The following is a 144179-nucleotide window of genomic DNA, read 5'->3' as shown; positions in this document are numbered from 1 at the left end:
TAACCCCGGTTCAGTCCCTAACATTTCATAAAGAACTACAAGTTCTGCCAGGAGTGATGACTGCTTCTATTGATCTGACAGTCTGAACATTTATTTATTATTTTAATTCATCTATTTGTTTTGTTTTTCTCTTTCTATATGAGTGAAATAAAAATAATATGGCCTTTATGCCTGAATATGCTACATGTTTGGATTCAACTTTTGTTGAAGGATCTTTGTGCTATTTGTTAATTTATGTAGTACAAGCTATCAATAGATGCATTCTAAGGTATGTGAGAGAGATTTGTATTCTGTACATCATAGAGCAGGAAATACAATTTATAGTGAAATCTTTAATCTTCAATGTTATTAAAATTATTTCTAGAAAAATGGTTTAATATTACCATTAATGAAGATCAAATATATATTTTATATATATACAAATGAAGATCAATTAATATATTTTATTCTAGTTGCTAGCATTGACATCTATGTACATTTCTGTAAATTAGAGTTTACAGTGGACTGGAGTGATGGCATAGCAGGTAGGATGTTTGCATTGCATGCGGCTGATCCGGGTTCGTTCCTCCATCCCTCTCGGAGAGCCTGGCAAGCTACCGAGAGTATCCTGCACGCACACCAGAGCCTGCAAAGCTACCTGTGGTGTATTTTGATATGACAAAAACAGTAACAACAAGTCTCACAATGGAGACGTTACTGGTGCCCGCTCGAGCAAATTGATGAACAATGGGACGACCGTGCTACAGTGCAGAGTTTACAGTAAGGCATATGAAATTTTATCTAGCCTTTTACTTTAGATGTGTTTCACATATAGATATTTATTTTTGGTTTCTACATTTTGGAAGTGAATAACTAGCTTTATATGTGTATCAAATCTAGCTCCTGTATCTCTTCCAACTCCTCACATAAGGCTTTTATTTCCTTGATGATTATATGTCTGGTGGATAAATGTGAGGCTGAAAAGTTGAAATCTACTATCATATGGTTGCTTTTAATATCTTCTTTAATATAAGTTAGCATCTATTTTCTTTATGTTGATGCCTCTTCTTTTCGTGCATATATGCTAAAGAGTGTCAAGCTCTCTTTACATATATATATATATTTTACTTTATATAACATGTATTCATTTCTTTGAGTTTTTCCAGTTAAAAATCTATTTTATCAAAGTATGGCTACTACTTGAATATATGACTGCTTTTCCAAATTTCACTTTAAGATTATATTTAATCACTGTGACAAGATTTAAGATTTTATTTTATAATGAGTTACATTCCATTCAGGTAATCCACTAATTTGCTTTGGAGCATTTAGCTTTATCCCAGAAATTTGCTATGTAAAGAACATTGCAGTGAACATAATTGTGTATATAACTTTTTATATTGCTGTATTTTTTTTCTTGTGACACATAGCAAGGGGTGGGATTACTGTATCATTTATCTGGGACCATAACATTCTTTAAATAGCCAATGGAATCCTGAGGAAGCAGAATTTGGGAGGCATTACATTCCATAGTTGCAAAGAAAATTATTTTTATTCTCATTAATAGCAGGTTAACTATAACTCGTGTTTAGTTTGAAAAATACTTTTTGTTTTTAGTTTAACAAATATTTTATCATTGATTGATTCTATTAAATGATGCAACTATAACGGAAACACACAATTAGCAAAATGTATAAATATATTTAAATGATTAAACATAGGTCTAATTTTATACACTTAGAATAATGAATAGTAATTAATATAACAAACAGAAATTGTAATGTCTGTGAATTATACTGCTTTCAAGGTCACCCATTAATTTAATTTTGTTTATATTTAGCTTTTGGCCATTTAAACAGAATATGTTGATGGATAAATAATTCAAGTTGGGAAAACAGCTCATTCTTTTCCACCACAAACATATCTTTTATTGATAAAATGACACCAAACATTGTGTTATTAAAGGCTGTATTTTATCATCTGACTAAAAATAATAAACAATTACTTCTGTGGTTTTTCCTTAGACATCTGGTTGCATATCCACTTCCTTAGTCTGAAAACTGTACTCATGCTTCACAAATTATTTGAACAGTTAACTCCATGTGAAATTATTTGTGACTCCGCTTCAGGCATATCTGATGCTTTGTTTTCTGTGTGACTAAAACTGCTTGATGGATCAAATTAAACCACGAGAATCAGATCCTTCATCTAAACTGTTGCTGATGTCAAAATGATCATATGGAACTCTCAAAATACTCTTTCTATTCTACAAAAGTCATCACCTCTTATTTATTTATTTATTTTGTTGCATCACTGTGAATTACAAAGTTACAGAGTTAGTTTTAGTTTCAGGCACACAACGATTCGGTATCAACCTGTTCACCAATGTTCATTTCCTTCCACCAGTTTCCCCTGTTTTCCTCTTGCCCATATTTCTTTTAGGAATAAAAGACAGTTGGAGAATGTGTGCAATGTACACAAATATTATTTGAAAAAAAAAGCTATTTCTTTTGTAAAGAAGAAATATCACTTGACAGAAATATTTCTTTGGTTTAGAGAAATTCACACTGTCTTGGGGTCCAATGACCACCCTTGAGTAACACTCAGGCTTGAGTATGATGGTTTAATTCTTTGGGCTTGTGATGGGATATTCATATCTGGGAGCACCCTGAAAGTACTCAGGGTGCTGGAGGATACTCCTGGTGGTGCTCAGAGAACCGTGCCATTTATGCTATGAATTTCCCCTACACTTCAGTTATCTCCCCAACACTTTTCAGTCAGATTGCATATTCTTTCTTCAGCTCTGTATGTCCCATGTGTTAAGACAACAGGTTTAATTACCCTCAAAATACTCCAATGTAACTCCACAGGTGAAAATTCCGTGTTCGGAGACTAATGACTTGAGAGTAGGGGACCAACCTAAAGAATTAAGGTGCACAAGAAGGAATAAAGTTGGAAAGAGACAGTTATGAAATGGTTGAGAAGCACTGATCTCTACCATGTAGAAAGTCCTTTGGGAATGGAGATTGAAGGACTTATATAACTCATTTATCTGGACCACCTTTGGGCATGCAAGTTATAAAAAGGCTGCAAGTAATTTTCTTATCTTCCCAACTTGCAGCATAGACTTGTTGTTGGGATCAATAGGTTTGGTGTTAGATACTCTTGCCTGAAACATGGACTACGGTAGGTTTTTATAAAAGTAAAATTAACCAATTTTCATTTTTCATCTTTGCAAGGCAGATACAACATTTAGCCCTTGTCTACCATAAATACCATAAACATATTTTTAATTTTTAGAATATTTTTGCTTTTTGAATCACACCTGGGAATGCACTCAGGGGACCTTATGGGATGCCAGGGATCAGACCTGGGTTGGATGCTTGCAAGGCAAATGCCCTATCTGCTGTCAGCGTTTTGGGCTGGTCTGTCCCCCATACATTTATTTTAATAAGTAAATGTTTTTATAATAAATTAAATATCCAGTTTATGACTTCATAATAATATAGATATGAATACAATTGTTTGTTTATATGCCAGTCATCTATCTCCAACTCTTAATAGTTGTATAAAGAGCAAAGAACATTTTTCAATTCTTTGTAACCACGGATACAAAATGTGTTATAAAATAAGATATTTATGGTCAAATTGAAGAAAAAACTTTTCTTATCTCTTTAGCATTATATTTTTATATAAAAACTATTGTTAATATAAAACTAATATTTAAATCCGCGGTGCATTTCAAGATGTTATTCTGCTACAGGGTTGTAAATGTTTATTATGGCAATTGTGATTCTTTGTTCTACATAAACATCTTAATGATTTTTTTCAGAGAAAAGATTTATTAAATCACATATGTACATATGAATCTATATCTTTTACAAGTAATTATTTGTAATAGTCATCATACATTTTGATAAAAAGTGTAAATGCATATTCCAAAGAATCAAATAATAAACTGTAAAATTTATTATTTTAAAATTGTAAAATCAAATAATAAAAAGTAAATCTGATTTAATAGTCATCAATAGATTTCCCATTTCCCAGTAGCTAGGTGGTCACCCAGGGCCTACCCCCAGCGCCATGTAATCCCACCAACAGCCAACATCCAGAGACTTAAAAGCAAGCTCCCAAAAGTGCATAGCCACAAAGAGGCCTTGTGACATCTTATAGCCTTTGGGGAGAAACTGGCAAACTATTGAGAGTTTCCTGCCCACATGGGAGAGCCTCACAAGCTTCCCAGGGTTTATTCATATGCCAAAAGCAGTAACAAGCTGGGTCTCATTCCCCTGACCCTGAAAGAGCCTCCAATGTGGGAAGGCCGAGTAGAGAGAGTCTTCTAAAATCTCAGGGATAGGACGAATGGAGACATTACTGAGACCTCTCGAGAAATTCGACGATCTATGGGATGATGATGATGATGATGAGTAAAATGAGCTTTAGAATTTCTTAACAGTCCAGTTAGTCCACTCAACCTTAAATTTAATTTCACAAATACTATCAATGGTTGGCATGCAGAGCCTGACCACTGCCTGTACAGGGCTGTTCTTCACTGCTTCCCAACTGGGCACTGAGAAAAGTCTTGAAACATTGATTTTGTTTTTGGGGCCATACTTGGCAGTGCCCAGAGACTCTGTCCAGGAGGTGCCTGGAGGTCAGTTTTGACAGTGGCTGGGGACCCTGAGGTGCTGAGCATAGAGCCTGGACCTCCTGCCCTCCAGGCTTTGCTCCCAGGCCCAGATGCCTGCGAGCATCTCCCAGGCCCGAATGCCTGAATCCTGCACTTGCGTGCTGCAGCACTATCTTACCTTTCCTCTTCTTGTAAAGCCTAAATATGGTCTTCTGTCGGGGATGGTCGAGCTTCTGGGAGCCAGCATTTTGCTTTTAAATGAAGAATAATATGGTAAAAACCCACATTAAAAACCCAGGGAAAAGACCAAACAAATTACTGGTTGTGCTGTCTAATTGTCTATCTGTCTAGTTGATAACTTTGTTATTTAATCTTTGAAAAAAATGTTTAAATTATTTTGAAATTATATTGAAGGTTTTCTAGCAGTTTCATCCTGCTTTGCTTTCCCTTATTTTGTTCTGTTTTGTTTAATTTTGGGGTTACATCTAATGCTCTGAGGTAACAAATCATAAAGAGTAATATATATGTCTAAATATATATATATATTTATTTATATATACCTCTCGGAGAGCTTGGCAAGCTACTGAGAGTATCCCATAGCACGGGCAGAACCTGGCAAGCTCCCATGGTGTATTCAATATGCCAAAGACAGTAACAATAGGTCTCATTCCCCTGACCCTGAAAAAGCCTCCAATCGTTGGGAAGGACGAGTAAGGAGAGGTTGCTAAAATCTCAGGGCTGGGAGGAATAGAGACATTACTGGTGCCTGCTCGAATAAATCAAAGAACAATAGGATGACAGTAATATAGTAACAGTTCTTTTTTCCAAATTTCTCTTACTTTACTTCTCTCCAGGATTTAACACAGTTGTCCTGTATACACTTGGCATTTGCAGACTCTGATCAGTTTAGTCTTGGCTAAGAACAATTCTTATTATTTGGTATTTAAGTAATAACTTTATTGTAGATTCTGTCTGTTCTGACAGTGCATTTTCAGTGTCTTACAATTTTTTTGGTCCTTCTATGCTTAAAATATTTTTTCTGAACATTTTACTTTGGCTTACATTCCATCCTGTCATTCTCTTTTTGCTGTGTCATTCAAATCCATGCTTCAATCATATATTCTGACTCAAGAAACATTTAATTATAGAGACTGCCTGAGCCTTTCTTTGATATCTCTCTCTTCTTTCTCCCACAAGCACACACATGCGTGCGCACTTGCACACCCACACCCATACCCCCCCCCCCCACACACACTCACATATATTGGTGTGCGGTGGAATTGAACCCGGGTTGGCCATGTGCAAGGCGAACGCCCTACCCGCTGCACTATTACTTCAGCCCATATTGGTGTATGTAGTGCAAATTTCTAATGATTGGGTCACAATCAATCATTCACACTTATACAAGAAACTGATTTCATCACTTCTCTATGAAATTATTTCATCTCTACTTAATGTATTCATGGGAAACAGGGCCATTTACCTAGGTACACAGGTCATAATTTTTTCTTCCTTTTCTCCAATATAGCTTTAATAAATTACCATATCTTATTTATACTCTATTTCTACTATATTTAATATCTTATATTTGTCAATTGCTATTTTAATTCCTCCACTTTTGCCTGTATTGTTAACTGTATGGTATATATCTATGGTATATGATATATAGAATATCCTTCCTGGCTTTGACCTCAATTTTCTTCTTTACAATGCTTCCAGGCAAATATTTTTTAAATAAAATATACTTATGTAGATATTTCAATATGTATCCTTGTCATTTTTTAGTAAGAAAACTTGTACTATTTTTTATCTTAGTTATTCTTAGTAAACCGGTGCTAGCTTTTCAAACAAACATCAGAAATTAAAACCACTTAGCCTATCTTGTTGTTTTGTAAGACACAGGATTAATTATACAATTTTTAAGACATAACACATTCCTTACACCTCAGAGTGCCTTTTAAAGCCCTGAACTGCAAACAATAAAACAAAAATGATTTAATTAAAGAAAATAAGAATATTTTATAGGAGAGGTAGCATAGAATAATAACAATAGACAGTTTATAAGGGTTTGTAAACTGCATTACTTCTTACTGCCTGGATTATAGTGGACAAGCTACTAAAAGTCTTCATGATTCACTTTACAATGCTATACATATTGAAAAGTTGAGAGTGACTTGGGAACATACGGCTCACTGAAACAGAAGTAAAATAAAAATTGCATGTCAGAATCTCAACTAGAACATAATGTGGAGTACAGGTCTAATTTGGTGTACTGAGCTCAAAACACAATTAAACAAGCATTGGCTTTAAACTATTGATATGGTGATACTTTCTGTTAATAATATGAAGTCTAGACACTTTTACCTAGTGCAATGATTTAGAAACAATTGCCAAGGATATTAAAAAATAAAATACTCTCTTCCCCTAACACTGTCACTGTCACTATTTGATCTATTTTCATTATGTACCATATTAGAAGAGTTAGGAAGAGATCTTTTCATACACCATGATCTATCCAAAGATGACAACCAAATATATCAGAGGTACTTTTTTAAATTTTTGTACAACAGTAATAAATGGTACTAAATATAATTTTATAAAATAATGCTACTATCTGTAATTTCTGTGCATTCATTTATTTTTAGACACCACTACACTTTTTAGTTTGGTGAGAAAAACTTTCTTCTAAAGATTGTATTTCTTCAAAAACAAAATTTAAAAGTAAAACTTATTCATATTTACTTTTTTCTTTTTTATTTTTCATATATGTTTTCTGAGATTCCCCAGTTGACGACCACACAACGGTGCCCATTTTTCAATTTGTATGAAAGATTTCATTGCACTGGAGTGTTTTTATTTGTCTGATTCAGTTTCTGAATCAGGTGCTTGACACTTGCTGACTCTATAGGTTATTTTTAGGTTTCATTCAAGCCTATTAGTTTTAAATCTATTTGGAATTGTTTGGTTTTGATTTTGCCACCATTTTTATTCAGGCATTGGTTTCTATTTGTTGTATTTGACCCAAATTTTGAAAACGTTTATGGAAAGGTTTTTTTCCTTCTCTTTGTATTCAGAATTCTGATATCCACTGGCCTTTGAATCCACTGCTTCTGTTTTATTACACCATAAAAATTCTGGTTTATTCAACTTGAATAGTAAATTGCTATCACTGCCTGGACTGGTTAGTTGTCTGCCAAATGTTGGTACAATTTTGGTCTTTAATTTATTGTGTTCTACAGTGACTAAAATTGTAAAACCTGAATTATCAAATTTCTGTGTTTTCATGTGTGTGTGTATGTGTGTGTGTGTACACATGTGTGTGTGTTTAACTTGGGAAATGAAACAAAATTTACTCCTTTTTAAAAAGAAAATAGGTTTCAATTTTCTTACAATGATGCGTGCATAATTACAGTTATCCCTGTAATAGCTTATTCTCTTTGTTTCTGTCTATAGTAACTATTTTGGGGCAGTGCGCATAGTCAGCTGTGCTTAGAGTTTGCTCCTGGCTCTATTCTAAAGGATCACTCATGGAAGGGTTTAGGTAACCATGTAGATGGTGCTAGGGACCAAACTTCGGTCAGCAGTGTACAAGGCAAAGCACTTTAACGCTTTCTCTCCAGTACTCAGCAGTGACTCTTGTATTTACTAATTGGTCTAAAGTGTTAATAACATTTCTACTTCTCCATAATGTCAGGTTCAGTGTCGTATTATAATTAACGTATACATATTATTAGAGGTGGCTGCACTTTAAAAAATTGTAGTTTAGAAATCATAGTGCTCTAATTTATGTAAGAACTTTGGTTAAAACAAAAACTATATATCAACCTGAACATTTTTGCAATGAGAATATAAATGATAAGCAGTAATCATTTGAAAATATAGAAAATATCTGTAGAAATACAAAAATAAGCCAGAACAATAAAGTGAGAAAATGCTTTATGTGCTAAAAACAAGATGTTAATAAATCTTCTATTTGAATTTTTGTTTAACATACTAACTGAATAATTACTAAAGAGAAGAATAATAAAATTAAGAGAAATCAGTATAAACTCCAGATTTTCATGCTTTGCTCTTGAGTTTTTAATTCTTCCTTTGTATGATTGAAAAATGCTTTTCTGCCCAGATTATTATAAATTTACCTGTAGATTTGCTTATGTATTACTAAAAAGCAATCGGACAATACTTTTGTGATGAAAACACCACTTTATTATTATCCCTATTAGATCTGCTTGTCCCCCAAATGTGGTGAGTAGTTCTCATTGACTACTCAATTGAATCAAATATGAGATAAGTGGGCTGGAGCTATAGCACAGTGGTACTGCGTTCGCCTTTCAGGCTGCCGACCCGTGTTTGATTCCTCTGCCCCACTTGGGGAGCCTGGTAAGCTACCGAGAGTATTGTCCTGTGTGGCAGAGCCTGGCAAGCTATCCGTTGTTTATTTGATGTGCCAAAAACAGTAACAATAAGTCTCACAATGAGAGATGTTACTGGTGCCCGCTCGAACAAATCGATGAGCAATGGGATGACAGTGACAATGACAGTGATGAGATAAGTATGTGAACAGTGGAGGGCTCAACTAGAAGAGAAACTAACATGACTGTCAGTTTCTGCTTCCTGTTTGGATATTCAGATTGTGTCATTATGAAAAATTATTTTTCTCTTATTCACATGAGTTTTTTTTTTAAAGGTAGCAGTTGAGTTTAACATTCCCTGATAAAGTCTTCCTGAAGGTTCATTGGATGTAGAAAAACTTGTTATGACCAAACTTGGAAGTCAGTTTCTCGCACCCTATTTTGTTGGTCAAAACAATCCATGGACCAACTCATATTCAGAGGATCAACTTTTAGTGAAGAATCTACCTCCAATGAGAAGATGGCAAATCAACTGGAGTCACACACAAATATACCACAGTCTGCACACACTCTAGACATTGGAAGGGTGTTGGAAAATTGTGTGACTGAAATCCCATTGTGAAGAACTTTGTGTATCTCATGGTGGTTCTATTGAAAAAAAAAAAAGATCTGTATATACATACATAGACACAGACACACAAAGACACACACACACACACACACACACACCACGGAAGCTACTCATATTCTATTACAGACACCAAGACCTGTGGCTCATCACCCCAATTAGTCCTAAAATGGATGTAGTGAAGTTCCTCAGGTTCATATCCTTGAGCTAGATTATTCTCCATTCTCAGTGTTGCTTTTAATTAGTAAGTACCTGTTTATATATACAATCAGATTTTCATAATGTTTCCTATTCAAAGAAGATTGATAGCTGGAAATTTCATTTCAACCCCTACCTATTCTACGCTCTGTGTTTCTGCTAAACACAACACTATTGAAAAGATTCTGAGACAATATCCATAATGACTTAGAAAATCATTGTCTATCCAGAGTCAAGAGGACACACATTAAGATTCTTAGAAGAACTTTTATCTTGAGGTGCAGGATTAACGTCTTAAAAATCTTTCCATGCAATTGCCATGGCTTAAGAGGTACTTCTTTAATTTTTTTCTTATACTTAAATTTTTAATTTAAATTTAAATGTTGAAAATCATTTGGAAAGCACTAAGCATTTGAAAAGCACCAAGGAATTAGAAAGACTTTCAACTCCTTAGTACTGTTCACTTTAATTCCAAACCTTGAAAGTTAATTTCCTTAATATGGATACTTCAAAAAGCACTTTAAAATAAAATAATTCCTCTTACAAAAATTAATTTAAACGTTTCATTTTATTTTCTCCATTGCTGATCATGTAAGGAATTAATTTCATGCCTCTTTATTTATGCAACTGTCTCCACTCCCACCAAAATCCCAGTGTCACACAGACATCAAGATCCTTCTCCTCATAGATCCTCTCCTACCTTCTCCTTCTGGTGTCCATTGTTCTTACCACAGATTCCAGGAATTAGGGTTGTCATTTCTGTCATTTCTTGCTAGCTCATTTGCTTTTGTAATTCATATCTCACATAAAGTGAAAACTCAAGCAGCTTTAAAACAATGGATATTAAAGACACACTTAGAACCAAGAATTTACTTTAAAATAAATTTTGTTGATAGTTACTTAAATATATTTTTGCTCTATAAAACTTTAGACTTCTTGCAACATTTTTTTCCTAATATATGTGATATTAAAAAACTAGTTGGGTTAATTTTATTATTAAAAACCAAGTAAGTATTCTGCCTGATTGAACAAAATATTTTAATGCATGAAAATGTGAGATTATGTGTATATTAGAATTAAACTATATTAATTGGTATATTATAAAATAGTATTATCTTATGCATTTAGGATGGTAATGAATAATGTATAAAGTTTATTTTTTACTCAAACTCAGTAAAATGTTTCTGACAAATTAAAAATGTTAATGATTTTGGTGTGGTGTTTTGAAATATATTTGCCACATTAAGTAACTAGACCCAGTTCTGGCACCCGAACTCCAAGCCAACCACTGCCATGCTCTGGCCGAGCCTCATGCATGAATGATGTCCCACGGAATCCAGATAATGCGGAACTTGGTGACCTTGGACACTGGACTCAATGGGACCAAAGCAGAGATCCTTTGCATACTATCCCCCAATCTCTAGTGACCCAGGAATCACACCTATAAGCCACACCCTGCCACACCCTGCCTCTTCATTGGCCACCTTCCAGATCTCAACAGCTTCTCCTCCCAGACGGGAGTGTGAAATGAGGTCCCTATAGCCATGCCTCCATAGCCAGAGCCAGGCAGAGCCTGGCAAGCACCTCGTGGCGTATTCGCTATGCCAAAAACAGTAACAATAGGTCTCATTCCCTGACCCTGAAAGAGTCTCTAATCGTTGGGAAAGACGAGTAAGGAGAGGCTGCTAAATCTCAGGGTTGGGAGGAATAGAGATATTACATGTACCTGCTTGAGTAAACCGACGAACAAGGGGATGACAGGGATACAGTGAAGTCAACTAGATAAAATTAAATTTTTAAGACTATATAGAATAAAATATATGTGACCTTTGTATTAGTAATAAATTAAAAATTGCAACAGTAGAAACATGATTCTAAAAGAAAATATACCAAAATATGAAATAAACTTTAGGATAATTAAAATCAGTGCATCGCTAGAGACACAATAAAGTTGAGTCAAAATATTTTCAATTGATGTATACAATGAATAATTTGTACATAAACTATAAGAGCAACTCTTAAAACAAAACAATTAGACAATAGAGTACAGGCAAAAGATCTGAATAGCTGCTTCTCAAAAAAAGATGTGTAGAGGGTCAATAAGCATGAAAAAAAAGTTCAGTACTATTGGCCACTGAAAATTAAAACACTGATGTACTACTTACTATAAACCCTGTGAAACATCTAGAATAATCATTTCTCATTACCAAAGAAAAAGATATTAAATACAAAAAGAATGTTTAGTGACAGGAACTCTCGGTCTTTTCTTGTAGAAATAGAAAATGATACTTTGCTATGTAATTTACTTCCTATATATATGCCCAACAAATTGTAAAACTTCAATCAATGCAAAATCCTGCATGTGGATATTTATAGCTAACTCATTCATAATCACCCCATACTGAAAGCAATAAAGTGTCCTTCAATATGTGACTGTAGTACACTTATACACTGAAATGTTATGTAGTAGGAGAATAAGTGAGATATTGAGTCACAAATATATGTGAAAGAATCTTAACTGTATAATACTTAACTAAAGAAGGCAGTCTAAAATGGCTGAATTCTATGTTTCCAATTATAAGAAATTCTGAAAAGTCAAAACTGTATAGACAGTAAAATGAACAGAACGTATTAAGGGCAGTGAGTAAGCTCTAGCAAACAAACCATTGAGGAATGGGAGAATTCTCAGGCGTGAATCTATTCAGTATTATGCTCTAATGGTGAATATATGGAACTCATATCTGTTAAAGCCCCTAGATAGGGTTTTGCATTATAGAATAAATCTTTATGCAATGTTTAAGTATCATTAGAAGGTCCGGGGATTTCTGAAATTACTGAATAATTTAATTTAAAAAGTTGAATTACAAATGTATAAAAAATCTTATTGAAGTTGGTGGAATAAACATGGCTTACATAATTCTGGGGAAAACATGAGTCTATGAGAAGAAAAGGAAAAGAAATTGCACAAAACTGTGTTTGTACTGGGAAAGTTCTTTACATGAAATAAAAGGTTATCAGTGCATATATTAGTATATATGTATTAGTATAGGACAACTAGGCAAATAGATGTTTGGGAATCAGATGGTGGGAATTTGGTACCTCAGAATTCAAATGAGATGCTAAATACACTAAGTAAAGACTAGAATGATTTTTTTCTATCCCTGACAGGAACTATTTCTACCTCAGGGATTTTTTCCTGGTGAGTTCTAGAGAACCATAAGAAGTGCTGGAGATCAGGCCACAGTACTATCACTCTGATCACAAGATTGAATGTTGCGCCATCACTTGTATGACTTGTAATCCCGTTGTTCATTGATTTGTTCGAGCGGGCGCCAATAACGTCTCCATTTGTCCCTTTCAAATGCTAGTGTAGCCCAATGGCATCTGCTCGCTCCAGGAACATGAAGAGACTCAAACTATTCATTCAGGGTCTTGACAAAGAAGTCTGACTATCTTATAGGTGGGAGGACACGCGGTCTTTTGATGTCCCGTGGAATCTAGTTGGTAGCAGCTCTAGTCCAGCAGTCTGGACATTACATGTCTGGCCCATCTGATTTTCGATGCCATGGTCAATGAGACAGCGTCCCTGATTCTTGATCGCTGACAGAGTTCGGAACTCTGGATATGTTCTCTAACTTGGGTGAAACGTGATACTCCAAGCAGGGCTCTTTCGATTCCTCTTTGGGATACCCAAATAAAGTTCTTATCCTGCTTTTGTAGGGCCCTGATCTCTGAGCAATATGTTAGTGCAGGAAGAAAGGTGGAGTCGAATAGATATGCCTGGAGCCAAAGGTTCATCGTCTTCTTAACAACAACTTTGACACTATTGAATGCGTTCCAAGCTGCTCTCTTCCTCCTGCGCAGTTCAGGTGCCAGGTTTTTTGTCATGTTGAGTTCTTGACCTAGGTACACATAACTGCTGCATTAAAAGATGTTTGTTCCATTGAGGGAAAATGGAACATCAGGAACTAGTCCTTTCTCATGAACATTGTCTTCATGACATTCAGCTGCAGTCCGACCTCTCCATACTCAAGGTCGAAGTCGGCTGGCATTTGTGCTGCTTGGCTGATATTTGGTGTTATGAGGATGATATAATCAGTAAAGCAAAGGTAGTATAGTTGCCGGCCATCTATCTTCACTCCCATTGCTTCTCATTCTAGTCGTCAAATGATGATCTTGAGGGTGGCACTGAAGAGTTTTGGTGAAATGACCACTTCAGTTAGGGCTTTGATGACCACTTCAGTCTCAACAGAACCAAAGGCCTTCTTTTTTTCTTTAATTTAATTTTTTTATTGAAACACCATGTGGAAAGTTACAAATCTTTCAGGCTTAAGTCTCAGTTATACAATGCTTGAACACCCATCCTTTCACCAGTGCACATATTTCAGCTCCAGGAATCACAGTATATCGCCCCCCATCCTCCACCCCCCACCCCACCTGTGTAGCTGATAAATTTCACTTTACTTTCTCTTTACTTTGATTACATTCAACATTTCAATAAAAAACTCACTATTATTGTTTGGAGTTCCCCCCCCCCCGCAACGTCGGGCATGCTGAAAAGGAAGCATTTATAATTTGTTTTCCATTGCTGAGAATGGAGATATACGATGTCGTGCAGCCACAATAGCTGATACGCAAATTTGGATTTCTGTATTTTAGTATTTTAGTAACTAAGTCCAGTGAAATGTCTGCCAGAAGTTGCAGGCCTTCTTTAAATCAATGAACGTCAGACTGAGTGACATCTTGAACTCTTGTGAAACCTCAATGAGCTGGATTACCATGTGGATATGGTCGATCTTGCTGAATCATTTTTGGAACCTGGCTGGCTCTCATGGTTGTCCTTCATCTAGTGTTCTGCCAATCCTATTTAGGATGACTCAAGTGAACAACTTGTAGATGACAGACAACAGGAAGACGGGCGATAGTTGCCGATGTCATGTCATGGATGTCTCCCTTCTTGTACAACAGGACAGTCCTGCTCGTTTTCCATTGGGATGGAAACTTGCATTCAGACAGGTAGCATGTGAAGAGCCGAGGCAGTGTATTGACAAGTACTCTCGGCAGATTCTTCAGGTGATTGGGTCTGACTTTGTCTGAACCGAGTGCTGTACACTTCTTTACCTACGAAGTGGCCTGTCAGATTTCAGAAGGGAGAATGCTGGGAACAACATATCCATCCTGCGGAATTTGGTATGTGAGCAGATGAACGTGGCTATCAAAGAGATCTGAGTAGAATTTGTGTATAACCTTTTCCATCGCTCTTCTGGAAGATGTGATATATCCTTCAGAACATCGGAGGGCAGTCATTTTGGTCTTATAGTTGGCGAAGGACAGGCGGGTGTTGTGAATAATTTTATTGGCTTCTGCTGCGTCATTCAACACTGCTTCTCTTCTCTCTTTAAGGTTTTCCCCACTTCTCTGAATAGCTTTGCGAGCTTGGACATTAGCTTGTGATTGCCTGAGGCTCGCACCAGACCATGTTGGCAAATGAGCTCAAGATTTTCTGAAGACAGGTGACTTTTTGTGTCTTTCTCTCTCTCTGCCATTCCTCACACAATCTTGGAAGTGCTGAACCAATTGATCGTATTCTTCGTCGATGTTGTCAACAACGGCATCTTCCCATATTGCTGCAATAGTGCCAAAGAGCTCCCATTTGGTGGTGGTTCTGGGAGTCCTCTTCTTAAACTTTGCAGCCCTTTCTCCCCACTCTGTGAAGTAGAATTTCGCAAGAAAGAGATAGTGGTCTGATCCCATTTGGAATTTTGTAACAACAGCGACATCAGTCAGGCAAAACCATTGATTGAATATGATGTGGTCAATTTCGTTGTTGAACTGTCCACCAAGAGACTCTCATGTCCAGCGTTTAGATTCAGCCTTCTGGAACTTCAAGTTACCATGGATGGTCTTGGTCAACATGATGAACTCAGACAGTCTCTCACCCTGTTCGTTCCATTCTATGCCGTGGGTCCCAATGTGAAATTCTCATGCTCTAGTTTCTCTTCACATTGTATAAATCTTTCGCCTTTTGCTAATGTGAAATTCTTCAGGTGACCTTCTAGATCCTATCTTGGCATTAAAATCACAAACAATGACCTTGTAGAAGGTGTGGTCTTTTTTATAGAATTTCTCCAGCTCCATGTAGAACTTTTCAATTTCTTTTTCATAATAGTTGGATGTTGGTGCATAGACGACAAAGATAGAAACTTCTGGCAAAGAGCCACACTAACTCAAACATAAGGATATGATTTGGGTTGTTAGGCATTCAATCGAATCAATACTCATGGCCAAGTTCCTATTAACAAGGACACCGACACCACTGACACCTCTCGTGTTGCATCTTCCAAATAACAGTTCTTCTCCAGTGTCAAAAACGGTGTGATGTGTTCTATGCCTTCTTGTCTTGGTCAATCTAATGACATCATACTTGATCATCCGCTCTTGCAGCATCAGGTCCTCTATAGATGTTTCTGATGCCAGTGTACATGAGTTAAAAAAGAAACAGTCGTTTTAGTCTTTCTTTGTTTTGGCAGCCTAGTTTGGCCATGAGATTTTATCAGCCTCTTCTTGTTCATCCTTCTTAGCATCATACTATTATTAAAATATTGTTAAAATATATGTGTAAATATGCCTTATTGTATACACATAAATGTATACAAATTAGTTAATACTCTTTTACTCTCAAGGTTATCATGACTTGATAATTGAAGAAAATATAACTTCAATAGAGAATTTCATATCACAACAGGTAGGGCGTGATATGAGATGTTACTGGTACCCACTCAAGCAAATCCATGAGCCACCGGATGACATTGATGACAGTGATACAGTGATATGAAATTTCTGTACATTAAATCATTCAAAATTTTCATTTTATTATGGACAGATGGTTTCTTCCTTTCCTTTATACTTGCACGCAGGCTTCTGAAATTAGCATTTTGTAAGAAGTTCAAAATAGTAATATCCTAGATAAATAGCATTTTCAAGTACTTTTGACTATCAATATTTTAGAAAATTTATTCATGAGTTTGTTTTTCAAGTTCACGTTGACATTGAGCTGTCATAAAGAGACTCTTTATTCTTTGATATACAGGATTTCCAAGGCTCCATCAGTCTATAATCTAACAACTCCATATATACTGTATCACTCTATCACTGTCATCCTGTTGCCCATCGATTTGCTTGGGCAGGCACCAGTAATGTTCCCATTGTGAGACTTGTTATTGTTTTTGGCATATCGAATATGCCATGGGTAGCTTGCCAGGCTCTGCCATGCAGGTGAGATACTCTTGGCAGCTTGCCGGGCTCTCCAAGAGGGGCAGAGGAATCGAATCCGGGTTGGCTATGTGCAAGGCAAACACACTACCTGCTGTTTTATTGCTCCAGCTCCATAAACACAAAACTTAACTATACACAACCCCAAAAGTGGAATATGAATCAATTCTCTGGGATTGATATATCCCAATTGTTGTCTGAGCTATATAGTTTTCTATTTTAATTTTCTACTGAACATAAGGAAAACACTTCTTTTTCTTCATTAGTCTTATCTAAACACCAATTTTGTACTAGGCTATATTTATACCAACTGTAAAATTATAAGCCATAAACTATCTACATAGTTCTGTGTTGAAATGGACTCTTCAGAAATTTAACCAAAGTTCTGAAATTATACTTTCAAGAATTCTTATGTATTATATCAGACCTGTTATTTAGTAAGGTATACAGTATTTTGCTATCTTCCCTTACTCTCGTGATCATATGATTGTTACAAAGTGACTGGAAAAAGCAACCAAAAAGACATGAATAACAAGAGGTGGACCTTGGCAGTGGGAGATTCCCTACTCTACTACGAATGTGAATTATAGCTTTTTTCTTTTTTCTTTTTTTCTTCTTGGAATGCACATTCCCAGAAACTGCTCCAAAACTTGAGATAACATATTGCAGTGTACACTATTAGAGTGAGGTTGAAACAGTCTGAACTATGTACTGAACCAGTTAAAATTCTTCTGTGAACTTTTGAGATTTTAAATGGGAGGGTGTCCCCAAAATGCCCTTGTTTTTCAATCATTCAAGACAAAAACCTCTTAAGAAGTTACTTGTCATTAAAACTGCTACCAATTTTTTTGGAGTCGTGTTTTTCTCAGCAATCTCTCTTTACAATCAGCATAAGGGACCTGATTTCAGATTAAATATGACAGGTGGACATTTTAGACAAAGTCTGCAATTCATGTGATTCATGTGTATATTTGATGCTTAAATGACCTCTGAAAATACCAGCATAGTAGATATTCTGTGGGTGATGGAAACCTATATAACCAAATATTGTTTTTTCCTCTAATTCTAAAACAAATATGTAATTAATTAATTAGTTTGATGATATTCCTTGAGAGAAATATCTTGCAGGTAATATTAAAACATTTTTTTTTATTTTTATTTTTAATTAGTGAATCACTGTGAGGGTACAGTTACAGATTTATACATTTTTGTGCTCATGTTTCCCCCATACAAAGTTCGAGAACCCATCCCTTCACCAGTGCCCATTCTCCACCACCAGTAAACCCAGCGTACCTCCCACCCTCCCCAGTCCCGTCTCCCCCCACCCCAAACTGCCACTATGGCAGGATATTCTCTTTCGTTCTCTCTCTCTGATTAGGTGTTGTGGTTTGCAATAAAGGTTAAAACAGACAATGTATGCCATTGTTTTGGGCATGGAAGAAGTCAAGATGAATTTATTCCATGGAAAAGTATTTGTAGCATGGACATACGATACTGCTTTAGTATATCCTCAGACACTTTCAAGTCCTTGTGTTGCTAAATATACTCTTTTAATTTTGCTAACAATAACAAATTTTTAAGTGTTTATCAATGTGTTTTGTTTTACCTATAAAAAAAAAGAACTGGATTTTGGTCACGGTATCTTTTGCGGTGCAGAACCTTCTTAGTTTAATATAGTCCCATTTGCTTATCTCTGTTTCCACTTGGTTGATCAGTGGCATGTCATCTTTGAATATACCGTTAGCTTCAATGTCATGGAGGGTTTTTCAAACCTTGTCCTGAATGTACCTTATGGATTCTGGCCTGATGTTGAGGTCTTTAATCCATTTTGATGTGATTTTTGTTCATGGTGTTAGATTGAGGTCTAAACCCATTTTTTTTGCATGTGGTTTTCCAATAATGCCAGCACCATTTGTTAAAGAGGCTTTCTTTACTCCACTTCACATTTCTTGCTCCCTTATCAAAGAAAAGATGTTCATACATTTGGGGTTGTGTGTAGAGATATTCCACCCTGTTCCATTGGTCTGCAGCTCTGCCTTTGTTCCAGTACCATGCTGTTTTGATTATTACCGATTTGTAGTAGAGTTTGAGTTTGGGGAGGATGATGCCTCCCATCATCTTTTCCCCAAAAATTGCTTTAGCTATTTGTGTGCATCTATTGTTTCATATGAATTTCAGGAGTGTTTGCTCTATTTCTTTGAAGAATTTCATGGGTATGCTTATAGGAATCGCATTGAATCCGTATAGTGCTTTGGAGAATATTGCCATTTTGAAAATGTTAATTCTTCCTATCTATGAGCAGGGAATATGTTTCATTTCCTCGTGTCCTCTTTTATTTTGTGGAGTAGGTTTTGTAGTTTTCTTTGTAGAGATCCTTTACCTCCTTAGTTCGGCTGATTCCGAGGTACTTGATTTTCTGGGAAATGATTGTGAATGGGATTTCTTTTATGTCATTTTCCTCTGTCTTGTTATTTGCATATAGGAAGGCCATGGATTTTTGGGTATTGATTTTATAGCCTGCAACTTTACTATACAAGTCTATTGTTTCTAGGAGTTTCTTGGTAGAGGTTTTAGGTTTCTCTAAGTATAGTAGAATATATATAGTAGAATATAGTATATCATATATATATATGATATACTGCATATATAATATATATTCTACTATATATAATATATAATACTATATATAGTAGAATATAGTATATCATCTGCGAATAGTGAGAGCTTGATTTCTTCCTTTCCTATCTAGATTCCCTTAATGTCTATAGAATGGGAAAGAATATTCACCAGATACCCATCAGATAAGGGGTTGATATCAAGGATATACAAGGCACTGGTTGGAATCTGCAAGAAAAAAACATTGAACCCCATCAAAAAATGCTGGAATGAAATGAACAGAAACTTTCTCAAGGAAGAAATAAGAATGGCAAAAAAGCACATAAAAATGCTCTCTCTTCATCACTAATCATCAGAGAGATGCAGATCAAAACAACTATGAGATACCACCTCATACCACAGAGACTGGCACACATCCAAAAGAACAAAAGCAACCGCTGTTGGTGTGGATGTGAGAGAAAGGGACTCTCCTACACTGCTGGTAGGAATGCCGACTGGTTCAGCCCTTTTGGAAAACAGTGTGGACTCTTCTCAAAAAATTAGAAATTGAGTTCCCATTTGACCCAGCAATACCACTACTGGGAATATATCCCCAAGAGGCAAAAAAAAAGTATAGTTGAAATGACATCTGCACCCGTATATTCATTGCAGCACTATTTACAATAGCCAGAATTTGGGAAAAAAACGAATGGCCGAGAACAGATGACTGGTTGAAGAAACTCTGGTACATCTACACAATGGAATACTATGCAGCTGTTAGAAAAGATGAAGTCATGGAGTTTGCATATAAGTGGATCAACATGGAAAGTATCATGCTAAGTGAAATGAGTCAGAAAGAGACAGACAGACATAGAAAGATTGCACTAATCTGTGGAATATAAAGTAAAAGATGGGAGACTGGCACCTAAGAATAGTGAGATAAGTACCAGGACATTGGCTCCACGGATTGAAAGCTGGCCTCACATGCTGGAAAAAGGGGCAACTCAAATAGAGAAGGAAACACTAGGTAAAGTGTGGTTCAAGGACCTGCTGGGAATGGGAAATGCGTGCTGAAAATAGACTATAGCCCAAACTCAATGACCACTCAATGCCTTTATTGCAAACTACAACACACAAAAGGAGAGAGAAAACTAAAGGGAATGTCCTGCCACAGAAGTGGGGTGGGGTGGGGTGGGGGGAGGGGTGGGGATGGGAGGGATACTGGGATCATCAGTGCTGGAGAATGGGCACTGGTGGAGGGATGGGTACTTGAGCATTGTATGACTGAAACATAAGCCCGAACAGTTGTATGTCTGTAAGAAAAAACAAATAAATAAAGAACTGGAAATACAAAACAAAAATTCAGTAAGCTTAGCAACTCTGGAGACAAAGTACAGAAGGTAATGTGCTTGCCTTGCATTGCTCAAACAGGCTTTGTTGGTCAGCACCTCATATGGTCCTGTCGGCCTCACCAGGAATGATCTCTGGGCAATGAGCCAGTAGTAAGCATTGAACACTACTGGATATGGACCGAAAGCAAAACAAAAAGTATGAGATTGTAATAGAAAATTGCTAAATATAATTATACAGTGAAATTGTCACTTTAAATGAAGAAATTATCTCAAACTAGAGGATGATATAAGCGATTGACACTATACCTTGTCGCAATTGATAAGTAGAGATATAACATCTTCTTGTTAAATGCAAGGAGAAAAAATAAATTAAAATTTAAAATTCAATTTTACCTCAAGACAATAATTAAAGAAGTATGTAAAACAATTTTTTATCATACCTGGAAAAATACAAAGGCATCAGATCTGTACAATCAAATGACATTCTTGGTTTTGTAATATATCTAAAGTATCTTAAATCCCTCTTTCCAGTTTTTCATTAGTTTTTCAGCCTTTTATCTATTTGAAATGGTCCCTATTCTCAAAAAGAGATTGAAGATTTCTTTTTTATGTTACCAGTAGGTTTTGTTTATTCCTTTAGTAGTGTAATTGAATTTTGATGTAAACTCACAACTTCTTTGTTTTTCTCTTAAGATTATAAACTTAGTAAGCATTGTACTTTATTAATACATATTTCTAGTGTTTGGCATATTAGAGTCCCTAAAATCTGTTTAATTGAATTATTTATTGATAGATGCTTTTTATATTTTTTCTCAAATGTACTTTGTTTGAGTTCTTTTTATTAATGTGGGGGAGCCTATGACAGCTCTTTGAAACCTTTTGAAGGTCTTTCTATTCTTAAAAAATAAATAAAAAATAAACGTCTTTCTATTCTTAGAATTTTAATAAACACTTTTGAGTTATTTCAGCTAAGCACTGAGGGTGATTTAAAATGAAGTTTTTCATAGGATGTATTCTATGACAGGTAATAAGTGATTATAGTCATTAGAACATAATTAGATGAACAAATATAATTCTTTACTAGGCAAGAATGTAAGTTTATAAATAAATGTTTATTTACCTCATGAGAGAAGCACATTAGATAGTATTTAATTTGTGCAAACTTAAATACATTTAACTATGGATTTGTGGTTAGTTACTATCAGGAAGTTAAAGGACTTATAGTATTTGTGTGAAAAATAAAACTACATAATTGAGAAATGAATACTGGACCACACTAAAAGTTTTCACAGGGCAGATCTAGGATTTTCACTTTATTTATTTATTTATTTATTTTTTTTGAATAGTAGGCCAGAGGAAAAGTTTTAATGTCCATTCAAGTTCAAAAAGTTGGAAATTTCATATATTGAGTCTATGTTCAGAAGTCAACATACAGCTAAGATGAGGAACCAGGTTCTGACCATTTTCTTTTGCTGGTCTAGGATTTTCACTTTAAAATGGCACAGATTGGACTAAACAACAAAAGTTAAGCAGAATTTTGGTTAACAGCTGAATTGTTGTCTCTTTAAATAATAGCTGTAAATCTGAATGCTGACTGGTCCAGCCTTTCTGGAAAACAATATGGAAAATACTTCAAAACTAGAAATTGAGCTTCCATATGACCCTGCAATTACACTTCTGGGAATATATCCTGGAGATGAAAAAAAAGTAGAAATGACATCTGTACCTATATGTTCATTGCAGTACTTTTCATAACAGCAAAAATCTGGAAACAACCCAAGTACCCTAGAACAGATGACTGGTTAATGAAACTTTGGTACATCTACACAATGGAATACTATGCAGCTGTTAGGAGAGATAAAGTCATGAAATTTGCTTATAAATGGATAGATATGGAGAATATAATGCTAAGTGAAATGAGTCAGAAAGAGAGGGACAGACATTAAAGGACTGCACTCATTTGTGGAGTATAAAATAACATAACATGAGGCTGACACCCAAGGACAGTAGACACAAGGGCCAGAAAGACTGCTCCATTACTGGAAACCTGCCTCATGAGTGGTGGGGAGAAGGTAGCTGGAATAAAGAAGGGATAACTAAGAAAATAATGGCTGGAGGAATTGGTTGGGACGGGAGATGTGTGCTGAAAGTAGATAATGGATCAAACATGATAAACTCTCAGTATCTGTATTGCAAACCATAATGCCCCAAGGTATAGAGAGAGTATGGGGAATATTGTCTGCCATGGAGGCGGGGGGAGGGTGGGAAAGGGGGTGGTATTCTGGGGATGTGCACTGGTTGATCATTGTGTGATTGTAACCCAAACATGAAAGCTTGTAACTATCTCACAGTGATTCAATAAAATAAAATACAAGCAAACAAACAAAAGACTCTTAGTTTTAAAGGTATCAAGTTGTGTAAAATAAAATTCTAGAAAATTGTGAAAAAGAAAGTACTGTGTGACAAAATCATTTTCAGTGTACTCCATAGAAGTGAGTTATTCAAGCATTTACCTAAGCAAAGATTCATGAAACTCAAATTAATGTGTATGTTCAGGTTCTTGTATAGTAAATGTTATTTGATTGCTTTGTAATCTTTGGGCTGAAGTAATAGCACAGCAGGTAGGGTGTTCGCCTTGCATGCAGCCGACACAAGTTCGATTCTTCCGTCCCTCTTGGAGAGCCTGTCAAGCTACCGAGAATATCTTGCCCACATGGCAGAGCCTGGCAAGCTCCCTGTGGCATATTCGATATGCCAAAAATAGTAACAACAAATAACACAATGGAGACATTACTGGTGCCCACTCGAACAAATCGATGAACAATGGGATGGCAGTGCTACAGTGCTACGGTTGTATTCTTATAGTCATCTGCTTAATATCTAAAATGTGTAAGCTAAACCATGGATGAATAGACAAATAGGAGACAGTGTCCGATTTTTTTTTCCTTTTGGGATGCTCAGGATTTTCTCTTTGCTCTGCACTCAGGAATTATTCCTGGCTGTGCTTGGGGAACCATATGGGATGTGGGGGATTGAACCAAGGTTGGCCACATACAAGGCAAATGCCCTACCCGCTGTTCTAGTACTCCAGCACTATAGTGTCACTGTCACTGTCACTGTCATCCCATTAATCATCAATTTTCTCCAGTGGGCCCAGTAACGTCTCCATTTGTCCTATCCCTGAGATTTCAGCAGCCTCTCTTTACTTGTCCTTCCCAATATGTGCCACATTGGAGGCTCTTTCAGGGTCAGGGGAATGAGATCCATCATTGTTACTGGTTTGGGCATAAGAATATGCCATAGAGAATTTGCCAGGCTCTCCCGTGCAGGCAGGAAACTCTCGATAGCTTGCCAGTTTCTCTGAGAGGGAAAACTAGGGTATAAGAGGTTGCGCAGGTGACTTATGTGAAGAGGGGAGGAGACAGACGGTCATAGAGCCAGAGCAATAGTATAGCGGGTAGGGCATTTGTCTTGCAAGCAGTCAGCCCAAATTCAACCCATATGGTCCCCTCAAACACTGCCAGGAGTAATTCCTGAGTGCAGAGCCAGGAGTAACCCCTGAGCAAGTGTGATTCAAAAAGCAAAAGAGGAGAGAGAGAGAGAGAGAGAGAGAGAGAGAGAAACACTTTTTCCCCATCTGCCTCTGCCAGACAGGAAGCCAGGACCCAGGGTTACTGGGTTCTTGTCTCAGCTTGCATAAGAGAATTTCAGACTAGCAGTGAAGTAAACAGATTTTATTTGGGGGTTTTGAAGGGAAGGAGGAAGAGAAAGTGGGAGACAGTGGAGAGTAATGTGCTCAAGAGAGAAAGCGGGCTTTTCCAAGAGCAGTGAGTTCATACACACATCCCAGTATTAAACATGAGAACATGAAAGCAGAGATCTCAAAAGTGGAGATTCGGGTGACACATGTGCTTGGCCACATGGGTGCAAATAGCACATGGGCTCAGGCAGCATAGGCACACCCTTCCTTTGTTCAAGGTGGCTTTCTTCAACCTGCCCTCAAAAGAGGGAGCAACCTAGGTCAAGGTCCGTTACTAAGGAGGTTGCCAAGGGATTAGAGTTGGGAGTGGTGATGGTCTTCTTCAAAATTCCTTTTCTGACCTTTTGTTTCTGCTGGAGCTTCTGTTCAAGGGGGTTGTCCAGAGTCTCAGGGTCTATTACTGACTGGTGCCAAGTGAAAGGTCTTATCAGGCCTTATTTTCTGCAAGGTTGGCTTTCTCAACTCCAGGGGTATTACTTCCCAGGAAATTTACTGCCATTGCTTTGGGAGGTAGCCTATCCTATCTGCCTGCCTGCTTATATCAATTCCATAAAATACAAGTATGCAAAAAGAAAAAAAGCCTAAATACAAAACAAAATAAAACGAAACTGAACACTAAATACCCAGAGCTGTATTGATTGCAGTGATTTGTTGTGGTTGTGGTTATTGTTTTGCTTCCCCCACCCCCTTTTCAAAGGCTTCTGAGGTAGTGTCTTCAAGGAAGCAAAGTGTCCGTTCCCTTTGTTCTTAGGAATCTTGTTTCTTCCTATTCCTCATGTTGCATCAGCCACATTAGTGTTCTTATTTTTATAACCCAGCAAGTAGAAAGCATTTGTTCATGATGCATCTCTAATCCTATGAACAGTACCTGCTTACTGTTCAAAGGGAAGTAAAGTTAAATATACCCAAAGATCTTAAAATAATACTTTCATTTAAAGTTATTTGTAGGAAATAAAAATGTAATTCCTTACAATCGACTAGATACGTGCTAAGTAATATGCAAAGCATTGAGTTGGTGATATTTTATTTGTAGTTATTAGTTTCTCATATATAAGTTATCCTCTAAGAAAACTGTGTTGATCTTAGGTGGAATTTATAGTCTTCTAAAAGTTTTTATATATTATTATAGGTGGTCTACTTTATAATACCTAGGCTGATGAAAACCCAACACAGCTGGGAAGTGTTTTTCCCTTTTACATATTACCTGAACATCTGTCTGGCACATATTTTACTAAAATGCTCACACAAATGTTTATCTGGAATCCAAATACAGTACTTAAGAAAATGCCAGTGGCAGGTGGGGAGTGTTTCATGAAACAATAGATCCTGGATTCTAAAAATTTAAATCCAGGCTAAAAAAGGCCGATGAGATTTATAACTGTAAACATAACTGGTAAAATAAGTTGAACCGAACTGTTAACTCAAAACACATTTCATTTCTTTTTATGAAAAAGAAAAATATCACAGAACAAAAATAATGAGGCACATCATTTATTGCTTTTCTCTGCATCACCAGACCCATCTGTAGCTGTCACAGGCTCTATCAACGCATCTTCACTCATTGCCAGACTTTTGACTCCACAGCTTTCTCAAGGTGAATCGTGATAGTATATCAAGAAAAAAGTATCACATCCTCACATCAGGATGAATATAGAACGTTTCATTTGAATTAAAAATACATTTAAACAGATGACATCTATTTTCAAATCTTTTCTCATTCCTGATGCGGCCTGCTGTAAAGTCACGAGATTGCACTGCCTCTGACATATAAAATACCTGATCTTCAGTGATTTATCAGAAGGGTTGGTGCCAGTTCATATCAAAACACAAAAGTTTACAAAGCATGTGCCTTTCCTGTTTTCCTAGACCCCAGGTGACAAGCTTTATTTTCCAGAGAGACTGGCATTGACTTTTTTTGGGCTTCCTTCTCATTAATTTTACTATTGGTAGTTTAAACATGGGTATACATCTTGGGCAAAATTCAACAATTAGAGAATAATAAAAATTGACTTTGTACTTTATTTTGAAAACTGATAGAGAAAAGAAGAGAAGGAGGCAATGGGATGCCACCTTTATAAAATGTCTTCTGGAAAAATGTCTGCCTATTCATCACAACAAATATATCTTAACAGAAAATGGGAAATCTTAAATAAGCAAGTGACTATTGTATTAATATAAATGCCAACTAGTCTAGTAGCAAAATGTCATTGACTGAATATGACTAATTTCACAGGCATTTAAAATTCGTATAGATCGGCTACACTCAATTTGTAATATTATGGATTGATTTTATTTATCTTTGCTGCCTCATGTTCTTTTAAAAATATTTTACTAGTGTAAGTACTGTATTGCATAATACTGGCATAATTTATCAAGTACATCCTTTTCTTAAGTACTCGATTTTTGGTTCTTATCTATTATTTTTCTTTTTAGCAGAATATATTTTCCAAGTCAGCAAATACATGAACATTATTTAAAAAGACTGGAGTGATAGCACAATGGGTAGGGCGTTTGCCTTGCAAGTGGCGGACCCAGGTTCGATTCCTCTGTCCCTCTTGGAGAGCCCCAGAAGCTACCGAAAGTATTCCATCCACAAGGCAGAGCCTGGCAACCTACTTGTGGCATATTCGATATGCCAAAAACAGTAACAAGTCTCACAATGGAGACGTTACTGGTGCAAATTGGTGAACAATGGGACGAGAGTGCTACAGCGACAGACAGATTATTTATATAGGCTATTTCAAAAACTTAGATTACTTAATTACTAAAGGGGAGCAGAAATTTTCTATAACTTGTTATCTTTCAAAGTTGCCAATGTAAATTATGCAGTATTTCTGGTACTGAATGAGTTAAATAATACAATAGTGTAAAAAACATCTGGCAAGGGACAGAACCAGGGGAGAGCCCCAGCAGGTCTCCCCATTGGCCTACCCTGGGTTCGGGGTTGGTCCCGAGCTGCTTGCACAGCTGGTGTGTCTTAGGCCATGGGGCAGATGGAGGAGGAAATGAGGTCCAAGCCAGTTGATTGATCAGTTGCCATTTATTTCATTCTCTCCACGCGCCTGTTTCAGTCTCTCTGAGCTTCTCATTTCTCCTCTCTCCTCTCTCTCCCCCAGCACTCTTCCTTCCTAGCTCCTCATTCCTCCATCCCTGCTCTCTGAATTCTCCTCCAGGATTCTCCTCCACTAGTCTCTTCCCCCTACTTCTCTCTCTCCACCTTGCCCTCTAGGCTACACACTGTCTGGTAGCAAAATCAACATATGAAAGCCCTTTCTGAGGGCCACCAGGTTCAAAGGAAGCACCACCTAGGGGCATTCCAAAGCCCTTCCTGACTGCCAGCAGGCAAAATACCTCTTAAGGTACTTTTCTCCTTTCCTCAGTCCAAAAAACCATCAATATCTCAATACTAGTTATTTTTGTACGGACACAGTAAGAGATACATTGAGGCTTGCAGGGCGGCTCTCCTGGGAACATCTTGCAGACTCAGACTACAGCACGCGGACAGATTAATCATTCCTAACACTAGCAGGGTCTGAATCTAGTTATTACTTTTTGGATCATGACAGCATTTGTCCATGACCAAGCTCTTAACTTATAGTTAAGCATTAGGCACTTTGGCCAGGCCCATCTCGATGCCAGGGTAGCACAAAACTCACCTCTTGCCCTGGATCCGTCCCATCCCTCGTCGGGACCCTGCTTTAGGGGTACTAGAAAGTAAGAGCAGCTGAGGCTTAGGTCGAGAGAGAACAGATGCCCAGGAGGAAAATCACATGTAGAGTCAAATGACTCCCAGGTTTCAAAGCATAGCATTTGCTACATGTCTTCAGGTGCCCATACGAAAGGACATGGCTCTGAATAAACTATGCAAAGGACTCAAGGAGAAGAGAAAAACAATATTTATAAGTCAACAGAACACTAAGAAGGAAGTTACAAATAAACACAGAGGAAAGTTCCCAATAAACCTAAACTACCTGAGGCTATGTTATCCTACACAATAGCAATTTTATTAAATGTTCACAATTTTCCAAAGAATAATTATTTTCTTACCTCTATATATACTTTAGTATTTCATCAAATCCAGAAGTACAAACATTTCTACCAAAGTTTAGCTTATAAAGATCATAGGCATCTTAATCAAAATATATTTCTTAAGTAAACAGAACAAAACTTAAAATCATTAAAACCATTTCTTTTTTGTTCAAATTTTCTAATTATTCTTAATGTTACTTTAGATATTTCCCAAATGAATTAACATGATTCCAGGAAACACTAAAGAAAATATTCCTTCTATTTTCTAAGAAATGTTATTTTCTGCCTCTCGTATTGTAATTTTATAACCTTAATTTTCAAAGATATAAATGGTTTATCTTTAGAAAAAAGGCATAATAGAAACTTATATGTGTTTCTCAAAGAAATAACTAAGAACAGTACTACTGTCTTATATAGCAATTTCATATCGGCTTCATTACCACAAATAATGAAGACATGAAAGGTACTATGTACCACTATTTTCATTGCCACTTTATTAATAATAGCTAATATATGAAAAGAACTTTTGTGTCCATCACTAAATTACAGGATGTTATATAAATATGCAAAAGATACCACATAGACAAACAAAAATTATTAGATGTTGCCATTTTCAATAATTGATCTGTTAAATTAAATATCAGAAGCAGTTTGGTGATTCCAGATTGATGGAAGTTAGAAAAGTTGCTTGAATAAACTATATGAATAAGCTAAAAGAATTTCAAAATTTAAAGTACAAAGTTTAACAAAATTAAAAGTACAAAATTTAGCAAGGTTAAAAATTCAAATAATTTAAGAGATAAAATATAGTATGATTAACTGTAATTAACAACATCATTGTAAATTTTCAAATGGGAGAAGATGTAAATATGGAAGTGAAAGAAGATAGACTTATTGTGATGCTCATTTTACCAAGTACGAATGTCCAATCATTATGTCATACATCTAAAACTAAAATGGCTTTATATTTGATTTATAATTCAAGAAAAATAAATAAAGTGAAAATTAATGGATTAGAACAAAAAATATTTAAAAATTCAATGCTTAAAAATAAAAAGATAGATGATATAAAATCTAAGATAACTTTAGAAGGTAAAATGTCAAAATAAGAAGTATGCAAAATAAGAAATGGCAGTAAAATAACTCAAAGTTTTAATGATCATGGTACCATTTCTAAATTTTGTACCAATACAATACATTAGAAATAGATACTTTTTAAGGAAAGCTATAATTTAGTGAAATTGACTCCAAAATTCTTAACCATCAGATTTTGTATAAAAAATAAAATTTAGCAAAAAAGTCGCGCTTGTTCTAAATGATGCTTCACAGATGATATAATACCAATGTTGCATAAATTATCCTGTCAAATAGAAAGGAAAGAGTTTCCATTTTCCTATTGTGTAGTGAGTTGTTTGTCATTCCTCTGCATATCCATAGCTCTCTTCTTGCCTTTTTGTGCTCTCATCTCTCAGATTGTGTTTTAGACTCCATAAGTCACAGTTCAAAGACATCCAAGGTAAATAATCTCTACTTAGGATCTACAAATGTGATACATTTTGGGGCAACCTGATGAAAGGAAGATTAGGAAATGTATTTTCTCTTATTGTTCACATGATGCTTTAATTGCAAACATCAGCAGCCTCGAGTATTCAAGATGGTAAGAAAGTACGCAGCTACAAACTGTAGCAATCTGATAATTTTGACTCCATGCTTAGACAATGTGATTTCCAACAAAAGCAGAAATGATATGGAAGTATCAGACATGCAGAAGCAACACTGCCAGGAGAAAGTCGAACTTGCAGATCTGTGGTTCCAAATTGTTCTAATGGGTGTTTACTTAATTAAGCAGAGTGAGACAATCTATGGCAGGAGAACAAGAAAGCTTTTATTTACACTGGCTGATCAAACCAGTGATCTTAAAGTACTTAAAACATTAAAGCTCATAGTTGCAAGAGCATGATTTTATAGGGGTTACTGCAAACTAATCATTAACTTGCTTCATACATAAACAACACAGGAATGCATACATATCATGGCACCTTCTCAGCATGGCAATAGGAAGATCCCTACAATCAGCATTTTCTTAGCCTGTACTCGGGAAGTTAACCCTATTTCACCCCAAGTTCATGAAATGTAGACAGGGCAGACATCTTTAAAATTTTCCACCTAGCACCTTTTGTTTGGTGGTCCCTTCTCTATCTGAGCTGCTTTTCCCCCCAGCATGTGAGGCCGGCTTCCAAGCCATGGAGTCAACCTCCTGGTACTTATCTCTACTATTCTTGGATGTTAGTCTCCCATTCCATTACTTTATATTCCATAGATGAGTACAATCTTTCTATGTCTGTCTATCTCTCTCTGACTCATTTCACTTAACATGATACTTTCCATGTTTGATCCACCTATGCAAATTTTATGACTTCATCTTTTCTAGCAGCTGCATAGTATTCCATTGTGTAGATGTACCAAAGTTTCTTTAACCACTCATCTGTTTTTGGGCACTCAGGTTTTTTCCAGATTCTGGCTATTGTAAACAGTGCTGCAATGAACATATAGGTGCAGATGTCACTTTTACTATACTTTTTTGCATTTCCGGAATATAGTCTCAGAAGTGGTATTGCTGGGTCAAATGGGAGGTCAATTTCTAATTTTTTGAGAAGAGTCCATACTGTTTTCCAAAAGGGCTGAACCAGTTGGAATTCCCACCACCAGTGATATGGGGGCTGAAATTAGACTAGAGACTGAACATGATACCTACTTAATACCTGTATAGCAAATCACAACACCCAAAGAGAGAGAGAGAGAAAAAGGGAATGCCCTGCCACAGAGGTGGGGTGTTGTGGAGAGGATGGGATGTGGGTGGTAGGAGGGATGTTGGGAACATTGGTGGTGGAAAATGGGTGCTGGTGGAGGGATGGGTACTTGATCATTGTATGACTGAAACGCAAGCATGAAAGTTTGTAAGTCTGTAACTTTATCTCATGGTGATTCACAATTAAAAAATAAAAATATCATTTCCTTCCAAACCAAATAAATAAATAAATAATAAAATTTTCTACCCACAAGCAAAATTATCTCTAAGAGTACATGTTATAAATCAATTATAAGATCAAAGATACATTTCATAAATCTCCATCATAACAGTATCAGGCAACATGACTTCAGCAAAAGTTTTAGGAGTGTGATACAACAATTCTGGGTCTCTAGTAACACTGGAGTTAAGTATTCACTGGTTTGTAACTGTAATTGATTTAAAACAATTACAGATGTTCACCTCTCTTTATATCCTTTGATCATTTCAAATAATATAGTCATGTGCTGAGTAATTTTATTTGAAATACAAAAGTTTTCTGGTTTACAGCACATAATATGTACACAATTACAACTTTAATATTTAAACTAAAAAACAAATTCATATAAAGGATAACTGCAGGCCAATCTTATTTATGCAAATCCTGATGCATATATTTGAAGTAAAATAACATTAACTTGTAGAACATATCACCAAAATTAATAAAAGATAGCTAATATTTATTTTTATAATTCATAAACAAAACATGAGAAAATAAAATAATATTGTTGATGTTTAGGTAAATATAAGAAAAATAATACTCTAAATCCCACAGAAAGTACCCAAAAATAAAATATATTTTCTCATCTCAGTCTTAGAGTTGGCGAAGGACAGGCAGGCATTGCGAATACCTTTCCTGGCTTCTGCTGCATTGGCCAACACTGCTGCTCTTCTCTCTTTGAGGTCTTCCTTTATTACTTCTCTGCACAGCTTTGTGAGCTCGGACGTTAGCTTGTGATTGTCTTAGTCTCATGCCAAACCACGTTGTTGAATGAGCTTGAGAGTTTCTGAAGACATCTTTTTGTGGTTTTCTCTATTTCAGCATTCCTTGAAGAATCATGGAGTTGCTGAACCAGTTGATCGTATTCTTCATCGATGTTGTCAACGACAGCATCTTCCCATATTGCTGCAATAGTGCCAAAAAGCTACCATTTGGTGGTCATTCGGGGAGTTCTCTTCTTAAATTTTGGAGCCTTTTCTCTCAGCTCAGTGAAGCAGAATTTCGGACAAAGAAGATGGTGGTCTGATCCCAGTTGGACTTTTGGGACAACAGCGACATCGGTCCTCAAAAAGCTAAAAATTGAGCTTCCATGTGACCCAGCAAAACAGCTTCAAGGAATATGCCCCAGAGGCCCCAAAACACAGAGCAGAAATGCCATGTGTACGTTTTTTTTTAATTTTTTAAAATTTTTATAAAGTGTTCACAATATTTTATTACATTTAATATCAAAAAACAATTCCACCACCGATACACCTTCCCACCACCATATTTCCATCCCAAACACCAAATTTTGCCCCCAAGCAGAACTGAAATTATTTATTTACTATTACTTACTATGAATAATCTGCTAATACTGAGACAGAAAATGTTTCTTAGAGGAAGGTGTGTGAAGATTGTTGTATTTCACCCAGGAGCCATTAAACCCTTCTGTAAGAGATTACTAACATGTTGTTAAAGATTGAGCTTTGTGTGCTTATATTTAAATCTATTTATATATCTACATATTTACCTATTTATTTACATCTATATCCATATTACTCTCTTACTCTCTATGATTTGTTGCCTACTGTCTGAACTCCACCAAAGATGGTGTGCTAATTATGGAAAATGGGTAAAAAGGGTTTTATAATGTGTCGGAGCATCCGGAAAGCAGCCTGGACTGTGACGGCGGTTGGGTAGTGGAGGTTGGCTGCCAGAGCTGGGTCTCTTGGAGTGTGGAGGGTTCTCACCCACCCCCTTCTGGGGTGCCCCGAGTGGAAACAGATTGACACAGAGTCCCTGTATACATATATTTTATGTATATAAGTAAGGTTTTCAAAATTACATCTTGATGATAACTGTAGGTAGTGCTTCTGTGCAAATGTCTGATGATGAGGGTAGTTTGCAGTCCTAATGACTAATTTTCATACTTAGCATATTTGTTAGTTTTCATTAATATTTCAACAATATAGTCAGACCTAGGTTTTCAAGTAAAGAGAGAAAGAATTTAACTGATAATTTAAAAAAATATTTCACCAAATATTCTGTCATCCCATTGCTCATCAATTTGTTTGAGCAGGCACAAGTAACATCTCTCATTGTGAGACTTATTGTTACTGCTTTTGGCATATCCAATACGCACGGGTAGCTTGCCAGGCTTTGCCATGCGGGCTCCATACTCTCAGTAGCTTGCCGGGCTCCCCGAGAGGGGCGGAGGAATCGAACACGGGTTGACCATGTGAAAGGCGAAAGCCCAATTGCTGTGCTATCGCTCCAGCCCTCACACCAAATATAATATCCAATTATTAAAATAAAAATGCTCTCAAACATTTCTACCAAATGGAAAGTTAATATCATGCATCATATTTTATCTTAAGAAAGTAAAAAGCAAAACCAATATCTACATAAAATTCAATTGTTTCAAAAAGACATTTTATAAGATTCTAAAGATGCTTTGGAAGAAGTAGAGGAAATTCCTGGAGAACAGGAACAATTAGAAATATGGCCTCTCTCTCTCTCTGTCTCTCTCTCTCTCTCTCTCTGTCTCTCTCTCTCTCTTTCCTTCTCTTTACTTAATACAATATTCTTAGAGGCCTCAGAGGAGTTATCATTTGCCATCTCATCTAACTTCTTTCTTTAGAAAATTAGAGTTTATTTTCTTAAAATAACACTATTTCAAGGAGGGAATTATGTCTTCCCTTACTCTCATCATTCTGACTCTGGAATAATATTTCTGGAGCAAAAGATAGCATAAAATATTTTTATTTTCAGTCTAGACTGGTAAGATGCACCCAAAATGTGATTCCCCCATCCCCACTTCTATCAGAAGGAGGACATGAAATGGAGACTCTTTCTATTTTTGCAATAGTCAATGAAAATACAGATTTTAGCTTTTTCTTGTTAGCTCACTTACTAACTTGGAGCGTGTAAAGTTCTTGTCAGCATTTGCCCCAAGCCCTTTTCCTAAGAAAATATAGCCAATATTTTAACACCCTGAAGGTTGTGAGATCACTAAATGGAGCTTATTGTTAACTGTTAGTATGGCATCTGGGAATCCTAGATGGTGTCATCCAGCAACTCGGTTCTGAGAAGTCACCAATGTGGTACCTGCGGGTGATTCTGACCCCTACATATATCTTATAGTTTCTTATCTCCCATGTTAGTATTCTAAGAAAAAGTTTGGAGAACTGGAGGTCTGGGTGTTTACTGTAATTCCATCTTTTCCTCAGGGTAAAGTTCTACACCTTAGGATCTCTTCTAAATTGTTGTTTTTTGCTCTGATTTGAGTTTCTCTCCTGCTGAGGACATTCCCCTCAACTCTGGTCCTTCTGAGGTTTCTCCTGCTGGTTGTTTATTCGGATTTCAGGGAAATTTATGTAACTAATTCAAGCCTTGGTGCCAATTTTTATTGATCACAAGAGGATACAACCGCATGTTCTCTTTCTCTAGCTACGCCTTTTTATATATCACAAAATGTTAGTTTTTTTTCCAAATAAAATATTATTTTTATCCATTATGATTAACTTGTTTTCATTGATAACCACCAATGCCCAAATACTCCATTTTTGCTGTTAGATCACTATTGTGTCTGTTCAAAAAAGAGCTCACTTTTTTTAATAGAATGATTACATTTTTATAAAATATGAACTGAAGCATAATGACATCTACTAGTCAATATTGCTTTTCTTACAGCAAAATCACAAAGTAGCTAAAAAAAATTCCAGTTATAGAGCTTCCTTTGTTCTCAAGGGTAATACTAATGTTGCTTTGGGGAGAACTCTCCCGAAAACATTCTTTGCAAGAGACCTCAACTCATTTGCCAGAACTTGAGATAGTATTATAATGCACTAAATAATTTGTTCAATTTAATTTTAAGCGTTGATATTTTATTTATTTCAGCTTACTATTTCTTTTTCACTAGGCGTACCTGGTTACCATGCTGAATATTAATATAATTTTGCCGTAACTGTGAAACTGTTTTTCTTATTCTCTATCTCTAGCCCTCAAAGATTTTCCCCAGAGCATCTAATACATTAAAAATACATATAAATTTCTTACAAAATGCTAAGTACAATTTTCACTTCTTATGAATATGATTGCCTGTAGTTTTGTACAATTTGAAGATAATACTAGAAACTGAATTTCATAAATAAGAAAATAGGCACTAAGTTCTAGATTACTAAGATCATAGAGCTAGAAGTAAGTCTTGAGAGACATGAGCTACCATTCTTTTTCATCTATTGGATTTATTGCATTTATTGCAATAAATTTTTTAGTCTCCCTTGAGATTATTAATTTCTACCTGTTTACTACTGCACTTGCGGTGTCAAAAATTGTTTCTTTGGGGCTGGAGTGATAGTGTAGTCGGTAAGGCGCTTGCTTTGCACACAGCCCATCTGGGTTCAATTCCCAACATCCCAGCATCCCATATAGTCCCCTGAGCATTGCCAGGAGTAATTCATGAGTGCAGAGCCAGGAGTTACCCCTGTGAATCATCGAGTGTGACCCCCCTCAAAAAATTGTATCTGGAATCAGTTAAATGCTCAATATGAATCCGACCTGGAATTGGATTCCTTGTAACACAATAGAGTATCAAGAAATTGGCACTGGAGCTGGAGTGATAGCACAGCGGGTAGGGCGTTTGCCTTATAAGTGGTCGAACAGAGTTCAATTCCCAGCATCCCATATGGTCCCCTGAGTACTGCCAGGTGTAATTCCTGAGTGAATGAGCCAGGAGTAACCCCTGTGCATCACTGGGTGTGATTGCCCCCCTCTCCCCGCCCACACACACAAAAGAAATTAGCACTTTTCACATGAGAAGGGAAAAGATTACATTGACATTAAAGGTACAATCTCACGACTGGTTAAAGAAACTTTGGTACATCTATACAATGGAATACTATGCAGCTGTTAGAAACGATGAAGTTATGAACTTTACACATAAGTGGATCAACATGGAAAATATCATGCTAAGTGAAATGAGCCAGAAAGAGAGGGACAGACATAGAATGATCGCACTCGTCTGTGGAATATAGAACAACAGAGTACGAGACTAATACCCAAGAATGGTAGTATATATTACCAGGATGTTGGCTCCATAGCTTGAAAGGTGGCCTCACACACTGGGGGAAAGTCATCCCAGATAGAGAAGGGAACACCAAGTAATATGTGATTGGAGATCCTGCATGGGAAGGGAGATGCGTGCTGAAAGTAGACTAGAGACTGAACAGGATGACCACTCAATACCCCTATTTCAGGCCACAACACCCAAAAGCAAAGAGAGATATCAAATTGGAATGCCCCGCCACAGAAGTGGGGTGGGGTGGGGGGATAGGACTGGGGGGTGGGAGGGATACTGGGTTCATTGGTGGTGAAGAATGGACACTGGTGGAGGGATGGGCTCTTAAACATTGCATGAGGGAAAAACAAGAACAAAAATGTGTGAATCTGTAACTGTACCCTCACTGTGACTCACTAATTAAAAAATAAATAAATTTTTAAAAAATTTAAAAAATAAAGGTACAATCTCAGAAACATGCTGAATTGATTTTGTCAGTTGTCTTAAGAATAGATAAATGCTGGGGCCGGAGCAATAGCACAGCGGGTAGGGCGTTTGCCTTGCACGCGGCCGACCCGGGTTCGATCCCCGGCATCCCATATGGTCCCCCAAGCACCGCCAGGAGTAATTCCTGAGTGAAGAGCCAGGAGTAACCCCTGAGCATCGCTGGGTGTGACCCCCCAAAAAAAAAAAGAGCAAAAAAAAAAAAGAATAGATAAATGCTGGTTAGAGAAAAAAATGACCAGATTTAAAAAGTGTGCATGTAAATTAATATTTTTTAAAAGTCTTAAAGCTTACTCAGGAATTGAGTGAATATAGAGAACTTATTTGGATAAATTAGAAAAAATTTTTCATGATAAATAGGAAATGAGATACCAAAAACATAAAAGGTGAGATTAGAGGAATATAATTACAATTATAATATAATTAAATCATAAATAAAAAGGAAAGCCAATGTAAATAACATTACAAAAACAGCTGGGAATTCAAATGTAAATGCCTATATAGTTTACATTAAAGTCCTTTAGTTTTATTTTAAAAGAGAACAGTCTTAAACATTCAATTAATGTGATGTGTTTTATATTCTGGATATATGAATATAGTGCACAAATAGGTTATAAGCAGGGAAAAGAGAAGATTAATAAACAGCATAGTAAGCTACCCAACTGTATGATAATTCACAGAACAAAAGGCTGTAGTGTGCCAAATAAGGGAAGTTTCAGGAAAAATATAGGCAGCTGAACAGATTAAGGGATAGCATTTATTGGACTCACTCACTCACTGAATGTTGGAGATAAGGAAAGAAGATGAATGAATAAGAATTTCCTAGATTCTGTCCTGAGTAACTAGTCTATTGCTATTTAATAGCATGAAAAAAATAGAGGAGAGAAGTGTGTTTTTGAAGCTAAATGATATGCTCAGTTTTGAACAGTATGGGAATATCTGTGTGAGACTTTGGGAAAAGAGATATCTTTTGGGCATGGATATTTGTCATTGCTACTATTACTACCAGTTAAAGCTATTGGATAAAATTAGATTGGTGAGAAAAATTAGATTATTTAGAAAAATAAATGCCTTCAGGATAATAATCAGAATTTTAGATACGGGTACAGTAAAACTCTATAGAATACTGAGAATAAATAACAAAATATATGAGGATTCTTATCACAGTATAGTTTATGGTAGCAGGGAGATGGAATTAATCTCAATGCCCATCCATGAAGGAGATGAGAACATACTGTATAGTACAATGGGATTTTAGAACAGTAAACTACACACACACACACACATACACACACACACATATACTGTCACTGTCACAGTCACTGTCATCCTGTTGCTCATCGATTTGCTCAAGCGGGCACCAATACCAGTAACGTCTCCATTGTGAGACTTGTTACTGTTTTTGACATATTGAATATGCCATAGGTAGCTTGCCAGGTTCTGCTGTGGGGATGAAATACTCTCAATAGCTTGCTGGACTCTCCGAGAGGGATGGAGGAATCAAACTTGGGGGCCTCGTGCAAGGCAAATACCCTACCAGCTGTGCTATTGCTCCAGTCCACACACACATACACACACATATATATGCACACAGTTAAATTGATTTGAATTCTTGCTGGGTAACAAAAGAATACATAATAAGATATATAGTAAACTGTTACTATGTAGTTACATGTACACACATTGCATGTAAATACTATGTATTTACACTATTTAAATATATAGTGCATATTTAAAAGTACTATTTTAAATATGCACTATATACAATTAAATATTAAATATATTATACTCAATATTCATCAGGGGGAACTAAAAATATAAACCGCAAATAAAAATAGATTTGTCACATTACATCAAATTTAATCATTATTTTTTTATTGAGAAATGAAAATTAATTGAGAAATAAAAATAATTTTTATTTCTTGAGTTGAAAGACTATGACATTAGAGGAAAACATTAATGGAATGAATGGGTTTTACTATAGTAAATATAAAGGTTATTTACTTCTAATATTGACTTCCAGGTTGACATCTAGTCAACCCTTAGAGCTAGTGGAAAATTTGGAACATGTAGGTGGTACTAAGGAAGGCCAGGAGGTCACAGCTTGCACAGAAATCATAGCAGAGTAGCACTGCCATCACTGTTCATCGATCTGCTCAAGCGGGCACCAGTAAAGTCTCCATTGTAGGACTTGTTACTGTTTTTGGCATATCAAATGTGCCACGGGTAGCTTGCCAGGCTCTGCTTTGGGGGAATCATAAGGAATAAAATATCAAAGATAACATAGGACAGGGCAGGATGGTCATGAACACTTTGGTGACAGTGTTCTGAAGTAACTTTGTTCATCAATTCTATAAGCTCAAATGCTATTGCATCCCAATTACCTAAACTACGAAACAACAGGACAGTAAGAATAACCAGATATCTATAGATTTTAATAAAAGAGGGTCATTAACAGCCTTAAAAATTGTGATTACAATGAAAAATTAGGCCTAAGCTAAATTGCCTTGATTTAGAGATATAAATTATGGCGAAGAATATTATTTAATATTCACTATCACTATCACTAGTATCCCGTTTATCATCAATTTGCTCAAGCAGGCACTTGTAATGTCTCCACTCATCCTAGCCCTGAGATTTTAGCAGCCTCTCTTTACTCGTTCTTTCCAGTGATGTCGCATAAGAGGCTCTTTCAGTGGAAGGGAAATGAGACCCATCATTGTTACTGTATTTGGCGTATCAAATACACCATTGGAGAGCTTGCCAGTTTCTGCCTTGTGGGCAGGATGCTCTCTGTACCTTGTCAGGTTCTCTGAGAGCGAGAACTAGGATATAAGAAGGAGCTTCCGGGAGCTTCCTGGTGCCTTGGGGGGGTGAGGGTGGGGGGTAGTTTGTGGCTGTGGCTGCCAAGCTACTGGAAAATGGTGGAGGAGGCCCAGTCTGGCTTCAAGCAGGCTTGGAGATCTTAGCCCTGGGTCCCACACACCCTGGTTCCTCTGCCGGTTCCTTTATGTGTGAGGCTCATCCAAACATGTGGAGAGGGGCCTAGATCATGGCTGTGGCTGGGTTTAATATTAAGCAGGAAAAACTATTTTCCCAAAGAATGCAGCAGTATATTTGTCATTTCCTACATACAAAGATTAAGTTGCAGAATACTAAATTTTTAGATTTCATGACAATGGTGATTTTAGTCCAAATTCAAAATAAGTGCTTGACCAAGTACTACAATGGCAGGAATTTATTTAAAAAAATATGATAAATCTTGCCTCAAATGAAGCCTATGAAGCCTAATAGAGCACCAACACAAAAACCACATTCTTACATATCAGGCGAATGAAGAATCTAAGAGATAAGAAGATCACACCAACGTTGAGTTAAATAAGAAAAAAATGTTTTTGCTTTTGTTTATTTATTTTGAAGCAAGAAATTGGTTTTTTGTTTTATTTTCTTTTTGTTTTTGAACCTCACCAGGCAATACTCAGAGGTTACTCCTGGATTTTCACTCAGACAGTGCTCAGGGAACCATATGAGAATCTGGGAATTGAACCCCGGTTCGCCTACAGGCAAGGCAAATACTGCCCTACCTGCTGTCCTATCTCTCCATCCCAAATCAAGAAAATTTTTACTCAAATTTATGGGGAGAGAATGGGAGAAGTACATGCTCAAGTGACTTCTCCAAAGTGGAAATGCGTCAAGCAAGACTTATCTTCAAAAGAGAACATGGGCTTGAAGACAAAGACTTGGTTTTTAATTTATAAAAGAGCTGAATGCAAATCAATCTGGGGAGGAAGTAAGCAGAAACAACTAAGAGAATAACTTGGGACACAATTTATTTGAAATATCAATGGGTGAAAATCTTAGAAACATAGGGAAAAATATTCTTCGGTGTTTTTATACTGTAAAGAGATGGTACATTGAATGAGAGTCAAATAAAATTTCTCAAAAGAGAAAGAATAATAAAACAGCATTGCCATAGACAAATATGCATAAAGAACACATTGAAGAAGAAATAGACTTGAGAAAATCATATAGTGCACATGAGATAGGAAGATGGAACCATGGAAAGGACACCAAAGAAATAGGGAATGTCTGTTTCTAATAGTATTTTGGAAAAAAGATGATTGCAAATAGGAAAGAAGCAAGTCATGAAGACTGGTTGAAGATTATTCTAATTGAAGGAGATAGCTCTACAGACAGAATATCTAAGCAGGATATCAAAATAAACCAGAATATCACATAGCTATATTTAAGGATCAAAGAGGAAAGACAAGGAGGAAAAACTGAAACATTTACAGAAAGGAACAAAGCCCAGAATGGTGTTTATGTTAGTAACAACAGATGTCACATACCTGACAAAATTCCAATAAAACTGCAAATAAATATTTTCTTAATGTTGAGGAAAACAGTGAACCTCAATTTAAAAACCACCTAACACTCCATTCAAGAGGGAGATAGAACAAAGCTATTTTTGCATGACCAGTGTTAGGGAAGCTTATATAATGATTTATCATACAAAAAATAAAATTAATAATTTCCATACAGTAGGAAAAAGGCAGTAGAATTAAAAAATAACCATAAGAATATTGGTAAAAATACTATAACGCATAACCAGGAGCCAGTACATTAATTTTAGCGAATACTTAATAAGTATGATTTCTCTTTCCACTTGCAGACCCATATAATCCCCCTGTCAGAGCATGACAGAGTGTAAAACTTGAGGCCTCAATCACTTCTTTATCAACCCCAAGTTATCTCTGGTTGTCATCCACACCCCATGGCCCGAAATGATAAGTACTACATCCTTTTAGACCTAGTACTCACCCATTTGGTTCTAAAAACCAAGAAGCACCAGGAGTGCTCTCTGATTCCCACAGCCCCACCCCCTACCTACTCAAAATACTGTAAACTGTTTTTACAGTAGAGCAAAGGTAACAAAGTTAACCTATTACTTCATTCTATTTGCCATAATGAATTAGAAAGAGGAAAACTTTGCTAAGGAACATGAGAGGATATTTCTAAGGAAGTGAAATAAGGTATGTTGCTATGGAAGGAATTTTCAGATTACATGCTATTTTTTTCCAGCTGAAGTTCTGGATAAAGAAAAATGGAGTGTGTGAAAATTTAGGAGCTCCCAAGAGTTCCTGTGTAGGCTGAATAGTAGAGCAGAGAATAATTTTAGTGCAGTGAAACTTTTATGTGCTATGAGAATGGTGGCTACACCATTATATATAATGGTATATTTGTTAAGATTCAATAAATGCTATACATCTTTGAGAGTGACTCCTAATGAAATCATGAGATTTAGTTAATAGCATAATTTATCTATTCTTCTTATTACTGATAACAGATATATCACACTATTGCAAGATGTAAATAGAAGGAGAAGCTGGTGGTTCAGTTCATACAGGGATTAGGCACTTACTTTGCATGCAGGCATCTAGTAAGATCCCTGTATCACATACGATACCCCAAGTACCTCCAACAGTGACTCCTATGCACAGAGCAAGGAGTAAAGCCTGAGTGACAGCAGATACAGTACAACTCCTTAAATAAGTAAATGGGGAAACAATTTGGTATAGGCAGCAGGAAGTTCAGGCAATATATGGGAACTGTGCTTTCTAATTGCTTTATCTGCAAACCAAAATATCCGCAAAACTAAGATTATTGTGAATTATTTAGATTTATAAAATGTTAATTATTTTACTGTAATTAAGATAAAACAAAAGCAACCTATTTAATATTAATGTTAATTGAACAATTTCAAAATTAAGCAACTATTTTCTAGGATAATGCAATGCCATAAGAAATAGGGAAATAGTAAGATGCACAAATAAACTTATTTAAGATAAATTATTTTTTAAGAAGTCACAATCTCCATTGAAATAAAAATAAAATATTCTTAAACAGTATTTACATGCAAATACTGTAGAGAAAAGCAGAATACAAACCTGTCAGTAGAGTTAACATGGTTCAAATTACCTAGATTTTAAAAATATTGAATAGAAGGAGACTACTATTTTTCACTGATTTGTATTTTGTCTATAAATCAAAGATTTTTCAGAAAAAATTACATATAAATTAATCATGGTTCCAGTAATTAAAAAGTCATTTTAGGGTTTTACTCTGTTAGTAAGCTAAGCTAGAGCTAGAAATTATAAAGTGAACAAAGTGTCCGATTCATTTTAGAAATAAAGTGTCATTCTAAGTATAGCAACAACATATAGGCTATCAATGGGAAAAGTAATCAAATTTCATGGAATAATTTCAAGCAAAGTCTTGACAAATAGAAAGCCATGTCATATTCCTGAAGAGAAATCTTAAATAATATTTTAAAAATGTCAATTTTCTAAAAAATAATGTTTACATTTTCTGCAATTTGAATTAAATTCCTAACGTTTTGAATTTAAATCTTACTTTTTATGTGAATAAAAATATTAATATAATTCATACAAAAAATGATGAAACACTTGTCATTTTTAGGATATTTTATGTTTACCTATTTGAAATTGGTTTGAGCAATAGAACAAAAAATTAGCAAAATAACATATACTTAAATTAAAGATACATATGCATTTTATGGTATTAACTATGTTAGATAATTTATATTGAAATTTATTTTCAGACTGATAAATAAGCTTTAACATAAATGATTTCCCATTAATTGTGATACTATAACAGTATATTATCATCATTATCATCATCATCCCATTGATTATCGATTTTCTCAAGCAGTCTCAGTAACATCTCCACTTGTCCTAGCTCTGAGATTTTAGAAGCCTCTCTTTACTCGTCCTTCCCGGTGAATAAAAGTGCCGCATTGGAGGCTCTTTCTGGTCAGGGGAATGAGTCGCATAATTGTTACTGGTTTGGGCATATGAATACGCCATGGGGAGCTTGCCAGGCTCTCCCTATATAATAGTATATAGATGAGCAAGACCAAGTGAACAATGATTATGTTGAAAGAAGCTCTTATTTGGTAATTAAAAAAATTCAAAAGTAAAAGTGATGATATATTGCTTTGTAATCGAAGTGACAATAACACTGCTGTTAGAAATCAGGGGGAAAATGAGAAATGTCATAAACATTTATGATCTTACAAACCATGCATCCAATCTTTCTTCTGATGCTTTTGGAATCCATGGGTGACTTATGTGAAATGGGGAGGAGAGAGGTGGCAGCCTCAAGAAGGGAATCTATTGTTTTTCTCTCTATCCATCTCTGCCACCCAGGGAATAACTGAGACAGCTGTGAGTTTTGCTCTTAACCCAAAAGGAAAGTCGGTCCTAGAGTTTATCCAAACCTTTTTGGTCCCTGTTTTTCCATCACAGAAAAGATTTTCAGGAGGAGACAAGCAGTAAAGTAAAACAGGTTTTATTTGGAAGTTCTGAGAGGAAAGAAGAGAGAGAAGACTTCTGCTGGATGGAGATCAAGGTGCCAATCAGACTGGGTGTTAGCAGTTAGAAATTGCTGGATATTTAGTTGCTGGAAGAGGAAGAAGCTACCTCTAGAAGCAGGTGCTGGAAATGAATTAAGGTGCAGAAATTGCTGGAGAGAATCAACTGCTGAAAAATAGCTACTGGAGTCCCTGTCTGCTTTAACCTCGGGCAAGCTGTCAATAAAGAGCTGTGACACTGAGCACAATTGGTAGTTAGTGCAGCTGTTCCCCAAACCCAGAAACTTCCACTTTAGGCCTTTGCCATGTAACAATATGATCTATCTAGTTTTAGTCACACTGGATGAAAGAGACTTAGGTGAAGGAGACTGATGTCCACTTCATCAAGTCTATGTTTCTTTGAGAGTGGATGCTATGTGATCACTGGCTCTTCATTTATCATACACTAGCAATTGCACAATTAAACAGTAGATACAGGATCCCTTTCATCATTTTGTTAAAAACACCCAAGAGGACGCTGCTTGTCTGGAACTCTGACACATGTGAAAGATTAAGTAGATCTTTTGATTGAACTTGTCTGGTGAAACACCCACTGGGATGATTAGAGGAAGGAGAATTAAATACTTGAATTTAACAGAATAGGTAACTATGTTGAGGATTTTTCCTTTCCAAAGGAGAGTGAAATATAGATACGTTAAGCTTCCACTCCTAGCTTGTGTTGGAGATGAAAATTTGGGGAGAGTGGTAGATGGTTTTTGAACTGTCCTGGCCCATTTGGTATAGTATCACTGTGTGTCCAAAGCATAGATATTAAAAGTATTGTATGCCATGTTACCTCAATAATAACAAAAGAAAAGCTAAAATTGTACCTGTAAGAGACTCCTCTAGTGAAGCTATTGGGTATTAATTAGATCTTTCCATTAGAATCACTGTGACAAAATGTAGTTATAACTCAGAAAGAAGGAATATATCTCGAATTTGGAGGTAATTCTGCTGACAAATAATGCCAAGGAAAGGAAGGCCTCTGAAATCCTTCTGAAACAACTTTTTAATGTCCACTCTAAAGATTATTGAGAAGGATTTGTCCTGTAATTCTTTTTATTCTAGAATAGATCCAATAGTGGCTCTGATGAAAGTAACTATTTTTGCAGTCAATCTGTATTGCTCTATGAATCATTCTGTGTGACTCACCATAGGATCCACTTTTTCTTTTTCTTTCAGAAAATTCAATAACTTGTAAGACCTAGATCTCCCTCTTATTAAAATGCCTTTGTTATCTTATCTTTCATGCCAGTCTCACATGAATGATGAAGGGTAAACAGATGTTGGCACACAAAATCCAGTAGATGTCTCTACTATGGCAAAAAATTGCCAGAAAAATAGCCACGTGCATATTTTTGATGCTTCATGTCACTCATGTGATGCCTGTGCTTCTATGTTGCTGCCATGTGCATGTAGTCACCAAGCACATATGTCTCCTACATCTCCCCTCTTAAGACGTGCACTTTTTAACTTTCATATCAAATTCTGAGATGTATACTGGAGCTCTCGCTCTAATTTGGAGAAGCTCGTGTTCTCTTTTGAGCACGTATTCTCTCCCCAGAGCCCCCTTCCTCAAAATTTCCAAATGAAATCTGTTATAATTCACTACTTATCTTCTCCTGAAATTCTTTTCTGAGAGAAAGGCAAGAACCCAAAAGTCCTGGATAAGGTGCAGGGCTGACTTTGCTTTCTTGAAAGAAGTGAGGCTCACAGTCCTAGATTTCCTCTAGATTCCATACCTTTACTCTGTGTTATTAATCTAGAAGCATCTGTATCTCCTCTCCACTTCACATACGTCAGCAGGGGACCCCACCAGCATTATTTTCTTACATACAATTTCACCATTCTGACCTAATTTGAAGATGTTCTAGAGATTATGATAACTCTATAAAGTGCTATGAAGAACTAAAACACTCAACATAAAATGCTAGGAACAAAACACTGTTTCCCTATTTTATTATAATAAGAATGCCATATATATAATATAGGTTTTAATAAACAAAGCATATTTTCTGACACCTTTTTTCTGACACAAAGCATATTTTCTTTTTTTATAGAAGGTAAATTTTTTGACGCAAAGCATATTTTTTTCCTTTTTTTATAAAAGGTAAAATGTGAAATGCTGATTACAGATAATATAAAGTAGAGAACATATGTTTGTACATATATCCAAATGAAATTAAGTCCTTTTTATGGTAAATCAGTTTTCTTAGATCTAAAATGCTTTTTCATAATGAGGCATTTAATTAGTATTAATTTCCTGACTTCTATCAATTTAGAGGCATTTTATAGGTTTATTAACTTAGCCAACTAAATGCATTTTTTTATGTTTCTCAATAGAAAATTCTTTATTTAAAAAAATATTTTTATAAAGTTGTTCACAACAATGAGTTACATTCAGTATTTTGACAGCAGTCCCACCACCATTATTTTGAATTTTCTTGCCCCCACTGAAACCTGCCAAACAGGCAGATGCTAGATAACTTATTTTGTATTGCTTGTTAAGAATAGCGTAAGATGTTGCATGGCTTCAAGAGTGGCCATGCACTCCTGGAATTCTGAAATTTTAGACAATTCAGGTCTGGAGAGATCTCTGCAGCGAGCTGCTCGTCCATAGGGGCAGGGAGATGAGAAGGATTGGCCCTTGCCCTATCCTATGAGGCCTGGAGTTTGCATTCACTGACCCCGTGTACCTGGGATTTTCACTGGGTTCTGGAAGTTGGCCCCTGGGATTCCTCGGGTGAAGGTAGAAGAATGACGCTGGCTCCCCTGTGGCACCCTGTGAAATCGGCCTGGCACAAGGTCCAGAGACATCTTTGCAGTGAGCTATTCACTTCAGAAATTCTTTTGTATCTAAATTCTTTTATTTTTTTAAAAATTTTAATGTTATTGTTTAATTAGTGAATCACCATGAAGGTACAGATAAAGATTCACACATTTTCGAGCTTGTTTATCCCTCATACAATGTTCACAAACACATCCCTCCACCAGTACCCATTCTCCATCACCAATAAACCCAGTATCCCTCCCGCCCCCCAATACCATCACCCCTCCACCCCACCCAGCCTCTGTGGCAGGATATTCCCTTTTGGTCTCTCTCTCTCCAACTGGGTGTTGTGGTTTCCAATAGGGGTATTGAGTGGCCATTGTGTTCAGTCTCTAGTCTACTTCCTGCATGGGATCTCCAACCACATTTTATTTGGTGTTCCCTTCTCTATCTGAGCTGCCTTTTTCCCCAGCATGTGAGACCAGCTTCCAAGCCTTGGAGCCAACCTACTGGTACCTATTTATACTATTCTTGGATATTAGTCTCCTACTGTGTTATTTCATATTCCACACATGAGTGCAATCTTTCTATATCTGCCTCTCTCTTTCTGACTCATTTCACTTAGCATGATACTTTCCATGTTGATCCACTTATATGCAAACTCCATGACTTCATCTTTTCTAACAGCTGCATAGTATTCCATCGTATAGATATACCAGAGTTTCTTTAACCAGTCATCTGTTCTCGGGCACTTGGTATTTTTCCAGATTTTGGCTATCGTAAACAGTGCTGCAATGAACATATAAGTGCAGATGTCATTTCGACTATATTATTTTGCTTCTCCGGGGTATATTCCCTGTAGTGGTATTGCTGGGTCAAATAGGAGCTCAATTTCTAATTTTTTGAGAAGCGTCCATATTGTTTTTCAGAAGGGCTGAACCAGTCGGCATTCCCACCAGCAGTATATAAGGGTCTCTTTCTCCCCACATCCTCTCCAACAGCGGTTGCTTTTGTTCTTTTGGATGTGTGCTAGTCTCTGTGGTGTGAGGTGGTATCTCATGGTTGTTTTGATCTGCATCTCCCTGATGATTAGTGATGTAGAGCACTTTTTCATGTGTCTTGGCCATTCGTATCTCTTCCTTGGGAAAGTTTCTGTTCATTGCTTCGCCCCATTTTCTGATGGGGTTGGATGTTTTCTTCTTGTAGAGTTCAACCAGTGCCTTATATACCCTTGATATCAACCCCTTATCTGATGGGTATTGGGTGAATATACTTTCCCATTCTATAGACTGTCGTTGTATTCTAGTCACTGTGTCTTTTGCAGTGCAGAAGCTTCATAGTTTAATGTAGTTCCATTTGTTTATCTCTGTTTCCTCTTGGTTGATCAGTTGCTTGTCATCTTTAAAAAAAAATGTTAGCTTCAATATCGTGGAGGGTTTTGCCGACCTTGTCTTCAATGTACCTTATGGCTTGTGGTCTGATGTTGAGGTCTTTAATCCATTTTGATCTGACTTTTGTGCATGGTGTCAGATCGAGCTCTAAGCCCATTTTTTTGCATGTGGTTGCCCAGTTGTGCCAGCACCATTTATTAAAGAGGTTTTCCTTACTCCATTTCACATTTCTTGCTCCCTTTTCAAAGATTAGATGGTCAAACGTTTGGGGTTGTGTGTAGGGATATTCCACCCTGTCCCATTGGTCTGAGACTCTGCCTTTGTTCCAGTACCATGCTGTTTTGATTATTACCGCTTTGTAGTAAATTTTGAGGTTGGGGAGGTTGATGTCTGCTGTAAAAAACTAAAGAGCGCCGAGGGGGCGCGAGTGCACTCGCGGGCTCTCCGGGCGGCTCTGTCTCACCACCCGCGTTCGGTGCTCTGGAACCGCAGTGTGTGGACTGGATCGGGACGGCCGGTGGTCAAGGACAGGCGAAGGAAGAACGAGGACCAAGCTGGTTGCTGATTAGTTACCGTTTATTCAATCTTCAAGCTTTCTCATCTCCCGCACTCCCAGCTCCAGCCTCTCTCTGGATCTCCTGCTCAACTGCTGCCTCTCTCTGGCTTCTCCCTCTCCTCCTCCCTGTCTCTCCCCGATCTCTCTCGGTGGATCTGGCCCTGTGGATCTGCCCCCGGAAACAAGATACAAAACCAAAACCAAGCCTTCTTTGGGCTGAAAGCACTCGGATTTACATCCCAAAGACCAGGCTGGGCTGCAGCAAGAAATCTACATGTCAACTACAAACTAGACAGCACCTGAAATTTACATCCCAAAGACTAGGCTAGCACCTTAGATCTGCGGGTCAAAGATCAGCTAGGTTTCTGTGACAAAACTCCAGAAGGCAGCTGGAAAAGGGGAAATATTCCAACAGTCTGCCATCGTTTTTTTCCCAAGAATTGTTTTAGCAATCTGTGGGCGTTTATTGTTACATATGTATTTCAGGATTGCTTGATCCATTTCTTTGAAGAATGTCATGGGTATTCTTATAGGGATCACGTTGAATCTGTATAATGCTTTGGGGAGTATTGCCACTTTGACAATGTTGATTCTCCCTAACCATGAGCAGGGGATATATTTCCATTTCCTCATGTGCTCTTTTATTTCGTGGAGTAGCATCTTGTAGTTTTCTTTGTAGAGCTCTTTTACTTCCTTAGTTAAGCTGATTCTGAGGTATTTGATTTTCTGGGGCACAATTGTGAATGGGATTGCTTTTTTCATGTTATTTCCTCTGTCTCATTGTTTGCATATAGGAAGGCCATGGATTTTTGGGTATTGATTTTGTAGCCTGAAACTTTACTGTACAAGTCTACTGTTTCTAAGAATTTCTTAGTAGAGGATTTAGGCTTCTGTAGATATAGTATCATTTCTTCTGCACATAGTGAGAGTTTGATTTCTTCCTTTCCTATCTGGATGCCCTTGATATCTTTTTCTTGACTAACAGCTATCGCAAGTACTTCCAGTACTATATTGAACAGCAGTGGTGAGAGTGGGCATCCTTGTCTTCTGCCTGATCTTAGAGGAAAGGCCCTTAGTTTTTTTTTCCATTGAGGATAATGCTTGCCATAGGCTGTGGTAGATCGCTTCGACTGTCTTGAGGAAAGTTCCTCCAAAACCCATTTTGGTGAGGGTTTTCATCATGAATGGATGTTGGATCTTGTCATATGCTTTCTCTGCATCTATTGATATGATCATATGGTTTTTATCTTTACTTTTGTTGATATGATGGATTATGTTGATTGATTCCGAATGTTAAACCATCCTTGCATCCCTGGGATGAATCCCACTTGGTCATAGTGTATGATCTTTTTGATGAGTTGGTGGATCCTATTTGCTAGTAATTTGTTGAGGATCTTCGCATCAGTGTTCATCAGGGATATTGGTCTATAGTTTTCTTTCTTAGTGGTGTCTTTGTTTGCTTTTGGTATTAGGGAGATATGTGCTTCATAGATACTATTTGGGAGAGTTCCTGTTTTTTCAATTTCTTGGAAAAGCTTGAGGAGAACTGGCAACAGGTCTTCTTTAAATGTTTGGAAGAATCCATCTAGACCCAGGCTTTTGTTTTGGGGGAGACTTTTGATTACAGTTTCAATTTCCTTGATATTAATGGGTCTATTCAAGTATTCCAAGTCTTCTTGGTTCAGTCTTTGGAGATTGTAGGAATCAACGAATTCATCCATTTCTTATAGGTTCTCTTGTTTCGTGGCATATAGACTTTCAAAGTAGTCTCTGATGATCTTTTGAATTTCATTGGTTTCTGTTATGATGTCCCCTTTATTTTCCTGATTCAGTTTATTAGGGTTCTCTCTCTCTCTTTCTTTGTGAGTCTTGCTAGCAGCTTATCAATCTTGTTTATTTTCTCAAAGAACCAGCTCTTGGTTTCACTGACCATTTGGATTGTTTTCTGAGTTTCCATGTTGTTAATTTCTGCTCTAAATTTTACTATTTCCTTCCTTCGGTCTGGTTTGGGCTTCTTTTTCTGGTCCTTTTCTAAGGCCTTAAGCTGTGAAGTCAAGCTATTTATGTAGGCCCTTTCTTCCTTCCTAAGGAATGCTTGCAGAGCTATAAATTTTCCCCTTAACACAGCTTTAGCTGCATCCCATAGGTTTTGGTAGCTCTTGTCTTCATTTTCATTTGTTTCGAGCTATCTCTTGATTTCTTCCTTGATCTCCTTCCTGACCCACACACTGTTCAACAATGATCTGTTTAATTTCCAGGTGTTTGCTTTGATTCTCTGCATCTGTGTATGGTTAGCTTCTATCTTCAGCGCATGGTGGTCTGAGAAAGTAGTTGATACAATTTCTATTTTTCTGATTCTGTTGAGGTATGTTTTGTGGCCCAGTGCATGGTCTATTTTGGAAATTGTTCCATGTGCACTGGAAAAGAATATGTATTCTTTCTTTTTGGGGTGTAAAGTCCTGTATAGGTCTATTAGGGCTCTCTATTTTTTCCTTCAGAGTCAGTATTTCCTTAGTGAGTATTATTCGATCTATCCAGAGGTGATAAGGCGGTGTTGAAGTCTCCGACTACTATTGTGTTGCTAGCAATGTCCTCCTTAAAGTCTGTAAGGACTTGTTTTAAGTATTTAGCTGGTTGTTCATTAGGTGCGTATACGTTTAAGAGTGTGATTTCTTCCTGTTGTACATATCCCTTGATAAATAGAAAGTGACCTTCGCTGTCCTTTCTAATCTTTTTCAACCTGAAATCTATGTTGTCGGATACTAGTATGGCAACCCCAGCTTTTTTGAGGGAGTTGTTTGCTTGCAGAATTGTTTTCCATCCTTTGACTTTGAGTCTGTGTTTACCCTGACTGTTCAGGTGTGTTTCTTGTAGGCAGCAGAATGTTGGGTTTTGTTTCCGAATCCATTTTGCCACTCTGTGTCTTTTAATTGGTGCATTTAGGCCATTGACATTGAGAGAGATTATTGTCATGGGGTTTTGTGTCATCTTTCTGCGGGGTTTGTTGTTCTTTTAGGGTTTTTCCTTGTCTTACAAAAGCCCCTTTAGTCCTTCTTTTAAGCTTGGTTTTGAGTCTATGAAGTTCCTTAGGTGTTGTTTATCCATGAAACTGTGTATGGTTCCTTCGAGTTTGAGTGAGAACTTAGCTGGGTAAAGTATTCATGGTGAGGCATTCATTTCATTAATTTTTTTTTCACTATATCCCACCACTGTCTTCTGGCTTGGAGGGTTTCCTCTGATAAGTCTGCTGTGAATTGAAGGGTTTCTCCTTTGTATGTGATTTCTTTTTTAAAACTTGCTGCTTGCAGTATTGTGTCCCTATCTGTGGCATCCATCATTTTGACTATGATATGTCTTGGAGTCTTTTTATTAGGGTTCCTTCTAGCTGGCACCCTTCTGGCTCCTAGGATCTGAACATCTGCATTATCCAGCTTTGGGAACTTTTCAGCAATGATTTCTTTAACTGTTGCTTTCTCATTTGGGTTGTCTCCCTGTCCTTCTGGAACTCCAATGATTCTTACGTTATTCCTCTTGGCATCATCCCCGAGGTCTCTGATTCACCCTAGAGCTATTTTAAGATATTTTCCAATTGTTTGTTGTAGCCTGTGGGCTTTCTGTTGCTCATCTTCAAGCTCACTAATTCTCTCTTCAGCTGTAGCCATTCTACTGTTGAGGGCTCCAACTGGGTTTTTTATTTTGTCTACAGTGTCTTTTATTTGTGACATTTCTGAATGTAGCTTTCCTATTTCTGCTCTCATTTCTTCCCATAATTTTTTCGCTGACTGCTCCATCATTTCTATAAGTTCGATGAACATTCTCAGCATTTCTTCTCTGAATTCTTTATCAGAGAGATCACATTTGTGGGAAACCCCTGCTGAGGCTTCTGGACTACTCTTTTGTTCGTCCTCTTCTTGGTGTGGGGATTTGCGCTGTTTCCTTTTGCTGTCATGGTTGTATGGAGGTGGGACAATCTTTTCGTGAGTTTTCGATATTTTGGTGCAATTGGAGTAGGCTAGTGGTTAATTTAGCCTTTTGTGTTGAGGTTACTGGGGAGATCTCCACAAAGTTAGTTAATGGGGATTTCGACCTCTGTCAAGTACACTAGAACGGGGGAAATAAATGTGGCTGTGTAAGAGGCCACCGCACCCGGTGACCACGCCCACTGAAGTTGGGCCAAGCCCACTACCAAAGAAGTCACGCCCCTTTTGGTCACTGGACACTGGTTGGAGATTGGGTCAGGGGCCATGCAAGCAGCGCTTGTGGGCACTGAGGGCTGGGAAGCTCAGTGAGGGAAAGAGGCGCACCTGGATGAGGAACCTAAATGCATTTTTTAACTTTGGCATCTCCTTAGAAAAATGTGCTAAATAACATTTATTGAAGTGAGTATAATAGTTATTAAAATGCCAATCAGAGTCTTCAAGTTATACCCAAAAGCATCTGTTGAGGCAACTGAAATCACTCTAACTGTATTATGAAAAAGAGCAGCTGAGAAACAGGTCAATCAATAGCTTGAGTTTAGAGTCATAATAAATGTACATGAGAAGTTGGCTTTGGGGGATTTTTCAGATAATTTTTAAATTTAACTAGTGAAAGAATGTTCTCGGGATCAATGTCTAATCACTCTAGAAAATAAAAGATCATTATTTCCTTCTCCCGATACATAAACTGAAAATGAATAATATGTATTATAGACTTTTTAAAGTCAATTATTATAAGATTCTGTATTTTAACATAGATGATTAAATCAATGCTCATCAACCAAGAAAAAACTTATCTAGTGTTTTGATTTAACTTGTTTAAGATCAATACTGTGAGGAGATTATTTTACTGTAGTACTGAATTTTACTTAGAAAATAAATTATGAGAGGCAGGCACTTGCTAACAAAATTTAAATTCCTTAATTTGTGCTCTTTCTGCCCTCTGAATGCTGCAGTATCTTAAAATAAATGATAAATACCTCTGATTTCCTATTTATTTTTGAAAGTCTACTTTCTTCTTGGAATATTATGATACAGTTTGGAATATAGAAAGTTTTTTTGTAGCTATATTATTATAAATATAATTCACATTCATAATTATTTAATCATGTACGATGAGTAGTTTTCAGTAGATTCACAAAGTTATGCATCAACTTGAATGGCAGAATTTTCCTTAGCCATCAACCAAAGTCCTATAGCCCTTATAAACCCATTCCTTCTCTTCCCAGTCTTAGCAACCACTATCCCTCTTTCTGTCCTTATAAGTTTATCTGTTCTGAATATTTCATAAGAATGTACATTTTTTATCTGTGATCTCTTATATATGAAATGTTATTTCATGCATTTTCTATCCCTCTCTTTCTCTCTCTCTTTTTTTTTTTTTTGGATCACACCTGGCAATGCACAGTGGTTACTGCTGGCTCTGCACTCAGGAATCACTCCTGGCGGCACTCAGGAACAAATGGGATGCTGGGAATCTAACCCAGGTAGGCCGTGTGCAAGGAAACATCCTACCTGCTGTGCTATCACTCCAGCCCCCATCAAGCCTTTTCTCTTAGCTAATTCTTGTCTTTAATATTAAGTCGTGAATCTTTTTCTCATATTTCTCATACTCATGAACAAGTCAAAGACAATCTCAGGTTAAAATTCACTCATTTTGTCCGTTAAAAATTAAATGTTAGTTATATTGAAATTTCATATGACTTTTGATAGTATAATATGCTTGCAAATATCACATTGAGAGAAATTTTCAGTATATAAAATATGTTTGAATTCGGTAGAAACTTTTAGCATTTGCTCTTCTTTACTTAATTCTTTTATTTTTAAATTTTATAAAATTTTGGCATTTTGGATCACATGTGGCGATACTCAAGGGTTACTCCTGGCTCTGCACTCAGGAATTAATCCTGGCAGTGCTTGGTGGAACATATTGGATGCCCATGATCAAACCCTGATTGACAGCGTGTAAGGCAAATGTTCTACCCACTGTACTATTGCACTGGTCCCAAATTCTTGTTTATTTATGTAATTACAATGCAGAGAGTCTCTTGCCCGCACACCTGGCTGTCTTCCCCGGGACCTTTCGGAGGGGATGGGCTCCAGCTTCCCTCCCCACCCCGAGCAGAGCTCCCGGCGGCCAAAGACCATCGGAACCTAGCTACAGCCATGCTGGAGGCCCCTCTCCACACATTTGGACAGGCCTCACGCATGAAGGTACTGGCAGAGGAACCCAGGTGTGTGTAATCCCACCAATGGTCAACATCCAGAGACGTAAAAGTGAGCTCCCAGAAGCACGCAAAGCGGTCGCACAATATCTTATAGCCTGCTTCTCTCTCTGGGAGAAATTGGCAAGCTTCTGAGAGTTTCCTGCCCACATGGGACAGCCTTGCAAGCTTCCCATGGTGTATTCATATGCTAAACCCAGTAACAAACTGGATCTCATTCCCCTGACCCTGAAAGAGCCTCCAGTGAGACATCATTGGGAGGGTCAAGACGAGAGAGACTTTTAAGATCTCAGGGAAAGGACGGATGAGAGGTTACTGAGCCCGCTCTAGAAATTGAGGATTAACGGGATTTCATGATTGGTGATTATGTAATTATAAACATCTCCCACAGCATCCCACCCACACACAGACACACACACACAGAGTCACACCAACGCAGGGACCCCCAAACAGGCCCACAAACCCACAGAGACCCCCACACAAACCCAGCCATCCACAGAGACCCACACTCAGAGCCTCCCCCACAGAAAGCCCCCCACGGACTCCCCTCTATGCAGATTTCCCTTGCAGGTTGCCTCAGGAGCACTGTGTGGCTGGGGCAGGAGGACCTGGCGTTGCCTCAAGCTCTGCCAGATGACTTTATGTCCTGATCAAGAACAGAATTCCCTACACTAAATAATCTGCTTAGTGGGCTGGAGTGATAGCATAGAGGGTAGGGCGTTTACCTTTCAAGAGGTCAACCCAGGTTTGATTCCTCCATCCCTCTCAGAGAGCTCTGAAATCTACCAAGACTATCCTGCCCACATGGCAGAGCCTGGCAAGCTACCCATGGCATATTCAATATGCCCAAAACAGTAAAAAGTCTCACAATGGAGATGTTACTGGTGCCCGCTTGAAGAAATCTATGAACAACGGGATGACATTGCTACAGTGCTATAAACATTTCCACATGTTTAGGCCAATTTTATGAATTCTTTAACTGCATACAAAATTAAATTTTAGTAATAATTTTATTAATTTAAAGGCCAGTATTCAAGGCAAACTTACACCATGATATTTTTTACATACTCATCCATTAATATCACTTAGTTTTCTTAATTTATACAGTATATTTTTAACTTTTAGGTAGCATTCTGTTTCACTGTATCACTGTAATCCCATTGTTCATCGATTTGCTTGAGCGGGCACCAGTAATGTCTCCATTGTGAGACTTGTTATTGTTTTTAGCATATTGAATATGCCAGGGTAGCTTTCCAGGCTCTGCCATGGGGGTGAGATACTCTCAGTAGCTTGCTGGGCTCTCCGAGAAGGGCAGAGGAATTGAACCCGGGTAGGCCATGTGCAAGGCAAATGCCCTATCCATGCTTCTATCGCTCCAGCCCTAGGTAGCATCAATTATTCTTAATTGCTATCTTATATTAAAAGTGACATATCATCCTTTTGTTTCTTAATTAGACACCACTTGTAGTATTCCTAGGTCTAATAATTTGATTTATTATTGTATATGATTCTTCCTGGACTTAACTAATAAGGACCTGGACTTAACTAATAAGAGATTTGAGAAAGCTTGGTAAAGAACTGAGAGTGTCTATTCTCATTAACATGGGATAGCAATAATTGATGAATATAAATAGTAAAGTGCTCAACCAACATGGAATCAATAATATAATTTAAATTCTAGAACCCCTGTGGATTATATTGAGACTCTGTGTTTCCTCATTTCTATGCTCCTATTTTGATTTCTTCCATTTTCATGGTCTACTTCCATATTTTTCTTTCTTTCTTCTGAAATGGTTCCTTAAAAAAAAATTGTATATGTCCTTAGATTTCAGTCTGCTTTTAAGATAATTCTATATGAGCAGTTTGTGCAAGAGCAGAAATGAACTTTAAATAACTGTGTTTTACCTAGTAGCAGTGTGCACTTTTTAAGAAAACATAGTAAATTCTTTCATATCACTAGTGTAGAAGGCTGGATACATGAAAATTTAAAAAAATAGTATTGCAAATTTCCCAGAGAGGAATAATACACACACACACACATGTGGGTGCTCGTGCACACACACACACACACACACACACACACACACACAGAGGCACAATCACTTGCCTCCCTGCATTAATTATCATTGCTTGTATAGTTCTTTTCCTATAATACTGTAATCAAACCCTAATTTATTGTGGAGACCTTACTGACCCATTTATTAAAAGATATAAATATGCTATGAAACCGCATTCTTGCTGCACATATATCAGCAAAGTCTAGGTGAGCTCTTTTAGTCAAATGCTCCAGCACTGCCCATGTTTCCTATTGTCTGAACTCCCTAATTTACTAAAATGGATCAATTGCATAGAACATCACAGCAGATGTTAAGTCACAGCATGTTGCATGTATTTTTATGCAATTTCCTTCGCCAGGCTATTTCCCTAATATCAACAACTGATCAGGCGTGCCAATGGAGCAGAAAAATACAATTGGATTGACAATATTATATAAAACTCCTGTTATGACATGATTCTAGACTAAGTGGGTAAAAAACTGTGCACAGAAACCCTCTATCTTAACACTTCCTCGTTCTGAGTCCTCTTATCTCCATTTATCTACCCAGGGCTTTTCTCTCTCTCTCTCTCTCTCTTTTTCAGTTTTCTTTCAGTTAAAAGTCACTTAGAAAGAAAAGTATCTTCTGAATAAGGTGAAATATAGTCTCAATTGATAGTACTCAATGGGAAGGAAATACAGTGCAATAATATTTTGTATTACAATTTAGGGGGAGTATACTAAGTGATTTCAGGAGTCCTACCTCCCCTCCAAAGTGAGAGTCCAACAATGCAATGCTGCTTGGTCCCTGCCATGTTGTGGGACTTACACACCCACACCTGGTGATGTTCTAAGGCTTCCTGGGATGCTATGAGTAATAATGAGATAACTCTGCTGCTCAGGCTTAACTGCAGCAAAGCACGCACCCTAACTCCTATACTATCACTGTAGTCCTAAGACTTGCCTTTTTTTTTATAAAGAATAAACTGTGGTAACAGAAACCCCTACATTTCAGAAACTTACAAAAGCAGTATTTTATTTTTATTCATGTTCCATGTTTTTTTTAGGCAAAACTTCCAAGTAAAATACTGAACTGCCAATTGATTTTGAACATCAGCTAGGAAAATTTAAAAAGTGCATGCATATATCACGGAATATTTAGGTTGTACTTGTACTAAGACTCTGTTTAACATTCATCAATTTAAAGAAGGCCTTTGATTATGTTCAGACTGAAGTGATCATTGGAGCCCTAGCCAAACAAGGCGTTCAAACTCAGTGCATCAGGATTCTCTGAGAGCTGTATTATGGATTCACCACCAGGATCTCACCATTCTACAAGGAAGAAATCATTGACATAAAGAGGGGTTCAGCAGGGTGATACCATTTCACCGAAACTCTTCAGTGCCACCGTTGAGAACACCATGGGATGACTGGAATGAGAAGAAATGGGAGTGAAGATAGATGGTCGACAACTACACCACCTCCGCTTTGCTGATGATATTATTCTCATAACACCAAACATTAGCCAGAGGGCACAAATGTTGGCTGACTTCGACTGTGAGTGTGGAAAGGTCAGACTGCAGTGGAACCTCACAAAGACAATGTTGATGAGAAATAGAGTAGTGCCTGACATTCCATTTGCTCTCAACGGAATGAACATCTCCAAATGCAGCAGTTATGTGTAGAACTCAAGAGTCGAGAACTCAACTTGAGGAATGTTTCGGTGCCAGAACTGCACAGGAGGAAGAGAGTAGTGTGGAATGCCTTCAAAAGCGTCTAAGAAGTGGTTAAGAGGACGAAGAACCTCCAGCTCTGGGCACATCTTTTCGACTCCACCGTTCTTCCTGCCACTAACATATGCCTCAGAGACCTGGGCCCTATGCAAACAGGATGAGAACGCTATTCGGGTATCCCAAAGAGGAATTGAAAGAGCTATGCTTGGAGTATCACATTTCACTCAAGTGAGAGTAGGAATCCATCAAGGATCAAGAATTAGGGACGCTGTCTCGTTTGCCAAGGCATCGAAAATCAGATGGGCCAGACACGTAATGAGATTTGGAGATGACCACTGGACTAGAGCTGTAACCGACTGTATTACATGAAACATCAAAAGAACACCTGGCTGCCCACCTTACGAGATGGTCAGACTTCTTCATCAAGACCCTGAATAAAGTATTTGAGACTCTTCATGTTCCTTGAGTGAGCGAACGCCACTGGGCTACTCTAGCACATGTCAGGGACAAATGGAGACGTTACTGGTGCCCGCTCAAGCAAATCAATGAGCATCCGGATGACAAGTGATACTTATGCCAAAGATAAGGAATCAAATTTTAATGGCTCTGCTGTATTTTCATTTGCTGTATATAGCAGTCTTAAGTGAGATCTACCCAGGAGTGTTGCTTATTGTTATCCGCTTCAAACTTTACAAGCAGAAGATGGAGGGTGTATTAAGAGAATATTGTTGCTTCAAAACTATGTTTTAAAATGATACATTTCCTGGCTGGAGCAATAGCACAACAGGTAGGGCATTTTCCTTGCATGCAGCTCACCTGGAGTTCGATTTTCAGTATCCTGTATGGTCCCCTGAGCACCACCAGGAGTAAATCCTGAGTGCATGAGCCACAAGTAACCCTTGTGCATCACCAGGTGTGACCAAAAAGATCAAGATAAAAATAATAATGATACATTTCATTTCTATATCATTCAATTGGTCAGACTAATTCTCTTAGACAATGGTAATCAAGTAAATAAAAACTGCTAAATAATAAAGATTATCATATTATGATTAGAGAAAGTCTCAGTGGCATGCATTCAGGGCTTCAGAGAATAGTCACACACTTAACACAGATATTTAACATATGTATTTTGTATTATGTCTTGGAAATTCAGTAGTTAACTATTTATACACAGCATTTATCATCTTGGAGCTTACATTGTTAGGAAAAAATTGATTTTAAGCACAATTACACAATTATTAACTAAATAATTGCCTTAGGGATCAGGGAGCAAACTTATAGGAGTCAACAAAAGCCCATTATTAAAAATATTTCCTAGTGTAAATGATAACACAATCCCTAAAAGATGGGTATTAATGAATCATATAAAAATAAGATAACAAGTTAGTCTAGACTAGTTATTGGCAAAATAATGTACTACAGAGAACTAATTTGATTCCTGCTTCTGTATAATATTTTATAAAGCATTAACCCATTATCTGTATGTTTTCTAAGACTTCTATATCACAGTGAATTAAGTTGATTATTTGAAAAATTGATATTAAAATCTAAGATATAAAATAACATTAAACATTTGAAGAAAACAATTCTAGATAAAAGCATTTGTGGAGAAAGTAACCTCACACATTCGAGAGAATCAAGGAGCACTGATATATCCAGATGATGATGATGTAGGTAGGTAGAGAACCCAGAAAGCCCCCAAATCAAAATACAGAATAATTTAAGGATTTTATTTCTGTGTAAAGATATCACGAAATCACGAACGAAATCACAAAATTCTGTTAATCACAGATTTCTCGGGCGGGCTTAGTAACATCTCATTTCGTCCTTTCCCTGAGATCTTAGAAGTCCATCTCAACTCGGCCCTTCTAAAGATGTTGCACTGGGGGCTCTACAGAGTCAGGGGAAGGAGATCCAGCTTGTTACTGGATTTTGCATATGAATACACCATGGGAAGCTTGCAAGGCTGTGCCATGTGGGCAGGGAACTCTCAGAAGATTGCCAGTTTCTCCCAGAGGGAGAAGTAGGCTAAAGATGTCTGAGGCTTTCCTGAGAGCTTGCTTTTAAATCTCTCTCTGGATGTTGGCCTTTGATGGGATTACACACACCTGGGTTCCTCTGCCAGTACCTTCATGCATGAGGCCTGTCCAAATGTGTGGAGAGGGGCCTCCAGCATGGCTGCAGCTAGGTTCCGGTGGTCTTCATCCGCCGGGAGCTCTGCTCGGGGTGGGGAGGGAAAATGGAGCCCATCCCCTCCGAGAGGCCCCGGGGAAGACAGCCAGGCGTGCAGGCAAGAGACTCTCTGCCTGTAAAGATATATGGAGCAGAAATTTATCATCAGTAATTTATTATCATAAATTTATCATCAGACAAAGAGATAAAGGAACAATCAGGTCTTGGGAGCCTAAATGAGAGTTGATGGTGATTTCAATTAAGATTAGAGAGGAGAAAATGGACATGAACATACGGACTCTATACATAGTGATGAAATACACTAATAAGAATCAATGTTTGATTTGCCTTGGGGACTGCAGGAAAATGAATAATTGATCATGATTTTTTCTAAAAAATCATATTTTTAGTTGGAAACTTTGGAAGGAAGGTGTATTGTTGGTGGAATTGGTGGTGGAATATTGAATGCCTGCAACAAATAATCATAAAGAACTTTGTAAACTGCAGTGTTTATATAAAGTGCAAGGGGAAAATAAATTAAAAAAAATAAAAGCAATGATTTTTACTGCCACTGTGAAGAGGAAGAAACTATCTTTTTCTTGTAAAGAAATGAGTTTTTTTTTTTTTTTTTGCCTTTTGGTTCACACCCAGTGATGCTCAGGGGTCACTCCTGGCTCTGCACTCAGGAATTCCCACTGGCTGTGCTCAGGGGACCATATGGGATGCTGGGAATTGAACTTGGGTCGGCCGTGTGCAAGGTAAATGCCCTACCCGCTGTGCTATCACTCCAGCCCCGGAAATAAGTATTTTGATATTCTGAGTGTTACAAAGATATGAAGTACCTTAGAGTAGATAGAAATACCAACTGGATGTAATGGTTTGAAATCTGGAAGATGTGTTTCTATGAATAATTAATTTATAAATGGTCATTGACTTCCCAGACACCCCTATCTCCAGTGACTCAGCAGTCACACCTATGAGATCTCGTTATTGACCACCATCCAGATTGCATGTCTTTCTCTCCCAGAAGGGAGCATAACATATGCTTGCCGTAACCACTCCGCCAGATCCCATGCCAGGCTGTTTCACTCAGGGAACCCCAGAGAGGGGTGGGTGAGACCCCCTTCCCACCCCAAGGGACCCTCCCCCCCACAGCAGTCGACAATTTCCAGAATCCAACCGCTGCCATGCACGCATATGCTCGGGCAGAACATCACCCACAAGTGAACCTATTCCTGGGTCATGTGGCCACATTCACGATACTTCAAACCATATATATATACCCTACCCATACTCAAAGATTACCGCACCACATTTGATAGACTTCAAAGAAGGAGGCAACCAATCTTAGAAATAAATATATTTTTTACATATATATATATATATATGTGTGTGTATATATATATAAAATCACACAAGGCTCAACCTTTAACAACATATTAGTGATCTCTTAGACAAGGGCTTCATGGGTGAAGTACAACCATCTCCACACTCTTTCCTCTAAGGATATGTTTTTGTAGCATTTTCAGTGTTTCTTCATAACAAACGATACAAAATATATTATTTCGGTTCTGCTTTGGGGAGGGACTGCGGTTTGGGATGGAAACATCTGAAATATAGTAGTGGGACGGTGTAATGGTGATGGGATTGGTGTTTGAATATTAAATGTAATAAAATATTGTGAACGACTTTGTAAAAGAAAAAATACATATTAATAAAAGGAATAGTCATTGAGATCACTACACTGTTAAGTATTAAAGACAGGAAAGAAATGATGCAACATTTAGGGTGCCTGGCATTAATTGGTCAAATAAGGACATTTTATAGGATGAGGAAAAATAAATGCACATTTAAGGGCTGGTGGCTAAAACATGGCAACTGTAAAACTAGAGACAGATATACAAAAAAAATTTATTTTTTATGGTGTGTGTGTTTATGATTATGGGTATGAATTGACTTCAGAAAAGAATAAGAAAAATCACTTTTTTAAGAGAAGAAAATGAATTGATTTTTATTTGGATTATATAAGCAGGATATTTTTCTCTTACCTTAAAATAGAATGGAATGTGGAATAGAATGGAATGGAATATGGAAAAGGTAAGAATATAAACCTAGAGGGTTGGAAGAACAGAAAGTCAAGTGCATTTTAAATGGTTAGTGTGAACAAACTGGTTACAAAAATGCAGCAAGATTGTCATGCATTATCAGAATGCGTTCAGGGTCACTCTCACTTATCTTAATGGACACAAATTTATATTACTTTGCTAATTTATTTGGAAAGACCTTAGTAGTGGTCTGATACTACTACCAGTTATTTTTTCTGAATAAGCTTCACTCAATTTTATGCCCTTGTATCAGCTCCTCTTCTGAATTTTATCTTTCTGAGCACCTCAGTTCAACTTTGAACCAAAGTAAATGACTGCAGAAAATTGCAACTCATAGAATCTCAAAAAGTTTAGAGAACTCATTAAAAAAGCATTATTTCCACTGATTATACCAACTACAGGTCCAAATTACACATTCTTATTTTATCAGCATTTTTATCTTTTTAAGAGCCCCATTTTCCCACAAGAGATTTCAGACATTTTGGCTCCAAGAGCTGAAACCAGCTTTTTAGTTTTCTCTAATTGGTTAGTGTTGGCAAGACTAAATACGAAACATGGAAGACATACTGTTTTCTATTTCCTAAATTCTGAACTTTCTGTGTCAATTTGCATGTCTATTGAAATTTCTGTTTCTATGGTTCTTTCTCTAAATTTGATTATGGCTTTCTTTAATTGCTTGATTTTATTATTCTCCCGACTGGCTGCATCTCATTCAACATCTAGGAGATCAATGAAATTAAAAAAAATAAGTCTAAGTTGTAAGTGTAATACATGTTCTTTTCCTCTCAAAGTAGTATGTACTAATTGCTTGAGAAGAAAGAAGCTGAAGGAGGGTTTGGGATCTTGTTAATTTACATTTAATTTTAGCCTCAGAGGTTCTTAAAGGCAATGGTTATGTCTGCATGTGAATAGAGATATTTAATCAGTCCAAGATGTCAGGTTGATAGCAGTGCTTATCAAGAAATTACAGAAAAATGTGCTACCAATTCCGTCCTCCTGCCATAGAAGAAACAACAAATCAGATATGGAAAGATGAACACTATGATTAAAAAGCTCATCTGCCCTAGGGAGTCTTTCATATATATATATTAATATTCATCTTGAGTGTACTACTGTGCAGACAGCTTTGTCTATGTCTTCATGGTTTTAATTGCGATACCTCCTGCATTGAGAAAGACTGATTAATAGTATTTTAAAACTTGAAGGGCAGAAATTCAGGTTGGAGGAACATTTTGGTGATTTTTTCCAGCAAATTCTTCTCATTAGTGTGTGATGTGTAATCATATTATATATATATATTTCTAAAATATTATATTAATTATTATAATATATTATATGCAGTGTTGGTCTTTTTTTTTTGCTTTTTGGGTCACACCGAGAGATGCTCAGGGGTTACTCCTGGCTTTGCACTCAGGAATTACTCCTGGCGGTGCTTGGGGGACCATACGGGATGCCGGGGATCGAACCCGGGTCGGCCACGTGCAAGGCAAACGCCCTACCCGCTGTGCTATCGCTCCGGCCCCCAGTGTTGGTATTTTATGTTCTCAACTTAAGCAAGTGCTTACAAATTTTCTAATTTATCTATATACTGTAGTACACAGTATTCTTTGGTGCCATATGTGACTGTGGCTTGTCTTATTTCAAAATTCATTTCAACATAAAAAATTTAGCCATAAACAATAACCAGTGTGTGAGATTTTATTATCTTATAAGACTACTTTTTTGTATGTTATTTTTGGACACACCCAGTGATACTCAGGTTCTGAAGTCAGGAATTACTCCTGGTGGTGCTTGAGGGACCACATAAGATGCTGGGAATCAAACCCAGGTCGGCTGTATGCAAGGCAAATGTCTTATCTGCTGTACTCTCTCTCTGGCCCCATAAGACTATTTTTTAAGGAGACAGAAAGATAACCTGTTTTTTCTTTTTGGGCTCACTTGCCACCGTGCTCAGGATAACTTCAGGAATCATATAGGATGTCAGGGATTGAAACTAAGTCTACTTCATGCAAGGCAATTATGCCATACCCACTATACTAACACTCAGCCCCAGATACAGTAATCTTTATCTTTAATTTCTAACAAAATCAAACAGCTCAGCAAGTGTGTACTTTTTATATACAATGATTTTAAGCAGAAAAGCTGAAATTCAGATGGAATCTTCTTGTTCCACCATTCTTACAATTATAATTTGTATTTTTTATTGGATACAAGTATGTTCAAGAAGGTGGCTATTTTTTGTTGTTGTTGTTTTGGGGGGCCCTATCCAACACAATATACCCATGGAACTTAGGACTTATTCCTGTCTCTGTTTTCAGGAGGCACCCCCTGGTGTTGCTGGCCGACCATATGGGTGCCAGGGATCAATCCCCACATCTGTGGACTGCATGCAAGGCAAAAGCTCTACCATTGCACTATCTATCTGGTGCCCTAAAGAAGGTGATTTTTAATATAGGATGACAAGTAGCCAATCACATTTTACTACCAGATATATATGTACCATTTCTTTTCTCTGAGATATAATCTGTGGGTTCCTTTCACCTATCACATCCATGAACTGGAACCAGGAGGATAGTTTACTCTCATATAAGAAGCCTGTTTCCCTTTGTACTGTAAGATGCTCCCTGCATCCTGATTTTCTCCTAAGCTCTAGGGCATAAGCATTACCATTTTTTTCCTGAGAAAGAAACTAAACTGGCTTACCCCCCTCTTTTTTTTCAAGTCAAGCTAAGATTCTTTTGTGAAACAGAACCAGTTAGGAATAGATATAGAAAAAAATATAGGTGCCAAAATGTTATGAATTATATTGGTTAGAGGATGGAAGCACTGGCAAATTTGTAGAACAGGCTGGAAATCTAGAAATTTTGATCAAAGATGATACTGTAAACTTGACTGAGTTCTACAGAGAGGTAATTCCCTGGGACAGTTTTGAGAATGTTGTTTTTATTCTTCAGTAAACCTGCCTTTGCTCTTAACACTGCCCATGGATTGGATGATATTCATGACTTTATGTAATGCTATTTTCTTTACTTGATGTTTATTAATGTAAATGTTAATCATTTTAAATATATTGTCCTTATATCATCATAATGTATTATATAGTTCAACCAAACTGACACTTAAACTTTGCCATCAGAAAAACCACATGATTTTATAAACTTTTATGAACAAATTCTAAAATGAAAGATATGTTTATAGGAAGTATATACTAAGCACAGGAGTCCTTGAAAAAAAACAAAATTTTGCATTTGTGTTCTACTCATTTTACAACAAACCGGACTATATTTAGCCTCCTCTGAGATGTTGCTTCAAGACAGTTTTCTATATCAACATAAGCTACAAAATAATTTATAAAAATAAGCCAAAAATTTTGTTGAAATAATCCGACGAAATAGTAGGTAGAAATTTGAAGCTTACTGTATTTTTTAATCTGTATGAACTTAATGCACTTTTATGTATGAAAGTTTTTCCACTTAACACAGATTTTAAATTTCTATGACAAATCATGAATAATAGGATAAAACATATAAAACTGGGAGTAAATACATAGTTCAAAAATAGTAAACAGGGGGCTGGAGTGATAACACAGAGGGTAGGGCATTTGCCTTCCATGCAGCCGACCCGGGTTCAATTCTCAGCATCCCATATGGTCCCCTGAGCACTGCCAGAAGTAATTCCTGAGTGCATGAACCAGGAGTAACCCCTGTGCATTGCCAGGTGTGACCCAAAAGAACAAAAACAAAATGAGAAAACAATGTAATCTATTCAAATAAATTGAAGCTTTATTTAGATATTAAACAGGGTTAGATGAATAAATATGAAGAGAGGAGGATTTGGTGGTAATTCAGATATTTTGCATGTTACTTTAAAAAATACTTTTAAAATAAATCCCAATCTAAAAGAATTATAGGGTTGAAGGAGATAACAGAACAGAACTATTTAAGGTTATACCTGTAAAAACAATTTTTTTTTGTATAAGGATATAGATCACAGTATGCTTGATGAATATACTTCAGGCAGCCAGGTAAATAGGGAAGGGCCCCTATGACAATGGAATTTTTGGGAAGTAATAAAACCGGCTAGCTTTAAGGTTGTCAGGATCCACCTAAGGGACACAGAAACTAAAGCATGTAAGACCTTTACTTGACACTAACACAGACCAGAGAAGGCAGGACCCCTCCCTGCCTTCCCCAGAGAGACTCCAGCAGGAACAAAAGCTAAGAAAGGAATTTCAAAGATTATCAGTTGCTTCCAACTCTACCCTCTTGACAACCACCCTAGCAATGGACTGTTACCTAGATAGAATGCCCATATGGGGAAACTTGGGAGAAACTCTATAAAAGTGCGGCTGCTTGAAATCTCATCTGGGCGGAGAGTGTGCCAGTAACACCCCCATCCCGTGATCTCTTGTGTGCCACGTCACTACAAGCTTGTACCTCTGGGTTTCGAGTTCTAGGAGCTGTGGATGTTGCATGAGCACTGCTGCTGCCGCTGCCATCTTCCCCGTAGAAAGAAAGTGTTGGGAGAGAAAATCCTTCCCCCTCCCCTGGTGATATGGGGTTGTAGCTCAGCTCACAGTCTAGATACATTTCTATAAGTCCCTCTGCTCCTTAAAGACTATGATCTGGGAGGTCTACTAACCCATTTTGGCACCCAGAGACTTCTTATAGAAATGTATCTAGACTGTAAACTGAGCTAAAACAACAGAAATCCAAAACCGTTCCTATGAACTTCATTCTCAGCAATGGAAAACAAATGATCAGATGATACCTTTTCAGCAGTTTTGATTGTTGGGGGAAAATTCCAAATAATGATAGTCAGTTCTCTTTTGAAATATTGAATGTATCCAAAGTATAGAGAGAATAAAGTGAAGATCATTGGCCACTCAGGTGTGGGGGTGGGGTGGGCGGGGGATGTATTGGGGTTCTTGGTGGGGGAACAGGTGCACTGGTGAAGGGATGGGGATTTGATCATTATATGACTGAGACTTAAACCTGAAAGCTTTGTAACTTTTGTCATGGTGATTCAATAAAATAAAAATTAAAAAAAAAGAAACTCTATAAAAGCCAACCTGAATAAAGAAAGCGCAGGCATATGTTGTCCAAATTCATGTGCTGCTTGCATCCATGTGTTGTGGCCTAGTACATGTGGTGCCCAAGCATATATATATATTGACTGCATCTCCCTTCTTGAGATGTGTATTTTCATACTTTCATATCTAATTTTTTATTGTGAGACTTGTTACTGTTTATGGCATATCCAATACGACACGGGTAGCTTGCCAGGCTCTGCTGTGTGGGCAGGATACTCTCTGTAGCTTTCGGGGGTCTCCAAGAGGGATGAAGGAATAGAACCTGGGTAGGCCACGTGCAAGGCAAATGCCCTACCTGCTGTACTATTGCTCTAGTGTCTTAGGGCTCTCTTCGCCCTTGGAGAAGTCTGTACTCTCTTGGGTACATTATTTTTACTGCCTTTCTCCTCATCCTTCTCTTTCCTCAAAAGCCTCCAAATGAAGTCTGTTTCATTAAGATTTAAGTAAAATCTCATCTCCTGAAAGTATTTTCTGTGAGGAAGACAAAGGAACCAAGAAAGGTACAAGCAAGGTCTAGGATTGACTTTCCCTTCCTTCAAAGAGCAATTTCTCACTCCAGCCTGAGTCCATGGCTCTGGAGCAATCAGGTGGTGCAATTAACTCCCATGCCAAGCAGAACAAGTGGATGTCAGTTGTAGCTTGACCGCTACCTAGGGGGATAGCTGGCAGGACTGGAGGTACATGCCATGCAGAGGCTCATGGTAGACTTGATCAGTTCTAGTCATCCCAGCCAATCCTGGTGTGGCAGAGGTGGATGGGGAGCAAGTGACTGTTTTTCTCCTCTTCACATAATTCACAATAATTCACAATTCACTCAGAGGAGGGTCCCACTGGCGTCACACTAAAAGACACAATTGAAGTTAACTACCTTTTATTTTTTTTATTTATTTTTTTATTTTTTGCTTTTTGGATCACACCCTGCGGTGCCCAGGGTTATTCCTGGCTCTGCACTCAGGAATTACCCCTGGTGGTACTCAGGGAACCATATGGAATGCTGGGAATTGAACTGAGTTGGCGCCATGCAAGGCAAACACTCTACCTTCTGTACTATGGAGCCCAGGAGTAGACTTCTGGGCCCTAGCCCAGAAGTCTACTCCTTTATATATTAAGACTAAAAACAAGAAAAGTTGTATGTGTGAGATAAGTTTAATATTATAGAGTAAGACAATAATTTGATGATAGAAAAAGAAAGAGTGTTCATTAGAGGCAGGCAGAAATTACAAAGATATGTGAATAAAAGAAAAATGTCAATGAATACATCTGAACATGATACATGAATTTATATTTATATTGTGAGTTTAGGACATTATTGTTTGAAGTTTCTTTCCTAATACTGACAGTGATGACTTAAAGTTCACAATCCTGAACAAAAATGATCCATAAATATGACACTAACATAACTTTTTACTGGCCTTAAAGGGGTGTTTGCTTAATTTAAAACTGAGTCTGTAAGCCTGAACAGCAGAATGTCTCATGGGGACAGAAGGAATAAATAAAGTTTATGGTCTGCCAATATTGAGACTAAGTTTATGTACTCCAAACTTTCGTGGAATGCCAGGAGCAATGTTGATTCAGAGGATGCCATGCTCTACAGAGTTAGAAGACTATTTTTAAATTAGTTAACTTTTTGCTAGACCCAGGTAACTATTTCTTATCATACTATATGTTTAAAGCAGAATGAAATTATCTCTAGAGGAAAATAAAATCTAAAAATCTTCAGTTTTGTCTACAGTTTCTTATAGAGCTTTCTGTGATTAATAAAATGCTAGGTTTGAAGAAAGATAAAATGCTTATCACACAACAAAAAGTAACTAACATTAGAAGTAGAGTAGAAACATAGACATAGAAGTAGTTTATAGGACTTTAAGATAATATAATAAACACATTAAAGAAATTAAATGACTCGTAGCAAATATATGATTGGGGGCAGGGACATGCCTGGTAGTTCTTAGTGTTTATTCCTGTCTCTGTGCTCAAGGGTCACTCTGGGCATGGCTCAGGAGACCTTATGAGGTCCCAGGGATCAAGCCCAGGATGACCAAGTGAAAGGGGAGTGTCCTACCTGCTGTACAATCTCTGCAGCATCCAAGATGAAAACATTTGAAAAAGCTCAGTAAAATTATAGTTTTACCACTGCAGACATAAAATGAGAGCATCAGAAATTAGGAATCAATAGATTTTCAGATTTCACTGATTAGGAAACACATAGAAAATTACTCAAAGTGAGAAAATAGGATAATATCCAATTCAAAAAATATACAAAAGAGTATAACAACAATAAGAGATACTCAGAATATAGAATTTTCAACTAGATTCAGAAAGCTAGTAAAAGGCATAAAGTCCACATTAAAGATTTTCTTAAAAATATCAATATGATTAAATAAAAGAAAATGTTACTTATGAACATCAAACTAAATATTCAAAGACAAGCAGAAAGAAAAGTATTTTGTGTTATTTATTAATTATTTAGTTTAAATTAATGATAATGTGAAGATATGATACTGATACAGCTCTCAAAAGAAAATTAAAACTAGACAATATTATATTCTTAAATTAATTAGTTAAATGCCAAGATAAAATGATTTATAAAGCCAGAAGTTCTACAATAATTAAGGCAACTTAAGACATTTTCATCCTGCTGTGAACCATTTGAAAGGCATCTGGATGGATGCTCAGGATAAAAACCTGAACTTGATAGAAGTTAACTTGAATTTTATTAATTTTCATAAGCCATCAACAAAGACATTTTCAAGGAAAACATTTAAGAAGTTGTAGTCAAAGCATACAATAAAGAAAATATTAAAAGGAATTCTTCAAGTAGAAAAAAATATTATTCAGATGAGAACACAAAGATGGAGGAAGTGAAACAGAACAAAATAAAGCATAAATACAAGAGTACCACAGACTAATTTTTGCAATATAAAATTGATATATACTATAAAGAAATTGATATGTACTATTAAGATTAAATATATGGCAAGGTCTACATAGGTCTTGTATAGTAATTTGATTATATGAAAAGTGGTAAGGACATGCATAAATATATACACATAGATATATTAATATTTATTTAAATTTATTGAATCACCATAATTTAACAGTTACAGTTATTATGATTGAGTTTCTGGTAAACAATTATCAAGCAAAAATCTCTTCATCAATGTCCTCTGTCATCCATTGATGTCCTGTTTTCCTCTTTCCTCCTGCCCTGACTCTATGGCAGGCACTTGTCTTTTCTCTTTTTTTTCCTAATGAACTGTGTTTTTGTAATGTTATTATTGAAAGCATATCATGTATATATAGGTCACTTACTAATACAGATTTGTCCCTAAATTTCTTTCAGATCCATTATATCGAACATGGCAGCCATTCCTTAACCATGTAAAAAACAGAGGAATAGATGGGACTTACAAATGAAGTAGAGGTAAAATTGTTATAGCAAAATACACAATTAAATCAGATATTTTAGTTAGGAAACTGCACAATAAAATGATGGCTGTAAGTATATTCTACACAGGAGAATTCTACACAGGTCACTGATTGTTGAGAAATATTTTAATCTAGAGTGGGAGAAGACATTATAGCTTTTTTTAAATCTATTTTTTATTTTTTATCTCTCTGGCCACTTATTTATTTATTTATTTAATTATTTTTAAAATTTTATTTTATTGAATCACTGTGACAAAAGTTACAAAGCTTTAAGGTTTAAGTCTCAGTCATATAATGACATTATAGCTTTTAAATGTTAAGATAGACATTATTTCCCAATTGGTCTTTAGATCACTGCAATATAAATTAAAATCCTGGTGGGAATTTTTTAATAAAACTCGGGTTCTCTAGAGAGCCTGGAGAGACACTTGCTTTGCATTCAGCTGACACCAGTGTGATACCCGGCACCACATAGTTCTCCTTGAGCACTACTGGGAGGGAGATATTCTGAATATTGAATCCGGAGTAGCTGTGCAACATGACTGTCTTGCCCACCCCCCCCCTCAAAAAAAAAGTAGCAAAAACCTTGACACACCTATATTAAAATACATTTGGAAAAGGTAAAACTAGAAGATTCAAAACAGTCTTGCAACAGGTAAGGCAATTTTTGATAATTTCACTCTGTAGAGTTATCATTGTGCTTTATATATTTTCAATGCATTATTTAGCATTATAAAGTTATCATTGTGCTGCAGAATGGTGATGGAGGCATAATGGCACTTTGGTAAAGAGTCTAGTATGGTTACATTGTATCCACAAAATACATTAACATGTATACCTCTGTATACTAATGTTCACTGCTTGAAGGTCAAGAATCAAGAGAGAAGAGTTTGTATTATTGAGTTTGCAGGCTAATTCAGACACTGTTGACCTAAGAAGCAACACACTTGTCTACAAAAAGAATATCGTTACCAGGATCCATTTTACAGTAAAAGCATATATATATATATATATATATATATATATATATATATATATATATATACAGCCCAGACCACTGGGTACTAGAGTGATTCTCTAATTTCTTCTTGGGCTGATCCCTGCTTAAATCTTATTGGCAAGTAGAATCCAGAAGCTTTTGAGTAAGGATTCAACATGTCCTTATCTCAAGCTTTTGGAAAAAGAAGAAAAGGACCATTGGCTAGAAGACCTTGCTGTTTTTTTTGGGGGGTTAGTATCATTACCTCAATAAGTTAATAATGCTTTAAAAAATCAAAAGAAATTATACAAAATAAATAGATGAGCAGCATTTAAATTAGAGTTTCTCTTACAAGGTGGCCCTTTCTGACTTTCATGTCCCTTAGTGTTTTGTTCTCTGAGAATTATTTTTGGAATTAATATTAATGGAACAGGGATGCTAATATCTTTATACTCCAAATAAATAAATTTTCCACCTATATGTGTAATTTATATAAACAAAAATGTTTTTTCTCCATTAGAATGACAAATATGACAATGTGTTATTGGATTAAGAACAGATTGGCAAATAAAAAATAATTTATAATTAAAGACACACTTGCATGTCCAAGTACTACTTGACACAATTATCAGTGTAATCCAATGATGAAATAAAAATACTCTGTAAATAATGCTAGAAATAGATAACCCTATGACAAGTATAAATTTCTTCCTAACACATAGATCGGTGTCATATATTATGATTTATACCATACCCAAACCTTAATTTGAAATATGTCAGTGACCAGTGGGCTGGAGCGATAGCACAGCGGTAGGGCATTCACCTTTCACGTGGCCGACCCATGTTCTATTCCTCTGCCCCTCTCGGAGAGCCTGGCAAGCTACCAAGAGTATCAAGCCCGCAAGGCAGAGCCTGGCAAGCTACCCGTGGCATATTGGATATGCCAAAAACAGTAACAATAAGTCTCACAATGAGAGACGTTACTGGTACCTGCTCGAACAAATTGATGAGCAATGGGATGACAGTGACAGTGACAGTGACCAGCATGTACAAAATCTAGACTTTTAGATCTTCTAGAGAAAAAGTAGTTGTAGTCTTTGGGTATAGTGTCGATTTAAGATAGAGCTCCACTTGCTAAATTCTCTTTTATACACAATACAGATTTAGTATGGGTTATGAGTTACTTTGCGTGAGATTTGGTAGGAAGGAACAAAGCAAAAACCTTATTTGTGTTTCACCTGGTAAATCAGTTCGATGTGGCTAGTGTTATAGCAATACACACAGTTCCAACTCTCTTTTATTTCTCCTGGCTGACTAAGGACACTAGTTACATCCTGGTTCTTCTAGAATATGTATAGAGCAGTAAAGGTGAGTCCTCAAGTTATTGGCTGAGGACTAAGTGTTAGGCACCAGAGAAGAAGTCACTGTCACTGTCCTGTTGTTAATCGATTTGCTCGAGCGAGCAAATGGAACGTCTCCATTGTGAAACTTGTTGTTACTGTTTTGGGCATATTGAATATGTCACTGGTAGCTTGCCAGGCTCTGCCAGGCAGGTGGGATACTCTTGGTAGCTTGCCAGACTCTCCGAGAGGGATGGAGGAATTGAACCCGGGTTGGCCAAGTGCAAGGCAAATGCCCTACCCACTGTGCTATCACTCTAGTCCAGTTATGGCAACACCTCCCTCCTGCCCCTCCCAGTAGGGTTGGGACTGTACTGTATTCCCTACTGCTCTACCCTTCCCCCCTGTAAAGGGTAACATTTTCCCTGGGTGCGGAGGCACCAAAGAAAAGAGTGTTAATCTTGATGACAGAGAAGTATAGCAATAGCAGTTTTTAAAAGGACGATGGAAAGTAAAGTCATTTTTAAAAATGTAGAGATCATTTAGAAAGTAAATGCACTGTGTGTGTGGTTGATGAAGGGAGAGAGAGGAGAGGGGAGGGAGAGAAAAAGTGTGTGAGGAGTTACTGTGCCTACTGTAATCACTACTTCCTTGTGTTCATGCCCTTCATTAGAGAAATTCACTAATGGATTCATTAGAGAAATTCTCCTGAATGTAGTAGGACAGACTTGTGACTGGATCCTAACCAATACATTAGAGCAACAGTAATGATGACAGATTTGTGATTATCTGATTATATTCCATACAATGCTGGTACTGCTTTGCTGTTGGAATCCATCATGTTCTTGCTGGCTTTGAGCAAACAATCAGTCATGCAAAAGAAACTCATGTAGCAAGGAGCTACATAGGCATGTTTTATGAGTTTACAGAGCTTTTCAGCTAAGAGTCAGAAAAATATAAAACTCACAGCCTTAAAGCCACGTTGAGTGAATTCTACAACATCTGGTAGAATCTGGAAGTAGAAAATTTCCCAGGAAAACATCGCAGGGAAAACCCCCACGTCCCCTGCCTCCATGTAGCCTGACACTTTAATTATAGTTTTGCAGTTACACAGCTTAAGCTGTGCCTAGATTCTGGAACCACAGAAACTGGGAAAATAACTGCCTTGTTTTTAGCGGTGAGATGCGGCAATTTTATTCAGCAGTACTATGTATCTAACAAAATGCAAGAAGAATGTTGATCCTTGGTCTTTACTAATTGTCTATCTTAAGTCAAACTTTCCTCTATTTAAATGGAATATTAAAAAATCTTTGATACAAGCACACACACACACAACTCTACTAGGGGAAAGAATGATAGACAGCTGGTAGGGCATTTGCCTTGCATGTAGCTGACCTGGGTTTGACTCTGGCACCCATATGGTCGCCTGAACAGTATCAGGAGTCATTCCCAAGTGTAGAGCCAGGAATAAGACCTGAGAAACAACATCCTCTCACCACCACCTCACCCAAGGAAAAGAAATAAGTAACAGAAGTTTCTGGAAAATGTCCAAACATACTTAAACTCAGATAATTAAAAAATTAAAAAGGATATGCCATAGTCATGCCTTTAGACCCTGCACTAGGCTATTTCTTTCGGGGTAACCCAGAAGGGGGCTGGTGAGACCCCTCCCACCCCAACGGAGTCACTTCCAGCAGCCGAAAACCTCCAAAACTCAACTGGATGCCACACTCTCGGATGCTCCCCACATGCTCAGACAGGCCTCACCCATGTGTGAATCTATTCCTGATCGACCCAACATCTCATACCTCATACCACTAATATTCCAAAATTATCACACCACATTTGATGGGGTTTAAAGTCGAAGGCAACCAATCTTAGGGGGAAATGTATTTATACAGATATAGATATGAGTGGGCTGGTGCGACAGTCGACCCGGGTTCAAGTCCTCAGCCCCTTGCAGAAGGCCCGCCAAGCTACTGAGAGTATCTTGCCCACACAGCAGAGCCTAGCAAACTGTCTGTGGCATATCTGATATGCCAAAATCAGTAACAACAAGCCTCACAATGGAGATATTACTGGTGCCGGCTAGAGCAAATCGATGAACAATGGGATGAGAGTGATACAGCGATACAGTTATAGATATAAGCACAGAAGCCTCATCCTTTAACAATATGTTAGTACACTCTTATAGCAGGGCTTAATGGCTGATGGGTGAAATACAACAGTTTTCACACACTGTTGTATGTGTGAAGAAAGTTTTTTGGAATCATTTTCAGCGGATTATTCATAATAAGCAATACAAAATAAGTAATTTTGGTTCTGCTTGGGGCAGGGTTTGGGGTTTGGGATGGAAATGTGGTGGGGCGATGTAATGATGGTGGAATTAGTGTTTGAATATTAAATGTAATCAAATATTATGAACAACTTTACAAAAATGAAATTAAATTTAAAAATTTAAAAAATGGGGCTGGAATAATAGCACGGTGGGTAGGGCGTTTGCCTTGCACGAAGCTGACCCATATTTGATTTCCAGCATCCCAAGGAAATTCCTGAGCACCACCAGAGGTAATTCCTGAGTGTAGAGCCAGGAGTAATTCCTGAGCATTGCTGGGTGTGACCCAAAAAGCAAAAAAAAAAAAAAAAAAAAGAATTTAAAAAATCTCAGGGGCTTCTGCTTGGTGTTCCACCATTATAAGTAAAGCTTGTCCCTGCTGACATAAAGGCTTGTCCCTTCCTTTTTGTCACAGGAGGCAGAGCCCCCACCCACAAGCTCCCCTCACCCCCTCCCTTCATGAGTTCCAGAAGGCTTTACACCCTTCCTGCACCACTATAGGTGTCCGTACCACAGCTCCTTCCTGAACATCTTCCTGATGCTTCACCATTGCAGCAAAAGCAGAGGAGATAGAGAGCAAACTCCAGCTTAATCCCTCAGAATCTTCCAGGGGGTTAACTATAAAGACTCACCGCAGCACCGCAAGGACAGCAGAAAAGCAATGGAGAAAATATTTAGCACACCAAGGTCAAAAGAGTGAAAACAATATCACCGAAGACATAAACAACAGTAAATCCTCAGACTGTCTTTAGTGACACTGTGATGATGTTCACTGAGTTCAGAAAACAATAGCACCAAAATGAAAGAAATGAAGAACATGGTGAGTGATATTAAAAAAAAAAAAGTCAATAGGAGCCCTGAACAGCAGAATAGTAGAAGGTGAGCAAAAGATTGAGGAGATCTGGGATGAGGAAGAAACTTCTAGAAATAACAGAAGGTGGAAAGTAGTTTGGAAAAAAAAAGAATAGTATATCAGAGAACTATGGGGTGCATTTAAGAAGAGCTATGCAAGAATCAATGGAGTCCCTGAAGAACAGGAAGGCAAATGTAATGAAGAAACAATTATTAAAGAAATCATTAATAAGAAATTCCCAGAGTTTAGGATTATAGGTACTGATATGCATGAGGCCTGAGGGGGCCCAGTGAAAATAAACTCAGCTAGGAAAACTCCAAGACATTATACTTAAAATGACAAAATCCAAAAATTTGAGACAGATTATTTAATGCAGCAATATGAAATAAGGAACTTATATATAAAGTAAATCCCATTAGATGCACAGCAGATCTGTCAAATGAGCCTAGGAGCCAGAAGGATACAGAAGAACATAGTTCAAAAATACAACAAAATAAGCACCTCATAGAGAATACCCTATTCTCTACATAATAATTCAGATTTGAAGGAACCCTATAGATCCTCTGAAGTCTAGTAGTGTAAGAAGTATTAAGAGGGCTCCTTTAAAGGACAGGAGAAACTTCCCATCATGTGGCACTGAGTATGGCTCTCACTAGTAGTGCATGTGGTTGTCCTCTTCTCGATTAAAAAAGATTAAGAACGTTTAGCAATGAATCATCACAAATTTACTTTTAATAATTTATTTTATGATAATTCTATTTAACTTTTATTTAAATTTTATGGGACCAAAATAATAGAAAATAAAGTTGCTATATTGGGAGGGAACCTGGGGATATTGGTGGAAGGACTAATGTTGGAAAATTGTATGCATGAAAGAACTCTATTATGAACAATTTTGGAAATCATGGTGTCTCAATAAACACTTCTGAAAAATAAGATACCTTCTGAATTAAGGAATGACTCTCATGCCCCATCTTTTAAAAGAAAGATAAATCACAGGGTCATTTGAAAATGACCTTTGAATTGGTCATTTGAAAATGACCATTTAAAATATTTGAAAATATTTTTTTTAAAAAGTGAACATAGTTGAACCTATCAAAGTTTATGGCAATGAAGCCAAATTTGACACAAGAATTTTTTTTTTTTGCTTTTTGGGTCACACCCGTCGATGCTCAGGGGTTACTCCTGGCTCTGCACTCAGGAATCACCCCTGGTGGTGCTCGGGGGACCATATGGGATGCTCGGAATAGAACCCAGGTTGGCCGCATGCAAGTCAAATGCCCTACCCGCTGTGCTATCGCTCCAGCCCCTGACAAAAGAATTTTATGACTTTATCTGCTGATTTAAAAAATGAAGTAAATGACTGAAAATAATGATCAAAAATTTATCTTAAGAAATACATAGATATAGAGTCCAGAGAAATATTGCATTCTGTAGGGCACTTGCTTTGCATAAAGCTGACATGGATTTGATCCCTGGTACCGCATATGGTTCCCCATCCCTAACAGGAGTGATTCCTGAGTGAAGAGCTAGGAGTGAGCCCTCAACACTGCTGAATGTAGCCCCCAACCCTCTTCAAGAGAAAAAAATATATAAAATACAAGAAAAGTCAGTCAGATAATTGCATCTTAAAAGCTAGACTGCTAGATCTTTCTATTCAATTTGTCATTTGTTTGTTGGAGAGGGGAAATCAGGAAATTAGCAGGTCAAGACACACAAGTTTCTGCATGGCATCAATACTCTGTTATTACCAACCCCCATGAAGGCACTCCTCAGGGTTCACCCTAATTCCACTTAATCTGCAGGGCATGTGTATTAATTGCTACCACTTGTGTTTTTCTGGGAGTCACAGTTCTCAGGCTGACATGAGGTTAAATATTTCGCAGGAAAATGAAGGTCAAGCTCAATTTATACCTAGGTTTGGGTTACTTGTCATCGGCCTCAGAAAATTATTTTAGGAGACAGATAGTGAAATACTGAGGGATGGGTACTGATTCTAAGGAGATGCAGAAAGAGAGGAAAAGAGATAGGGTCCCAGTACATAAAGGATGAGAAGTCATGCATCCTCAGCTTGCATTCAGGGGACACCAGTGAAGAGTACCCAGGGCACAGGGGAAGGGAGTTGTTCTGGGAGGCTGGTCATGTGCCTTTTCTAATCTGCTCTGGAATGCATCTCTCTATGAGGATGGTTTAGCTATTTGCTAGGGCATTGCCCAGGAGAAAGAATCCTGAACTGTGGACATCTTCAGCATTGAGTCAGGTCTTAATAACTGCCAAGTTTTCTCCTGAGGGAGTCCAGCTTTTCAGTGCGAACTGGGTTCTTTGTCACCTTAAGTTGAAGCCTGACACTGGCCTTAATTTTCTGGACTGGCTTTTTCAAGATCCTAAAAGGAAGACTGAAACAGGGGCAGGCAACAAAATTCTTTTTCAAATCCCATTTGCTTTTATTAATTTATTTTGTTTGGGGGCCACACCTGTTGATGCTCAGGGTTGCTCCTAGCTCCACACTAAGAAATTATTCATGGTGGTGCTTGTATACCATATGGGATGCCAAGAATCGAATATGGGTCAACTGTATGCAAGGCAAGCACTTTACCTGCTTTTGTGACTGCTCTGCCCCTGTCCCTGCCCCATTTGCTTTTATAATTTTTGAATTCATTGCTTTGTGTCCCCACTCCCATTTTCTGATTTGAATCTGCCTGTATGGCCCTCTACCCCTTTCCTGTTCTCCTACCCTTTCCATCTTTCATCTTTCATCAGGCTTTCATTTCTAAATAAGGGTACAGATAGCAGAAATAAAATTCAAAAGAACACCCTGGGCATGCTTTTCCCTTGCATTTCCCAATAGTACTTTGGAATTAGCATGTTTGTCTTCAAAACAATGAGTTTTCAATGTGTATGTATTTTGTGAATTTTAAGGGCAAAAAAACCATCAAAGAATGTTATTTCATGGCTAGTTTTTCCTGTAATCCATCTAGTAAGCTTTTCTCTGGCAAGTAAATCATGTAAACCTTCCAGTGCTGGCAGGCATTTGCCCTACTTCTCTGTGCTTCTAATTTATTGAGCTGTAGCTTCTTCAGCAGGATCTGATGAAAGCTCAAGCATTAATCAAAGCTACCTTGTCAGGGACTAATACCAACGGCATTTGTTCAGCACTGTTACCAATTCTTGTTTTATGGACAATAAGGAATGAAGAGTCTCAAAGTCTCAAAGCTCTGCAATACTGCATCTTAAATAAATATGCTAGTTATGTATTCAGTCTAGCAACTTTTCTTTTCCTTTAAAGGTCACATGTGGGTCTGTCCAGTGCTTACTCCTGGTTCTGCACTCAGTGATGATGCACTCCTGGCAGGACTCAGGTGATTGTGTGGGGTTCCGGGGATTGAACCTAAATCAGCCACTTTGCAAGGCAAGTGCCTAGCCTGCTGTGCTATCTCCCCAACTCAAATCTTCCTACATAATCTTTGTGTGGAAGTCACTGTCACTGTCACTGTTATCCCATTGCTCATCGATTTGTTCGAAAGGGCACCAGTAACGTCTCTCATTGAGAGACTTATTGTTACTGTTTTTGGCATATCCAATACGCACGGGTAGCTTGCCAGGCTCTGCCGCGCTGGCTTGATACTTTCGATAGCTTGCCGGGCTCTCCCAGAGGGGCGGAGGAATCGAACTCAGGTCGGCCATGTGAAAGGCGAATGCCCGACCGATGTGCTAAATAGGATTTACATCATATGGGTAGGGAAACACTTTTGTTGGTGGAACATTCTGAAATTTTGTTTTGAAGAGTGTATTTTATTTTGTATTTTGAAGAGAATGCAACTTTATTAATGCATTAAAATTAAGTAGTTCATTTATAATGAGTGGTTTTATGGGATGGAAATTATATTCAGTGGAGTTATTTAAAAATATGTTGTGACAATGTTCCAAATGTTAATGGAAAAATGTTCTCAGTTAATTCAAATTTTGAAAACTTTTGCCCTATAAAATCTTTAAGTGGAAGACTTTTTAATTAGATCAGATGACAATGCTATGATTTACACATTTTAGTGAATACATTTATTGGTTTTCATGATAAATTTTCACTGTCCTGCATTTGTGATCTTGCATACTTTACAGAACTAACTTCCTTCCTTCCTTCCTTCCTTCCTTCCTTCCTTCCTTCCTTCCTTCCTTCCTTCCTTCCTTCCTTCCTTCCTTCCTTCCTTCCTTTTAGATTTTGAAGAAATTCAGTCACAGATTTAAATATACATGTTTGTTATACATAAAATGAAACCAATCACATTAGAACTTATATATGCAGTAAAATTGCTTTCCTTATGTAGTCAAAAGCAAATAAAATAGCTTTTAAAGGATGCATTGTAATTTATTAAAATTTAACAATTCTAGAAATATAAAGCCTCGCTAAAAGTTTGCTTAGATTCAGTATTCTTTATAATAGCTATTTCAATTCACATGCTTATAAATATATAGTCAGATATCTCATATTTCAATTTCATGAGCTTAAATAATTTATACATTTTAACAAGAAATCTTAATTCTATGCATAGAAGAGTATTGGTATCACAATGACTAATTGTATCCTCATTTGCACACTTTGTAATCTTTATTACAAGAAAAGTAAAAGATCAACTCCCCAACTTTTATTAAGCACAGCTGTTCTCAACTGCAGATTTGCACCAGACCATAATACTGTACCATGAATTAATATGCTTGAGGTGAGCCCCTTCTTACACCCTGTATTATCTCTCTAGTCACCATTCTCTGAATCCTTAAGAAAGATACTTGTTTTAAAACTATATGAAGGTGTGAAGAATAAATTGTAGTCAAAGAGGTATTCTGGAAAATGATAAAAACCTGATTTTGAGATGAACACGACAGGAAATCTGGAAGATTCCTACATATCTGTAGTGTCAATGGATATAAAATCAATCAAATACTTTTGACAATAATTACAAAATCATATTTGTGATATTAATGATATTCTTCATGAATATTAACTAGTATATTTTAATGTAACAGGAAAAATTTATTTGTTTCTTTCATGCAGAGTTATCAAGCAGTTATAACTGTTGAGAAAATATACAAAACTAGGACTATATTGAGATGATATATTCTCTATCAATTAAATTTTGCTTATGACCTTAACAGAAGTGTTTGGGAGCTATCACGTTACTTCCAGATCCCCATTCTTCTCTGCTCTTTCCTCTGGATAAAAGAGAAATTTGTCTGATGAGTTGAACAGAGGCTAACATCCCTTGAGTCAACATAAAGTGGCAATTATAGAATCAGAACCAGTAGTGCTCTGCCTCTGTCTCAATTTATTTCTCTTCCTCACTAATGTTGTAGGCTGACATGGATAATGTGCTTTAAACATGATTTTTGTAATCATTTATTATTCAAATCAAGGTGAAGCGCTATCACATACTACCAATTTCCCCTGATGGATGGAAAAAATACTGATAATTTTGTAATTTTGGCAAATTTTTCTGTAATCAAGAAACATTACAAAATATCCAAAATATGTATGTTACCTAACAGCAATCGTGGTTTTATATGCTAATTTTGATCTTTCCAAAATAAGAAAATAAATCCAGCATTTCATTTGGAACGAAACAACCAATACTTTATAGTATGAAGGATTTTTATCTTTTATTAAAAATTAAAATATTTGGGAGACAAAAGAGTTATTTTAGTGACTGCATTTGACATTATACAGTAGTTTCCTACTTTAGATAAGCCATTACTTTGTGAGGTGAGATCCTGTATTTCCCGTTTCTAATTTACTGAGGCATTTGAGTTGGAATCAAAGGTTATTTAAGATCACAAAAGGCCATTGTAGACTATGACTTATTGCCAGAGGCTTGAACTAAAAATGTAGTTGATGTATCTTTATTAAACATTCTGGGATATAATATATGGTGCATAAACTGAATAACAATGGAAAGATAGAGCAGAGAGCCTATTCCAGAAAAATGTATTAAGACTCTAACATCTATCAGCTATGAAAATATTATTTAATTAAAATATGACTGTTTCCAAATAAATATTTTGAATTGTATAATATCTCCAAGAAAAAAATCGATAGAATCAATAGAGAAGAATTTGGGGGTGGTGACAATTTTGTAATTGTTAGTTATTTGTTTTTTTAAATAAGAACCTATATTAGCCCTAGAAGGACAGTGACACTTGAAATAGTCAAAATTGTTTGTTGCCAGTAATACTTCGCATATAACACTTGACTTATTTAGTGTTCAGTTTTTCAATGCCTCAAAATTATTTGTATTAAAATTATTTAAAACAAAGATATTTTATTTGGGTACCATGTTTTACAGAGCTGTCAATAGCAAAGTTCCATTTGTACAAAGTTCCAAATCCAATTCAACTACCCATGTCAGCATATTTCTGCTAATGTCTTCCCAATGCTTAATGCTCTCCTTAATAGGTATATTTTAAAATTTAAGTATTATAGTTTGCGTCACACACACATATATATACATACATATATACATATATGTGTGTATATGTATATGTAAGTAGATGTGAGTTCCAAAAGTGTGTTTGGCACATCACATGTTGTGTGGTGGCTGGAAACTAATCTCCTAGCTGGCCGACAGTGACAGATGAAGGACCAAGGAAAGGATGAACAGGACCCCAGGTTGGTAGGTAATCAGTGACTTTATTTCTTTGCATTTTTCTCTTACAGAGTAGATATATAGAAATCATGAAGGGCGGAGGTACACATAGGTGTGACTGAACATTATTATAACAATAAACATATGTAATGCCCATCCTTCAGGAGCAGTTCTTGTAAGAGATTGTCTCAAAGACAAAAATCTCATTCGGAAGCTTAAGCACTCTAGATTACTAGGAGATCCACTCAAGGGCAGGGTTCCATCAAAAGGCGCACTGCTTCCTCTTTCCTTAGCTAGTGATTCATTTAAACAATCATTCAATTTGCTTCTTACTAATATTTCTAGTCATTTTGTATTAACACAGTAAGATATAGATTAAATCCACAGAGTGTTAGTCATGTATTTGATTTTATTTTAGTGACTTATTTTATAAGTTGAGTCTTCCTTAACTTCTTACTTTTAAATTTTTTCTACCAATAATCTTTTTTTCATGTTTGAAATCTTCATGGAAAATAAATTCTGGCTACTGAGTCTGCATAATTCTTTGTCTAGTTATATATCAATGGACTATTATTTGATTTTTCAGCATTACATTGAAAAGTTCATTGAGTGATAGAAGAGTAAAAAATGGTGTGTGAAGATTCTGTGTTAAATGCTTAAAACTCAGATTATGAAAGTTAATATGAACAATTGATTCCAGTTACATAAATCATTATTTTTAAAAGTATACCTCTTTATCCATATGCTGCCTGAACTCATGTGCTGCTTGTGCCAATGTGGCCTAGTACATGTGGTGCCCAAAGACATGTTTTGTGCACATCTCCTCTCTTGAGATGTGCATTTTATGCTTTCTTATCTAATGCTGGGATGTGTGTAGGGCCACTCTTTCTGCCTTTGGAGAAGCCCATGTATTCTTATGAGCATGTTACTCTCACTTTCTCTCCCTCCATTCCCTTCCTAAAACTCCCCAAATAAAATCTGTTTTTAACTTTATATATATATACACTCATATAGTATTAAAAGCATCTACAGTATATTGAGGACTTACTTTCCAGTTACTGTACTCTGTGTTTTATTTACAGGATCAAAGTTTCTTATAACCGTGCAGGAGGCATTTTCAAAACTTGCAGAGAAGGAAACCAGTGCTTATAAATACAAATGATACTAAATCACACACAAAAAAACTAGACTTCACACTGAATATGCCTGATTCCAGGGACTCTAAATTATACTTTATATACTGAAAAATATTTTATATAAAATTATTTTTATAAAAAACAAAGAGTTGTTAGGAGAATAAGAAGAATGATAAAAGGAAGTGCACGTGCATGTATACACCCAAATATTGTAGAAAACCTGAACATCTGTGCCAATGGCTTCTGTGCACTTCAGAAACACTTACTGAGTTGTAAAAATATGCCTATATCTATACAATTTTATATGAATGCACTAGCCATTTGCACAGGTTTTAAGATATTCTTACAACTACCTGAATGTTAATTTTTTTCTACAAAATAGGCTAGTCAGGCTATATGATAAGCATAGCTCTTAGAATTCTTCTGAAAAATCATAACTTTTAAGTTCTTATTTGAGCAGGTAAACATATGCAATATTTAATTTGTGAAAAGTTACTTTTTATATTTCTTCCTTTTAAAATGTTACATTCCACTTTCCTTTTTCCTCCCTTGCTGAGCCCCCTTGTGGCAAATATCTGTAGTTACCCTTTGGAGCAGCTCTTTAAAGGCCTTTAAACACAGAATATTTACTCACAATTTATATTGCATTTTAGTTATATTATTTAATGACTTGTTTGCAAGTGCATACAATGAAAACATAAATTATAGCTATAGCACAGCGGGTAGGGCTTTTGCCCTGCATGCGGTAGACCCGGGTTTGATTCCTTCATCCCTCTCGGAGAGCCCGGCAAGCTACCGAGAATTTTCCGCCCGCAGAGCAGAGCCTAGCAAGCTGCCCGTAGCGAATTCAATATGCCAAAAAACAGTAAAAAGTCTCACAATGGAGACATTACTGGTGCCCTCTCAAGCAAATTGATGAACAACAGGACGATATTGCTACAATGATATCCTCTATTTATAGTTGCTGGTAATTTTGAAATTTCTCTGTATCCTGGTAAAAACTTTTTAAAAATATCTATAATAGCTAATAACCTTAAAAATCAATGAGAAAACATGAACTTTGTGCTATAATAAAATGCTTTGAAATGCTTTATCAGTTCCTTATACTTTTTTTTTCTTTTTGGATCACATCCGGTGATGCACAGGGGTTACTCCTGGCTCATGCACTTAAGAATTACTCCTGGTGGTGCTCAGGGGACCATATGGGGTGCTGGGAATCGAACCCAGGTTGGCCGCATGCAAGGCAAACCCCCTACTTGCTGTGCTTTCACTCTCATACTATTTGAATTAATGATTTTTTTAAAATAAAGAAACTATATATAAAAGGGTTGATCATGAGGAATCAAACAGTATTGCAGATTATTTGTGGAAACGCAGATAAGGTCTTTGCACGAATAACTAGTCTCCAATAATATGAAATAGGATAAAAGGAATTGATTTGGTGCAGTTAATTCAGATAGCGATAAAATATTAAGATTCAAACAAAATAGAAGCAAAATTTTATGCATCACAAGAAATGTCCTCAAATGAATATTGTCTCAAAATGAAGGATTAGTAATATTATGCATTACTAATGTTGCTCGTAAATAACTGCTAATGACTAAAATAACATTACAGCTATCTACACATGACACCAACATTTTATTAGCTGCATTGTAAAATATGAACAAGCATATTTATTGCGAATTGAGGATTACATAAGAAAATAGGGGAAGTGTGAGTTTAAGGGTGGGTGTGTTCAGTGAACTGAAAACCACCTCCAAGGCCAGGTGACAGTGACAGACCAGTGAAGAAGGAAAGAAGGAACTGGAAACTAATCAATAGGGTCACAGCCTCATTGGTAATCAATGACCTTTCATTTCAGTCTCACATCATTAGTTGTTAGTTATACAGAAATCTTGAAGGGTGGGGGTGAGAATGAATATTACCATAACAATAAACATATGCAAATCCCCTCCTTGGGGGGAAGTTTTCTTAGGAGATTAACTCAAGAATAAAATCTCATTTGGGGGTTCAGCACTCTAGATTACTAGGAGATCCACTCCAGGGCAGGATTCCATCTAAAGGTGTATTGCTTTCTCCTTCCTTAGCTAATGATCCATTTAAACAATCATTCGATTTGCTTCTTACTAATATTTCTAGTCATTTTGTATGAACACAGTAAGACAAAGATTAAGTTTAAAGGGCGACTTTTCCTGGGGACATCTCGCTATACATCCCAGACCACAGTCCTCAGGACAGGTTAGTCTTTCCTAAGCCCAGCAGGGTTCTTATTCAGTGACTTCTTTTGGGGTCATGACAGATTTTTTTTCCATGACCATGCTCTTAACTTATTCTACTTCTTGTGGCACATAACCTGTCCCTTTTCAATGCCAGGGGAGCTTAAGGCTTGCCCTAGGTCCATACAAGTTCCTCAGTGGGACCTGCCTTCTGGAAGTTTTAGAAACTAAGGGCAATTGAGGCTTAAGTCAAGTAAACATGATGGATGCCCAGGAGTTAATATTATTTGGAGTCAGTTAACTCCCATGTTACAAAAGCATAGCATTGATTGTCTTCCTGTGTCTATATAGAAAGGGCATTGCTAAACTATGCAAAGAACACAAAGGAAAACAAATAGCAATATAGAATTGGGAGTGCCTGGTGGAATTGGGTATGCCTCAGGAGCACTGTGATGGGTGCAACTCAATAAACCTAAGCTCCCTGTGGGAAGAGCAAGGACAAACCAATATTATCCAACAGGAAGCAGTCAGATCTTTAATTAATATTCAATTATTGAAATTTAACTCCTCTAGAGCAATATTTTATTTACTCTCTGGAGTTACTTAACCACTTTAGGTCTTATACAAAATATTTGTGAACATACTTTGGCTTTTATGAAAATTAAGTAATTCACATAAACAATGTTTTTCAATAACAAAATTCCTTCAAATGGAAAGATTGAGAAACTGACAGTCACAATCTACTCATTTCAGCAAATTAAATGACCAGCACAAATAAAATCTAGCCTACCAAGCCTATTTTCCATAGCATCATAGTAACATAATCACAAATTGCAAAGAATAGATATATTTTATATTTAATTATGCATTATTCTATTTCCTAGAATGCAATATTTGTTGTAATTTATCTGTGAGTATATGGACCTATCATATTATGGAAATCATGTTGATCCCTAATCTCAAAACCATTATTTCAACCAAGGAATCAAAAGTAAGATGAGCGTTTTGTAAGATAAAATGGTATTCTCATTATTTGGAATAGACCACTGATAAAATTACTAAAATAAGTAGGGTGGATAAAATTTTTGAGTTTTAAACAGTATTCTAAATATGTGTTAGGTGTTAATTAGCTATCTTCTTTGTTAAACACAATTCATGAAAGTCTACAGTGTTCTATTGTTTATTTGCCAGCCCTAAGTTATATTAATGTTATTCAAAACCAAAATAAAACCTGGGATTCTTTTCACCATACTCCATATTTTTTAAAGTATGACTGTAGTGTATTTTTGTGTGGGAGAAACAGGGGGAGGGGAGGCTGTATCAGGTTCACAGCAACATTGAATTCAATCACAGACATTTTTCTTATGTCAACTGGCCAATCACATCTTATTTAAAGTTGTTGCATTTGAAGGCTGGTCCTCTGTTGAGTATGGAACTTGCTTTGCATATGGCTGACCTGCATTTCAACCCTGGAACCACATATGGTCCCCTAAGCCTCACCAGGAGTGATCTTTGAGTTCATACTAGAAGTCCTGTACACAGTCTAGTGTTGCTTCAAACAAACAGACAAAAGCCATAAAATCAAAGAAAAAAATGTATTCTTTGAAAACAATGAAATGATTGTAAATCTTCTGTTCTTCCTATTAACTTTGTGTTCCTAATTTTTGTTCCCAGTACACATACTGCCAAACATTGCTCTTCTTATTGTAATCACATTCATTTCCTTTTTGATAATGTTTAATAGTTGTAATTATTTAGTAGTAGCCTTCTCAAACTATATACCTTTTTCAGGTATGTGAAAGGTATGCATCTAAGCACTTTTCAATGTTTGATAGCTTATTTTTTTTTAGCACTGAATACTATTGCACTGTAAGACTGTATTATAATTATGTATCCACTCACCAACTGAAGGTTATCTTCATTGTATTTAAGATTTAGTAAGTATCTACATAGTTGTTATAAATATTTGGGATATAAAAAAAAATCTGTGCCACACCTTGTGGTGCCCAGGGTTTACTCCTGGCTCTGCACTCAGAAATTCCTCCTGGCAGTGCTGGGGGAACCATGTGGGATGCCAGGAATAGACATAGGGTCAACAAAATTAAGGGCAAGCACCTTATATGCTCAACTACGGGTATAGGTACTGTCTAAATTATCTATGTGAAGTGCTTTAAGTTAGATTTAAAAGTATTTAAAATATATCTAGTATTCATTAAAAAATGCAAATGCTTATAAGACTTTTATTTATCTTTATAACTAGGTTTCAAGTAACACTCCACTTTTGGACAGATAAACCAGCAGAATATTAGTCAGGAGGCAGATGTCCCAAATAAGTAATTTGAAAAGGTGGGATTAATAAAAACGCATAGGACCCTCTATCCACAAAATCCAAACATACATTCTTCTCCAGAGCCAATGTATTATTCTCAAGGATAGGTCGCATGTTGAGCATAATTTGATATTCATCAAGTCATGAAAATAGTAATCATTGTCAAGCATTGTCTCAGACCACAGTATCAAGAGGTAGAATTTAGCCATAAAACAACATTTTAGAAGGAAAAGAAAAAGATTAGAAAAAGTAAGTGCAAACACTTAACAAAATATAGGTAAATAACAATTGAGTAAAACATAAATAAATTAATAAATATTAAGAAAGAAAGAAAGAAAGGAAGAAAGAAAGAAAGAAAGAAAGAAAGAAAGAAAGAAAGAAAGAAAGAAAGAAAGAAAGAAAGAAAGAAGGAAGTCAAAATCTAAAAATCCTCTTAATATTAAAGATGGTGAAAATACAAACAATCAGAATGCATGAGATGTAGGACATGCAGCAAGGGCAGGCTTGTTCACATCAGTGATGTAGACTTACATCGGTAAAGAAGTAAAGCTCAAATTTAGCAAGTTAACAAAATTTGACAAATTAGAAAATAACAAAGAAAAATCCCAAAATTATAAGAGTTGAAATGACAAGAAAAATAAAAAAAGTCATAAGTATAGCAATCAAGAAAACAATACAAATGTTAAATGAACCAGTAGCACTGTAGCACTGTCATCCCATTGCTCATCGATTTGCTCGAACAGGCACCATTAACGTCTCCATTGTGAGACTTGTTGTTACTGTTTTTGGCATATCGAATATGCCATGGGTAGCTTGCCAGGCTCTGCCACGCAGGTGAGAAACTCTCGGTAGCTTGCCGGGTTCTCTGAGAGGGGCGGAGGAATTGAACCTGGGTGGGCTACATACAAGGCAAACGCCTACGTGCTGTGCTATCACTTGAATGTTTGACCAGTAGGTTTTTTTTAAAAGAATAAATATTTACAAACTTATAGCTAAGAGATGGAAAAAAATGAGAAAAAACCCAAATACATTGGAATGGAGATAAAAGGGAGACATTGCAACAGACACCTCTGAAGTATACAAGGTTACTCTGGGCATTTCTGTGCATCTTAGCTGGGGACCCAGAAGAAATGGATGCATTGTTAGACTCATGAATATTAAATCTGGGGATCAATCTTAACAACCAATATTAGTAATAAAATTGAAAGAGTAATAAAAAAAAATCCTCTATAAGAAAAAAAACAAGGTTCAGACACATTTACTAGTGAGTTTTTTCTAAATCTTCAAAAATCTATTGCTATACTTCTTAAGCTGTTTGAGAATATTTTAGAAATGGGAACCCTTCTAATGGCTTTTATGCAACCCAATTAATTCCCAATGCCAAAAGGAGACTGAAATATACAGCAATTCCAGGCTGATATCGTTGATGAACATTAAAATCAATGTATTCCACAAAAGCTTAACGAGCCAGGCCAGTGAAATAGTACAGAAGGTAAGGTGTACATTTCATGTAGCATGCCTGGCCTCAGTCTCTGACATCCCATATGGACCTCCAGGCCCTGCAAAGAGTGATCCCTTAGTCCAGAGGCAGAAGTAACTCTTAAGCTCCCCAGTATGGAACCCCCAAGCAAAACAGAATAGAACAAAAACTTAGCAAACTGAATCCAACAATATATAAAAGAGACCGTATACCAAAATTGAGTGGGACTCATTACTATGAGGCAGGGTGGTTCAATACATAAATTAATGTAATATGAAATACTAGCACTGTAGCACTGTTGTCCCATTGTTCATCGATTTGCTTGAGCAGGCACCAGTAATGTCTCCATTGTGAGACTTGTTGGTACTGTTTCTGGCATATCAAATATGCCACAGGTAGCTTGCCAGGCTCTGCCGTGTGGACGGGGTATTCTCGGTAGCTTGCCGAACTCTTGGAGAGAGACGGAGGAATCGAACCTGAGTAGGCCGTGTGCAAGACAAATGCCCTACCCGCTGTGCTATCACTCCAGTTCGATATGGAATACTAATAAATAGAAAAATAAAAATTTCCATGGTCTTGTACTTAGGAATCTGTCTCTGTCTCTCTCTTTGTCTCTCTGTCTCTCTCTCTCTCTCATCTTTCTTTTTAGTGCAAAGGATAAGCCTCAGGCCTCCACATAATTGTCCTGCATTTCTTGACCTGAATTTACACTCATGGTCTCAAACCTCTCTTCATTTTAAAATATTGTTTTCACATGGGCAGGAGAGACAATAAAATATGTGCCTTGCACTCAGGATAAATCACAATTGGGGCTAGGAGGGAGAGGAGAGGGCTGTTGGAGATCCATTCTATCACCCCATATGGTCCCCTGAGCAATGCCCAGAGTGAGCCCTGCACACAGCGAGTGTGGTCCCCAAAGGACCCTCCTTAGTGAAACTCAGGAGCCTGTGGGACGCATTCCTCTTAGTTAGACTCTGCCTTACACCTCCTTGGGCTGGAGGTGTTGATAGACACCATGGTCACACCAACACTCATGAGCAAACCTAGGGTATGTTTATGTTGATTTCTCTTTTCTTTCTTTTCCTTTGATTTGTGATTTTTGCCTTATAGGCAAAATTTTATTATTTTCTTGAGAAAAAGATTTATTCTTTGACTCATTATAGATTCTGTCCTTTGTTTTGATTTAGTTTCCTATTTTGGTTTTTAAATCTTATAAATAAAATAGAACCCCTGACTTGACTCTAGGCCATGAGACTATAATTTATGTTAGTCAAAAGCATAAATTCTGTTTTAATAACTTTTAAAACATCTCATTTTGATATGTTGTGGTTTGATTTTTTATTCTACTCCAAAATATCTTCTAGTTTTCCTAGTGATTTATTTTTGGCTCATTTTTTTTCAGACATGGGATTGTAGTATTTTAGTTTTTTTTATGGATTTTTAATTCCCCAAAAGCAGTTTTGCAGTTACAACTGTTTTATTGTATATTATATCGTATTAATTTGTACACTAAGCAATTATTTACAAAGCATATACATGATATGATTATCATCTTTTCTATTGATTTTTGCTAGATGTAGTTTTGCAAGTACTTGAATATATTCTTAGTGCTACTGTTGTTATTATGTCTATAGACCCAAGAAAGCAATGGTGTTTCAAAATCTCCAAGAATTGATATTCTGTTTATGTAATCTATCAACATTTTTCATGTTAAATTCCTTACTTGTAATTGAAATTATACATTTTTTATTTCAGTCAGTTTTTGGCTTCTTACACATAAAATTCTGGAGACTGTGTAATTTAGGATTTTTATAAAATTATTTATTTTGTTATGAAATAATTCCTTTATCACAAGTTTTATTGTTTATTTTGAAATCTCCATGTTAAGTGGTTCCAGTATCCTTAATATTAGCATCCATAAATTTTCAATTGATTTAATACTAATCAACATGTGTATTTATTATTATAAATATTCAAAGTATATTTATTGTAAATAAAATGCAGTTAGACTGTATAGTTTGGTATACCAATTCTGATAGTATATTTTTAAATTATTTACATTTAAATATATCATATTGAACTGGTGCGATAGCACAGCGGGTAGAGCATTTGCCTTGCACGCAGCCCACCGGGTTTCATTTGTCCATCCCTCTCAGAGAGGCCAGCAAGCTACAGAGATTGTCTTGCCCACAGGGCAGAATCTGGCAAGCTACACATGGTGTATTCAATATGCCAAAAACAGTAACAAAATTTCTCACAATGGAGATGTTACTAGTGCCCGCTTGAACAACTTGATGAACAATGGGATGACAGTGCTACAGTGAATTGTTTTATATGGTTTTATATGTTCTATATGTCTTCGTAATCTTTATTTGTATGATGATAAATTACTTATAAATTAATCCATTTTAATGTTACATTTTAATTTTATCTACTGGCTTCCTATACATACTTTATTTTATTTATTATTTGTTATTCTGAGGATGATATCATGCAATTTATCAAAGCTTATTTTGAAATTATTAGAGAATAATAATAGTAATAATCTTACAAGAGAGGATCATAAAAGTAGTTTTATTTTTTCCTGTTGTTCTTCTTGCTTTTTGTGCCTTACAAGTATATTTTTCACATTTTTTAAATGACACAGTCATGGTATGGTGGTATTCTTTTTGCTTAAAACTCTGCTAAACCCAATGGAAATTACAAGTGAAAAATAATTTTTTTATGTATTTAGCCATCCATTACCATTTCTGAGTTTAAATGAAAGTCTCCATCTATTTTTCTTAACTAAAAAATCTTTTCCTTAACTAAAAAGTGTGTAAGTAGTACTCTCCACCATCCCTGCTCCTGCTTAAAGATTTTTCTTATTTCGGACAATTAAATTATAGTGTGCGTTTGTACTTGTGGATCCTGATGGTGGTGGAGGGAGTGAAGAAACTGACAAGAGGTTAATTTTTATTGGATGCTTGTTTTATTTAGGTCCTCTGTTCAAGTTTAATCTTCCCATTAATAAAGAAATGCTACTCTATAGCTGTTTTAAATTTTCAGAGAGTATAGTTTTGGTTTGAAAGTTCCATTTGAATATTTTTTATTGTATCTGTCTATGTTTATTTTATTTTTTAACTTTTTTTATTTTATATAGTAGCTCACAATATTTGATTACATTTAATATTCGAACACCAATTCTACAACCATTACACATTCAGGCCACCATATTTTGGATGTTTCTATCCCGAAAAACAGCCTCTGCCCCAAAGCAGAACTTCTTTTGGACTTTGCTTCTATTGCAGTTGGAAATTTGTCATTCCTCTACTATGTTTCTTATATGAGAAGCCTTTAAAGAATCGATTGTGTCTCAGAGTGGATAAATCATCCTTCATGTTGTGGTCCCACACCCATTTTTTCTTCTAACCAAATTCATTAGATAACTGATTTCATTAAATTATTATAGTTAAACATATAATCTTTATTTGTCACTTCTCACTTGTCAGCCCATTGATCTTAGATTTGCTCAAACGGGCAACAGTAATGATTCCATTTGTTCCTGTCGAGTGCTAGTGTAGCCCGATGGTATCTTCTCGCTCCAGGAACACGAAGAGCCTCAAACGTTGATTCAAGGTTTTGATGAAGAAGTCTGACCAACACATAGGAGGGCGGCCATATGGTCTTTTGACATCCCGTGGAATCCAGTCGGTAACAGCTCTAGTCCAGCGGTCATCTCTGAATCGCATTACGCGTCCAGCCCATCTGATTTTTGATGCCTTGGCAAACGAGACAGCGTCCCTGATTCTTGATTGTCGATGGAGGTCGGAACTCCAGATTTCTTCTCTCATCTGAGTGAAATGTGATATTCCAAGCATAGCTCTTTTGAATCCTTTTTGGGATACCCAAATAGTGTTCTCATCCTGTTTGCGTAAGGCCCAAGTCTCTGAGGCAGATGTTAATGCAGGAAGAAGGGTGGAATTTAACAGATGTGGCCGGAGTCAGAAGTTTTTCATCCTCTTAATCACTTTGACACTCTTGAAGGTGTTCCATGTTGCTCTCTTCCTCCTGCGCAGTTCTGGCTCCAAGTTGTTCCTCACGTTGAGTTCTTGACCCAAGTACACATAGATGCTGCATTCGGAGATGTTCCTTCTGTTGAGAGCAAATGAAACGTCAGAGACTAGTTCGTTTTTCTTGAACATTGTTTTGGTGAGATTCAGCTGCAATCTGACTTTTCCACACTCACAGTCGAAATCAGCTAGCATTTGTGCTGCTTGGCTAATGTTTAGTGTTATTAGAATGATGTCATCAGCAAAGCAGAGGTGGTGTAGTTGCCGACGGTCTATCTTCACTCCCATTGCTTCCCATTGCTTCCCATTCATGAGTTTCTCAAGGATGGCACTGAAGAGTTCCAGTGAAATGATATTCCCTACTGAATCCCTCTCTTTACATCAATGATCAGTTCCTTATAGACTGGTGAGATCCTGGTGGTGAATTTGTAATGAAGCTCACAGAGGATCTTGATGTACTGAGTTTGAATGCCCTGTTTGGCTAGGGCTTCGATGACCACTTCAGTCTCACCAGAATCAAAGACTTTTTTAAATCGATGAATATTAGACAGAGCATCATCTTGAACTCTTGTGAAACCTTAATGATCTTGATGACTGTGTGGATATGGTCGATCATGCTGAATCCTTTTTGGAATCCGGCTTGCTCGCATAACTGTCCTTCCTCTAGCGTTCTGCCTATTCTACTCAAGATGACTCAAGTGAACAACTTGTAGATGATGGACAGCAGACAGATTGGAAGATAGTTGCTAATGTCTTGGATGTCTCCCTTCTTGTACAACAAAATGGTCCTTCTGGTTTTCCATTTGGATGGAACCTTGCATATGGACAGGTAGCATGTGAAGAGCCAAGTCAGTGTATTGACGAGTACTGGCAGCAGATTCTTCAGGTGTTCAGGTCTGACCTTGTCTGGACCAGGTGCTGTACGCACCTTTACTGACAAGATGGTGCATCAGATTTCGGAAGGGAGGACGTTGGGAATGGCATATCCATCCTGCAGAATTTGGAATGTAGGCAGGTGAATGTAGCTGTCAAAGAGATTTTGACATGAGAAGTCATGAGGAGAAGTCATGAATAATTCTCTCCAGTGCCCTTCTGGAAGATAGGATAGATCCATCAGGACATTGAAGGGCAGTCATCTCGGTCTTGTAGTTGTCAAAAGACAGGCGAGCATTGTGAATACTTTTCCCGGCTTCTGCCGCATCGGCCAAAGCTGCTGCTCTTCTCTCTTATTGCTTTTCTGCACAGTTTTGCGAGCTCGGACATTAGCTTGTGATTGCCTGAGGCTTGTGCCAAAAAAATACGTTGGCGAATGAACTCGAGAGTTTCCGAAGCCAGGTATCTGTTTGTAGCTTTCCCACTTTAGGCATTCCTCCTGCAGTCATCGAGGTGCTGAACCAGTTGATCGTATTCCTCGTCAATGTTGTCAATGATGGCATCTTCCCATGTTGCTGCTATAGTGCCAAAGAGCTCCCAGTTGATGGTCATTCTGGGAGTTCTCTTCTTAAACTTAAAGTTTGCGTCCTTTCTCCCTGCTCTGTGAAGTAGAAGTTTGCATGAATGAGATGGTGTTCCGATCCCATTTTGAATTTTGGGACAATGGCGACATCGGTCAGGCAAAACCTTTGATTGAGGGGCTGGAGCAATAGCACAGTGGGTAGGGCGTTTGCCTTGCATGCAGCCAAACAACCCGGGTTCGAATCCCAGCATCCCATATGGTTCCCTGAGCACAGCCAGGCGTAATTCCTGAGTGCATGAGCCAGGAGTAACCCCTGTGCATCGCCGGGTGTGACCCCCCCAAAAAAAACCCTCAAGAAAAAGCCTTCGATTGAATATGGTGTGGTCAATTTCATTGTGGAACTGTCCCCTGGGAGGCTCCCATGTCCAATGTTTAGATTTGGCTTTCTGAAACTGCGAGTTACCATAGATGGTCTTGGTCGACATGATGAACTCAGACAGTCTTTCACCCTATTCGTTCCATTCTGGGCAATGGGTACCAATGTTGAGTTCTTCGGGAGACCTTCTCTGTCCTATCTTGGCATTAAAATCACTGACAATAATCTTGTAGAAGGTGTGGTCTACTTTATAGAACTTCTCCAGCTCTATGAAGAACTTCTCAATTTCTTCTTCATCTTTAGTTGGATATTGGTGCATAGATGATGAAGATAGAAACTGCCGGCAGTGAGCCACATCTATTTAAGCATAATTATCCGATTTGGGTTGTTAGGCATTCAAATGAATCAATGCTCATGGCCAAATTCGTGTTGACAAGGACACTGACACCACTGATGCCTCTACTGTTGCATATTCCAAGGAACAGTTCTTCTCCAGTGTCAAATATGGCATGATGTGACCGATGCCTTCTCGTTTCTGTTAGGCCAATGATGTCATACTTGATCTTATGAGCTTCAGATACCAGCGTACATGCATTGAAACTACAGTCAGTCATTTTAGTCCTTCTTCATTTTGGCAGTCTAGTTCATCCCTGAGATTTTATCAACCTCTCCTTGCTCATCCTTCTTAATGCTGCCATATTGGGAACTCTTTCAGTGTCAGGGGAATGAGCCCCATGTTGTTACTGTTTTGGGCATATTGAATAGATATTGTACTAATTGTATTTATTTGAGTGAGATTATTGCTACTCAAATACAGATTATTATTGTTATTATTGTTATTTGATATAATCTGTATTTGAGTAGCAATAATCTCACTCAAATTAATGAGATTGAGTTATATTGAGTTATATTAAGTATTTGAATGAGCAATCATCTCACTCAATTATAACGATATCTATTTTGTTACAATAGATTTGGTACATATGATTTGTTTAGTGCTTATCTTGAAACTTTGATTTATGTCTTATTTTGCTTTTACTTTCAGAGAAGCAATTGCTGTACCTGAATACCCAGTAGAGCAATTTCCATATTTTTTGGTAATGACAAGCTGGGAGAAAAACAATTTTATTTCTATATAAATAAGTCAGTGTAAATACTAAAGCACTGATCACAAATATATTCATTTAAATTCTTATAACATTTGATAAAACTATGTTTTTAATACAAAACCATAATGTTTTGATCAAATTCTAATGTTTTATAGCACAAAATATATGTGAATTATTGTCTTCTTAAGCAATATTATTTATTTATACACATTGAAAGCTAAAACTCAAAATTATTCATTTTTTATTTTTAAGTAAATCTTATTTTTTATTTTAGTTTGATTTAATTTTTATAAAGTAGTTCACAATGGGCTGGAGCGATAGCACAGCAGTAGGGCCTTCACCTTGCATGCGGCCAACCTGTGTTCAATTCCTCCGCCCCTCTCGGAGAGCCCAGAAAATACTGAGAGTATTGCGCCCACACGGCACAGACTGGCAAACTACCTATGGCATATTCAAAATGCCAAAAATAGTAACAATAAGTCTCACAATAAGAGACATTACTGGTGCTCTCTTGAGCAAATTGATGAGCAACGGGATGACAGTGACAGTGACAATTCACAATATTTGATTACATTTAATATTTGAACACCAATCCCACCACCATTACATCTTCCCACCACCATATTTTGTATGTTTCCATCCCAAACCCCAACTCCAGTCCCAAAACTGAACTAAAATAATTTATTTTGTATTGTTTGTTATGAATAGACCACTGAAAATGCTCCAAAAATCTTTCCTTAGAGGAGAGTGTGTGAAGATTGTTGTATATCACCAAAGGAACATTAAGCCCTTTTTTTAAGAGATCACTAATATGTTGTTAAGGTTTGAGACTTGTGTGCTTATATCTGTAAAAACATATTATCCTTAAAATTGGTTGCCTCTACTTTAAACTCCATCAAATGTGGTGCGCTACTCTTGAAATATGAGTGGTGTGAGGGATAAACATGTTCTTTGCGATGCCATTTTTAAATTTATTTTTTATTTTTATTGAATCACCATGTTAAAAGTTACAAAGTATTCAGGCTTAAGTCTCAGTTGTACTCAGTTATACCCATTCCTTCACCAGTGCACATATTCCACCACCAAGAAACCCAGTACACCTCCCCTCCCACCCCTTGCCCCCACCTGTGTAGCTGATAATTTTCATTTTACTTTCTCTTTACATTGATTACATTCAATATTTCCACAGAAAACCTCACTATTATTGTTTGGAGTTCCCCCCCCCCCCAAATCAGACCTGCTGAAAAGGAAGCATTTGATAATTTGTTTTCCACTGATGAGAATGAAGAGATATGAGGTTTTGGATTTCTGTATTTTAGTATTTTAGTAACTAAGTAGGGAAATTTCTGCCAGAAATTGCATCATTGCAAGCTTGTACCTCTCTGTAGTGGTCTTTATAAGGTGGCGGTTGCCACGCCTTCCCTTCCTCCTCACCCACCCCCCCAAAGGAAAAGCGGAGAGAGAAAAACCTTTCCCCTCCTGGGGCTGTGGCTTATTTCACAGTCTAGCGACATTTCTGCAAGAAGCTGCTGGTACCAAAAGTAGTTTAGCTGGCCTCCAGGATCATGGTCATCCAGCGGAGAGGCTGCGCATGTGTGGACACTCGGGTCACATCTCAGCAGAGAGTTTCGCCGGTACCACCTCCATCACAAGATCTCATTCACATCTCTTTGCTGCAAGCTCATACCTCTCTTTAGTGGTCCTTATAAGATCTAAAACTCAAAATTATTCACTGTCACTTTCATTGTCATCTCATTGCTCATCGATTTGCTCAAGCAACCAGTAACATCTCCACTGTGAGACGTGTTACTGTTTTTGGCATATTGAATATGCCACGGGTAGCTTGCCAGGCTTTGCTGTGTGGGCGAGGTACTCTCGGTAGCTTGCCGGGCTCTCCAAGACTGGGGAGGACTCGACAACAGGTCAGCTGCATGCAAGTCAAATGCCCTACCCGCTGTGCTGTTGCTCCAGCCCCTTAAAATTATTATGAGTCTAATTCATTTTTATTATCAATATCAGTAGATTAATTTTAAAAATGACCAGTGAGATAAATATACAATGAATTTTATAGTCCAACAATATCTATTGATCTGTGACCATAGAAAGATTTTATATTTTCCCAAGTTTATGCAACCTGCACAACTGACTGATGTGTCAATATATGCACACACGCATGTACACAAACAATATACCTTTATAGCACTGCCTTTTAAATGACATTTACTTAAGTAACAATGTTAAGGACTAAAAAAGTATTTGGCTTTCAGTGCAACTATTAATTTATATGAGGGATCATGAGTGACAATATAGCAAGCAGGATCCTTATTTCCCTGGGTGTGATCCCTGGCACCCTAATTGGTTCCCCATGTCCTTCCAAGAGTGTTCCTAGAGTGCAGAATCAGAGGTAAGCCCTGGGCAAGTCATATGTGGCATCAAATTCAAAATTAAAAAACAGCAACAAAAATAGGAAATAATATGAGACCAAAGGGAAATTAAAGTTGCATTAAAGGTAGCTTCTGCAGTAGTACAAAAGAGTGACCGCAGTGCAGGGTCTATTGACTGGCACTCTGAACAAAGGCCTCAGAACTTTTATTTTAAGGGCAGAAATACTAAAGGTATACAAACATGGAAGGAAGGCATGATAGAATGATGGATGTGCAGGTGTAATGGATAGAGCTTAGTTTTCATGACACACGTGTCTCTTTAACCTATTATATCTCTTTTCTCTAGAATCTTTGTTTGTCTGAATTTCTTTGTTTTTCTGAATTTCTCTGTTTTTCTGAATTTCTCTTTCTGGTGAAATTTCTTCTAAGATACACTATTGTAAGAACTAGAACCTTAGTTTTTCTTTCTGGAGATGATGAATACAAAAAATGAACTCTGTGATTGAAACAGGGTAGGGTACGTACTCTGCACCAACACTCCTGCTTCATAGTGATCATTTACTAATTCCCGACTTTTATTTATGTCCTCTGAAACTTTGGGTCATCTCTGTCAGCTATCAGGGCTTATTCATCTTCCGTGCTCAGTGGTCGCTCCAGGCAGTGCTTGGGAACCTTATGCAATGATAGGGATCAAACTGAGTTGGACGACATTTAATGCAAATATTTTATTTCCTAATCTCTCTCTGGCCCCATAAATCCTTGTGATTTTTTTAAAGAAAAAAAATTCCATATGTAACAGCATTCCATTTGCACTGCCTTGTGTGTGCTTGTGTTTATGTGAATATATATACATATAAATAAGCAAACAAAACAGGGGGAAGAAAATTATGTCCAGAAGGTATTCTGTCAAGCTGTTCTAAAAATACCTGCTCACAAACTGCCTCTGGCTGCTATTTAAACTCCTTAACGGCCATGATCCAGAGACACACAAAAGAATCTGGGAACTGAGGAGCTCACTGCAGAAAGGCCTCTGGATATTATAAGGCCGACTTCACGGAGAGCTTTAGACAGGGCACTCATTGTCCCTCCACCTGCTCTATAAAAACTCCAGCAGCCGCCAACTTCCAGAACCCAAAGAGAAGTGCACGTACACAGGTCCAGTGATGACGACTCCAGGCCTGAAGGGATAGAGAATGAGCTAGTCCCCTCCCTCCCTATAGGACCCTAGAGGTCACGCCCACCAACTGCCTCAGGCTGCTATTTAAGATCCTTAACAGCCTTGATCCAGAGACACACAAAAGAATTTAAGGAACTGAGCAGCTCACTGCAGAGATTTTCCAGACCCTAATTATCTAAAATTTTAGAATTTAAGGAGCGTGTGTCATAGTATGCTATTCATAACAAGCAACACAAAAGCGAGTATAGGGGAGATTGTCTGCCATAGAGGCATGGGTAGTGGTGGGATTGGGGGGGTATACTGAGGACATTGGTAGTGGAAGAAGTGCACTGGTGGAGGGTTGGGTATTCGATCATTGTATGCTAGAAATTCAAACATTAAAGCTTTGTAACTGTATCTCATGGTTATTCAAAAAAAAAAAAAAGACCACAGCACTGGAAAAAATAATACCCACAATTCTTATGCTGTTTATTAATACAGAACATAAATAACATACTATGTGAAAGATCTCATTTTATTGTGACCCTGGGTAAATAGCATGGTACTTTCACAGCTAATCTAATGGGATTGTATCTATATGAGCAGAGATTCCTAAAGAAGCTTTTACATATATATTTATGGTTTTGTTAGCAGATTTTCAACTGCCTATCATTTCACTTCAATATATCAGTGATAGCATTATTTCTCAAGGAATTCAAGGGCATTTAGGGATTCTTTCTAGACCTTTATAAAAATTAGATTTCTGAAACAAGTGTTGAAGTTCAGTGAATCTTTACAAACCTGAACTGCAAATGGGTACATTAGTTGTCATCTGTTAGTCTCTGAGTATTAAAAATAAGGAAAATTTTACTGCATGAAGATTCTTGATTATAAAATGTTTGGTTGAAGTTGACTTATTTTAAGTGAGTTTCCCATATGAGAGGGAAAAGCATTTTCTATAAAATTGTAAGGAACAAGGTATTGCACCAGTTCTAGCTAATCTCTTTGTTGAGTAGTGGGTATTGAGCAGGACATCAGAGTTTCTGCTTATATCTAGGTAGGTGAAATTAAATTACAGATTCAATTACGATGAATTTTCAGGATGAATAAACACAAAGGGCACAGTAGCACTGCCATCCCATCGTTCATCGTTTTGCTTGAATGGGCACCAGTAACGTCTCCATTGTGAGACTTGTTGTTACTATTTTTGGCATATTGAATACACCATGGGAAGCTTGCCAGGCTCTGCTGTGCAGGTGGGATACTCTCGGTAGCTTGCCGGGCTTTCTGAGAGGGACTTTAGGAATCAAACCCAGGTTGACCGTGTGCAAGGCAAATGCCCTACCTACTGTGCTATCACTCCAGTCAATATCAGAAAATCAAAAGTGATCTGTTTGAGAATATAGACACTATTTATTTGTGGTTTATTTTTATTTTTCATCTAGGTATATCTTCACCTAGAAATGCCAGGCAAAAATACAATTTAGCAAGTTATTTTACTGTTGTCACATTTATTCAACACCAGATCTTATTTAATAGCAAAACAAAAATTAGCTGTAATGTCAAACAGATTATTCAATTTAAATTTAAAATATTTTTCTGAATCTCTTTTTTAAAAAAATTTTATTGAATCACTGTGAGATAGTTACAAAACATTTTTTTTTTCTTTTTGGGTCAGACCTGGCAATGCTCAGGGGTTACTCTTGGCTTTGCACTTAGGAATTACTCCTGGCAGTGCTAGGGGAACAGTATGAGAATTGAACCCGGGTTGGCCGCATGCAAGGCAAATTGCCTACCACTGTGCTATCACTCCAGCCCCTCTGAATCTCTTTTAATATTGAAAATAGAGAATAGAATGAACATTAACAAGATAACTATATTTTATATACTAATTAGCAACAGTTACAGATTTTACAGTGTTACATTTTTATGACAGAAGGAGTATGTTCTAGAAGAGATTGATCATAATGACTCCCAGAATAATAATTCAAAACTTCTCACAGTTTATTTAAAGTATGTTGCCCTTGGTTGCCTCAAGGAAAGGATTTGGGATTGCACTTTTCAGAAAATGAATCTATGGGTCACTTTGTGATCAAGAAAAGAAGGTCCTCTGAGGGCAGCCAGGAGTACCCCAAAGTACATAGAGCAAGGAGTAAGCACTGGGTGCAGACTGTTCCTGTCCCCAAATAAAGAAGCAAATGAAAAACAATCTGAAGAAATGGTCTTCAAACAAAACAAAGCAATTAACAACAGCAAACTGACACTGAGTTCCAAGAGTGTATCACTGTATCACTGTCATTTCCTTGATCATCCATTTGCTCAAGCTGGCCCAGTAATGCCTCCATTCATCCCAGCATTGAGATTTTAGCAGCCTCTCTTTACTCATCCTTCCCAATGGTACCGCAGTAGAAGCTCTTCAGGGTCAGGGGAATGAGACCCATAATTGTTACTGGTTTTGGCATATGAATATGCCGCGGGGAGCTTACCAGGCTCTTCCCCGTGCAGTCAGTAAACTCTCGGTAACTTGTCAAGTTCTCCAAGTGGGAGAACTAGGCTATCAGATGTCAGACGGCCACATCAAGCTCTGTTTTATAGTCTATGGATGTTAGCCATTGATGGGATTACATGGTGCCGGGGGCAGTTTCTGGGTGTAACTGCCTAGCTACTGGAAAATGGGGAATCTAGGTAGAAGAAGCTCTGTCCCGATCTGAGCAGCCTTGGAGATCTCGGCCCGTGTCCTGCACACCTGGGTTCCTCTGCGGGTTCCTTCATGCGTGAGGCTCATCTGAACATAATAGTTCTCGTCTTAGATTGTAGAAGCTCATATTAGATCTCTTTTACTGATGGCTAGTATTACTGTCTGTCTTTGGATTAGATTATATAAATTGAAAATGCAAGCTAAATTATCTGTTATGTGTTATTTTACTTCATTGATTATGTTAACAATTGAAATCTTATCATTTCTCACAAATATTATTTGTGTATGTTTCTATAATTCGACTTAAACATCACAAAATCTTATCATCTAAACATATTTTATGCCTAACTTATACATTTATTTATATTTAAAATAAATTTCAGGGGCTGAAGCGATAGCACAGAAAGTAAAGCTTTTGCCTTACACGCGGCTGACCCGGGTTGGGTTCCCAGAATCCCATATGGTCCCCCAAGCACCAACAGGAGTAATCCCTGAGTGCAGAGGCAGGAGTAACCCCTGTGCAGTGCCAGATGTGACCCAAAAAGCAATAAATAAATAAATAAATAAAATGAGCTTCAGAAAATGTATTATTTAGTTTGGTGTTTAAAGATTGTTAGTTTTGTCTGATACTTTAAATGGTGTCTTTGTCGTTCACCATTAAAGTGGGCATTGAGATGGTTAGATTAGAAGTTTCTGGTGTAAGAGAGAGTACAAGTGCCTGCCTTGCCCTGACTGATTCCTGTGAGATCCCCAGCACTTCATATGTTATTATTCTCTCCCCTAGGACCTCTTAGCATTGGTGTGAGCAATCTCTGAGCACAGGGCCAGAAGTAAACCCTAAGCACGGTAGGTTGTGACCCCAAACAAAAAACAAACCCACTACAAAATTATCACATTGTTCTCTGTTCTATATTTCCCATGTGCACTTGGATACTTCAATTTTTCTTCTGGACTTTTAAACATACGTAGAAAAATATAATAGAGGTCATTTCTGGCTGGTTTATTTTAATAGCAATATCATGTTTACATATACTATTGCATGCATAGGATTTTATTTATTTTTAATTGACTAATATTCCCTTTTATGAGTATGTTTTATCTATTCATCAGCATGTGGATAATCATTTTCACATTCTTTCTATTATAATGACTGTTTCTACAAAAAATGCATACTGTTATATGGATATATTATCCCATATTCATGGATTCAGAACTATGCCATTATGGGGATATGATAATTTTGAGTTTTTGAGGAACTGTAATGCTATTTCTCAAAACAACTGTAATGCCTTTTCTCAAAACTATTTTGCAATCATGCCAGCAAACAACAATGCCCATTGTTCTGCATTATCACCAGCACTTAATATTGACACCATATCTTGTTGTAAACATATCACTGAGTATAAAATGGAACTTACTTTTATTTAGATTTATAGGTCTTCAGTCACTGATGACACTGCACATCTTTTCAGGCATTTATTGAAAAATATCTATAAACTCTATTGTATTTTAAATAGCATGTCTGGTTAATGTTGAATTGTAACATAATTACATTATAAACAATTTCTAATCAAATATATATATATGGTTTTCTTACAGAAGATGTGATTATAAAATATTTTCTCCCAATTTGAGGAGTATATGAGCTTCTTGAGCATGTTCACAGAGATTTTAAATTTGATGAAGTCCAATATCTCTTTCTTTGTTCCTTTATTGTATATACATAATTATATGAATTATATAAATACATTTATGAAAATAGGCATATATATCACTGTATCACTGTCATCCCATTTTTCTATTTACATGAGTGGGCACCAGTAACTTCTCTATTCCTCCCAGCCCTGAGATTTTAGCAGCCTCTCCTTACTCTCTTTCCCAATGATTGGAGAATCTTTCAGGGTCAGGGGAATGAGAACTAACATTACTGTTTTGGCATATCCAATAAACCACGGGTAGCTTGCCAGGCTCTGCCCCTAAGCGGGATACCCTTGGTAGCTTGCCGGGATCTCCGATATATACATATATAATATATAAATGTATATATGTACATATATGTATTACTCTCTATGATTTGTTGCCTACTGTCTGAACTCTATCAAATATGGTGTGGTAATTATGACATATATAGACATATGTATGCACCATTATTATGTAATACACTATCATTTGTATTTATACCTACATTTTATTCTAGAAGTTTTATATTTATAGTTTATGTAGTTTATTATACATATAAAAGTAACTTTTGTAAATACTGAGAAGTATAAATGAAAAATGTTTTGCATATGAATGAATATTATGTTGTTTTAGAACCATTTGTTGAACACTTTCCCCTATAAAATTATCTTAGTATATTTCAACATTTAATTGACATCTTCTGGATTTCTATGTAATGGACTTTCTATTTATCAAACCCTCCATTCATATCAATTAACATGGACTGATCGTCATTCTAGGTATTGGCTTTTTGTTCACACACTTCTACTCATTACTATCCCCAATTCTAGTACTATCCATTGGCATTGATCATTAACAGTTAATCAGGCAGTGTTCTTACTCAATAGTACTATGATATAGACCAGTGAGAGAAGAAGTTCAAAATATAGAACAATTATTAAAATCTGGAAAATTTAAGTTCAAGTTGGCTTGAGGAATATAAGAAGTATAATGTGATAAATCTTTCTGGTGGTTACTACTGCTAAGTTAACTTTAAATTTTCTAACATGAATTATTTAAGTTACTTTTCCTGGTTCAGAAGTTATATATTCAGGCTAGTGAGATAGTTTAATTTTGAAAGTGTTAGCCTTGCCCGTGGTTGAATCTGATTTGATCTCCAACATCACATATGATTCCCCAACTACTGCCAGGGGTCCCCTAGAGCATTGATCTAGGAATAGTACTGTAGCACTGCCGTCCCATTGTTCATCGATTTACTCGAGCAAGCAGCAGTAATGTCTCCATTGTGAGACTTGTTACTGTTTTTGGCATATCGAATATGCCCTGGGGAGCTTGCCCGGCTCTGCCATGCGGGTGAGATACTCTCAGTTGCCTGTCTGGCTCTCCTAGAAAAACAGAGGAATCATTGAACCCCGGTCAGTCATGTGTAGGCAAACGCCCTACCCATTGTGCTATCACTCCAGTCCATAAAATGCCCATTCCATAATTAAAAAAAAACTAAACACAGAAAAATTTATTAATGTCATCACAGGACAACACATTTGTGTAAGTAGAATTTACAAAATTTATTAAACTGGAAGCATTTTAGATATTGAGCCAATATTAAGTACTGCCAATGTACGAATGTTTGTTGGAGTGAACAATAAATTTTAAATATAATATCTGTTTAGTGTCACTTCTTTGCAAAATGTTGAAAGTTATTCTTATGACAGATCATTATTTCTATCTCATGTACTTAAATTTTGTTATGTTTTAGGAAAAGTGGAATTAGATGCTACTCTATTTGCCTTTTTACTCAATACTTTGTGGAAAGAGCAAGAATGGATATAGGGCTGCACAGCAGGGTATAGGCTGCACATATTCACAATTCTACTCTCAGACATCTTGTGATTGAAAGAAATCACTGTAATATTACAGTGCAACCAAATGAAATTCTTTTACTGTAGAAAAGCATAATAGGTATTTCTTAGAATATAATTCTCACCATAAAACTGATAATTCTTATTAGAAATTCACTTAGACAAAATTACCTACTCTTTCCTCCCAATAAAAGCATTTTTATATAGACTTGTTAAGACAAAATCAATATCATAGCAATTAGTTCTCTACCCAAGTATATAACCTATGGAGACATTAATATTATTTGAAAATAAATTTGTGTACAAACATTGAGTTAAATTTTATGTTCTAGTGAGATTAGCAAATACCAAACAGCAATAAGGAAAAACAGACTCTGAAATTCTTAAGAGATAATCTGCCATTCTCCATTTCTGCATCTGAATGTTATCTGTTCCAGCTATTAGGATGAAACTGTCAATCAGCTCGATTGCTGGAATGAAGGAGTAGATAGTATAGTTTAATTTTATTATGGAAATTGATTTGCATCTTTTATATTTCTTGATTGAAATCTTTCCAGGTAATGGCATTGAAGAAGACTCATAAAACTGCCATGACTGGGGTAATAACTATTATTATGATCAAATTTAATAAAAAAAGAACTTGGCTGCAATATGGGAACTATGAATAATTCATGTAAACTGTTGCTTAAAATGTGATAGAGAGGAAAAGACTTGTAGAAAAAAATCTTAATGTATCCAGACAAGGATGATAATTGCTTCTTGCAAATAATGAATACTTCATGTACAAGCCAAGACTAACAAGACTAGAGGAAAAGATCCATAGAGGGAAAAGAACTTCATATATACATACGATTTTTGAGAGTTAAGACGAATAGATAGATTTTTTTTAAAGTCTGGAAATACATATTCTGAAAACAGAGGATGTTGCGATACTTATTTTAATAAAGGCACAGAGCTATTTAATGTAAGGCTGCATTCATACCTTTGGAATGACCTATTTAAAAAAGGACATTAATTCCGATGCTCATTAACCATTTAATCTGTCTAATTACAATCTCTAAGTTTCAAAAATTTAAATTAAACTTAATAAAGTAATACAAATTCAATACAAGAAGTATATTTCACTTGAAAAAAGGTTTTCTAAAAAAATTCTCAATACATATACATTTAGCAAGCATAGTTATTCCTTAATTATAATCAAATATTCTATTTGAGATTTAATCTAAATTTTTATTTAATTGTTTATCTCTTCTGCTTTTATTGGCTACCATCTGGTGGAAAAAAATGTAATAGCAGAGATAAATTAAAATACTTATAATAAGACAAAGGTTTTAATTGTGAGTAGCATAGCCACATAATACAGGTAGCAAGAGCAAATAGCTGTTATTTAAACTTTGCTCTTATCATATCTAGTATCATAGGTTATAATTATTAAATAATTTTCTCATAAATAATTTGAAAAATACATGTACTTTTAAAAATCTATAAGGTAGCATTATATAATGAATTTTTTAAAAGTGGGAATTGATTAGTTTTAGTTATTTATATATAATCAGGAAGTCTTGGTTGTCCTGAGTAGTCTTTTTTTCTTGTACATCTTTTAGTATAATTTTCTCAATCTACCCTTTTTGCCCTCAAACTGCACTTTATATCTTTAATGATTAGCTTTTGGTGACACATATTTGATTCCTCTACTCTTGAAAGTATATGAAATAAGAGAATGATTTGCCAGTTGTAATGCATTACTAAACAAGATAAATACTACACATAATCGAGGGCAGAAATATATATGATTATATAATATACATCAGCATATGATGCATACGTCATCACTAATATTATTATAATAAAATAAAATGTATTACTACTTATGCTCACAGAGCTATTATTTATATCTAATAAATCTAAAAAAATATTTGACTTTATTCTATTTTAAATTATACATATTAATATTTGAAAAAAATTTAAACCATTGTCATTGCTATTTTTTTAATATATATGCTTCAGAAATCACATGTCTATCTTCTTGTAAAAATCAAAAAGGTCACTTTACAATTTGCACTATTAACACTTTCTAAGCTACAGTAACTATCTCAAAATTACTTAAAGTCATTGACAACAGAAATAAACAAATGCAACACTAAAATTGTTTCATGTGTAGCCCGGCAAGCTACCAAGAGTATCCTGCCTGCACGACAGATCCTGGCAAGCTACCCATAGAGTATTCAATATGCCAAAAACAGTAAAAACAAGTCTCACAATGAAGACGTTACTGGTGCCTTCTTGAGCAAACTGATGAACAATGGGATGACAGAGTGGCAGTACAACATGTATAACTGAATAAATAGCAACATTAAAATAACAAATCAGGGGCCGGAGCGATAGCACAGCGGGTAGGGCGTTTGCCTTGTACGCGGCCGACCCGGGTTCGATCCCCGGCATCCCATATGGTCCCCCAAGCACCGCCAGGAGTAATTCCTGAGTGCAAAGCCAGGAGTAACCCATGAGCATCGCTGGGTGTGACTCAAAAAGCAAAAATAAATAAATAAATAAATAAAATAAAATAAAATAACAAATCATCTGTACATAGCTGATTAATAGTGTCAATTTCTCTTTCAGTGATTTGTGTTAATAAAGAAATAATTTTAGAATTGTTATGTGTTTAAAATGATATTTGAGTTGTGATGTTCTAAAATTAGTAATCTTCTCACCACCTCTGTTCAATATAGTACTGGAAGTACTTGCAATAGCGATTAGGCAAGAAAAAGATATTAAGGGCATCCGAATAGCAAAGGAAGAAATCAAGCTCTCACTATTCGCAGATGATATGATACTATATTTAGAGAACCCTAAAGCCTCTATCAAGAAAGTCCTAGAAACTATAGACTTGTATAGTAAAGTTGCAGGCTATAAAATACCCAAAAGTCTATGACTTTCCTATATGCAAATAATGAAAGAGAGGAAAGCAACATGAAAAAAATCAATCCCGTTCACAATTATGCCACAGAAAATCAAGTACCTTGAAATCAGTTTAACTAAGGAAGTAAGGGACCTCTACAAAGAAAACTACAAGACACTACTTCATGAAATAAAAGAGGACATGAGGAAATGGAAACATATCCCCTGCTTATGGATTGGGAGAATTAAAACTGTTAAAATGACAATACTCTCCAAAGCATTATACAGATTCAATGCTATCCCTTTAAGGATACCCATGACATTCTTCAAGGAAATGTATCAAATACTCTTGAAATTCATATAGAACAACAAAACCCCACGAATAGCTAAAGCAATTCTTGGGAAAAAGAAGATGGGAGGCATCACCTTCCCCAACCTCAAACTCTACTACAAAGAGGTAATAATTAAAACAGCATGGTACTGGAACAAAGGTAGAGCCACAGACCAATGAAACAGGGTTGAATATCCTTACACACACCCTCAAATATATGATCATCTAATCTTTGATAAGGGAGGAAGAAATATGAAGTGGAACAAAGAAATCCTCTTTAACAAATAAATGGTGCTGGCAAAACTGGAAAGCTACATGCAAAAAAAATGAGCTCAGATCTCCACTTATCACCATGTACAAAAGTCAGATCAAAATGGATTAAAGAACTTAACATCAGACTAGAATCCACAAGGTACATTGAAGACAAGGTTGGAAAAATTCTCCATGACACTGAAACTAAAGGTATCTTCATAGATGACACTCCACTGACAAAGCAAGTGGAAACAGAGATAAACAAATGGGACTATCTTAAACTAAGAAGTTCTGCACCTTAAAAGATACAGTGACCAAAAGAAAAAGACAATCTACAGAATGGGAAAGGATATTCACCCAATACCCATCTGATAAGGGGTTGATATCAAAGATATACAAGGCACTGGTTGAACTCTATAAGAAGGAAACATCCAACCCCATCAGAAAATGGGGCTATGAATTGAAGAGAAATGTTCTCAAAGAAGAAATCTGAATGGCCAAAAGCACATTAAAAAATGCTTTTTTTAAAATGCTAATCATCAGAGAGATGCAGATCAAAACAACAGTGAGATACCATCTCACACCACAGAGACTGACTCACATCCAAAAGAACAAAAGTGACTGGTATTGGCACGGATGTGGGGAAAAATGGACTCTCCTTCACTGTTGATGGGAATGCCGACTGGTTCAGCCCTTTTGAAAAACAGTATGGACGCTTCTCAAAAAATTAGAAATTGGGCTCCCATTTGACCCAGCAATACCATTTCTTGCAATATATCCCAGAGATAGAAATATGTATCGTAGAAATGACACTGCACTTGTATGTTCATTGCAGCACTGTTTACAATAGCCAGAATCTGGGAAAAAACAGAGTGCCTGAGAACAAATAACTAGTTAAAGAAACTTTGATACATTTACACAATAGAATACTATGCAGCTGTTAGAAAAAATGAAGTCATGAAATTTGCATATAAGTAGATCAACATGGAAAGTACCATGTTAAGTGAAATGAGTCAGAAAGAGAGGGACAGATATAGAAAGATTGCACTCATTTGTGGAATATAAAGTAACAGAATTGGATAATACTTACACCCAAGAAAAGTAGAGATGAGTACCAGCAGTATTGCTCCATGGCTTGGAAGCTGGCCTCACATGTTTGGAGAAAAGGCAGCTGAGATAGAGAAGAGACCACTAAGTAAAGGGTGCTTAGAGGGCCCACTCAGGATGGAAGATGATTTGAGCTGAAAGTAGACTATAGACCGAACATGATGGCCACTCAATACCTATATTGCAAACCACAACACCCAAAAGAAGAGATTGCAAAAGGGAATTCCTTGCCACAGAGGTGGGGTGAATGGGGGTGAGGGGCTGGAAGTGGTGGGAGGGATAGTGGGATCATTGGTGGTGGAGAATGGACAATGGTAGAGGAATGGGTATTCCATCATTGTATGACTTAAACATAAGCACAAAAGTTTGTAAATCTGTAATTGTACCCACAGTGATTCATTAAAAAAAAATTTAAAAAAAGAAACAAACACACACAAAATTATATTTTCAATAATTTTGGAATAAATAATATGCTAACTAGGGCAAAAAAATAAAAAATAAAATAAAATTAGTAATCTTACTAGGATATATATAAAATAAAGTGTCAGATATTTAAAATCATGAATATATATTAAATTATATTAAATAAAAAGATAAAAGTATTTATCTCTTTATATGTACATATATCATGTGTATATTTTCATGTAAATTATTTCAATATATAATATATGTTTTGAATATAATATACATATATTATTGTGATACATATTTAATAGACACCACATATGTTTAATTTAATAACATGCACTCAGGTTGTCTCCTCAAATTATATACTTTGTGTAGATATAAGTAGATATTTATACTTATATGTATATAAAATTATGCACATTTTGTAGATATATTTTCAATTCATTCATCTTTTTAAACTTATTTATCTGAGTTATATCTTAATATAAAATACATGAGTTTCATGCTAGGCATTAATATTGCTTATTTAGATTGATATGTTTCTCTTTGGAAATGCTTATGTTCTTTTTGGTGCTGCATATTCAAGTGGCTAAAAGAAGCCACATATAAAAATGCACCTTAGAGCCAGAGAGATAGTAGAGAGGGTAGGGTCTTTGCCTTGCACACAGGCAACCAGGTTTCAACCCCCAGCACCATATATGTTCCCGTGCACCTTGCTAGGAGTGATGCAGAACATAGAGCCAGGAGTAAATCCTAAGCATCATCAGGTGTTGCCCCTGGGCCAAAAAAATAAAAGCATTTTATTTTAAGCAATAATTTGTCATTTGCCATAATGCTTTATGAATAAAATCTTAAAATAAAAAAGTGTTCTTAATTGGGTCTTTATTGTTTGTATGGGATTCTCTATTTAGTTGTTTCACAATTCTAATCTTGTCCCTATATTTTCTTAAAAATTACATTTTAGATTCTTAAAATCATGCAGTTTGCATTATCTTACAGTTGGATTTCCAAGGTTTTGTACCCATCAAGTCATAATTAGGCAATGTCAGTAATAATTAAAGGGATCAGAAGCAAAGTAACTCAATTACTAGGATAAGTCACACTGAAACATCGTACATTTGGAATTAAACTTGGCATAACTGAATCTCTTCTTTGTGAGAGAGCTACCAAATATTAGCTGTAAAGTTATAATCATTGTTATTTTTAGTTTATATGCACAAACATACACCAATGGATTATATATGGTATTTCTTTTTTTCTACCATACAGTATCATATTAGGACCATCACTTCATACATTGATCAATAATATATGTATTAATGTTAATGTTTGTAAAACAATGAATTCTATGAAATATAGAATGCAATAAAGTTGTTATAAACATGATTTTATTTTAGAGTCATTTTAAAAACAGTACGTCAATCATTTATCCATATAAAGTGTTGTTCACTAAATATGCCTGCTATAATCAGTTTCTATGACAACCAAGAAGCTGGAAGATTATATTGATTCATAAAGGATGGATTCCAAGGTTCTGGACAGTTTATTAGATCTAATTATTGTGCTAAAATGACTGACAATCCTAACTATAAAAAAAGACAATTCATATAAAATATTGCTAAATTTAAATATTTAAATGGGCTAAACTTATGCTAATATTTGGGAACGTTAAAAGTTGAAAATGTGAATATATGTTAAAAATTGAACCAATGAAATAAATAATATAGCAATTATTTATAGCAATTACTTAAATCGTATAAGAAATTATGTTGGTTTTTATTTAACATTAGAGGGTGGGAATGATTATTTACCCATAAAATCAATACGGAACAATCAGTACAACACTTTTCAGATATATAAAAACAAAGAAAAATATTCTGCTTTGGACTGTCACTGTCTGTCACTGTCATCCCATTCCTCATCGATTTGTTCGAGCAGGCACAGGTAACGTCTCCATTGGGAGACTTGCTGTTACTGTTTTTGGCATATTGAATATGCCACGGGTAGCTTGCCAGGCTGCCAAAACAAAATCACACATGAATTACTTATCATTTTATGGAGACTGTAGTGAGATCAGGATAGCCACATGGGTGCTAGCAGAATACTTATCAGTGCCTCTTACTATTTGGTTTGGGTAAACTGATTTTTTGAGGTCTTAATATAAAAGCATTAATCCCAGTAATGCTCAGATATTCAGGCATTGTGATTACAGTATATGAATTTGGGGACGAGGGACATACACATTCAAACCACAGCAACATCTTATGAAAATTGTTTTCATTTCCTCAAATATATATATTTTCTGTTAAAGATTTCATTTTTTAAATTTGTACTACAAGAAAATGATGTGGAATGATATATATATTTTTTTTGCCTACTGTATGCAACACTCTTTATAAAAATATCTAGGGGCCAGGGAGATAATACAGAGGGTAGTGTGTTTGCCTTGCCAGGGGCCAACTGGATTTTGACCCCAAGCACCTAATAATGGCCCCTCAGCACCACTAAGGGGGATCCCTGAGTGCAGGGTCAGGAGTGAGCCCTGGCACAGCCAGGACTGGCCTAACACATCCAAAATGGAAATAAATATATATTTTTTCAAAACGCTAAAAAATGTTAAGTAGGGGCCAGAGCAATAGCACAGCAGGTAGGCGTTTGCCTTGCACGTGGCCAGACCCGGGTTCGATCCCTGGCATACTATATGGTCCCCCAAGCATTTGCAGGAGTAATTCCTGAGTGCAAAGCCAGGAGTAATTCTTGAGCATTGCTGGGTGTGACCCAAAAAGCAAAAAAAAAAAAAAAAAAAAGTTAAGTATATTCACAATTTGGAGCATCAAAAGAGTTTGAAGAAGGGTGTATTACCTTAAATGTCAACAGTAAGTTTAAGTTTTCTGGTTTTGAGCAGAAAAGAGTGAATGACAAGAACAGTGTCTTGATGGTTAAAAAAACAATGGTGAGGGACCAGAACAATAGTATAGCAAGTACAGATTTCGCTTTGCACTCAGCTGACCTAGGTTATACCGCTGGCGTTTTATACGGTTCAACTGAGACTTGTAGGTGTGATCCCTGAGTGCAAAGCCAGGAATAAGTCCTAAACAGCGCTGGGTGTGGCCCCCAAATAAAAACAAAACAAAACAAAAAGATACCAAAAAAAGGAGCAAAGACGACACTAGTTCATCCATTCCCCAAGAAATTGGATTTCACATACAGGCACTACTAGTCCATCTTAGTTATGGTGGGAAAACCTAGTTTAAGAATCTATAAATCAGAATTTCACCTGTACTTTAGCATAATGTATTTTGGGAGGTGAAGGGGTGCATCCAAGCAGTTCTCAGAAAGCCTGGAATACCTAAGTTGATTATCCACTTACCGAGCTAGAGTTTTATTGCAAGGACATGAGGAAGCAATGATGCTGGAGCCCTGCATGGGTACCGGAGGCCTCCAGGGCCACAGCTGGTGATGCTTGGCATATGCCCATGCCTTACCAACTGCACTCCTGTCTCCTGGCCCAAGTCTGACTTTGAAATGAGCTCTGCTAATATGTAGAATTATGAAGTTTGCTAAAAATTTCAAGCTAATTGCCAAGGATGTGTTAGGTAAAAACTGTCTATTTTATGGTATGGATTTTTTGGAAGAAAGAATGTTTGATGATCAAAATTCAGTGCCCGCTTATTGAAATTAATTTTAAAAACAGCTGATGGTTATTTGATTTTTCTGGTCTGTATTGTTCTCATTAATAAATGAAGAAATCAAGTTTAAAGGACTCTTTTAGGTCTATCCCACAGGTCTGGAATGTGATAGCATTTGTGATCAAATGACTTGAGGAAATGGTAAAAAAAAAATGATAACAGGGCTTGGAAAGATGCCTTACATGCAACCAACCCAGGTTTGGTCTCCGGATTCCATATGGTCGCCTGAAAACTGCCAGGAGTGATTCTTGAGCACAGAGCCAGGAGTTATCCCTGAGCATCACCAGTTGCGGCCTATGAACCAAAATAATAATAATAATAACAACAACAACAACAATAATATTGATAGAAGATATCATTAAAACAATATATAAAAGGCCACTTCATGATGTTTGGGTTGAAAAAAGTAACATGTTATAGAACTCCCAGATTCATTTGGTAAAAAAAAAAAAATGGAGCTTTATATTTAAGGTCTATTTATGAAAATTTTCATGGGTTGAGTGAGGTCTTAAATATGAATGAATTCATGGATAAAAGATACCAGTTCAAGAATATGTTTAAAATGTAGCCTTCTAATTGCGATGAATAAAAAAAAAGTCTTACTATAAGCAACTTTGAAAAGTGTGAACTCTGGGTGAGAGACTTGAAATTGCATTAGAGCACACTTTCTTTAAATGTGATTATTGAACTGGATATATAGTACAGGTGGGAAGGCTCTTGCTTGGCATGTGGCCAACCTCAGTTCAGTTCTTGGCATCTCATTTGATTCACTGAATACTGCCAGTGAATAGAGCCAGGAGTAGTTCTTGAGTACTTCTGAATGTGGCCCCCAACACATCCCCAGATATCAATTTAAAAAATTGGAGTGTGGAGTTCTGGTGCATATCTAGCATGCCTCTGGTTGCAGTTTGACTCTTGCCACCATATGGTCCCCTAAGCATCTCTGTGTGCCGTCCTGGAGAATTCAGAACACCAGCTGGTGTGGACTTGGAGACTCCAGGCACCAGTTGGATGACCTGGATCTTTTCTGGCTCTGCAAGGTCTGAGGAGCCAGCATGCTAGTCCCTTGCACTGAAATGCAGTCCTGTTGGCCAAAAACTGCAGGAGAGACACCCCAGGTCTGCTGAGTACCATGTTGGAGCACCACCAACTCCCCCCAAATAAATAAAATTCAATTCCGCTAAAGATATTTCTTAGGCACTGAAAACTGCCTTTTTCAAATGACTAAAATCCAATTTATAAAGCTCCTTTCCAATTTTCCTTGTAAAGAGTGATAGAATTGAGTGCATTTTTCGTTGTTCATTTTTATTTTGTTCTTAGGCATACCAAACAGTACTCAGGAATTACTCTTGATTTTTGTGCTGGGGAGCAAACCTAGGTTGGTTACGTGCAACGTAGATGCTTTAAGTACTGTACTATATCTCCAGCCCCCAAATCAGATAATTCATATATTGCACATCATTATTTTTACAGCTTGTAATTTCTATATGTTACTTTAGAAATTTCTTTCCACCATATGAGTTATTTGAATATTGACTGTCACTGTCATCCTGCTGCTCATCACTTTGTTCGAGCGGGCACCAGTAACATCTCTCATTGTGAACTTACTGTTACTGTCCTTGGCATAAACAATATGCCATGGGTAGCTTGCCAGCCTCTGCTGTGCGGGCATGATCCTCTTGGTAGCTTGCCAGGCTCTCAGAGAGGGGCGGAGGAATCGAACACGGGTCGGCTGCATGAAAGGCGAATGCCCTACCGTTGTGCTGTTGCTCCAGCCCCCAATATTGCCAAATATCCCCCATATTTGTCCTATGTTATTTTTCAAACATCTGTTATTTTTCAAACATTTGTTATATTACATTTAATATAAATGGTAAAAAATATATTAAATTTATTTTTCTTCCATTTTCAAATACACTTTGGGCTTATGCACTTCTATCTTGAGGTCCCTTGTTATGTTTCAATTGTCCACTAGATTATTCCATTGTTATGTTGTGCTTTTTTCCATGTAGTTTAGAATAAGCTTGTCAATTTTCACAATATATTCTGTCAGATTTCTATTAGAATTACATCTATTCTATAACCGTATTCAGTAAATTTAGCATCTGTGAACTATTTTAACAACTGTTGTTTGTCTTTCAATATAATTACAAAATCCAGTTCTGTATCAACTTTCATTGAAATTTTTCTGATTATTTTGTTATTTGAACCCTATTGTTAATGGTACTCATTACAGAATTATATTTTCTATTGTTGCTGGCTATGCAATTATTGATTTCATAGTAATATTGTACCTAGGGTTTAAATAAATGTGCTGAATTTTATATTAGCTCTAGTTTCTTTTGTATCTCTAGATAAACAGTTATCTCTAAATAACAATCTGGTATGTTGACAGCAAGGAGTTTTGTTCTTAAAAGAAATTATTATCACATTTTATCATTGTATACACTAGCCTGGGCAATTTGTTGGTATCTTTTTAATGTTTTACAAAAATGTGTTTCTATTTATGGTTTCAAAAAATATTAGCCATGAGCTTGAAGTGTGCTTTATAGAATTCTGATTTTCTGACTCTGTTAAAATAACCATATACTTTTTAAAAAAATATTGGTTAGTGCTGGGTTATAGCTCAGAGTGGTAGGGTATATACCTTGCATGTATAAAGCTCTAGATTTGATAACTGTACATCCAAATGACTCCTTACACAAAAATCAGTATGGTCCTAGGGGCTCCCAAGCACTCTCTGAAGTAGCCCCACAGGAACAAAAATGACAAAAATTCAGTATCTTAGGTGTTTCTAGTGTTTTACAAGCCTCTCTATGAGAGACATTACTGATGCCTGCTCCGACAAATCGATGAGCAATGGTATGACAGTGACAGTAACAGTGAAATAAATATTCTTGATTATGATAAATTCTTTATAATTTATTCCTGGGCTTGGGTTAATAAATATATATATATATATATATAAATTTTGGAATTTTATATTCCTGGTTTAGAGTGAAATGGGATACTAAATATTTTTCCTCAGACACACTTGGAAGATTTTAGAACTATTATATTAACTTTATAAAATAAGGCACTGCATATTTTGATTGTAATCATTTTAAAATGTAAGAACATAATTATGCTTAGTACTATATCTCTCTCCAATTTGTCTTTGCTTACTAAACTGTGTTGTAGTGCATGATATTTTCTATCTCCTGATATGTTTACATGATCTCTTCATTCCTTCTCACTGGCTACTGCATAGCCAGAAAAGCTAGAATAGGTCAAGCCACAGATAAATAAAACCATAGGTTTCAATCCCTTTGAGTTACAGAGTGTAACTCCAAATAAAATTTTTATTGGTTTATCTTTTCGTTCTTCAACTAGTGCCTGGGATCTGCAAAAGTAATAACAAAATGTTTGGTGATTGTTTGACATGACTGATGAATATACAAATGCAAAATGACAAGAAAATATATGAGGAGAGACATTTGACCTGCAAACTAGGCAGCCAACAATTTAGAAAGTCAAGTGAAAATCTGCAGCAATCACTTAGAAATTACAATGTGTCTATCGGGGCTTCCTAATTCTGTCCCCAGTTTAACCCAGAGCTACCTTAAGAAAACCAGATATAGCCCCCAAAATAATTATTGATAATGCCTAACATCTTGATACCCTTCTTAGTACTTCATTTGTGTTAACACCTTTAATGAAAGCATATTGATATGCAAACATATTGGTCTTCTTTTGTTTTTTCTATTTTAATCACTAAGGTTTCCCACAACTTGACTTTAAATTTGCCAAAAGCTGAGAGGAGGCTAATTCCTTTCACATGGCAAGCTCCAAATAATGACCTATATTCTGGGGTTGGAGCAATAGCACAGCGGGTAGGGCGTTTGCCTTGCACACGGTCAAGGTCAACCCAGGTTCGATTCCCAGCATCCCATATGGTCCCCTGAGCACCTGCAGGAGTGATTCCTGAGTGCATGAGCCAGGAGTAACCCCTGTGCATGGCCAGGTGTGACCCAAAAAGAAAAAAAATGACCTATATTCATGCTGATTTGAGTTGATTTGTTTTCATTCATTTTTTTACATAAATTTGCTTAAAAGAGTTCTTCTCTCCCTGCAAACTAAATTCACCAAAACAATTCACAATACTAATTTTGAAGTTTTATTTTAATTTATGTGTTTTTTAAAATGGTCTTGTATTTTTTTTCAGGTTTTCTGGGATGGTCTTGGTCGGTGGTACTTAGGTTTATTCCTGGAAGTGCTTAGGGGATCATATATGATGCTGAGGCTCGAACCCAGGTTGGATGTCTATAAGGCAAGCACCTTTTCACAGTAATATTTCTAGAACCCCATAAACTCTTGAATTCTTGATAAAATATTTTCAGACCAAAAGTAATTAAAGAAATAATTAAACCCTTGGGTCTTTTGTACTTGAGCAAAGCCAGGTGTTTAACTACATGAAGTCCAAAAACCATCTTTAAATTTTTTTTTTCTAAGGCACAGATGATGTCCTTGCTTCATACTTTAAATTCCAGAACCACAAAGCATGCTAGGAATTATGCTTGCTTGATTTAAAGCAGCAGTTGGCAAATGAGTCCTCCAGTAAAATCAAGTTGCAACCTGCTTTTGTAGCTAGTTTTACTCTAACAGAATATAAACACTTCTCTGTTAATACATTGTCCATAAATGTTCTATTACTACAATAGCAGAGCAGAGTAAGTGTGAAAACAAAAAAGGTCAACAAAGACTAACCTATATACAACCAGGCCTTCAAAAAAACCTTAAATTAGCATTCAGTGATATTGAACGTTTTGTGTATAGTGTCTACCAATTTTAACACAAGTATAGATTTATGTGACCACACTGACAATTGGGATACAGAACAGTATGATCATCATCGCCCATCTCAGCCCTTGAAAATCATTGATCTGTGTCATTAGATCTATTTTTTTTTTTGGAAAATCATGAATGTTGAAATGTACAAGTTCAGGATGATTTCCTTCACTTTTCAATGTCTTCACTGATGTTTTTTGAGAGTCATTCTGTCACCTGATCAATAGTCAATTACTTTTAATTGCTGATAGTATCCCTTTCCATGAACTGTATGGATACACCACACTTTTAACTATTAAAGGATTTGCTTCCATTCATTGATTATAAATAAAGTCCTTAGAAATATGTGTGTAAAGAAGATTGTTGAATAAAGAGCCTTCTTTACCTTTAATATATAAAATATTATAACATAATAAAAATGAGTGATTTTTTGAGTGAGGCATTATGATAAAGGAAATCAGACAGAAAAATAGTCAAAGTCTCCTGAAAAAGAATGCTATGGAAGTTTTTTGTGGCTGGTGCATTATGAGCAAATTAGAGAATGGAACAAAAGGTCAAGTGAGAGTAAGAGTTAGAGATTCACAATAATTTACTTCCTCTAAATTATTTTAAGAAAGTCAATTCTGTGGTGCAATTAGTTCACATACCATTATCACTCTTAAGGAACAACTATACATTTTATAAATACAAAGAAAAATAAAAACTAAAAATATCTCTGCTCATATGCAGAGTATCAAGAAGCAAAGAAAGGGATGAGACAATCTCTAATTGAAATGAATACAGTGCCATGATCAATGGAACTGGAAAATGTGAAGGTTAGTGGGAGGGGAGAAAGATCACTGGATAATAATCAAGGGATCTTGAAATACTGGTTGGAAGGGGCAGTTTAATAGCTCTACAAATTAAAATAATAATAATATTATACATTTAAATACCTCAACAATTTTTTAAAAAATGTTCCCTTTCATATGTGGACCAGTCGTGTCACTTTTGGGTTCACCCTAATTATTTCATTATAACATACTTACTTAGAAAGTCCTTTATCCTTAAATATAGTTTGATTCTGAGTTACTCTGTAATAATTTATATATTCTCTTTTTTATTCCTTAAATGTTATTTTATTCAATCACTGTGAGGTACAGTTGCAAAGTTATTCATGGTTGAGTCTCAGTCATACAATGTTCCAACACCCATCACACCACAAGTATACATGTCCCCATTTCCCACTACCAGTGTCTCCAATTTCCCTCCTATCCCACTCAGTCTGTCTCTATGACATGCTCTCCCCCACCCTCTTTCTCTTGCTCGCTGGATCACTCGCTCGCTCACTTGTTCTCCTCCCCCCCCCACCTTGGACATTATCGTTTGCAATACAAATACTGAGAGCTTATCATCTTTGTTCCTTTACCTAATTTTAGCACTCAGTTCTTGTCCAGAGTGATCATTTCCAACTATCTTTGTTATAGTGATCCCTTCTCTATCCCAACTGCCTTCTTCTCCAGCCCTTGAGTGTGACTTCCAACCATGGATCAATTTTCCTGGCCCTTTTTTCTACTGTCCTTGGTAGGACTGACCATATTATTAGCATCATATTGTGTATTTTTATACTCCCCAAATGAGTTCAATCATTCTATGTCTCTTTCTCTGACTCATTTCACTCACCATGATACTCTCCGTGTCCATCCATTTATAAGCTCTTTTCCTAACTTAGTTTTTTCTATAACAGCTACATAGCATTCCATTGTGTAGATGTACAGTAGTTTCTCAGGCACTTGGGTTGGAGGAAAACTTGGGCAGAACCCTCCAGAACATTGAAACTAAAGACATCTTCTAGGATGAAACACCACTGACCAAGCAAGTGGAAGCAAAGATAAGAAATGGTGACATTAAACTAATAAGCTTTTGCACCTCAAAATAAACAGTGACCAAGATACAAAACCAGTCTGCAGAATGGGAAGAAAATATTTGCCCAATACCCATCTGATAAGAGATTAATATCCAAGATAGATAAGGAAGTGATATAACTTTACAAGAAAAAATCATCCAAACCCAACAAAAATTGGGAAGAAGAAATACAAATCACCAATGCATACATAAAAAATGCTCTACATTGCTAATCATCAGGGAGATGCAAATCAAAACAATGATAAGATGTCATCTTATACCACACATCAAAAGTGTAAGAGCAACCAGTGCTGGCATGGTTGTGGGGAAAACGGAACTCTCTTTCATCATTGATGGGAATGCTGACTGGTTCTGCCTTTTTTTGAAAACATATAGGCATTCCTCAGAAAGCTAGAAATTAAGCTTTCATATGACCCAGTAATGCCACTTTTGGAAATATTCCTCAGGGGTCTAAAAACACAGCAGAAATGCCATCTGCACTTCTATGTTCACTGAAGTACTATTCCCAATAGCTAGAGTCTGGATGCTTTAATGTTTTGTTTTTTTTTGTTTGTTTGTTTTGTTTTTGTTATTTATCTTGGGGCCACACCTTGTAGTAATTTGGAACTACTCCTGCTCAGGAAAGTATGGAGTGCAGAAGATCCAACTGAATCAAACAGGATCAAACTGGATCAAACAGGATCAATTCTGTCTGCAAAGCATCTACTCCAGTCCTCTGAGTCACCTACCTAGTAAGATGAGTCAGTATTTTTATATGAAAATTTGTGGAGGAAATTTCCCACAAATAAAATAACAGGGACTAAAAATAAAGACATAGCAGTCAAGAATTCCCTTTTCTGTGATCCCATTACATATTTGAAGATTATATTTAGTTAGTTTTAGGTCAAGAGTGGAGTTAGGTTGACCTACGGAAAGCAGACAACAAAATAGCGGTGGTTTTGATTAGATAGAAGTAGAGGCTTGTCTCACAGGAAGTGCATCTGAGTCTGACTAGAGTCTCTGAGCATATTGAGCTTCCAACTTCCTCCTAAAATTATCGGAAATCTTCTTGACATCCATCATCAAAGCAACATCAGCTAAGAAGGGATATGTTACAGCTCTAAGAGACACAGCTATATACCCCCAGACTGCTTCCCAGACAAGTCATGCGTCTCAGATACCAATAATGGAGTCAGAAACACTTCTACATATCTTTCTGAATATTGAATATTGCTGAAAAACAGGGAAATGTCCATCCCTTTTCCCTTTAAATAAAGAAAAAAATGGGACACTGTAAGGGGGAAAGGCAATTTTGAAATTCATTTCCAAGTGATAAGGAGCTTCTGATGGTTTGCCATGAAGCCACATCCAGCTGCTATTTAAATTAATATCTTGAAGCCAAAGAATGTTGGCTTTTCCTACATTTCCAGAGTTAGGGAAGACTCTACCCTTGAAGAGGACTACTATTTTTATAAATGGCCATCTCTTCATTCAGATCACCCCACAGGTTTCAATCCTGCAACATTAATTTAACTCCAGCCGATTGTACAAAGTCACATTTCTTTTAGATTGTATACATGATTTTGAACAGCTCTTATAAACAAAATAAATTTTGAATAATTCTACCTTTATAAAAACATTATAATCTTTGATCAGAATTTAATTCAAAGAAACGTATTCCTCAAACAGCGGTATAGCATTTTATTCAGATATTTTTCACAACTATATTGACTCTTTTCTTCAAATAACATTTATTTAAGGAAAAATGAAAAAATCGGTGTCAGTGGCAAATAAAAACTGCTGCCTCAAATGTCAAGGGTAATGGGAGATAAATAATGGGAAAGAAAAGATCAAGAAAGGGATACTACTTTAAATTGGGGAGTTTCACAGGCTTTTCAGAAGATAGCTCTTTGAGGGTAAAAACTGCAATTGAAGGAGTGAAAAGGTTACATTACCTGCATTGACCAATGGGGTCGTGGGGGGGGGGCGAATGGTATCACCACAGAACTTTACATGTGATTCTAACTCTTCTGTTCCTACACTTCAATAGTCAGCAAGATGAAAATAGCTAGATCTGCAAAACATTATAGAAATCCATGTTAGCCACGATGCCATTGTCAAGACTTAAATTACCAGTAAGGGCTCTAGGCCATGCTCAATAAAATAGAGGTTCTTGTGTCTTAAGTGAGAGTTCAATATAGGCAGCCCAATAAAAGCTATGTTATTGCTAACTAACAGCCATTACATCTACTAAGCATTGCGCTAATTATTACCTAATTATTGCTTTCATTAAATCTTTAAGGCAAATGTTATATTATGATTATTTTAAAGGAAGCATGAGGCCTAGAGAAATCAGTTGTACAGGATGCATAAGTGCTTACTGGCAAATATGAGATTCATAAGTTCATCTATTTGGCATCAAAACTATTACAATTTGATGCATCCCAATTCTGTATGAAAATAGGCAATTCAGAGATATCCCTTGAAAATCAGATAATTGAACTTAAATAGTTTTCCTGAGAGACAATGCCATGCTTTTAACTCTGATCCTAGTTTTAAATATTGGGCAAAATAAGATTGTACAGTCTGGAGAAAATATTGTAGGAGGACAAACTATATCCATTTAATATTAAGACATTTATGCATTATTCAGAATATAGACCAAAACTAGGAGAATGATGCCAGTGTGTTTTTATCTCAAAATAATGTTAATTTTTACTATAGTCCTAGTGACCCACTGATATAAGTGCTGATTTTCTAAAGTGTGATATTATAATGTTAACTGAGACATTTAAGCAGAGTTATGTGGAGTATTCTTATATTCTACTAATGAATAGTTAGTCTAGGTGTATTTCAGTGACTCAATTATGAGCTGAATTATATACCCTCAAAAGATATATCCTTCAACCATCCTAATATGAATATGTGCTTATTTGAAAACAGCGTTTGCATGACTAAGTTAATATGTAGTAATATTTGATTAATTTTAATTCTGCCATCAGTTCCAGGGATAGGTTTCTTATAGGGAGAGGGAGTTTGGGGGGACATATAAATGTCTTAGACAGTTCTAAGAAAACAAGTGTAGAAATTGGACTAAGTGTACTCTATATCTATAAGTCCGAGAATGCATGAGATTTCCAGCAAAAAATAGATAAAGATGTATTTTTTCCCAGTATTATGAGAGAAAGAAGGTCCTGGGGCCACCTTGAATTTTAACTTTTAGCATCAAGAAATGCAAATAATACATTTCTATTGTTTTAAGGATCCTAGGCTGTGATGATTTTTATGGTATTACTAGATGTCTGATATTCCTGTGTAACTTCCTTAAGATTGCACCTAAGTGATTTTAGATTGGTTCATTACTGATGGAGATTATTATTTCTGTCTCACAGAGATGGTTTATATAAAAGGCAAAGCTAGAGAAAATGAGAAAATATGTGAGTCAAATCTCAAATGTTAAATGAGGTTTAATAATAGTAACTTATAGGAGGAAATTAGAGAGCAGACTAATCATGAGCTGCAGAGACAGTTTGGAATACTGGGGAAAAAATACTGGTTTGATTGGGTAGGGAAGATGATGGAGAATCTGAAAATCGTTGGCTGGAATTCGAACTTCGAGGGGTTGTGGGACAAAGAAAGGATTGTAGGATTGATCTAGAAAAAGAAAACTGATTCAAGATACTTGAGTGAAAATAAGGTTTAGAAATGAAAGTTAGAAAGTAAGAAAGGACAACTGTGGGCAATATTCAAGAAGATGCTACGAGAGGATTACTGAAAAAAAAATGAAAGAAAAAAAGAGTGCAACAGAGATACACATTTAATGTGGGTGTATGTGTGAATGTGTGTGTATGTGTATGTGTGTCTGTGTGTATGTGTGTGAGATAGATAGATAGATAGATATATAGATAGATAGATAGATAGATAGATAGATAGATAGAGAGAGAGAGAGAGAGAGAAAGAGAGAGAAGCTTACTGCATGCTTTGTATCTGTATTTTGAATCTTTGAATCTTGGGACTAGAAAAAAATTTTTGGTATGTTATTTACATCTGTTTTCTTTTAAGAGATTAGCGAGTAAATAGTTTATAGCTTGCAGGTCATAGGACCTCTATTACAAATTTCTTTCTTCATTTTTGTTTTTCTGGGCCACACTCAGTGTGTTCAGGGCTCTCTTGGCTTGGGGGCTCAGGGCTCATCCCTTGTGGGGCACCAGGGACCACAGGTGTTGCTGGGTGACTGCTGTGCAAACAGACGCCCAAACCAGGTATTATCCTTCCTGCTTAAAACTCAAATCTTTCCTTTCATACCACAAAAGCCTTTTCTCCCTTTCACATCATTCCAATATTTTTACTTTATTTTTTTGACACACATGACTTCTATAGATCTCCATTTGATATACAGGTAACTTGATACAGAGTGTTAGCGGTCAGAAAATATAGTTTCTTGCCATTGTCACAGTTCTCGAATATTTTTTATGCTAAAGTAAAATTTCATTTCGCTGTGTTATATACTTTAACAAAATATAAAGTAATATTTTTTGGAACATTTCATTGTGTAAGTGAGGTTATTTTCTTTTAGACTGCACTGTAGCACTGTTGTCCCATTATTCATCGATTTACTCAAGTGGGCACCAGTAATGTCTCCATTGTTTGACTCGTGTTGCTGTTTTTGGCATATCGAATACACCACGGGTAGCTTGCCAGGCTCAGCCTTGCAGGTGGGATACCCTCGGTAGCTTGCCGGGCTCTCCAAGAGGGACAGAGAAATCAAACCCAGGTTGAGCCCATGCAAGGCAAATGCCCTATCCTCTGTGGATCGCTCCAGTCCAACAGAGAGTAATTTTGTAAAATACCAGATGTACTTTATTAATATCATGTGAAGCACGATATATATAATATATAATTTGATTAGATAACTGTGTATACTAATAGGAAGACAACAGTGGTATATATTTTTATTCTTTACATATATTTTACAAGATATTTGAATCTTCAATGATATTTGTCAGATTTGTAGAGACACTTTCTAAATTAGTGTACACTTCAACGTGAAGTCAAGTTCAAGTGTGTAAGGTCAGTCCTATTAGCAAAAATGTGTACTGTTGATAAGTTGAAGGATCACATGATTTTGTAAAATGTGAAGATTATAAATGTAGGAAAGATTTGGGGATATGTTTTTATTTTATTTTAGAATAAAATGATGAATATTAAATTTTTTGGTCACTGCAGTATTAGAAAGTAATTATATGCGATGACCAAATAGGGCTAAAGATTTGTTCTATTCTCCAAGCTGAAAAATAATGTATATATGCATCATTAACTATGCTTAACTATCCTAACTATAATTTAGGATATTACACAATTTTGAATTAATTGTGTTCTTTGAGTATCTCACCTATTTTATAACTACCTATATCTGTATCCTCATTCTACTCCAATGAAGAAAGGTACTAAATTTTCAATGATTAAGCAGAATTAAATAAGGGGAATATAAATTGTTTTGATAAAATATTATAAGGTTACTTGCTCAAATATGTATTACTTCCATGATTCAAATCGTAGTCTTGTAAATTTTACGAATGCTCTATGTTCAATAGAGGACCTATTGGAAAAGAGATCCTTGATTTTTCTAATATGAATTTCTGTGGTCAATGTAAACTATCACCGTATCACTGTATCACTGTCATCTCGTTGTTCATTGATTTATTCGAGCGGGCACCAGTAACCTCTTCATTCATCCCAGCCCTGAGATTTTAGCAGCCTCTCCTTACTCATTTTTGCAACAATTGGAGGCTCTGTTCAGTGTCAGGAGAAGAGATTTGTTATTGTTACTGTATTTGGCATATCAAATACGCCACAGGGAGCTTGCCAGGCTCATCCATGCAGGCGGAATACTCTTAGTAGCTTACCAGGTTCTCCGAGAGGTATATATACATATATATATATCATATATATTTTGTTTATATATATAATTTATATATATTTCCCTTTATGATGATGTATTGTTCAGCCCAGGAATACATTCACTCATATGTGATACTCAGCCTGAGTGTGTGGAGAGCAGCCTGGAGCGTAGTGGCAGTTGGGTAGTGGAGGTCAGCTGCTGGGACTGAGTCCTTTGGGGAATGGAGGTCTCTCACTTGCCCCCCCTCTGGGGCACCCCTGGTGCAGAGTCTAGTGGCATGGCTATAGGGGCCTCATTTTATGCTCCCTTTGGGGAGATGCAGCCATGAGTTCAATGTAAACTATAGAACTTTAATTTTCAAAATCATAACTACTCAAAAGGAATGGTTACTTATTAAGTCTCAGTACTTAGAGTCATCAGAATGCTATTTTAATCTAAAGTTTTTTGTGACATATAGGACAAGTGACCCACAGTATTTTTTTCCTTAATTCAACTATGTAATTAGTAAGATATTTATGGACCATATTTCAAGTAATGAAAATTATGCTGGAGATCTTTTTTTTTTTTTTTAGTTCAAAGGATCACATGGTTGCTCTGGATAGACAGTACAGCAGTTAAAAACATTTGCTGTGCTTGAACCTGAACCAAGAATTGTTCCCCAAGTCCCATTGGGAGCAACACTTGAGCAGAGAACTAGGAATAATCTCTGAGCAGTTATGGGTGTACCCCCAAAACAAACAACAACAAAACAAAATAAAAAAAGAAGTGTTAAGATAGATATAGAATTGGGTAATTACAAAATAATGCAAAATCTGCAGTGATGATAAAATACAAAAGACATTAGCACTTGGAAAAAATGTTCAGATGACATGGATTTTTCTTAATATTTCTTTTCACTTTTGTATTATTTTTAGTGAGTAAAATTACTTAGAGGAATGAGAAGGGAAAGAGGGAGAGATACATGTTCAAGAGAGAATATGGGTTTCATTAGAGTGGAAGAAGGCTGTATTCATTATCTTTTTATGAGACCATCAGGCAATCTTGTTTTCTGCAATATGGCACTCCAAATGCCATGTTTTCCATTAGCAATTCCAAGTTCTGCTCTAAACCCCAGGATGCAAGTCATTTGCTAATTTATTATTAAAAGTAGAGAATCAAGACTATAAGGAAGCTGTATCTGTTATGTCCCTGTTTCTGTTTTCTTGAGCTGAAACAAAACATATAATAAACTTTTGTCTTAAAGATATTTTAATTTTTTACAGATCCCAGCTAGTTAAAGACACACATGGCTGATTCAGTGTCTGGTGAGCGAGAACCTTTTTCCTTCCTTAAAGCCTTCACATGTTGCTTACTGAATGTATGCATGCAGAAAGAAAACTCATACATTTAAAATCCTTTCTTTGTCTCCTAATATACTCTTGCATGTATATTGTTTTATTTCTGTCTAACATATCTGTCATCAAAATACCAGTAATTGGAAAAAAATAATAGGCAATGGAAGTGCATAAATAATTTTAAACACATTAAGAGCCACCCATAATCCATTTTATTTTAATAGAACAAGATGAGTGTCATTGCTAAATAATTTTGTTGTATTAATTTATCTACTAGTAGCTCTCTATCTTAATCATTCCTAAATTAAATCATTAATTAAAATAGGCACTAATTAATTACTCCTGATTTTTAATTGTGCCATGAGATAAAATTTCTTGATGAATTTTACTATGAAGCTTAGATGCATTTAAAGATTCTTGTTTTCAAATTTCACTGCAATGGAGAGAGCTCATTACAAAAGCAAAGGCTTTATATGCTATTGTCACTGTCATTCACTAACTGTAACATGTTCTGTGTTATTAGATCAGACAATGCAGGAAAATAATAATAGCAATATAAATGACACCACCATATCATCTGTGATGGAAGTAAATGGAGAATTTTAATTTCCTATTCAAGATACAGGCAATTCCCAAACATTAGACCTGCATATTCCTTGGTATCTATGAATGCTCATATTTTACAAGTGAGTAAGTAGTGTACCCCCATGTACTATGGTTTTCCTAAGATTAAAGACCTAACAGTTGAACTGAGGCAAAAATTATATCTTATGACTCTCCACTGAGCTTTTCACAGTGAATTATTCTTACATTAATGCATTTACCTGACTTAGGCATTCCTTCTTTTGTTTTTAAATATAGCCAAGCAAGCTTCTTCTTTTCATATTTGATTAAAGCAGGGCTATAGGGAAACACTTGACTCACTTTCTATAGAGTGCTCTGAAGGATAATAATGTTCACAAAACCTATATAATGTTTTGATTCTATCATTGATCACTGAATTTTTTCTCCAAAAGCTATAAAAATAGATATACCTCCCTGAAATGTACTTTGCACAGATATAAATGACCTCTCAGTTTCAGACCGCAAAGTTTGTGGAAGAAAGTATTCAATGTGGGGAAAAATACATTAACAATGAAAAATGTTGCATTTAAAAGAAAAGAAGGAAAAAATTTAGTCAATTAAAAATGCTATGGACTTCGGGAGAGATTGTACAGTAGGAAGGGCACTTGCCATCCACATGGCCAAACTGGGTTCAATTCCCAGCACTACATATTGTTCCCTAAGCCCTTCCGGGACTGATCACTGAATACAGAGCCAGGAGTAATCTATGAAACCACACTGGGGCCCCAAAACAAAATAAGTAAATGAATTAGATAAATAAAAACAATATGGCTACTAGTAGCACTGCACTTGAGCAATGTCGTTCCATTGTTCATCGATTTGCTCAAGCAGGCACCAGTAACGTTTCCATTCTGAGACTTGTTGTTACCGTTTTTGGCGTATGGAATATGCCACGGGTAGCTTGCTAGGGTCTGCCATAATTTGGGGGGTAGGGGAGCAAAAACTCTATTCTTAAAAATTTACTTATAGTAATGTGGTGGAAGAAAAAAAAAAGAGAGTGTGTTCAAGAGAACACGAACATGGACTTCTCCAGAGTAGAAAAGGCTTTTTTTTTTTAAAAAAGAATGGTATCAAATGGAAATAATACAGTTAAAACATACAATCAATTTCACAAAGTAGTTTGCTGGACAGCAGTAGAGATGACAAATGATAAAGTGAAACTACAAATATAATAAATAGCTTATTCAATCTAAATCTTACCGTCTTAAGCTGTGAGTTGTTCATATAAAAACATATAAAACATTTCTTGTTTTTAATTTATTTTAGAAGAGGGACACACAGAGATGCTCAGGGCTTACTCCAAGCTCTGAATTCAGGTATCGCTCCTGGCAGTGTTCAGGGAACCATATGGGATTGCTGGGGATCGAACCCGGGGAAGTTGCATGCAAGGCAAGCTCTCTATCTCCTTGGGCCCCTTAAATAAAGTTCTTTGTAACTTATTTCTTTATGATTTATTATCAGTATTTCATTTGCAGACCTATTTTATATACCTACATATCACATAAAACTTCATTGGGTAAAAGGGGTGATGTGGAAAAAAAACTTGATCTAAGAAAAATCTTAATATTCTGAGTATTGTAAAACATGCTCATTTTACGCAGAGGTGACTAAGTTAGCAACACATAAAAGAAACAACCTGTGTGGGGCAATCATATTCTAACAGAGTGAATGGGTTATAAACTCCTTAATTTCTCAATTTTGGAAAATCTCCCAAGACTTTAACTGAGACTGTTTATATTTTCTGCCAGATAGATTTAAATTCACCCTATGAAAAAAAATGAATTAATTTCCTCAAGTATGATGCATCTTTTCTCTTTTCTATCCTGGTAATTGTATATTCATTACATAACAAGGGCTGCTAATTAGTTGATTATTCCATTTACTGACAAATAATAAATGTTCTTTTTCTATATAAAAGATCAACAGTCGAAAAACTAAATTTTATTTGGTTGCCACTGTTCAGATAATTTAAAAAAATCTTCAAAACAACAAAGCATTTCACTGTAATGAGTAGTTATTTAGTAATTGTAGAATTTAACATTTATTTTCTTCAGGAAAGAGGTTTTAGGTTAATTTTTGTTAGTATAACACTGCTAATCTTAGCAAGACTACATTTGTTTGAATTTAACACTGATTATGAGCATTTCTCAGTTTTTAAATTCATTAGAGCTATGGATGACTCATTTTTACAATTGTTTTATCAGAAAACCTTTAAGGAATTTTATTTTCTGTTCTAAGCAAGGGAGCTAAATACTATTACTAGTCCTTAAAGCTCATAAGATAATGTAAACATTTAAAATGTTTCATTTATATAATTATTTGTCCTTTTATCCTTTCTTTAGTTTTTGTTAGTTATTATTTTTGTTACAAGTGTTCAAATGATTGATAAAAAAGATTATCTGACTACCTTTTTTATAGTAGGAAGTTTATATTCATTCATTCCTCCCACCCCCATGGTGGATAGTTAAAGATGGGTTAAGATTCTTTACAGAAAACAGATGGATTGTGTCAAATTCTTCATTCTGAGTGCTGATAACCCTGATTACATTATCCTACTGGGTGCAGACTTTTACTCTGAGCAAAACTTAGAGCATATGCATGCAGGATTCCACATCAAATCTGATTGGCACAAGGGAAAAGTTTACAAATTCCCTCATTTGGAAATCTTTGAATAAAACGGACAACTTCCTAAGGAAGCAACACTTACTGTTGTTCACCAAGACATGAAGCTCACACAGGTTCCAATCATTGATTAAGTGTGTATGAACTGAGAGGGAAGGGTCATTAATAATAAGAAAAGAAACCAAGTGGAGGAGAAGAGAACAGGAAGTAATGGACTAATTGGTATCAGTACTTCAGATAAACCAGTGGTCTGAGTGAGGAGGATAGCCATATACCCAAACACAATTCAACAGAACTGAAAACATCAGGTCTAAGATGCAACCACTGGAACTTTGTAAATGTGCTTGTCAAGTTGAAAGACAGGGGTGGAGAGGGGTTTGGGGTGGGGAGGGAATCTGTTGACACTAGTGGAGGGAAGTTTACTCAGGTGGAGGGATTGGTATTGAATTATTGTATGCTTAAAACTCAACTATCAGGAACTTTGTAAATCATGACTCTTAGTTTAAAAAAAGATTTATTTAAATTTTTTATTACTGAATCACCGTGAGGTACAGTGGTTACAAACTTATGAACTTTTGTGTTTGCATTTCAGTCATACGATGATCATTCACCCATCCCTCCACCAGTGCCCATTCTCCCCCACCAATGTTCCCAGTAAGCCTCCCACCACCCCCTCCCCATCCCCCACCACCCCACCCCGCTTCTGCAGCAGGGCATTTCCTTTTGTTCTCTCTCCTTTTGAGTGTTGTAGTTTGCAATAGCGGTACTGAGTGGCCACTGTGTTCGGTCTATAGTCTACTTTCGGCACGTGTCTCTCAACCCAAATGGGTCCTCCCAACACCCTTTACTTGGTGTTCCCTTTTCTATCTGAGCTGCCTTTTCCCCCAGCATGTCAGGCCAGTTTCCAAGCCGTGGAGCAGATCTTCTGGTCTTTATCTCCACTACTCTTAGGTGTTAGTCTCCCATGCTGTTACTTTATATTCCACAGATGAGTGCAATCTTTTTATGTCTGTCTCTCTCTTTCTGAATTATTTCACTTTACCATGATACTTTCCATGTTGATCCACTTATATGCAAATTTCATGACTTCATCTTTTCTAACAGCTGTACACAATGGAATATTATAAAAAAAAGTTTTTTAAAAAAGATGTTTAACTAAGTAAACCAAAAAAAAAAAAAAGAAAGAAAAAAAAGAGGAAATATGGTCGAGAGCAATATTGCCACTGGTAGTCTGCTTGTCTTGCATGCAGCTAACCAGACCCCATCCCTGGCAGCCATCTGGTCCCCTCAGCACTGCCAATAATAATTCCTGAGACAGAAGAGCCCAGAGTAAACCTTGATCACCGCCAGGTGTGACCCCAAAACTAAATCAATAAGATGAGGAAAAAATCTAAAAGGAACTATGAAGATCAAGCCAACAGTGAACAAGACGGATACAGAAGAAAGAGAAAAATACCAAAACTCAAGATACAACGAATGAGACATTCAGAAGAGGATCAAGTTGAATATTGAAGTATAATTATTTTCTTTTTTTCTGGGCTAATAGAGTCCTACACCAGGCTCTGGCCCTGAGAGGCAAGGCAATGTGGGGAATGAACTTGATCCAAACCCAATATTAAGCTTTTTTTTCTTTTTAATTTTCTGCCTTTTGGGTCACACCTGGCAATGCACAGGGGTTACTTCTGGCTCATGCACTCAGAAATTACTCCTGGCGGTTCTTGGGGGGACCATATGGGATGCCTGGAATCGAACCTGGGTCGACTGCGTGCAAGGCAAATACCCTACCCGCTGTGCTACTGCTGCAGCCTGTAAGCATTTTATTTTTATTTTACATAAGGGACTATGGTTATAATAATATAAACATTCATACTTAATGCATACAGAATCAGATGTCACTTCTAGGCTGTTGTCATAAGATACCATCTCTACCCCACTCTGCTTCTTTGTATAGTGATTAAAAAGTCATGTGTTATCTGTCCTCTTCTCTCTGACAACTTCACTTAACCAAACTCACTTAACCAGAACTCTACAAGTTCTGTCTCACTTGTAGCCAAAGGCAAAATTTTATCTAGTTTTATATCTGAGTACTATTCATTGTGTGTACAGACTGTAATTTCATTGCCCACTCAATTGTCATTGGATACTCAAATATTCACATATGTTAGCTAATACATTTGAACATAGATGCTCAAATATCTTTTTAGAGTCTGTGTGATCTTGGAACAGATGACAAAGCAGGGAATCACTTGGTCATATGAAAGTTCTATTTTTATTTTTAAAATATTTTAATGGACACTGCAGTTATGGCTGAGGTCCCATCTCTGTTGTAATAAAGAAAAAAAGAGTGAAACCAAACATTAGAATTTAAGCTTATAAATTACTTATGGTTCATTTATAATTTTATAGCTAAGATTTTAAAGTATCACACAGTCCAAATTAAAATGTGTCCAGTTAGTGGTGTCCAATTTTGCAGGAATTTTAGCCAAGGAAACATTTTACATGTAATTTCAAATGGCATAAATATCAAAATGAAATTTTTAATGATCTCCATCTAACAAGAATTCATCAAAACCGAATGGTGTATATTAAAATGGCACTTACTTTTGCCTATATGGTATCTTTTAAAATCACACTTTTCTAGGACAGCATAAAAGGAGGCATAAAACACAACAAAATGAGGGTATGGGATTGTGTTGCAATAAAATATACATTTTTTATTTCTTCTTTATTTGTTTTCGGTTTGTTTCTTTTCTAGGACACATCCAGCTGTGCCCAGTCTTTACTCCTGGCTCTCTGTCCAGGGATCATTCTAGGCAATGCTCAGGAATCTTTATGTGGTGCCTAAAATAGAATCCCTGTCAGCGGTGGGCAGGGAAACTGCATTTTAAAATTTAAAAAGGTGAGTTACAAAGTTGTCAATAATAGATTTTTAGTCATACAAAGTTCCAACGCAATCCCGCTGACAGAGCCTTCACCCCTCCACCAATGTCCTTTGGTTCCTTCCCAAACCCCAGACCACCTGCTTAATAGACACATTTTTAGTTTTAATTATTGTAGTTCGGAGTCCATGTCTACAATAGTTTTGACTCTAGTAGTATTTATGTACACAAATAACTTTTTTTTTAGTTTTCCAATTTTCATTTATGTCATAATAGGCTACAGGGCTACAGTGCAGTTTAAGCAAAACATTTATAGGGGAAATAATCCTTTAAACATTTACATTATACAAGGTGAACCCAGATTAAGAAACTGTAGCACTGTGGCCTGGTCTTCCCATTGTTCATTGATTTGCTCGAGCGGGCACCAGTAAGGTCTCCATAGTGAGACTTGTTGTTACTGTTTTTGGCATATCAAATATGCCACGGGTTGCTTGCTAGGCCCTGCCATGTGGGTGAGATACTCTCAGTAGCTTGCTGGGCTCTCCAAGAGGGACGGAGGAATTGAACCTGGGTTGGCCATGCGCAAGGCAAATGCCCTTCCCGCTGTGCTATCACTCCAGTCCAGAATAACAAATAGTCTATAAAAATATGTAAAATATTAACATTTATACTACATAGTGGCCTGTTAGGATAATAAAACTGACATGCAATCACACCAAGAGATAAATATTAAGTGACTCTTAAGTTTCAACACCACCTACTTACTTTGATCTGGGAAATCACGAAGCAATTGGTTTATTTACTTCTCTCCCCTTCATCTTTACTTCCTCTCTCATGTTTCCATCCTTCTCTAGCTGGGGCACGGTTGAGGAGGCTGCTGGGTGTGGCTAATTCCACTGCAGATCCTAAGGTGCCTACAGCTGTACTTCTAGAAGGGTAGAGCTCCTACAAAATCTGGTGCTTAGGGGACAAAATCAAAGATAACTGTTCCATTGTGCCATGACTTTTTTCTTTGAACAATGTGACAGTAGACTTTTTTAGACTTTCTGGAGAACTTTGCAGTGAACCTGAGTGTTTGAGTGTTTGTCTGGGGACTCAGCCATGGAAGGAGTAGAACCAAGTTGTAGGGGCTGGAGCAATAGCACAGCGGGTAGGGCATTTGCCTTGCACACAGCCGACTGGGGTTCGATTCCTAGCATCCCATATGGTTCCCCTGAGCACCACCAGTGGTAATTCCTGAGTGCAGAGCCAGGAATAACTCCTGTGCATTGCCAGGTGTGGCCCAAAAAGCAAAAACAAAACAAAACAAAACAAAAAAAAACAAGTGCTAGATAAGTTCCGGCTAACTTCTGTTTCCCTTGTGCTGTCTGTAGAAACTGGATGAGGGGGATAAGAAATTTTCTAATATGAGAAGTGTACAAAAATTCAATGAGAAGCCCTAGTTGCTTCTGTGTCATACTGGATACAATGACTTCCCAGTGATATAACAGGACAGTATCTCTAGAGCACTGAAGATCCAACCTCCACAACCACGTCTTACACCCCCTCTCCATTTATCTCTGTCCTTAGAAATTTCATTGCTCTAATTTACTGTCAAGGGTTTAACCACATTTTGATACTTTCCATTCTCTTTTCTTATTGTTCTTTCTCAGATAAGATCCAGAACATTGTGGTCTGAGAAGGTATTTGATAGGTTTTCCTGTTTTTGTCAATTAATGTCATCTCCTACAAAACCAGTTTGGGGACTCTTGTTTCTTTACTGATACTCTGTTTTGTCTGCTTAATAGTGAAAGTGGAGGCTTAGTTTCTCCACTACTACAAGTTTCCATTTAAGTGAAATTTTAGCTCTGTGAACTATTTCTTGATAAATTTGCTGATCCTTTATTTGGGACATATTTGTTGGTAAGAGTCAGGATCCCTTCATCTATTGGTCCCCCAACCTGTATGGCCTGACCATCCTCAAAACATTATTTTGCTTGATTGTCTGACATATAAATCAGTCCCCATTTGTTCTGTTTTGTTTTGTCTACCACTAGATTGTATGATTTTTCTCATCATTTAATTTGAACTTATATGTATTCCCTGAATCCCTATAATCGCTCCCTGTTAGCAGAAGAATGTAGAATTTTGTTTTCTGATCCATCGGCCACTCTATACCTTTCAGGGGAGAATTTAATTCATTGTTATTGAAAGAAATTCTTTTCCACAAAGGAATGCACTACCATGTTTCTATGAATATTTTTGTTGTTTTACAATTATCTATCTGCCTTTTGTTCTCTAGAAGAGGCCTTATATGCATATTGAAAATTTGGTTTCAATGTAACAAATTTCACAGCTCTTGTTTTCTTGAGAATGTTTTTACCCATCCCTCAAATCTGAATAATAACTTTGAAAATTAGAGAACTCAGGTTGAGGATTTATTTTCATTCAGTACTTTGAATATTTGTTCCATTCCCTTCCTGCTGGTGGGAGTTCACGTGAGGGATATGCTTGATTTTTATGCTATTTCACATGTGTTTGTGGTTTTGCCTCTTTCTCATCTGTAGTCTGTCTCTTTGGTTCTTGCCATTCTGATAACAAGGTCTTTTGGTGTTGTTCTGATTTTAGTTAGCTTGATTTTTTTGAGGCTCATGAATCTAAGCAAAGATCTCCCTAGAAAGATAGGAAGCTCAGACCTATTATGTCATCCAACTAGTCATACTAATCATATTTCCACTTTCTCTTTTGTCCCTGTTTATGGTGCTCCTATTCAGAGATTATTCCTCTTGTCAAGATGCATTAAATGCCTTATAGTTTATCACTTTTTAAAATGTCTTTTCTCTTGCCTCTTCTTTCCTTGTGATAATTTGTGCTTTGTCCAAAAGTTTGCTGATATGGTTTTTAGCACACTTAATTCTACAGCTGTGATTATTCATTGTGAGTTTTCATTGTTGATTTTTGGGCCATACCCAGTGAAATCCTGTCTCTGTACTATGTAATCTATCCTGGGGGTGCTTGGGGGACCTTATGGGATACCAGGGTTCCAGACCAGGTCAGTTATATGCAAGGTAAGTGCCCTACCTTCTGGACAATCTCTTCCACCTAGCACTTCTATTGTATTTACTTTAACTCCTTCAATTCCAGTTGAATTAATTCTTTAACATTCTGTATCATTTCTTCTTTGAGTTGAGTGAATTTTCTTCCAGTTCTTCCTTCATTTCCAATACTATCATAATCACTGTCCCTTTTATGTCCTCTTTGTCCAGTGTTAAAGATTTTGGTAAATTTAATAGCTTACCAGAATTTTTTTCTTTGACAACCAAAGAAGCTACATTGCTTTATTTATTCATTGTTCTTTTAGTGTTTCTTGAGTGATGATGATAGACCTTCATATTCCAGAAGATGAATGAATGGAGATCTTATGTGTTCTTGATACTATCAGGTGCATGGACTGGAGGGATAGCACAGAGAGGAGAGCATTTGCCTTGCACACAGTCCACCAGGATTCGATTCCTCCATCCCTATTGGATACCGAGAGTGTCCTGCCTGCACGGGAGAGCCTTAAAAGATACCCATGCTATTTTCGATATACCAAAAACAGTAACAACAAGTCTCACAATGGAGATGTTACTGGTGCCTGCTCCAGCAAATCAATGAACAACAGGACGACAGTGCTACAGTGTTACTATCAGGCTCATATTATTTCTCTATTGCTCTACGTATGTAGATATTTCTGTAGGATAGGCAGGGGTATAGTTAGGCTTAGGGCCTCTGTTTTGGTAGCGGGGACTATTAGTGGGGGAATTTGTCTCTGCAGTGAGACCCTCTGTGTTCTCAATCGGTTTTAGAGTGCAAGTCAGTGGAGTCCCAGTTAACTGGTGCAGAGGAGAGGTTCAAACTTTCCTCCCTGTACTGGTGTGAATAAGAAAATGTGAATATCCTTAAAATATATCTTGCAAATATGGACTGTTTGAGTTCAAAGAAATTGCAGTTCTTTTGCTTACCAACTCTGGAATCTTGAGTATCTCCTCCATATTTACTTATTTTGTGCTCTATGAAGGATTTGATGTAGTACTTAATTTTTTTTTTTAATTATTGCTTTTTGGGTCACGCCTGGCAATGCACAGGGGTTATTTCTGGCTCTGTATTACTTCTGGTGGTGCTCGAGGGACCATATGGGATTCTGGGAATCAAACCTGGGTCAGTGGCGTGGAAGGCAATAGTCCTACCCGCTGCGATATTGCTCCAGGCCCCAGTACTTGAATTTTGACACTGACTTGGGAGTAAACCAATTAGTACATGTAAACTTGTTAAAATCTAAAGTAATATTATGTAGATACCATGATTAGTACTGAAAAAAATCTCAAGACAATCCACAATTAATATGGTGTTAGGGTTTCTCATTTTTAGACACAATTTCAAATTGGGAGAGGAAATTCCCATGAACCCAACAAATAATTTTTGGGGCATAAACTACATGTCCAAAAGTTTATATTAATGCTTACACCAACCACTAGGAGTTAGAACCAGGTTCAACATTTTGAGGACTCAGACCTGTAAGAATAAATCTCACTGATCTCATTCTCCACATTCTGACCCCAACTTTGCCCTTCACTTGCCGATTTCATTTAAAATTGTTACTGTGCTTCTGAATAAAAGGCTATAAATCAAGTGCCCCAAGAAGAAGCTTCCTCAAGATTGATTTAGTTGTTAGAATGCCTCATATATTCCAATAAAACTTATGTTTGGGGTTGAAACAATAGTACAGCGTGTACAGAGCTTGCGGGGTTTGACTCCATTTCTCCCATATGGTCCCTTGAGAGCCACCAGAACTGATCCTTGAGTGTAGAGCACTGTCAGTTGCAGCCAAAAAAACAGTCTTGCCAGTTTAGGAATTTATTATATATTGATATATAACTCAGGGACACATGACAGTAACATAAAGCAAGATATGAAGAAAGGGCACAAAATTTTTATGTCTGATTCAAGCACACCATTTTCACTGAATATATTTAAGGAACTGAGATGCTATTTGAACTCTGTTATTTTTGAGTTTTGTCTGATAAAGTCATAATTCAATGACTAGTTATGACATTAATCCTTGATGTTGAAACTTCTTTCGCCTCTCTCCAATCATGGGGTTTGAATCAGATTTGAAGCACATATAAGAGAGCTTATATGTGAATCTTCATATATATGTACTGGTATATATGACATATACCATATATAAATATACATACACATAAATTTATATGTACTGCTATACATATGGTATATGGTATATGCACTGTCTCTAGCACTGCTGTCCCATTGTTTGTCAGTTTGCTTGAGCGGGCACCAATAATATCATAACATCTCCACTGTGAGATTTGTTGTTACTGTTTTTGGCATATCTAATATGCCACAGGTAGTTTGCCAGGCTCTGCCGTGTGGGTGGGATACTATTGGTAGCTTGTCATGCTCTCTGAGAGGGACGGAGGAAACCAAACCAGGTCAGCCGCGTGCAAAGCAAACTCCCTACACGCTCTGCTATCTATCCAGTCCATCATATATAAATGTTTGAATTATATGATATATACATATGTACACATTTATGTATACATTTTATGTACACATATGTATATATGCATGATATAAATGCATATATTATATACTCCTAAATGTATTATGTGCACATGAAAAATATGTGTATATGTTATACACATAATATATGCATACATGTATATATGGTATATGTTGTATATATACCATTATATGTACATATGGTTGATTCCACTATCAACCGTATTTCAACTTTAAAGGCTTTCCGTAAGTCAAAGATGTCTTTGATATTTCCAATTATGGAAAACCTGATGTTTTTAGGATAATGTTTCAAGAATCTTAGTTTAAGAACAACTATAAATATACATGGGAAATAGATTTTTTTCACTTGAATTAAATATCTTTGCTATAAATCACAGTATTGTAATAGAGTTAATCAACAATATGTTCTTATTTGTCATATGCACTGATTTATTGTTTAATCTTAGATTTCCTATTTGTAACTACACTTTGTTCTAGGACTTTCAACTGATTAGATGAATATTTTCACCAACACTATTAAGGATATTCTTCATTAAACATAATTTATTTATTGTAATATTATTGTATTATTATTGTAGATATTATTGTAGATATAAATAACATAAAAATTAAGTTTTTAGAACAACATCTAGACTGATGTGTTGCCAAACAATTATACAACATAGTATTGCAGAGTAATATGAAAGTGTAAAAAAAGAAAAATTTTTATTAAAATGTTATTCCAAGTGTGTATTTTCATGTTTTTCTGTAATATAACCTTTAACTTCACTGGATCAGATTAGTTGATGCTTGATGAACCTTACTTTGGGGCAGGATGAATGGAATACATTTCACCATTATTTGTTTTCTTCACCCGTGATAACTATGCCTCTTTTTGAGTTGGAATAATAAGCTTTATTTTATCCCAGAAAATGCAAATTAAGTTGCAAATATTACAAAATAATCAATAAAAATGATATATATATTTTGAACCTATAAAACATACATCCCACCCTAAAAGGGGTTAAAAATACATAAATGGTGTTATATTAAAACATATAAGTGGTATTAGATTAAAATCATCAAAAATTGATCTTATAATTGTAAATAATGTTTTAGACTCAATACACCATATACTCTCGGTAATGTTTAATGGAAGAAGGAAACAAATAAGTAGAAATAATGTTTAGGTCATCAAAACAGAAAACAGCTGAGAAACTGTCACAGTCTAAAGGAGCTTTAGTAAATATGATGAATAAATGTAGCATAATATCATAGAGTGGGATTCTGGAATGGAAAAAAAGAATATCAGGTAGGAAAATTAATGAAATCTGAAGAATATGTAAACTTTAATTAATAAGAATGTGGTGATACTGGATTATTAGCTGGACAAATGTACCATACTAATACTAACAACATGGGAAACTAAGTGTGTATAATTTTAAAGCAATATTCTTATAACTTATATAAATCTAGACTGTAT

The sequence above is a fragment of the Sorex araneus genome, chromosome 4 (genome assembly GCF_027595985.1).
Source record: "Sorex araneus isolate mSorAra2 chromosome 4, mSorAra2.pri, whole genome shotgun sequence".
Taxonomy (NCBI): Eukaryota; Metazoa; Chordata; class Mammalia; order Eulipotyphla; family Soricidae; genus Sorex; species Sorex araneus.
The sequence above is the reverse complement of the archived record's forward strand: the minus strand, read 5'-3'. Positions refer to the sequence as shown.